Source organism: Mustela lutreola, chromosome 12, assembly GCF_030435805.1.
Source record: "Mustela lutreola isolate mMusLut2 chromosome 12, mMusLut2.pri, whole genome shotgun sequence".
In the NCBI taxonomy this organism is placed as follows: Eukaryota; Metazoa; Chordata; class Mammalia; order Carnivora; family Mustelidae; genus Mustela; species Mustela lutreola.
The window spans coordinates 97,083,647-97,213,525 of record NC_081301.1 but is presented as its reverse complement, the minus strand read 5'-3'; the positions used below and the strand labels follow the sequence as shown (position 1 = coordinate 97,213,525).

General features: G+C 40.5%; 1 protein-coding gene across 10 annotated transcripts; it reads right to left on the bottom strand.

Moving 5' to 3' along the window:
- Nucleotides 1-28,989: 28,989 nt before the first annotated feature.
- On the bottom strand, nt 28,990-92,320 carry ZNF169 (zinc finger protein 169). 10 transcript variants are annotated; one of them, XM_059141179.1, is made up of 5 exons: nt 92,197-92,302; nt 73,267-73,353; nt 54,400-54,526; nt 53,882-53,977; nt 28,990-35,820 (listed from the first exon to the last, which is right to left on the bottom strand). In XM_059141179.1, the coding sequence occupies exons 2-5, from the start codon at nt 73,297-73,299 to the stop codon at nt 34,325-34,327; spliced, it is 1,752 nt and encodes a 583-aa protein (XP_058997162.1). In that variant the 5' UTR covers nt 73,300-73,353; nt 92,197-92,302; the 3' UTR covers nt 28,990-34,324. The 10 variants fall into 10 exon arrangements, with proteins under 10 accessions (XP_058997162.1, XP_058997161.1, XP_058997166.1 ...); XM_059141178.1 differs by having other exon boundaries at nt 92,175-92,278; XM_059141183.1 differs by having other exon boundaries at nt 28,990-35,817; nt 92,175-92,278.
- Nucleotides 92,321-129,879: the final 37,559 nt, after the last annotated feature.

Sequence of the window (129,879 nt, the reverse complement as noted above, 5' to 3'; positions counted from 1 at the left end):
TTCCTTCCCCAGATTAGGGAAATTTTCATCTATTATTTCTTCAAATATATTTTCTGTCCCCTTTTCTCTCTCTTCCTTCTGGGATCCTCACCATGTAAATGTTACTATGCTTGATGGAGTCACTGAGTTCCATAAGTCTCTTCTCATTTTGTATAATTCTTTTTTCTCCCTTTTTTTCCAGCTGATTGCTTTCTGTTACTCTGCCTTCTAAGTCATGAATTTCATTCCTCTGCTTCTTCCAGCCTGCTGTTTATTCCATCAAGCATGTTTCTTATTTCGTTTATTGAGCCCTTCATCTCTGGTACGTTATTCCATATCTGTGTTCAAAGTCCCTTGTCTTCTACTCTTTTCTGAAGTCCAGTGAGTATCCTTATGACCATTGCTTTAAAAACTCCCTCGGGCATCTGTTTCACTTAGATCTCCGCCCATGTCCTCGTCCTTTTATTTCATTTGGGATTGATTCCTTTTCTCATTTTGTCTGTGTTTCTGTAACTATTTCTCTGTGTTAGAAAGGTCAGCTAAGTCTGTTCTCAAGAGTAATGGCCTTGTGCAAAAGAGGTTCTATAGAGCCCTGTAGTGTACATGCTTCCAGGAGTGTCTCTAGTGTGTGCTGCGTGTGCTCTGCTGTTGAGTACTGGCTGGCTGCTTTATCCTTTAGGCCAGTCATCTGCAGAGGTTCTCTCTGTGTGCTGTGGGCAGTGTTTGGTCCCTAGCCTGAATGTGGTACATTTTAACTAGGTGTACTGTGATCTGCTCGTGGAAAGAGACCTGTTGCCACTGCCATAGGAACCAAGACTCCGCAAACCTCCCATTTGGAGGACGGGTGTGAGCAGTTTGGGCAGGTCTGGAGGAGGGGGCCTGCCACACTGGGACTGAGGCGGGTAACTGGGAAGGGTGGTTCCACCAGAGTGTGTCAGGGTGGAGCTTGGTGTAAGCAAGTTATTAGGCAGTGAGTGTTGATGCTACACTGGGTCCTGTAGTTTGACCTGCGCTTATGCTGGGGGTAGAGGAGAGAAATGGCTCCAGACAGTTCTTTTGTTCCCAGGAGGGTCTCTCCATGAATGCTGCCTCTCTGGGATGTGCTATAAGATAAGCACATGACTTCCTCACTGTGTGCCCCAGGTGCTCATCAGATCCCTGTTGTCACACAGTATGTCCCCCAGTTGTTTGCCTGCCTTCACTCCAAGAGCAGCACTGTACCCTATAGGCTCTATTCCCAGCCAGGCCCACTGACCTTTAAAACTTCAGGCTTTAAACCCCACTGGTTGCCAGAAGTCATGGACTTTGGCCCATCTTGCTTTCTAAGCTAGTTGCTATGGGAATTAGGTTTTGCTCTGAGCTCTGGTGTGTTAATCTGTCTCTTGCCCTTCTCCTGGACTGTGGCTCCCTCCCCACCACAGCGACCCTAGTCTGTCTCCTGAATTGCCTGCCTCTCCACACTTCCTGCCTTCTTTGATGCGGCCTCTTGTCTCCCTTTTGTTTTATCCGAGTTTGTTCTGCGAGTCTTCAGGTCTATTTCTGGGGTATAGTTGGGTTTGTGGGAGAGGCAGGCCTAGAGTCCTCCTAGTGCTCTGGCATCTTGCCATCTTCTAACCCATCCATGAATTTTTAAAGTTTATTTGATTGCTTCACTGACTCAATGGCTGTATAGGAGCAGATTGTTTATCCTCCATAAGTTTGGGGTTTTTTTCCAGCTTTTTTCCTTGTAATTTGTTTCTAGTTTTATATTGTTGTGGTTGGAAAGGATGCATGGTATGCTTCCAGTCTCAAATTTATCAGGGCTTGTTTTGTGGCCTAACAAGTGGTCTCTTCTGGAGAATGTTCCTTGCGCACTTGAACGTGTATTCTGTTGTTTTTTTTGGAGGAAATGTTCTATGTATATGTTTTATGTCCAATCTGGCCTATTACGTCATGCAGAGACACTGTTTTCTTGTTTTTTCCACATGGATGATCTATCCATTAGTGTTAAGTGGGGTGTTAAGTCACCTAGTAGTAGTGTATTACCAGCAGTTTCTCTCTTTAATATTTGCTTCATATATTTAAGTGTTGCAGTCTTGGGTGCATAGATATTTACAATTGGTTTATTCTCTTGTTGATGTGATCCCTTTCTCATTATATGTGATACCCTTCTTTGTCTCTTGTTAGAGTCTTTGTTTTATTGTCTGCTTTGTTGGGGCGCCTGGGTGGCTCAGTGGGTTGAGTGACTGCCTCTGGCTAGGGTCATGATCCTGGAGTCCTGGGATCAAGTCCTGCATTGGGCTCCCTGCTTGGTGGGGTCTCCTTCTCCCTCTGACCCCACCCCTTCTCATTCTCTCTCTCTCTCTCTCAAATGAATAAGTAAAATCCTTTTTTAAAAAGTGTTTTTTAAAAAAATAAAGTCTGTTTTGTTTAATATAAGTACTGCTATCTAGCTTTTTTTCTTTTTCTTTTTTTGTCATGATAAATGTTCTGTTGTTGCTGCTTTTTTCCTGAGCTTTCAGTCTGTATGTGTCTTAAGGTCTGAAGTGAGTCTTTTATAGGCAAGCATAATGGTGCATCAGACTTTTTTTTTCTTTCCTTCCTGGTTTTAATTCATTCCACCCTCATTTGTCTCTTGATTGAGCATTTAGATAATTTCAGTTCAAAGCAATTATTCATAGGTATGTACTTAAACTGCCATTTTGTTAACTCTTTTCTGGTTGTTTTTGTAGCTCTTCTCTGTTCCTTCTTTTGCTCTTTCCTTGTAATTGATGACTTTCTTTAGTATTATGTTTGGCTTATTCTTTCTGGGTGTCTAGGTTTTTGGTTTGTGGTTACTTTGGGGTTCATATAGAACATCTTAAGAATACAGCAATCCATATTAGGTTGATGGTCACTTAAGTTTGAACATACTCTAAAATAACTGCATTTTTATTTTCTCCTCATTTTATGTAAATGATATCATATTTTACATTTTTTAATTTGTGATTTTTAAAAAAAAGATTTTATTTATTTATTTGACAAAGATACAAGTAGGCAGAGAGGCAGGCAGAGAGAGAGGAAGGGAAGCAGTCTCCCCGCTGAGCAGAGAGCCCAATGTGGGGCTTGTTCCCAGGACTCTGGGATCATGACCTGAGCCAAAGGCAGAGGCTTTAACCCACTGAGCCACCCAGGTGCCCCAATTTGTGATTCAAGATGTAATTGATTTCACAATTTTTGTATTTAAACCTTCACAGCAGCTTTATAAGTGATGTATAAGCTTTAGAAGTGATTATAATCACTTATAAATCACACCAGCTTTATAAGTGATTGCCTATCTTTACTGTGTGTTTTCTTTTACTAATGAAGTTTTTCCTATCATGATAGTCTAATTATGGCATTTTCTTTCCTACTTCAAGGCCCTTTAAAATATCTTGTAAGGCAAGTTTAATGGCAATGAATTCCTTTTACTTTTGTTTGTCTTGGAAGATTTTGATCTCTTTAATTATGAATGATAACTTTGCCAAGTATTTTTTTAATGGGAAAATCTAGCGTCTAATTTTTTAAAAAAATTTTTATAAACATATAATGTATTATTAGCCCCAGGGGTACAGGTCTGTGAATCACCAGGTTTACACACTTCACAGCACTCACCATAGTACATACCCTCCCTAATGTCCATAACCCCACCACCCTCTCCCAGCCGCCTTCCCCCCAGCAACCCTCTGTTTTGTGAGAGTCAGAATCTCTTATGTTTTGTCTCCCTCCCAATCCCATCTTGTTTCATTTATTCTTTTCCTACCCTCCAAACCCCCCACATTGCATCTCCACTTCCTCATATCCGGGAGATCATATGATAGTTGTCTTTCTCCGATTGACTTATTTCGCTAATCATAATACCCTCTAGTTCCATCCATGTCGTCGCAAATGGCAAGATTTCATTTCTTTTGATGGCTGCATAGTATACCATGGTATATATATACCACGTCTTCCTTATCCATTCATCTGTTGATGGACATCTAGGTTCCTTCCATAGTTTGGCAATTGAGGACATGGCTGCTATAAACATTCGGGTGCACGTGCCCCTTCGGATCACTACATTTGTATCTTTAGGGTAAATACCCAGTAGTGCAGTTGCTGGGTCATAGGGTAGCTCTATTTTCAACTTTTTGAGGAACCTCCATGCTGTTTTCCAGAGTGGTTGCACCAGCTTGCATTCCCACCAAGAGTGTAGGAGGGTTCCCCTTTCTCCGCATCCTCTCCAGCATCTGTCATTTCCTGACTTGTTAATTTTAGCCATTCTGACTGGTGTGATGTGGTATCTCATTGTGGTTTTGATTTGTATTTCCCTGCTGCCAAGTGATGTGGAGCACTTTTTCATGTGTCTGTTGCCCATCTGGATGTCTTATTTGCAGAAATGTCTGTTCATGACCTCTGCCCATTTATTGATTGGATTATTTGTTCTTTGGGTGTTGAGTTTGCTAAGTTCTTTATAGATTTTGGATACTAGCCCTTTATCTAATATGTCATTTGCAAATATCTTCTCCCATTCTGTCAGTTGTCTCTTGGTTTTGTTAACTGTTGCCTTTGCTGTGCAAAAGCTTTTGATCTTGATGAAGTCCCAATAGTTAATTTTGGCCCTTGCTTTCCTTGCCTTTGGTGATGTTCCTAGGAAGAAGTTGCTGCACCTGAGGTCAAAGAGGTTGCTGCCTGTGTTCTTCTCAAGGATTTTGATGGATTTCTTTCTCACATTGAGGTCCGTCATCCATTTTGAGTCTATTTTCCTGTGTGGTGTAAGGAAGTGGTCCAATTTCATTTTTCTGCATGTAGCTGTCCAATTTTCCTAACACCATTTGTTGAAGAGGCTGTCTTTTTTCCACTGGACATTCTTTCCTGCCTGTCGAAGATTAGTTGACCATAGAGTTGAGGGTCTATTTCTGGGCTCTCTACTCTGTTCCATTGATCTATGTGTCTGTTTTTATGCCGGTACCGTACTGTCTTGATGATGACAGCTTTGTAATAGAGCGTGAAGTCCGGAATTGTGCCACCAACTTTGGCTTTCTTTTTGAATATTCCTTTGGCTATTTGAGGTCTTCTCAGGTTCCATATACATTTTAGGATTATTTGTTCCATTTCTTTGGGGAAAAAAATGGATGGGATTTTGACAGGGATTGCATTACATGTGTAGATTTCTTTAGGTAGCATAGACATTTTCACAATATTTGTTCTTCCAGTTCAGGAGCATGGAACATTTTTTCCATTTCTTTGTGTCTTCCTCAATTTCTTTCATGAGTACTTTATAGTTTTCTGAGTATAGATTGTCTCTTTGGCTAGGTTTATTCCTAGGTATCTTGTGATTTGGGGTGCAATTGTAAATGGGACTGACTCCTTAATTTCTCTTTCTTCTGTCTTGTTGTTGGTGTAAAGAGATGCCACTGATTTCTGTGCATTGATTTTATATCCTGACACTTTACTGAGTTCCTGTAGAAGTTCTCGCAGTTTCGGAGTGAAGTCTTTTGGGTTTTCCACATAAAGTATCATATCATCTGCAAAGAGTGACAGTTTGACTTTTTCTTTGCCGATTTGGATGCCTTTAAATTCTTTTTGTTGTCTGATTGCTGAGGCTAGGACTTCTAGTATTATGTTGAATAGCAGTGGTGATAATGGACATCCCTTCCGTGTTCCTGACCTTAGAAGAAAAGCTCTCAGTTTTTCTCCATTGAGAATGATATTTGCTGTGGGGTTTTCATAGATGGCTCTGATAATATTGAGGTATGTGCCCTTTATCCCTACACTTTGAAGAGTTTTGATCAGGAAGAGATGCTGTACTTTGTCAAATGCTTTTTCAGCATCTATTGAGAGTATCACATGGTTCTTGTTCTTTCTTTTATTAATGTATTGTATCACATTGATTGATTTGTGGATGTTGAATCAACCTTGCATCCCTGGAATAAATCCCACTTGGTCGTGATGACTAATCCTTTGAATGTACTGTTGGATCCTATTGCCTAGTATTTTGGTGAGGATTTTCGCATCTGTGTTCATCAAGGATATTGGTCTGTAGTTCTCTTTTGTGATGGGATCCTCGTCTGGTTTCAGGATCAAGGTGATGCTGGCCTCATAAAATGAGTTTGGAAGATTTCCTTCCATTTCTATTTTTTGGAACAGTTTCAGGAGTATAGGAATTAAGTCTTCTTCATATGTTTGGTAGAATTCCCCTGGGAAGCCATCTGGCCCTGGGCTTTTGTTTGGAGATTTTTGATGACTGAATCTCCTTGCTGGTTATGGGTCTGTTCAGGTTTTCTATTTCTTCCTGGTTCAGTTGTGGTAGTTTATATGTCTCTAGGAATGCATCCACTTCTTCCAGATTGTCAACTTTGTTGGCGTAGAGTTGCTTATGATATGTTCTTATAATTGTTTGTATTTCTTTGGTGTTGGTTGTGATCTCTCCTCCTTCATTCATGATTTTATTTATTTGGGTCCTTTATCTTTTCTTCCTGATAAGACTGGCCAAGGGTTTATCAATCATATTAATTCTTTCAAAGAACTAGCTCCTAGTTTTGTTGATTCGTTCTGTTGGGTTTTTTGGTTTCTATTTTATTGATTTCTGCTCTTACCTTTATGACTTCTCTTCTCCTGGTGGGTTTAGGCTTTCTTTGTTGTTCTTTCTCCAGCTGCTTTGGGTATAGGGTTATGTTCTACATTTGAGACCTTTCTTGTTTCTTGAGAAAGGCTTGTATCGCTATATATTTTCCTCCCAGGACTGCCTTTGCTGTGTCCCACAGATTTTGAACTGTTGTGTTTTCATTATCATTTGTTTCCACGAATTTTTTCAATTCTTCTTTATGTTCCTGGTTGACCCATTCGTGCTTTAGAAGGGTGCTGTTTAGTCTCCCTGTATTTCAGTTCTTTGCAAATTTCCTCTTGTGATTGATTTCTAGCTTCAGAGCACTGTGCTCTGAAAATATGCAGGGAATGATCCCAATCTTTTGATACTGATTGAGACCTGATTTATGACCCAGGATGTGGTCTATCCTGTAGAATGTTCCAGGTGCACTAGAGAAGAATGTGTATTCTGTTGCTTTGGGATGGAATGTTCTGAATATATCTGTGATGTCCATCTGGTCCAGTGTGTCATTTAAGGCCTTCATTTCCTTGTTGATCTTTTGCTTGGATGATCTGTCCATTTCAGTGAGGGGAGGGTTAAAGTTCCATATTATTATTGTATTATTGTCGATGTGTTTCTTTGATTTTGGTATTAATTAGTTTATATAGTTGGCTGCTCCCATGTTAGGGGTATAGATATTTAAAATTGTTAGATCTTCTTGCTGGACCTACCCTTTGAGTATGATACAGTAGTGTCCTTCCTCATCTCTTATTATAGACTTTGGCTTAAAATCTAATTGATCTGATATAAGGATTTCCACCTCAGCTTTCTTTTGATGTCCATTAGCATGGTAAATTGTTTTCCACCCCCTCACTTTAAATCTGGAGGTATCTTTATGTCTAAAATGAGTTTCTTGCAGGCAGCATATTGATGGGTCTTCTTTTTTTTATCCATTCTGATACCCAGTGTCTTTTCATTGGGGCATTTAGCCCCATTTACATTCACGGTAACTATTGAGAGAGATGAATTTATTGCCATTGTATTGCCTGTTAGGTGACTGTTACTGTATATTGTCTCTGTTCCTTTCTGATCTACTACTTTTAGGATCTCTCTTTGCTTAGAGAATCCCTTTTAATACTTCCTGTAGAGCTGGTTTGGTGTTTGCAAATTCTTTCAGTTTTTTGTTTGTTCTGGAAGATTTTTATCTCTCCTTCTATTTTCAGTGAATGCCTAGCTAGATATTGTATTCTTGGCTGCACGTTTTTCTTGTTTAGTGCTCTGAATATATCATGTCAGTTCTTTCTGGCCTTCCAGGTCTCTGTGGATAAGTCTGCTGCCAATCTAATATTTTTACCACTGTATGTTACAGACTTCTTTTCCTGGGCTGCTGTCAGGATTTTCTTTGTCACTAAGACTTGTAAATTTTACTATTAGGTGACGGGGTGTGGGCCTTTTCTCACTGATTTTGAGGGGGATTCTCTGCACCTCCTGGATTTTGATGTTTGTTCCCTTTGCCATATTAGGGAAATTCTCACCAATAATTCTCTCCAATATACCTTCTGCTCTCTTCTCTCTTTCTTCTTCTTCTGGAATTCCAATTATTCTAATGTTGTATTGTCTTATGGTGTCACTCATCTCTCAAATTCTCCCCTTGTGGTCCAGTATTTGTCCGAGTCTCTTTTGCTCAGCTTCTTTATTCTCTGTCATTTGGTCTTCTATATTACTAATTCTTTCTTCTGCCTCATTTATCCTAGCAGTAAGAGCCTCCTTTTTTTTTAATTGCACCTTATTAATAGCTTTTTAAATTTCAACTTGGTTAGATTTTAGTTATTTTATTTCTCTAGAAAGTGCTTTATTTCTTCAGAGAGCGTTTCTCTAATATCTTCCATGCCTTTTTCGAGCCTGACAAGAACCTTGAGAATCGTCATTCTGAACTCTAGATCTGACATATTACCAATGTCCATATTGATTAGGTCCCTAGCCTTCGGTACTGCTTCTTGTTCTATTTTTTTTTTTATGGTGAGTTTTTCCGCCTTGTCATTTTGTCCAGATAAGAATATATGAAGGAGTAAATAAAATACTAAAAGGGTGGCAAAGACCCCAGGAAAATGTGCTTCAGCCAAATCAGAAAAGACCCCAAATCGATGGGGTGTGGGGGAGAAAGAAGTTCAGGAAAAAAGAATTTAATAAGGAAAACAAATAAAAAATATAAAAAAGAAAAAAATATATATATATTAGACTAGTGACTAGAAGAGGGTCACCCACTTAATTTGGGGAGTATTTTGGTCTCTTAGAAGAAACTACCTTCCAAAATTTTAAAGAATGAAAAACATATATAAGGGTAAGCACCATGAAGGGATGGAATATGCATATAAAGCTTAAAAAATTTTTTTAATTTCTAAAAAAGGAGTTGATAAAGTAAGTTGGTTGGGAGAATAAAGAAGCAGAAAGTGGAAAGAATTTGCTCGGGCTGGAGATTGGAACAAGCCAGGAGCTAGATTTAGAGTATATTTTGGTCTATTAGAAGAAGTTGTACCCCAAATTTTTTAGAAGAACCCTATGTGTATACACAAAATAGAGTTAGATACAATGAAGGATAAAATATGACTATGATAATGAAGGTTCAAAAAAGTTTTTTTTAAGGAAAGGTTATTGTTAAGATAAACTAGTTAAAAAAATGTTAAAAGAAGAAGGGTAAAAGTTAAAAAAAATCTAGAAGAAATAAATAACTGCAAGACTAAATAATCATGGGGAGAAAGCCATGAATTCCATGCTTTGCTTTCTTCTCCTTTGGAATTCCGCTGTTCTCCTTGGTAAGTGAACTTGGTCTTGTCTGGATTTCTCGTTGATCTTCTGGGGGAGGGTCCTGTTGTAGTGATTCTCAAGTATCTTTGCCCGAGGTGGAATTGCACTGCCCTTACCAGGGGCCAGGCTAAGTAATCAGCTTGGGTTAGCTTTGGGGAGCTTTTGTTCCCTGAACGCTTTCCGTAGAGGTCTGGAGGATGGGAATGAAAATGGCGGCCTCTCAACTTCTGGCCCGGAGGAGATGAGAGCTCCTCCTGTGCATCGTCAGAGAAATTGCTCAATTGCTCCCCTCTCCCTGGCCTCCAGCCACGCTCCGAGCTCACCCAGCCTGTGACCAAGCATCTCTGTCTCTGGTACACAGCTCTGCCTGGAGTCTCTGAACCACACAGATCCCTGAGCTCTTCCAGGGGGTATCTCCCTGGATCTTGTGAGGACCCCACCCACAGAGCAGTGGCCTGTGCCATGGATTATGGTTCAAGGTAACCCTGAGCTGAGAGCTCACTCCTTGGCTCTGTCTCTGTAGCTGGCTTCCCCACTCTAATACTTATGAGCTCTATGACACTTAGACACCCCCAATCCTTCTGTGACCCCATGGGACCTGGGGCCATGCTGACCCCATGTGGGCTTCACCCTTCTCCTCTCTAACACCCCTTGTCCTCCATGATATTTGTTATGCTTCACAAATAAGTGAAACCATATGATAATTGACTCTCTCTGCTTGACTTATTTCACTCAGCATTATCTCTTCCGGTCCAGTCCATGTTGCTACAAAAGTTGGGTATTCATCCTTTCTGATGGAGGCATAATACTCCATAGTGTATATGGACCACATCTTCCGTATCCCTTTGTCCGTTGTAGGGCATCTTGGTTCTTTCCATAGTTTGGTGACCGTGGCCATTGCTGCTATAAACATTGGGGTACAGATGGCCCTTCTTTTCACCACATCTGTATCTTCGGGGTAAATACCCAGGAGTGCAATTGCAGGGTCATAGGGAAGTTCTATTTTAAATTTCTTGAGGAATCTCCACCCTGTTCTCCAAAGAGGCTGCACCAACTTGCATTCCCACCAACAGTGGAAGAGGGCTCCCCTTTCTCCACATCCTCTCCAACACATGTTGTTTCCTGTTTTGTTAATTTTGGCCATTCTAACTGGTATAAGGTGATATCTCAATGTGGTTTTAATTTGAATCTCCCTGAGGGCTAGTGATGATGAGTCTGATAGCCATTTGTATGTCTTGATTGGAGAAGTGTCTGTTCATATCTTCTGCCCATTTTTTTTGTATGTTTGCCTGTTTCATGTGTGTTGAGTTTGAGGAGTTCATTATAGATCCTGGATATCAACATTTTGTCTGTACTGTCATTTTCAAATATCTTCTCCCATTCCGTGGCTTGCCTCTTTGTTTTTTTGATGGTTTCCTTTGCTGTGCAGAAGCTTTTGATTTTTATGAAGTCCCAAAAGTTCATTCACTTTTGTTTCCTTTGCCTTTGGAGACATATCTTGAAAGAAGTTGCTGTGGCTGATATCAAAGAGATTACTGCCTATGTTCTCCTCTAGGCGTCTGATGGATTCCTGTCTCACGTTGAGGTCTTTTATCCATTTTGAGTTTATCTTTGTGTACGGTGTAAGAGAATGGTCGAGTTTCATTCTTCTACATATAGCTGTCCAGTTTTCCCCAGCACCATTTATTGAAGAGACTGTCTTTATATTTGCATCTGTTTATGAGGGATAGGGGAATAATATTTGTTTCTTGTGGTATCTTTATGTGGCTTTGATGCCAGTGTAATATTGATATTATGGAATGTTCCCTCTTGTATTTTTTGGAAGGGTTTGAGGATTGGTGATAATTCTTTAAATGTTTGCTAGAATTATTAGTAAAGCTGTTTAGTAGTTTTGAGCTTTTCTTCATTGGGTTTTGGGGGGGGTGTTTTTGTTTTGTTTTGTTTTTTTACTACAGATTGCATCCCTTTACTTGATGTAGGTCTGTTCAGATTTTTATTTCTTTGAGTCAGTTTTAGTATTCTGTTTCTAGGAAGATGTTGATTTCATCTAGGTTATACAGCTTATTGGCATAAAACTGTTCATAGGACTCTCCTATGATTCTTTTTCTTTATGGAAAGATAATGTCTCCACATTCATATCTGAATTTATTAATTTGAGCCTTGTCTCTTTTGCTTGGTCCATCTAGGTAAAGGATTGCCAATTCTGTTTATCTTTTATAACATTTCGTGTTGAGCAGACCTACTAGTGATGAACTTGTTTAGTTTTTCTTTATGTGTATATGTCTTGAAAAATTCTGGTAAAAATACACATAAAACTTACCATTTTAACTGTTTTTAAAAGCACAAGTCAGGGCGCCTGGGTGGCTCAGTTGGTTGAGCAACTGCCTTCGGCTCCGGTCATGATGGCGGACTTCCAGGATTGGGTCCCACATTGGGCTCCCAGCTCCTTAGGGAGTCTGCTTCTCCCTCTGACCTTCTCCTCTCTCATGCTCTCTCTCACTCATTCTCCCTCAAATAAATAAATAAATAAAATGTTAAAAAAAAAAAAGCCAAGTCAGTGGCATTAAATACTATTACCACCATCATCCACAGAACTTTTTCTTACAAAACTGAAAATCTGTAATTATTAAACAGTAATTCCACATTTTCTCCACCCCCAATTTTGCCTGGTTTTTGTCTCTATGAATTTATCCTATTTTTTAAAATTTAATATTATTTATTTACTTATTTGTCAGGGAGAGAGTGAGCACAGTCAGACAGAGTGGCAGGCAGAGGCAGAGGGAGAAGCAGGCTCCCCATTGAGTAAGGAGCCCGATGTGGGACTCGATCCCAAGATGCTGTGATCACTGAATTTATCCTATTTTTTGTTTCTATGACTTTAATTATTCTATGTACTTTATATTAAGTGGAATAATAATAGTATATGTCCTTTTGCAACAGGCTTACTTTACTTAATCTAATGCTTCAAGGTTAATACATGTAGTATTTTTATTTTTTGAATATTAGAATTAAATATGACACTGTTTTTTAAAGAATATTAATTCTTTCTATGTGCCTACCATATTTTATTTATCAATTCCTCTATCAATGGGCATTTGGGTTTCTTCTGCCTTTTGGCTGTAGCAAGTAATTTCTGCTGTGAACATGAGTGAACAAGTGATTCTTGAACTCTCTAATTTGAGTTATTTGTGGTATACAATGGGAAGTAGAATTAAGGGATAATTTGGGATATACAATGGGAAGTAGAATTAAGGGATAATGTGGAAAACCTATTTTTAATTTTTTGAGGAACCAACACAATATTTTCCATAGTATGTTTTTAAATTATTCTTTAATTTCCTGATTGACCCATTCATTTAGTAGGGTACTCTTTAACCTCCATGTAGTTGTGGTCCTTCCAAATTTTTTCTTGTGGTTGACTTCAAAACTTAATGAATTGTGGCCTCAAAATATGCACGGTATAATCTCAGTCTTTTTGTACTGAGACCTTATTTGTGACATAGTGTGTGATCTATTCTTGAGAATGTTCCATGTGCACTCAAGAAGAATGTGTATTCTGGTGTTTTAACATGAAATGCCCTCTATATGTCTGTGAAGTCCATCTCGTCCAGTGTGTCATTCAAAACCTTTGTTCCCTTATTGATCTTCTGCTTCAATGATCTGTCCATTACTGTGAGTGGGATATTAAAGTCCCCTATTATTATTGTGTTATTATCATCAATGAGTTTCTTTAATTTTATTATTAGTAGTTTACACATTAGGCTGCTCCCAAGTGAGGGGCTTAAGTATATACAATTGTTAGGTCTTATTAAAAGGGATAGACCCTTTTAATATGATATAGTGTCCTTTTTCATCTCTTATCCAGTCTTTAGTTTAAAATCTAATTTGTCTGATATAAGGATGAGCACTCCAGCTTTCTTTTGATATCCATTGAAATGATTAATGTTTCTCTACCCCCTCACTTTCAATCTGGAGGTGTCTTAAGTATCTAAAGTGAGTCTCTCATTGGCAAATTACCTATGGGTCTTTTTTTCTTTTAATCCATTCTGGTACTTTCGATTAGGTCAGTTAGTCCATTAACATTCAGAGTGATTAATGAAAGATATGAATTTAGTGCCACTGTATGAATTTAGTGTCCTGTAGATTGTCTCCATTCCTTTCTAGTCTTTGTTATTTTTCATCTCTCTCGCTGCTCAAAGGGTGCCTTTTAATATTCTAGCAGGGCTAGTTTAGTGTTCACAAATTCCTTTAGTTTTTTTTTTTTCCTGGAAACTCTTATCTCTCCTTCTGTTGTGAATGACAGCTTTATAGATACAGTATTGATGGCTATAGATTTTTCCCACTTAGCATGGTGAATATATTGTGCCAGTCCTTTCTGACCTGCCAGGTGTCTGAGGACAGATCTCCTTCCAGCCTTTTGTGCCTGTGCTTGTAGGTTAAGAATTTTTTTTTCTCCTAAGCTGCTTTCATGATTCTCTGAAATACACTGCATTTTGCAAGTTTCACTACAATATGTCATGGTGTTAGCCCGTTTTGTTGACTTTGAGGGAGTTCTCTGTGCCTCTTGGATTTGAATGCTTATTTCCTTCCCTGGATTAGGGAAGTTCTCAGCTATAATTTGTTCAAGTAAACCTTCTGCCCCTTTTCCCACTCTTCCTCTTCTGGGACTCCTATGATACAGATACCGTTTTGGTTTATGGAATTGCTGAGTTCCCTAAGTCTACCTTAGGGACCTAAGAGTTTTATTTCCTTCCTCTTTTCAGCTTCATTATTTCCCCTGGTTTTTTCTTCTATATCATCTGTCACCTCCTCTGCTTCTCCAGTCTTCATAGTAATTATAACCAGTTTGCTTTACATCTCAGTTATAGCAGCTTTTACTTCAGCCTGAGTAGTTTTTAGGTCATTTATCTCTGCAGCAAGTGTTTCTCTGCTGTCTTCTATGCTTTTTTCGAGTCTAGTTCGTAGTCTTTTAACTGTTGATCTAAGTTTTTTCCCAGATATATTGCTTATACCTGCTTTGAGAAAGTCCGTGGCTGTGATAGCTTTCTGACCTTTGTCTTGGGGAGAACTCCTCCTTCCTGTCAATTTTGGCTAAGTTTCCATATTTTGCATGTTATGAAAGCTTATGCTATATTAAAATATATATTATATAATATAGATAGAGATATATAATATAGATATATATATCATACACTGTCCAGGGCCTGGCACTTCAGGAACTGTTTCTGGTGCCAGAAACAGTTGGCTGATGGATTTTGGCTACTCTTTCCCACTGGTCCATCCTCTGCAGAGTTCCTCCTTCCCTGGGGAGTGTTTAGACCTTTAACTAGGTTTGCTTTATTTGTTAAGCTTGGGAAAGAAAAAAGAAAAAAGCATGATCCAAGACAAGGGAAAAGAGAAAGGAACAAAAAAGCAAAGAAAAAAAACTATAAGCCTGATTCTAAAGAATAAGAAAGAAGGTGAATGAGTAAGGAAAGAAGAAAAATCAAAAGCCTGTTCAAATAATAACAGAAGGAAACAAATCAAGAAGTGAACAAGAAATTATAAGCCTGATACCCAAAAAAAGAGGAAAAAAGAAAAAATATTTATATAAAAGAAAAGATTTTTTAAAAATGAAAAATTTAAGAAAAAGAAAGAATGAAAGCCTGGTCCTATTTCCACTAAAATTGAAGCTGACGCTTTGTAGCACTCTTTCATCAGCACTCTTTTTTTTTTTTTTTTTAAGATTTTATTTATTTATTTGACAGACAGAGATCACAAGTAGGCAGAGAGGCAGTCAGAGAGAGAGGAAGGGAAGCAGGCCCCCTGCTGAGCAGAGAGCCCGACGTGGGACTCGATCCCAGGACCCTGAGATCATGACCTGAGCCGAAGGCAGCGGCTTAACCCACTGAGCCACCCAGGCGCCCCCTCATCAGCACTCTTTCATCAGTACACTTGGTACATGCCAGGGGCCTGTGTTGGTCTTCTGAGGGAGAGTTCTTCTGGGCTGGCTCACAAACAGTCTTGCCCTTATAAAGATGACCCTGCCAGGGGAGGGGGGGCTTGGGGTAAGCGAGTCCAGCCTCCCCTGGAAGTTGGTGCTGGTGGGCAGGTAGAAGGAGAGGTGGTGAAGGAAGAAGATGATGTCACCCCCACCTTCTTGTCCCTGGGAGGGCAATTCGAGGCCCTCAGAGAAAAACAAATAGTCTCTTATGTCCTGGCTTTTGTCAGATGTCTGCCCTTAACCTGTCTGTGCCTGGACCATCAGCATATCTGGAGCCATGGATCTGCTGCATTTCATCTCTAGCCAGTGGCTAGGATTCAAAACTCCAAATTTTAAAGTGCCTGGAAAGTATTGATCCACTCCCCTCTTCCTCTGGAGAGGCTTGCAACACACCCAGCACCATCCTGTCCCAGAAAAGTGGTTGCACAGTGTGCACATGGTGGCTACTGTCTATTATGATGCACAGCAAAAAGCTGCAACCAGGTTATCTGCCATGCGCCTCAGTCCCCTACTCTGTTCTGTCCCAGAAGAGCAGTCGCGCAGCATCTTGAGTCTTTTGTGGCACACGGTGAAACGCTGCAGCCAGGTTATCTGCAGTCTGTATGTCATTGCTCTCTATTCAGTTCTGTCCCAGAAAAGCAGCCACTTGGTGTGCAAATGGTGGCTTGAATCTGTTGGGCTCATAGCGAAAAGCTGCAGCTCGGGTGTTGGATGTCTGCGCACCTCTTTCCCTGATATTAAACTCCACTCGGTGGCTCCCAGACGACCTTTTGTTTTTGGAGAAGCACATTACACTCTTCCAAATGTACTCCAGGAAGGGGAGCTTCTCCTCGGGGACCCAGATGACCCCCTCACTATGGCTCATTGTGCACGTCCTACATGCTTCACTCTCCTCCTCTCCCTGATTTTCTCCACAAAAAGTTCCCTCTCCTTCGCTGTCCTGCAGTTTTTCTCTCCCCCATTTCACCACTCCTTGAGCCTCATCTTTCCTGTTATCTCCCTCCAGTTGTGCTGGTTGTTTTCTTAATCCTGGTTGTATTCCTATTTTTTCAGAATAGTTGCCTGTTGATCTAGCTGTGTTTGAGGGACAAAGCAAGCTCAGGGTTCCTCCACTACCATCGTAACCTCTAGGTTTAGCTGTGATAGAAAGGACTTGTATAGAACAGCTTTACACCTTTACTTCTCTTCCTATATAGTTCATGTTATTGATGTCAAAATTTACAATCTTTTTATTTATGCTGTGAATTGCTTAACATATTTATATATTTTTATCTATTCTACATTAGAATTTATTTTCTCACCATTACAATATTTTCAGTAGTCTGTTTTTTTCTGCATATTTATCTTGACAAGGGAGTATATTTTATTTGCTCTCCTGTTGCTGTTTCATATGCTTTCATTTCAACTTGAATTCCCTTTAGCATTTCTTGTAAGAAACGTCTAGTGGTGAATGAACAACTTCAGCTTTTGTTTATTTGGGAAAATGCTTCTCTCTCCTTTCCTTTTGAAGGATAGTTTTGCCACATACAGTGTTCTGGGTTGTCAGGTTTTTTCTTTTAGTACATTGAATATATTGTCCTACTACCGTCTGGCCTGCAAGGTTTCCACTGAGAAATCTGCTCAAAATCTTACGGGGGACCCTATACATGAAGTCATTATTTTCTTGTTGCTTTTATAATTCTTTGTCTTCAGCTTTTGACAGTGTGATTATAATGCTTCTTGGTGTGAACTTCTTTGGATTCCTCTAACTTGATTCTGTTAAGCTTACTGGATTTGGTTGTCCATTTCCTTCCCTAGAATTGGGAAGTTTTTAGCCATAATTTCTTTGAATAAAATCCAGTATTATGTGCTTTGATATTTGAAGCCATCAGGACCTCAAGTGGCATATTGGCAAGTTCTCTATACTGTTTTGTCAGCCCTCCTTATCAGAGCCTAGGTATGGTGCCATATTCATGAGAAGTAGGTTTCAGTTCCCTGAGAGCCCATAGAGTTACTCAGACAAAGCAGTAACATAGTCCTGTGGAATACAAAGGAATGCAAAACCTGTCTCCCGTCATGGAGGAATTGGAGCTTTGTTTCTACTAGAATAGATGCTTAGTCTATTAGATTGGGTTTTGTCTTCACTGCAGGCATTGCTTTCACCAAAACTATCATATGTGAATTTACAGAATGTCTTACCTAACCTCATGGTATTCCATACAGCATTGGTTCTGGTCAAAGAACTCACTTGACAGCAAATGAGTGTGAATGGGTTAACACATGAAATTCATTGGTCTTATCATTTCCCCACAATCCTGAATAGTTGCCTTAAGTGAATTGGCCTTTTGCAAATTCATTTCCAGTGCCAGCCTAGGTGGCAGCACTTTGCATGGCTTGTGCAGTATACTCCAAGCAGTAGTATATGCTCTAAATCTGCCTTCAGTATATAGTGTTTTCCCCACAGTCAGGAAGGAATCAAGGGGTGGAAAAGGGAGCAGCTCTACTCACTATAAGCCATCGAGATCCTCTAGCAAAAATTTTGCTTCCACCAGGAGACAGCAGTAATTCTATTGACCTGGAAATTGAGACTCCTTCTCCCCCAGCCACTTTCAGATCCTCATGCCTCTCAATAGGCAAAAAAAGGTCACTGTAGTGGCTGGGATGACTGGTACTAATTATTTGGGAGAAACTGGGCTGCCACTACACAGTGGAGTTAAGGAAGAGAGTGTTTACAACACAGGAAATACCCTAGGACATCACTCAGGTCCTGGGATTAAAATCAGTGGAAGGGGCGCCTGGGTGGCTCAGTGGTTAAGCCTCTGCCTTTGGCTTAAGGTCATGATCTCAGGGTCCTGGAATCAAGCCCCACACCAGGCTCTCGGCTCAGCAGGAAGCCTGCTTCAGCCCTCTCTCTCTGCCTGCCTCTCTGCCTACTTGTGATCTCTCTCTCTCTCTCTCCATCAAATAAATAAATAAAAATCTGTTAAAAAAAAGAATTAAAAAGTAAATGGAAAATTAAAATTCAGGTAGAACCACTAATGGCGCATTCAGAAGTGAAAGTTTGAGGGCGTCTGGGTGGCTCAGTGGGTTAGGCCTCTGCCTTCGGCTCACGTCATGATCTCGGGTTCCTGGGATCGAGTCCCGCATTAGGCTCTCTGCTTGGCGGGGAGCCTGCTTCCCCCTCTCTCTCTGCCTGCCTCTCTGCCTACTGTGATCTCTCTCTGTCAAATAAATAAATAAAATTTTAAAAAAAGAAATAAAAATTTGAGACACTTCATCTGGCAAAGAACCATGAATTGAGGGGCTTACTGAGGGCAAAGAGAATACAGAATGGGTAGTGGAAGAATGTAGACATAAACCAACTACACCTACATGTCCAGTGAACTCTGTAGGACCAAAAATGAACTGCCACTTCCCTACAGAGTTGTATCACTTTAGGCAGAAGTAACTTTGTTGTTACTTTATTTGGAGATTAAGTATGGTTTAAGGACATGTATGTATGTGTCAAGCTGACAAAGGTGGGCTCTGATGGATAATTCTATGTGTTAAGTTGGCTAGACTATAGTACCTACTTATTTAATCAAACACAAATCTAGATACTTCTGTAAAGGTATTTCATTGGTGTAATTAGCACCTACCACTGGTAGACTCTAAGTAGAGATGACTTTTAAAAGTGTGGTTAAGCGGGGGGAGGAGTCAAGATGGCGGAGAAGTAGCAAGCTGAGACTGCTTCAGCTAGCCGGAGATCAGCTAGATAGCTTATCTAAAGATTGCAAACACCTGAAAATCCATCGGCAGATCGAAGAGAAGAAGAACAGCAATTCTGGAAACAGAAAAACAACCACTCTCTGAAAGGTAGGACCGGCGGAGAAGTGAATCCAAAGCGACGGGAAGATAGACCCCGGGGGGAGGGGCCGGCTCCCGGCAAGCAGCGGAGCAACCGTGCACAAAATCAGGACTTTTAAAAGTCTGTTCCGCTGAGGGACATCGCTCCAGAGGCTAAACCGGGGCGAAGCCCACGCGGGGTCAGCGTGGCCTCAGGTCCCGCAGGGTCACAGAAGGATCGGGGGTGTCTGAGTGTCGCAGAGCTTGCGGGTATTGGAACGGGAAAGCCGGCTACAGAGACAGAGCCGACAGTAAGCTCGCAGCTCGGTGTTACCTTGAACCGGTCGCAGGCTCGGTGAGCTCGGAGCGCGGCCGGAGGTCAGGCAGACGGGAGTAACTGGGCGCTGTTCTCTGAGGGCGCACTGAGGAGTGGGGCCCTGGGCTCTCGGCTCCTCCGGGCCGGAGACCAGGAGGCCGCCATTTGTATTCCCGTCCTCCGGAACTCTACGGAAAGCGCTCAGGTAACAAAAGCTCCTGAAAGCAAACCCGAGCGGATTACTCACCCCGGCCCCGGGTAAGGGCGGTGTAATTCCGCCTGGGGCAAAGACACTTGAGAATCACTACACCAGGCCCCTCCCCCAGAAGATCAACAAGAAATCCAGCCGAGACCAAGTTCACCTACCAAGGAGTGCGGTTTCAATACCAAGGAGAGCAGCAGAATTCCAGAGGAGGAGAAAGCCAAACACGGAACTCATGGCTTTTTTCCTGGGATTTTTTTTAGTCTTGCAGTTAATTTGATTTTTTCTTTTTCATTTTTTTTTTTTTTCTCGCCTTCGGGTAAAATTTTTTTTTTTTAACTGCTTCCTTTTTCTTTTTTAACGATTTTTTACTAGTTTATCTAATATATATATTTTTTCTTTTTTACATTTTTCTTAGGTGTTTTCTTTTTTTAAAAATTCTTTTCTTTTCTTTTCTTTTTTTTTTCTTTTCTTTTTGTTTTTTTTTTCTTTCTTCCTTTTTGAACCTCTTTTTATCCCCTTTCTCCCCACTCACGATTTTGGATCTCTTCTAATTTGGTTAAAGCATATTTTCCTGGGGTTGTTGCCACCCTTTTAGTATTTTACTTGCCCCTTCATTTACTCTTATCTGGACAAAATGACAAGACATAAAAATTCAACACAAAAAAAAAGAACAAGAGGCAGTACCGAAGGCTAGGGACCTAATCAATACAGACATTGGTAATATGTCAGATCTAGAGTTCAGAATGACAATTCTCAAGGTTCTAGCCGGGCTCGAAAAAGGCATGGAAGATATTAGAGAAACCCTCTCAAGAGATATAAAAGCCCTTTCTGGAGAAATAAAAGAACTAAAATCTAACCAAGGTGAAATCAAAAAAGCTATTAATGAGGTGCAATCAAAAATGGAGGCTCTCACTGCTAGGATAAATGAGGCAGAAGAAAGAATTAGTGATATAGAAGACCAAATGACAGAGAATAAAGAAGGTGAGCAAAAGAGGGACAAACAGCTACTGGACCACGAGGGGAGAATTCGAGAGATAAGTGACACCATAAGACGAAACAACATTAGAATAATTGGGATTCCAGAAGAAGAAGAAAGTGAGAGGGGAGCAGAAGGTATACTGGAGAGAATTATTGGGGAGAATTTCCCCAATATGGCAAAGGGAACGAGCATCAAAATTCAGGAGGTTCAGAGAACGCCCCTCAAAATCAATAAGAATAGGCCCACACCCCGTCACCTAATAGTAAAATTTACAAGTCTCAATGACAAAGAGAAAATCCTGAAAGCAGCCCGGGAAAAGAAGTCTGTAACATACAATGGTAAAAATATTAGATTGGCAGCTGACTTATCCACAGAGACCTGGCAGGCCAGAAAGAGCTGGCATGATATTTTCAGAGCACTAAACGAGAAAAACATGCAGCCAAGAATACTATATCCAGCTAGGCTATCATTGAAAATAGAAGGAGAGATTAAAAGCTTCCAGGACAAACAACAACTGAAAGAATTTGCAAATACCAAACCAGCTCTACAGGAAATATTGAAAGGGGTCCTCTAAGCAAAGAGAGAGCCTACAAGTGGTAGATCAGAAAGGAACAGAGACCATATACAGTAACAGTCACCTTACAGGCAATACAATGGCACTAAATTCATATCTCTCAATAGTTACCCTGAATGTGAATGGGCTAAATGCCCCTGTCAAAAGACACAGGGTATCAGAATGGATAAAAAAACAAAGCCCATCTATATGTTGCCTCCAAGAAACACATTTTAAGCCCGAAGACACCTCCAGATTTAAAGTGAGGGGGTGGAAAAGAATTTACCATGCTAATGGACATCAGAAGAAAGCAGGAGTGGCAATCCTTATATCAGATCAATTAGATTTTAAGCCAAAGACTATAATAAGAGATGAGGAAGGACACTATATCATACTCAAAGGGTTTGTCCAACAAGAAGATTTAACAATTTTAAATATCTATGCCCCCAATGTGGGAGCAGCCAACTATATAAACCAATTAATAACAAAATCAAAGAAACACATCAACAATAATACAATAATAGTAGGGGACTTTAACACTCCCCTCACTGAAATGGACAGGTCATCCAAGCAAAAGATCAGCAAGGAAATAAAGGCCTTAAACGACACACTGGACCAGATGGACATCATGGATATATTCAGAACATTTCATCCCAAAGCAACAGAATACACATTCTTCTCTAGTGCACATGGAACATTCTCCAGAATAGATCACATCCTCGGTCCTAAATCAGGACTCAACCGGTATCAAAAGATTGGGATCATTCCCTGCATATTTTCAGACCACAATGCTCTAAAGCTAGAACTCAACCACAAAAGGAAGTTTGGAAAGAACCCAAATACATGGAGACTAAACAGTATCCTTCTAAAGAATGAATGGGTCAACCGGGAAATTAAAGAAGAATTGAAAAAAATCATGGAAACAAATGATAATGAAAATACAACGGTTCAAAATCTGTGGGACACAACAAAGGCAGTCCTGAGAGGAAAATATATAGCGGTACAAGCCTTTCTCAAGAAACAAGAAAGGTCTCAGGTACACAACCTAACCCTACACCTAAAGGAGCTGGAGAAAGAACAAGAAAGAAACCCTAAGCCCAGCAGGAGAAGAGAAATCATAAAGATCAGAGCAGAAATCAATGAAATAGAAACCAAAAAAACAATAGAACAAATCAACGAAACTAGGAGCTGGTTCTTTGAAAGAATTAATAAAATTGATAAACCCCTGGCCCGACTTATCAAAAAGAAAAGAGAAAGGACCCAAATAAATAAAATCATGAATGAAAGAGGAGAGATCACAACTAACACCAAAGAAATACAAACTATTATAAGAACATACTATGAGCAACTCTACGGCAATAAATTTGACAATCTGGAAGAAATGGATGCATTCCTAGAAACATATAAACTACCACAACTGAACCAGGAAGAAATAGAAAGCCTGAACAGACCCATAACCAGTAAGGAGATTGAAACAGTCATGAAAAATCTCCAAACAAACAAAAGCCCAGGGCCAGACGGCTTCCCGGGGGAATTCTACCAAACATTTAAAGAAGAACTAATTCCTATTCTCCTGAAACTGTTCCAAAAAATAGAAATGGAAGGAAAACTTCCAAACTCATTTTATGAGGCCAGCATCACCTTGATCCCAAAACCAGACAAGGATCCCACCAAAAAAGAGAGCTATAGACCGATATCCTTGATGAACACAGATGCGAAAATACTCAACAAAATACTAGCCAATAGGATTCAACAGTACATTAAAAGGATTATTCACCACGACCAAGTGGGATTTATTCCAGGGCTGCAAGGTTGGTTCAACATCCGCAAATCAGTCAATGTGATACAACACATCAATAAAAGAAAGAACAAGAACCATATGATACTCTCAATAGATGCTGAAAAAGCATTTGACAAAGTACAACATCCCTTCCTGATCAAAACTCTTCAAAGTGTAGGGATAGAGGGCGCATACCTCAATATCATCAAAGCCATCTATGAAAAACCCACCGCAAATATCATTCTCAATGGAGAAAAACTGAAAGCTTTTCCGCTAAGGTCAGGAACACGGCAGGGATGTCCATTATCACCACTGCTATTCAACATCGTACTAGAGGTCCTAGCCTCAGCAATCAGACAACAAAAGGAAATTAAAGGCATCCAAATCGGCAAAGAAGAAGTCAAATTATCACTCTTCGCAGATGATATGATACTATATGTGGAAAACCCAAAAGACTCCACTCCAAAACTGCTAGAACTTATACAGGAATTCAGTAAAGTGTCAGGATATAAAATCAATGCACAGAAATCAGTTGCATTTCTCTACACCAACAGCAAGACAGAAGAAAGAGATATTAAGGAGTCAATCCCATTTACAATTGCATCCAAAACCATAAGATACCTAGGAATAAACCTAACCAAAGAGACACAGAATCTATACTCAGAAAACTATAAAGTACTCATGAAAGAAATTGAGGAAGACACAAAGAAATGGAAAAATGTTCCATGCTCCTGGATTGGAAGAATAAATATTGTGAAAATGTCTATGCTACCTAAAGCAATTTACACATTTAATGCAATTCCTATCAAAGTACCATCCATCTTTTTCAAAGAAATGGAACAAATAATGCTAAAATTTATATGGAACCAGAAAAGACCTCGAATAGCCAAAGGGATATTGAAAAAGAAAGCCAACGTTGGTGGCATCACAATTCCGGACTTCAGGCTCTATTACAAAGCTGTCATCATCAAGACAGCATGGTACTGGCACAAAAACAGACACATAGATCAATGGAACAGAATAGAGAGCCCAGAAATAGACCCTCAAATCTATGGTCAACTAATCTTCGACAAAGCAGGAAAGAATGTCCAATGGAAAAAAGACAGCCTTTTCAATAAATGGTGCTGGGAAAATTGGACAGCCACATGCAGAAAAATGAAATTGGACCATTTCCTTACACCACACACAAAAATAGACTCAAAATGGATGAAGGACCTCAATGTACGAAAGGAATCCATCAAAATCCTTGAGGAGAACACGGGCAGCAACCTCTTCGACCTCTGCCGCAGCAACATCTTCCTAGGAACAACGCAAAAGGCAAGGGAAGCAAGGGAAAAAATGAACTACTGGGATTTCATCAAGATCAAAAGCTTTTGCACAGCAAAGGAAACAGTTAACAAAATCAAAAGACAACTGACAGAATGGGAGAAGATATTTGCAAACGACATATCAGATAAAGGACTAGTGTCCAGAATCTATAAAGAACTTAGCAAACTCAACACCCAAAGAACAAATAATCCAATCAAGAAATGGGCAGAGGACATGAACAGACATTTCTGCAAAGAAGACATCCAGATGGCGAACAGACACATGAAAAAGTGCTCCATATCACTCGGCATCAGGGAAATACAAATCAAAACCACAATGCGATATCACCTCACACCAGTCAGAATGGCTAAAATCAACAAGTCAGGAAATGACAGATGCTGGCGAGGATGCGGAGAAAGGGGAACCCTCCTACACTGTTGGTGGGAATGCAAGCTGGTGCAGCCACTCTGGAAAACAGCATGGAGGTTCCTCAAAATGTTGAAAATAGAACTGCCTTATGACCCAGCAATTGCACTATTGGGTATTTACCCTAAAGATACAAATGTAGTGATCCAAAGGGGCACATGCACCCGAATGTTTATAGCAGCAATGTCCACAATAGCCAAACTATGGAAAGAACCTAGATGCCCATCAACAGATGAATGGATCAAGAAGATGTGGTATATATACACAATGGAATACTATGCAGCCATCAAAAGAAATGAAATCTTGCCATTTGCAACAACATGGATGGAACTAGAGCGTATCATGCTTAGCGAAATAAGTCAAGCAGAGAAAGACAACTATCATATGATCTCCCTGATATGAGGAAGTGGTGATGCAACATGGAGGCTTAAGTGGGTAGAAGAAGAATAAATGAAACAAGATGGGATTGGGAGGGAGAGAAACCATAAGTGACTCTTAATCTCAGAAAACAAACTGAGGGTTGCCGAGGGGAGGGGGTTTGGGAGAAGGGGTTGGGATTATGGACATTGGGGAGGGCATGTGATTTGGTGAGTGCTGTGAAGTGTGTAAACCTGGTGATTCACAGACCTGTACCCCTGGGGATAAAAATATATGTTTATATAAAATAAAAAAATTATAAAAAAAAAAAAAAAAAAAAAAAGTGTGGTTAAGCCTCATCCAGTGAGTTCAAGGCCATAAAAATAAAAACGGAGGTTTTCCAGATAAGAAATTATGCCGTAAGGATGCTTGCTACCTTTTTTTTTTTTAACCTATTCTCCCCTCTGAGAATGAGTTGGTTCTTTGTGTCTGAGTCTATCTCTATATTTTGTTGTTTATTTGTGCTCCAAAACATACTTTTCACTGGGTTCTCAGCCTGCTGGCTTGTCCTGCAGATTCAGACCTGTCAGCCTCTTTATCATTTGACCCAATTCCTTAATAAACACACACACACACACCACCCCCATCTATTGGTTCTGTTTTTCTGGAGAACCTGAATACACTTAAGTTTTTTTTCTTCCTGTTTCATTTAGTTTCTGCTACTAAACACTTTCTTGTTTTTTTCTTTTTGCTTGAGCATTTACCTGTTTTTTCTCCAACTTTCTGAGTGAAATGCTCATTTACATCCAATATTAGTGTCAAATAATGGCATCTTGGCTATTGATTTTCCTTTAACATTTTAATTGTTCTCTATTTATGATATATATTGAGTTCAGTATTATTCAGTTACAAACATAGGTTTCTATGACTTCATTTCTTAACACGTGAATTAATAGAATTTTGTTTTTGGTTTTCTAAATATAAGAGGCTTTTTCTTATGGTTTTTCTTATTTGTAATTTTATTGTATTTTGGTCTAAGAAAATGCTAACATCAGCCCCCAGATTTTTGTTTTGTGTTTTGTTCATCTTTTATTTGATTATTTCCATTTTTTCAAGGCAAGCTATGTATTAAAATTGTATGATTTTCTAGAATCCCTGTGTTGGGGAGTGGGCATATATGTTAGTACAGAGTGTCTTATTTCAGGGATCTTGATGTTTTATGAAAGGGGGTAAAAACCCCTAATGTTTTTACTTTAGAAGTTGTTCTAGAAGAGCTGAAGTTGGGAATGCAGAGTTTCTAATATTTGATTATCTCATACCCTGAACATTCTACATGTTGTGTCACTTATTTCTAAAACAACAACAAAAACAAAAAAACCAAATGGTAGATATTATTACCAGTTTCAAGGATGACAAATATCTGTCGTATGGACAGAATAAATGAGTTACAAGCTTGGCTTTCAGGCATGTATGCAGAAAACGGGGCTGCTGATTTCCTGAGTCCTGTCCATTTGTGCTGCCTCTTCTCTTCTTGGACTGATTATCCTGAGAGTTCTCATCACATTTCAGTCTGGTTCCTTCTGGAATGGAGCCAGGAGACCCGAGAGGGGATGGTGCTGATTGCAAAACCCTGTCCCTTCCAGGAGACCCAAGAGTGAGTAAGTAGTGGTTCGCTGAGGAAACCAGAATCCTCCTGCACAGACGGAAAAGATAGACCCTTCATTCTGTGCTCAGCTGGGCCAACCATATTATGTGGATTTAATAGAAAAAAAATTGTGTCCCATCTTTCTACCATTGAAAAAAAATAAGATGATGGGAGGTTTTTGTTGTTGTTCCCATATGGAACAGAAGCAGCACCACAGTTGAAGGAAAGGCCATTTTATCTTTGTTCTGATTGCCTAAAACACACCACCACACAAATTTCCCTTGTGGCTTTCAGCTCTAGTCCTGGGAGATACAGTAAAGGACTGCACTTTATTGGAAATGTGGTGCTTATGAGGCCTAAGCATTATTTACTTATTTATTTATTTATTTATGGTTGAGTTTTGGGTTTATGCACAATTTTTGAAGTACTTATTAGCCTGAAAAGTTACTCAGTACAAGAGCAGTAGTAGATCTTAAAAGTTCCTAGAAAAGAAATCTCCAGGCCCAGATGGTTTCACTGGAGTATTTTACCAAACATTTGAAGAAGGATTATTAATACCAATGTTATACAGTCTCTCCCAGAAAAGAGGAAGGAACATTTCTGAACTTATTTTATGAGGCCAGTACTCCCTAATAACCAGAGCAAAAAAATGTAAAAGTATAAAATGACAGACCAGTATCTCTCATGAAAACGCATGTAAAAATCCTCAAAATTAGCAAATAGAACCCAACCATGTATAAAAGGAATATTATGAATTCATTTTTATAGTGGTTATGTAAACACTCAGATTATGTATTTGATCTAGAATTTGGGGATGTGGTTTTTAAGGAATTGGTGCACTTCTTCAGAGATACAGAATTCATGACCATAGTAAAATTGTTCATAGCACTCCTTATTACCATTTTGATGGCTACAAGATCTGTAGTGATACCCCATTTCATTCCTGATTTTGATAATCTGTAATTTTGCTCTAATTTGTGTCATTCTTACAAGAGGTTAGTCAAGTTTCTTTTACTTCATAGAGAACCAGGATTTTATTTCTTTAACTATTTTTGATTTAACTATTTTTCTGTATGAACTACATTGGTCTTTACACTTTATTATTTCTATCCATTTGCTTCTTTTGGGTTTGTTCTACTTTTCAAGTTTCTTTAAGTATAAATTTCCGTTACTGATTTGAAACATTTTTGTATGTATGATGTATTTAGTGCTATCAGTTTCCTCTTCATGGCATTAGTGGCACCCCACAGGCTGATATGTTTTATTTCATTTTCATTCAGTGCAATATATTTTTTAATTATTAACTCTGAAACAACTTCCTATTTAACCCATTGTTTAGTACTCTGTTAAATTTCAGAGTCTAAGTGTCTCTGTTGTCTCTGTTTTTGATGTCTGATTTGATTTAATTAAAGAATATACTCTTTACTAATTCTTTTAAATTTGTTGAGGTATGTTTTATGGACCAGGATATGGTCTTGGTGAGTATTTCGCTGCTGATTTGAAAAACAAACATATTCTGTTGTTTTTGGATGGAGTGATACATATGTCAGATCCTGGTGCTTGATTATGGTGTTCGGGTCTACTATACATCCTTGTTGATTTTTGTTCTGTAGTTCTCAGTTGCTGAGAGCAGTGTTGAGGTCCTCAACAATAATAATGAATTTTCTCAAAATCTCTTTGAGCTCTGTGTTTTTGCCTCATGCATATTGTTATTTGGTTCATTCACATTTAGGATTGTTAAATCATCCAGGTGCATTGATTCCTGTATTATTATATAATAATAATATAGGAGGAAATAATAATTCTTTGTCTCTGGTAATTTTTTTGCTGTGAAGTCTGTTGTATTTGATATTAATGTGGGAATTTAACTCTTTACAAATTAATGATTGCATGGTGTATATTTTCCCACACTTTGTACTTTCAGTCTAGCTTTGTCATTGAATTTGATGAATAGTGTATAGTTGTATAGTTGGGGAGTTGTTTTTTTTAAAGTCCACCCTCACAATCTTTGTCTTCTGGTTGGTGTAATTAGAACCAGTCTTAAGATAATTAATTGTTGATCTGTTAGGGCTTAAGTTAGCCATTTTATTAACAAATTTAAATTTGTTTCCTCTAAGTCTAATTTTTCTATTTCTCTCTTCTGTGGATTGATTGTTAAGATTCTCTTTGGATTAATTCTTTGTTTTTTAGTGTATCTCTTTGTATAGTTTTCTTAGTGGTTGCTCTGGGTATTGCAATACACCTAAGTCCTTATCACAGTCTATCAATATATTACTACTTGGAGTGAAGTGTGAAAATGTTATTTTTATTCAGGGCCCTTTACTTTTCCCACTCTTAAACATCATTGTCTAGAGCATCAGGCGATACTATAACTTTTGCTTCAATCATCACATCTAATTTTAAAAGCTTGCGGTAGAAGGATGGCCTGTTTTATGTGTCATATTTATGCTCTTTTCATGTTTTTTTTCTTTCTTCCGGATGCTCCATTCTTTATTATTTTCTCTGTATGAAGAACTTCCTTTTAGCCATTTTTAAAAGTCAACTAGCCATTTTTTAAAGCTAGCAACAAATTCTTACAGTTCTCTTTCATCTGGAAATGTGTTTGTTAATTCTGCCTTCATTTTTGAAGGATGGTTTTGGCGGATACTCAGTCTGCAGTTAATAGTCTTCTTTCAGCACTTGGAAGAAAAATGTTGTGCCACCTTCTTGTGACCTCCATAATTTCATGAGAAATCTGCTGCCATTTGAATTGGTGTCCCCCTGTGGGTAATGAGACGTATCTCTGGGGCTGCTTTCAAGGTTTGTTTTTGTCTTTAGATTTCAGAATTTTAATAATGTCTTAGTGTGGACATCTTTGAATTTGGTGTTCACTTGGCTTCTTGATATGCACATTTCTGTTTCTTGCCAAATACAGTATGTTTCTGGTCATTTCTTCGAAATATTTCTTCAAATGTTTTCTCAGTCCCACTTCCTTTCTCGTTTTCTGGGACTCAACATAAAAGGTAGGTTTTTTGTTCTTGTCCCAAAGATTTTTTTTTTTTTCAGTCTTCTTTCTCCATTTTTCGGATTTACTAAATTCTATTAATCTACCCTCTGTTCTCCAGTTCCATTTTCTGGCATATCAACTCTACCATTAAGCCCATCCAATAAGCTTTTATTTATTTATTTTTTTTTTTACTTCTACAATTTCCAGTTGAACTTTGGTGTAACTTCTGGTTTTTTGTTTTTTGTTCTTGAGATCTTGTACTTTTTTCATTTGTTTCAAGAGAACTTGTGATTGTTTGAAGCACTTTTATGCTGGCTGCTTTAAAAATCCTTGTCAGTTCTGGGGTGCCTGGGTGGCTCAGTGGGTTAAAGCCTCTGCCTTCAGCTCAGGTCATGATCCCAGGGTGCTGGGATCAAGCCCCACATCAGGCTCTCTGCTCAGCAGGGAGCCTGCTTCCTCCTCTCTCTCTCTCTGCCTACTTGTGATCTCTGTCAAATAAATAAAATCTTAAAAAAATAAAATCCTTGGCAGTTCCAATATCATACTTATCTCAGTGCTTGTGTCAGTTGATTGTCTTTTCTCATAAATTTTATGTTGTGATATCCTGGTTCTTATTATGATGAGTAACTTTCTATTGCATTTTGCACATTTAGCTGTTAAGAGACTCTGGGTCTTACTTAAACCGTTGACTCTAGCAGACAGTCTATTTTTAAGGTTTGTTCCCAAATCAGAGCCTATTTTGTGGGTTCTGTTTGATCCAATGACAGTGTAACTTTCAGAGCTCTTGCAATGCTATTTAGGTCTACTTGGCTTATTTGGTACCACTGTTTCTTCCACTTTCTCCTGCTGGTGTTGGGAGTGTGGAAAGAGTTGCCCCAAAACAGGATGCCTGGTGTCTCCAGATGGGGAAGGGATGCTCTGGCCAAAAAGGGAAGCAAAAGCTTCACAGGCTGAGCTGCTAACGTGTCAGGATCCCCATGTCCAGTGCCTCTTGGTGACCTGTTGTCTACCAGGAAGGGAGATGGAGCTTGGGCTGGGCAGTTTAGCAGGAATGTCCTTGCTGGTGCCACCTTCCTAAGTGTCTTGCATCTAGTTGGCAATCTCAGGTCTCTGGAGCCAAAGAGTACTTCCTGGAACAGGTGTTTATGTGGCAGGACCGACCCTCCCTGGCTGTATTGGGTCTAGGTGAGGCAGAGTTCTCAACCCTGTGAGAAAATAATCATTTCCACCTGCTGGTGCTGCTGGGCTCACCTGGTCTTGTCAGCAGGACTTTTGTTCCATCCAGCGAGGAATGGACCTACCCGGGGTGTCTTTTGCTAGTTTGGGAGCCAGAACACACTGGACCACTTTGTTCTGTGGGGTGGTGGATGCAAGCAGCACAAATCATAAGGTGCATTCTCTGGGAGCTAGAGCTTAATTCCCTTCTCTTGGAGTAGGGACTGGACTTACTGATTACTTCTAATGAATGGAGCATGGAAGGAGAAAAATGGGAAGTCTACAGTAGAAAGTCATGGCAGCCACCACTTTTACCAAGTGATCAAGGTTACATTACTTGGAATAAACCTTGTTGGTATTATTACCCTTTGATATGATATAGTAAGGATTCTTCACTTCTGTGGTATTCCAGAAAGTCGATAATGCAAATATAATAATGAGAAAATATCAGACAATTCCAAACTGAGGTTCTGTAAAATATCTGACCAACTCTAGAGTCAAGTTCATGGATGACAAAGACTGACAGAGGAACTATCCCAGATTGGAGGAGACTAGAGAGACATGAGAACAAATGCAGTATGGGATCCTAGATCATAAAAAAGATAATAGTGGAAAACTGAATAGTTCCTAACAGTGCTGTACCAATTTCTTAGCTTTGAGAAAAACACCATAGTAATAAAATGTTACTAGGGAAAAAAAAATGTAGTTACCAGTTGGCCTTTGGCATTCTGCTGTAAGCAGCAGACTGTGCTTATTTGTATACTTAATAGTGATCGTGTCTTTTGCCCACTTTCTGTGGCATTTCTGGTCTTTTGATTTTTGGGAGTTCTTAGAAAAAGGAGATATTAATCCTTTCTGAAATATGTTGATAGATTTTCCTTCCAGACATTTGTCTTTTGATACTACTAATTTTTTGACATGTAAAATTTGGGGGTTTTTACTTTTTGTGTATCTTTTATTGCCTCTGGATTTTAAGCCAGTAAAGCCTCTGGGCCTGGGAAAAAGGACTTTGTGGGGACCATTCTGTGCCCAAAGCAAAGGGACAAGGCCTGTCCTGGGCTGGGCACTTGTCAGGCTCTGGGGATTCAAGAGCAAGAGGCAGGCTAAAGGGACAATACCTTGGGCTGGATATAAAGACAGGTGCTCTGGCTCCTTTAGTCCCTGACTGGAGGACTAGGCAGGATCATGGAAGAAAGGCCCCAAGTCCTCAGGCTGCAGGACTGGTACATGGGTGTGGCTAACAGGATGCAGGATTGGGGGTGCAGGAAGAGGGGGTGCCTCAATGGCACTGTTGGAGGACCTAAGAAAGGGTAATGATGACGGCCCTCCCCACACACAGGGTCAGAGTCCAGAACAAGCAAATGTGACCTTCCATGTCTCCTGAGGTTCAGGACCATGGGATTCTTGATAGCTGAATGAGGTGTTTGATCAGGGTTTAGCTTTATACGGAAGCAGTTTATTAAACAGACCTGGGTGTGGAGGAGGGCTTAGAAAGCAGGTATGCCCAGCTCCCCCCCAACCCCTCTACCCCCACCAAACACACACATACCCCTGGCCCCTGAGAGAACCAGCATGCTGCTTGCGTTCCACTTCAGGGAAGTGCAGCACTTCCCAGTGCTTCCTGCTAGCTTCACACTCCTGGGAAAGGAAAGATCAGATTTATGGCAGGGGTCGAGGGCCAGGCAGGAATTTGGGGGGTGTCCGGAGGGCAGGTGTTATGAATGGAATTTTCCCCCAAAAGTCCATGCTGAAGCCCTTTCCTAATGTGACAGTATTTGAGTACAGGACCTAAGGAAGTACCGAAAGTTAAATGATGTTGTAGGGGTGGAGTAAGGGACACCAGAGCTCACGTGCTCTCTGGCACACATGCGAGGGAACAGCCACACGAGAAGGCACCACCTGCCAGCCAGTTGGCAAGGTTCGGTAGGTCAAAGTGGTCTTGGAATTCCAGTCTCTGGTTTTGTTACGGCAGCCCTGGCAAAAGAATACAGCTTTGGTACTGAGTGGTGTGCTGTTCTAAACGTGAAAAACTATGGAGGGGGGTTGGGAACTGGTCATGGATAGAGGAAGTGTTTTGATGTGCTTGCTGGAGAAAGCCAGGGTTGCTTCAAGAAGGCTATGGTAGGAACAGAGGAATTAGAAGGGATTCTGCTGGGGCCTCAGACAGAAATGTGGAACATTACTAGAAACTAAAGGGAATCCTGATTATAAAGCACCAAAGAATATCGATGGATTGTGTTCCAGTGTTCAGTGGAGGGTTGAAATCTTATGTGGCTTGGCTGAGGATATTTCTAAGCAGGTGTTGAAAGGTATACCTGTTTCTCATTGCTCCTCATAGAAATACATGAGGAGGGAGGTAAACTGAAGGAACTGTTTAGCAAACAGAAGCCACAACTTGAAGATTTAGAGAATTCTTAGCCTATCCATATTGTGAAAATGAGAAAGCCTGCTCTGGAGAGAACACCAATGGACAGTCATTTGATGCTCAGTTGAACTAAGAATGGTACAGACAGGACAGAGCAAAGGCCAGCTGTGAGACTTCTGTGGTGCTACCCACCAAGAGGAGGAAATGGTGACCCCAACGGTGAAAGAAAGCAGCTGGTCTGCCATTCCCATGGTGGACCTGGAGGGTGAATGCCTTCATGGCATCAGGGCGTTGCGCACTGCTGCCGCCACCCCAGCAGGACTAGAGGGCGAAGTATCCTACCAGCCATTATTCTCAAGCCTTAAAACCTAATAGAGTTTGCTTGCTGGTCACAGACCTGCTTAGGACCCATCAATCTTGTTTCCCCTTGTGTTAAGGAAATGCAGTTCTCCATCTGTGGTAACTTGTCCGGTTCACGGCTGGAGAGGAACATTGCCTCAGGATGAAATGTACCCCTTGCCTCACCCACATTTGATTTACATGAGATTTTGGACAGACTCATTACTGGAATTGGTCAACACTTTGGGAGCTGTTAAGAACATGAGTTTTGGGGGTTCAGGAGGCTGACCTATGGGCTGAAATGTTCCAAATTCATATGTTGAAGCCAGAACCCTAAGTGTGACCTTATTTGGTGATAGAGGGGGCCCTAACCCAGTAAGGCTGTGGTTCGTAGAAGAAGCGCACGTACAAAGGCCAGGAGAGGACACTGTAAGGATGCAGGCATCTGCCAGCTGAGGAGCGAGGCTTCAGTGGAAACCAAAGTGCATCCTCTGATCTTGGATTTCAGTCCCAAGAACTGTGAGAGAGTTGTTCTTTAGCCAACAAGTTTGTGGTGTTTTGTTATGGCCGCCCTAGCAAATTAAAACATGGCTAGCATGGAAAATAAACCATAAATCAGGTATCTTCCAATCACTGAAAGAACACGTTTTTTTCCTCCACTGCATTTGAGGAACATTTCCTGGTGTTTTCTGCCACTCCTAAGGAAAGGGAAGGTCAGGAGAGCAGCCCTGGAGGTGGGAGGCGGTGGCCAGACTTGGTCCTCCTGTGTCTGTGAAGGTGAGACTTCTGGCTAAAGCCTCGGCCACACTCTCTACACACATACGGCTTCTCTCCCGAGTGAGTGCGCTGGTGTCTGATGAGGGCCGACCTGAAGCCGAAGCCTCGTCCACACTCACTGCACACACATGGCTTCCCCGAGTGTGACCTCGGGTCAGAGGTAAAGTGGGACTTCTGGCCAAGTCCTTGCTCACATACTCCGTACACATCAGCTGCCTCCTCTAAGTGCGTCCTCTGGTGTCTGGTAAGGAGTGACTTGAAGCCAAAGGTGCGCCCACACTCTGGGCACAGGTAAGGCTTCTCCCCTGTGTGAGTCCTCTGGTGTCTGATGAGGGTGACCTTCTGACCAAAGCCACGGCCACACTCTGGGCAAAGGTAAGGCCTCTCCCCTGTGTGCGTCCTCTGGTGTCCCAGGAGGGACACCTTCTGACTAAAGCCACGCCCACACTCCAGACACAGGTAAGGCTTCTCCCCCGTGTGCGTCCTCTGGTGTCTGACAAGGGTGACCTTCTGGCGAAAGCTGTGGCCACACTCAGCACAGACATAAGGCTTCTCCCCTGAGTGTGTGACTTGGTGACTGAGGAGCAGCGCCTGCTGCCTGAAGCCTCGCCCACACTCGAGGCACAAGAAGGGCCTTTCGCCCGAATGCGAGCTGAGGTGTTGGAGGAGCGACGCCTTCTGGCAGAAGCCTCTGCCACATTCAGGACACACAAAGGGCTTCTCCTCCAAGTGTGTCCTCTGATGCAGGATGAGGGCGATCTTTTGGCGAAAGCCTCGCCTGCATTCCTGACATTCGAAGGGCCTCTCCCCGGAGTGTATCCTTTTGTGGTTGGTGAGTGAGGATGTGTACCTGAAGTGGCGCCCACACTCCCGGCACACGTAAGGCTTCTCCCCTGAGTGTTTCCTCTGGTGGATGGTGAGGGAGGATTTGCGGCCGAAACCTCGCCCACACTCCCTGCAGCTGTAAGGCTTCTCCCCTGAGTGTGTCCTCTGGTGCTTGGTGAGGTCTGACTTCTGACAGAAGCTTCTGCCACAGTCAGGGCATACATGGTGCTTTTGGAGGCTCAAGAAGTTAGATTTGGTATCAAACCCCAGTCTGTATTTTCCACATGTGGCTGCTTCAGATGCTGAGAGGCCTGCCTCCTTAGGATGCCCTGCTCTGTTGCCTTCCACCCAGTCTGCCGGCTGGCCCTGAGAGGGTCTGAAGAGCACCCTGGAAACCCCACTCAGGTGAAGTCTCCCTTCTGTGTCTCCATTGTCTGCTTGTTCACTTGAGCAGGCCCGAGCTTCCGTTGGGATGGGGCTCCCTGCGTATGAGCTGCGGACGATCGGAGGAAGGTGGCCGCACAGCACATACTGTTCGAGGAACTGTGTGCTGGAAAAGGTCAGCGGGCAGGAATGGCCATATGGCTGGCATTTGGTCCCTGGTTCTGCTGGAGAGAAAATGTTGGTCAGAATCACCACAGGTGCCTTGTGAATGGTGGCTTCCACTGACCCAACGTTCATTCCTCGCTGTTCCCACAACCAAGGCTTCCTCTGCCCACCTACATTCCATCCCTCGCTGCCACATTCCTTATCGCAACACAGAAGACACACATGATGAGCCAGCTCCAAACACCAGCCCAGCGAGAAAGCATCAAGGCAGTCTCCCCACTACAAACTGCCGCCATTAGAGTTACACATTTCCCCTCCAATATGGTTCTCCAAGCCAGTGAGTCATCAAAGCTGATGCGAACATTATCCACAAATATATGCTTCCACTGAGAAACCATGTGACTCGGGGGCAGCAGTGCAAGATGGCAGAGTGAGAGGACCCTGAGCTCACCCGGTCCCATGGTTACAACTGCTGTCACTCATACCGAGTCTGTAAACGAGAAGGACCTGAAGACTGGCAGAACTCCGCGACTCACCTTTGAGAGGTTATGAAGGACAGAAACAGTGGCTGGAAGCTGCCTGAAGGATGAAGCTGTGGTCATGGAAAGGAGAAAGCAGCATGGAGCCCACAGAGAGCAAGCAAATCCCCAGAATGTCTGGCCTTGAAAACCAGAGAGGCTGAATTCAGTGAGTTTGTATAAGCGCTGGATTTGGAGCCCGGAGTTTAAAAGTCAGCCACTTCAGTGCTAGGCCAGGGATAGCCAGGGCCTAACCCTAAAGTGCCAGAAGCCCAAGGAGAGGCAACATAGAAGTGAAATCTTGCACAAGAGAGAGATCTGTTCAAACTGATTTCAGAGTGAGGGGGGTGGCGGCGGGGGGGCTTTCTGGGACCAAAGAGGCGGACAGGTGCCATTCTCCTCCCCCGTTCCCCAGCATAAAGCGAGGGCAACCTGTGGGGAGGAGGGCTGCGGGGACAACAGGCTACCTAACCTCACCTGCTAGCAGCGTACCGCACCCATGTATTCTCCTGAGGATTGCTCGTGCCAAGCCTGCCGGCCTCAGGCCTGGGCTTAGCAAACATTCTGTTAACGTCCTGTGTGCTGTGCTTCTGTGGCCACTGCATATCTTCAAAGGAATCTGGATTAGGATTAGCAGTTCATGCATGCCCTGCCCTGTGGCTGCACACACCAAGCTGCTGCATTTTGTGGGGGACTGGCCTAGGACTAGTGGCCCAGTGCAAATTCTGCTGCCACTGTGCATTGCCATGTCCAGGCACCATAGGCCCCCAGCTGCCAAACGTCCATTGTTGGCCACGGCTGCTACTATACGCCGTGTCCCTGGCCAATTACCACCCTTTGGGGAATCTGGCCTAGCGACTCAATGAAGATTTTGTTAACACCATCACCCTACTACTGAGCCCTCCTATAGTCACTCTCCTTCAGAGCCGATCTGCCTAGGTCTCCCTCACACCATAGATAGCAAGCACAGCCTACAACAGGCAGAGTCAGTGCAGAAGACAGAAAGGAAAAGCTACTCAGACAATAGCAAGATGCAGGCAACACACATAGGAGATACTTCTGAAGCCCCAGGTCCTGGTGAACAGGGAACACTGCATGGGCACTACAGGACCTCTTCTTCATAGAACCACTACTTTCTAGAGGAGATACAGCTGAAACAGAGTTAGACAAAATGAGGCTGAGGACTATGTCCCAAAGGAAAGACCATGACAGAAACACAGCAGGAGAGCTAAGTAAAACAGAAGTAGTAGCCTGAAAGACAATTTGAAGTAATGATTATAAAGATACTTAGTGGACTCAAGAAAAAAGAGACCAGTGAGACCCTTCACACAGAGATAACATATCAGAGATGAGAACTCAATAAGTGAAACTAGAAATGCAGCGGATGGAATAACTAGGCTACAGGAAGGAGAAGATGTATCCGTGACCTGGAGATGGAGTAATATAAAGCAGTCCGACTAAGCAGATGAGAAACACTGCACAGAGAACAGACTAGGGACCTCAGTGACTCCATCAAGCATAGTAACATTTGGGCGCATGAGTGGCTTAGTGGGTTAAGCCTCTGCCTTCAGCTCAGGTCATGATCCCAAGGTCCTGGGATTGAGCCCCACATTGGGCTCAATGCTCAGTGGAGAGCCTGCTACCTCCTCTCTCTCTCTCTGCCTGCTACTTACTTGTGATCTCTGTCAAATAAATAAAATCTTAAAAACAAAAACATAGTAACATTTGCATCTATATAGGGATCCCAGAAGATGACAAAGCGGGGAGGAGAAGAAATTACAGCTAAGAATTTCCCAAATCTGGGAAGGGAAAAAGAAATTCAGATTCAGGAGGCACAGAGATCCCCCAACAAAATCAAAATTAACATCAAGACACATAAGTAATTAAAATGACAAGACACGGTACTAAAGAATTATAAGGCCGCTTCAAAAAAAAAACGACCTACATACACAGGGAAACCCCATAAGGCTAGCAGACTTTGCAGGCCAGAAGAGAGTGGCATGATATATTCAAAGTGCTGAAAGGGAAACATATGCAGCCAAGAATACTTTATATCCGGCAAAGCCATCATTTAGAATAGGTGAGAGAGTTTCGCAGACAAAAACTACAGTAGTCTACAACCACTAAACCAGCTGTAGAAGGGAACACGTTCCGTGGAATGGAAAGATAATAAGAGTGAAAATCCAAAAACAGAAGCAGTGAAAGTATTTCTGTAAGAGTCGGTCAAGGGATTCATAAAATAAAAAGATGTAAACTAGGACACCATATACCTAAAACATGGGGGGAGAGGAGGAGTAAAGAATGAAGGCGACGCTGAGTGACCATCAGCTTAAAATAGACTGCTGTGTGCAGAACATGCTATGGTAAACACGAATCAAAAAAACAGTAATAGATAAAACAAAGAATCTAACTACATTGCTAAAGAAAACCAACAAACCGTGAAAAAAAAGAAGAATCAGGGGTGCCTGAGTGTCTCAGTGTGTTAAAACCTCTGCCTTTGGCTCAGGTCATGAGCCCAGGGTCCTGGGATCAAGCCCTGCATCAGGCCTTCTGCTCGGCAGGGAGCCTGCTCCCCCCACCTCTCTGCCTACTTGTGATCTCTGTTAAACAAATAAAATCTTAAAAAAAAAAAAATCAGAAAGACACATGAAGATTGAAAGTGAGGGGAAGGAGATCATGCAAATGGACGTCAAAAGAAAGCTGGGGTAGGGTAGCAGTACTTATGTCAGACAAAATAGATTATAAAAGTCTATAAAAAGAGACAAAGAAGAATACTATATAATAATAAAGGAGGCAGTCCAACAAGAAGATAGAACAATTATAAATGGTTATGTACCCCAACATGGCAGCACTATAATATGTAATACGGTTAGGAGCAAACATAAAGGAACTATTTGATAGTAATACAATAATCATAGGGGACTTAAACACACCATTTACATCAATGGACAGATCAAACAAAAGCAACAAGAGTGGCTTTCATTGGCACATGGGAACAGAGGGATTTAACAGATATATTCAGAATACTCCATTCTAAAGCAGAATACACATTCTTTTCAAGTGCACATGGAACATTCTCCAGAACAGATCACATATTAGGCCACAAAACAAGCCTCAAGAAATTAAAGACTGATGCATACATACCATGCATCTTTTCTGACCATAACACTATGAAACTAGAAATCCACCATAAGAAAAAATCTGGAAAGACCATAAATACATGAGGTTAAATAACATGCTACTAAACAATGAGTGGGTCAACTGAGAAATCAAAGAATAAATCAAAAAGTACATGGAAACAAATGAAAACACAATGGTCCAAAACCTTTGGGAATGCAGCAAAAACTGTTGTAAGAGGGAAGTATATGCGATACAGGCCTACTTGAAGTAGTAAGAAAAATCTCAAACAACCTAACCTTACTAGAGCTAGAAAAAGAACAAAATGCCACCCAAAACCAGCAGAGGGAAGGAAATAAAAGAACAGAAGTAAACAATAGAGAAACAAAAAAACAAAACACACACACACACAGAACAATGAAACCAGGAGCTGGTTCCTTGAAAACATCAAGAAAATTGACAAACCCTTGTCAGACTCATCAAAAAACAAAACAAACTCAAAATTAGAAATGAAACATGAGAAATAACAACCAACATCACAGAAATACAGTTGTTAAGAGAATATTATGAAAAACGATATGCCAACAAATTAGACAATATAGAAGAAATGGATAAATACTTAGCCAATTAGCAGCAAGATTGAATCAGTAACCAAAAAACTTCCAACAAACAAGAGTCCAGGATCAGACAGCTTCCCTGGTGAATTCTACCAAAGATTTTAAAATTATTTAATTTAGTGGCACCTGGATGGTGCAGTGGATTAAAGCCTCTGCCCTCCCTCAGGTCATGATCCCAGGGCCCTGGGATGGAGCCCCAAATTGGGCTCTCTGCTCTGAGGGGAGCCTGCTTCCTCCTCTCTCTCTGCCTACTTGTGATCTCTGTCAAATAAATAAATAAAATCTTTAATAAAGAGAAAAGATTATTTGAGACAGAGAGCACAGAGGGAGAGGGAGAAGCAGACTCCCTGCTGAGCAGGGACCCTTATGTGGGGCTTGATCCCAGGACCCTGAGATCAAGACCTGAGCTGAAGGAAGATGCTTAGCCAACTCAGCCTCTTGGGTACCCCTCTACCAAGATTTAAAGAATAATTAACCTTGGGGTGCCTGGGTGGCCTGCTTAGCCAACTTAGCCTCTTGGGTACCCCCTACCCAAGATTTAAAAAATAATTAACCTTGGGGTACCTGGGTGGCTCAGTTAAGCATCTCTCTTTGGCTCAGGTCATGATCCCAGAGTCCTGGGACTGCTTTCCCCCTAAGACTGGGAATAAGACAAGGATGTCCACTCTAATTGCCACAACAAGTAGACAATATAGAGAAATAAAAGGAATCCAAATTGGTTAACAAAAAATCTTAAGGACTCTACTAGTAAGCTACTAGAACGATAAACAAATTCAGTAAAGTTGCAGGATACAATATCAGTGTGGAGAAATCTGTTGCGTTCCTATATGCCAATAATAAGGCAGCAGAAAGAGAAATTAAGAAAATTCCATTTATAATTGCTCCCAAAATAATAAGATATCTAGAAATAAACCTAACCAAAGAGATGAAAGGCCTGTACTGTGAAAACTTTAAAATACCAATGAAAGATAATGAAAACAATACAAGGAAATCAGAAAACATTTCTGTGCTCCTAGATCAGAAGAACAAATATTATTTTAGGTAGAGGAATTTTAAAATGATATTTTCCATAGAAGGATTGTCATTCTAAGGATTACTGAACTATGAACATAAGGAGATATTTACATATATATGATAAAGGGTTAGTATCCAAAATATATAAAGAACTTTTAAAACTCAACACCCCAAAAATGAATAATCCAACTTAAAAATGAGCAGAAGACATGAATAGACATTATTCTAAAGAAGAGATACAAATGACCAATGGACACATGAAAAGATACTCAACATCACTGGTCATCAGGGAAAAGCAAATCAAAATTACAATGAGATATCACCACACATGTGTCAGAATGGTTAAAGTCAACAACACAAGAAATAGGTGTTGGGCAGGATGTGGAAAAAAGAAAACCTCTTTCACTGTTGATGGGAATGAAATCTGTTGCAGCCACTCTGGAAAATAGTATGGAGTTTCCTCAAAAAGTTAAAAATAGAACTACTCTATGACCCAGTAAGTGCACTACCGGATATTTACCCAAAGAATAAAGATACAGGAGCACCTGGGTGGTTCAGTTGGTTAAACATCGGAGTCTTGGCTTCAGCTCAGGTGATGATCTCATGGTCATGGGATCGAGCCCCATGTTGGGTTCCAGGCTCAGTGCGGAGTGTATGTCAGATTCTTTCTCCCTCCTGCTCTACCCCTCCCTACTTGTGTGGTCTCTCTCTTTCAACTAAATAAAAATCTTTAAAAAAATGAAAACATACTAATTCATACTAATTATGTTTACAGCAACATTATCTACAATATCCAAATTATGGAAACAGCCCATGTCCACTGATTGATGAATGGATAAGAAAATTTTGGTATACACACACACACACACACACACACACACATATACACATACAATGGGATATTACTCAACCATGAAAAGGAATGATATCTTGCCATTTGTGACAATGTGGATGGAGTAGAGGATAATAGGCTAAGTAAAGTAAGTCAGAGAAAGGCAAATACCATGATTTCACTCATATGTGGGATTTAGGAGACAAAACAAATAAAAGGAAAAGAAAAAAAGTGAGAGGCACAAGCCAAGAAACAGACTTCTTAAGATTTTATTTATTTGACAGATAGAGATCACAAGTAGGCAGAGGCAGGCAGAGAGAGAGGAGGAAGCAGGCTCCCCGCTGAGCAGAGAGCCTGATGCGGGACTCGATCCCAGGACCCTGAGATCATGACCTCAGCCGAAGGCAGAGGCTTTAACCCACTGAGCACCCAGGCACCCCCAAGAAACAGACTCTTAACCATGGAGAACAAACTGATGGTTGCCATGAAGGAAGGGGGAGGTGGTGTGGGTTAAATTGGTAATGGGGATTAAGGAATGCACTTGTGATGAACAGTGGGTTTTGTATGGAAGTGGTGAATCACTGTACTGAACACCTGAAGCTAATATTACACTGTATGTTAGCTAACTGGAATTTAAATAAAAACTTTAAAAAAAAACAAAAAATAAAATTCTTATATTTTAGTCAAATTTATAGAAACATATTATCATTTTTAAATGACATAAAGGAAAAAAATCCCTCAAACTACTTTCTTAATAAAATTTATTTAAAAAAAAAAAAGAACAAATATTGTTAAGATGTCTATACATTTAAGGCAATCCCTATCAAATACCAACAGCATTTTTCACAGAACTAGAATAATCCTAAAATTTATATGGCACCATAAGAGACCCCAAACTGACAAAGCAGTTTTGCAAAAGAAAAAGTTGGAGTTATCACAATTCCAGACTTGAAGTTTTATTATACATACACACACACACACACACGTATATATATATGTATACATATTATATGCACATATATATATGTAATATATATAAATTATATTACAAAAGTTGTGGTAATCAAAACGGTGTGGTACTGGCACAGAAACAGACACATAGATCAATGAAATTGAACACAGAACCCAGAAATAAACCCACAGTTATATGGCCAGTTAATCTTTGATAAAGCAGGGAAGACTATACAAAGAGACTATTCTCTTAACAAACAGTGGGGGAAAACTGGTCAGCTACATGCAAAAGAATGAAACTAGATGACCTTCTTACACCATTCATAAAAATAAACCCAGAATGGATTAAAGACCTAAATGTGAAACCCCAAACCATTAAATAAAAAAACCTAAAAGACCATACAGGCAGTGACGTCTCTGACATCAGCTGTAGCAACATTTTTTCTAGATATGTCTCCTGAAGCAAGGGACACAAAAAATAAATTATTGGGACAACATCAAAATAAAAAGCTTCTGCACAGCAAAGGAAACAATAAAAAAAACTAAAAGGCAACCTACTGAATGGGTATATATATTGGCAAGTGACCTATGCAATAAAGGGTTGGTATCCAAAATATATAAAGAACTTACAAAATTCAAAATCAAAAAAACAATCCAATTAAAAATGGGCAGAAGACATGAATAGACACTAATCCAAAGAAGAAATCCAGATGGCCAAAAGACCTACAAAGATGCTCAGCATCACTGATAATCAGGGAAGTGCAAATCAAAACCAGGATGAGGTGTCACCTCACACCTGTCAGAGTGGCTAAAATCAAAACCCAAGAAGCAACAGGCATTGGCGGGGATGGAGAGAAAAAGGAAACAACCCTCTGGCGCTGTTTGGCGGGAACACAAACCGGTGCGGCCACTGTGGAAAACAGCATGGAAGCCCCTCAAAATTGAAATATAGAAATACCATATGCAATTGCACCAATAGGTATTTACCCAAAGAATTAAAAAAATACTGATTCAGAGGGATACATGTACTTCAACATTTATATAGCAGCATTCTTGACAACAGCAAAATTATGGAAACAGCCCAGGTATTCATTGATAGATGAATGGATAGGGAAGATGATTATGTGTGTGTGTACATTATGTTATATATCTATACACACACACATATTTTATATATGATGTTATATGTATATATATATGATATTATATGTGTATACACACATACATACAGACAATGGGATAGTCTTCATTTGCAATGACACAGATGGAGCTAGAGTATAATGCCAAGTGAAATATGGCAGAACAAGACAAATACCAACGTGATGTCACTCATTTGTGGAATTTGATAAAACAAATGAGCAAAGGAGAAAAAGAGAAACCAAGAAACAGACTCTTAACTACAGAGAACAAACTGACAGTGACCACAGGGCAGGTGAGTGGGGGATGGTGTTAAATTGGTGATGGGGATTAAGGAGGGCACCTGTGATGAGCACAGGGTGATATATGAAATTACTTAATCACCTGATTGTACACCTGAAACTAATATAACACTATGCTAACTAAATGGAATTTAAATAAATAAATTTGTGACTTACCACAGATTTCTTTAGTGATTTTCTTCCCCATGAGAAAGGGACGGAGTAACTAACCAGAGTGTTCTGTCTGCTTTCTCCTTGGATTGCTTGTACCCCCACTGTGGAGGGTATAAGCAAGCCTTCCAGTGTGGAGGAAGCACTTCTGTGTGTCTTCCCTATTAAATATGGTGGCTGATTTAAATACAGTTAGCATCATACTATGGAAACCATAGCTTCATTCATCACAACTTTTTTTTTTTTTAAGATTTTATTTATTTGACAGAAATCTCAAGTAGGCAGAGAGGCAGGCAGAGAGAGGGGGGAATCAGGCTCCCTGCTGAGCAGAGAGCCCTATATGGGACTCAATCCCAGGACCCTGAGATCATGACCTGAGCTGAGGGCAGAGGCTTAATTAACCCTGTGAGCCACCCAGGCGCCCCATCACAACTTTTGTGTCTATCTAGTAATGTGGAAAATTTTAACTGAAAGTTATTTAGAATTACAGTGTTCACTTTGGGAATCTAAAATTTAACATGCGCTGAAACATGCAGAAGTTGTGGAATAAAAGAAAAATAAAATTTTACAGGGGTGCCTGGGTGACTCAGTTGGTTAAGTGGCCAACTCAGGTCATGATTTCAGGGTTTTGAGATCAAGCCCTGCATCAGGCCTGCCCCTCTCCCACCCCTATCTTTTTTTCTCTCTCTCGCCCTCTCTAAAAAATAAGCATAAAAAATAAAATTGTACCAACAGAATATAGTTAATCACAAATTTTTTATGGATGTAAAAGAAAGTTAAGCAGTTTCTAAACTGTTAAAATCTCCAACTGCTCTTATGGCTAGTTGACTTTTAAGACCAGTAAATACTTTAGTAATTGTAAATGAACTAAAAACTTTACACAGGAAAGAGAAAAATCAATGCCTAATGGTTCCTTAAAGAAAAATTTCCTTCTGCAGCTACAGTCAAGGAATGAAAAATATAGCTGTGGGCTAAGTGAATGGTCTTAGACATTGGCCCTTGAAAGAATGCATGCCAGGCATTCACTGTTTTTTAAAAAGTTTCAGAATTCTGAGACATTGGTCCACAAGTAAAAGGGAGATTTTCAACGTTAATCATAATTAATCCCTGGAAATTGGACAACTTTCATAATATGCCTCCAGTCATCTCCATGACTTCTTAAGTAAAAAGCTTAAGTCACTGATCCTAGAGGTTTCTTCTCTTCTAATATAAGCACTTCAGGCTAGAAATGCCCTTTGTTAGTACACACATTTTTATTTTGCTAGAATAGAATTTTGAAAGATCTATAGAGTGGGTTATAAGACTTCATAAGATTTAAGGGATCTATAGGTACACTAAAAATTTAATAGTAAAGACTCTCCAGGGCTTCGTTCTTTCTCCTTCTTTCCTTCACCCCCTTCCTCCCTCCCTCCTTTCCCCTCTTTCCATTCCCCCCCCTTTTTTTTGAGAAGGTGATCCTAAAATTTAAGTGTAAATACAGAGAACCTACACTACCCAAAGCAATCTTAAAAAAAAAAAAAAAAAGATTTTATTTATTTATTTGACAGACAGAGATCACAAGTAGGCAGAGAGGCAAGCTGGGGCGGGGTGGGGGGGAAGCATGCTCTCTGCTGAGCAGGGAGCCCGATGTGGGACTTGATCCCAAGACTCTGAGATCATGACATGAGCCGAAGTCAGAGGCTTAACCCACTGAGCCACCCAGGTGCCCCCAAAACAATCTTTAAAAAGAAAGACTTGGGGCACCTAGGTGGCTCAGTGGGTTAAGCCTCTGCCTTTGACTCAGGTCATGATCCCAGGATCCTGGGGTCCTGGCATCAAGCCCCGTGTTGGGCTCTCTACTCAACAGGGAGCCTGCTTCCCCCCTCTCTTTGCCAGCCTCTCTGCCTACTTGTGATCTCTGTCTGTCAAATAAATAAATAAATATGAATAAATAAATAAATAAGAAAGAAAGAAAGAAAAGCTTACACTACCTGACTTAGGGAGGAGATATACTACCTGACTTCAAGACTTTTTTTTTTTTCCCCAAAGATTTTATTTATTTATTTGACAGAGATCACAAGTAGGCAGAGAGGCAGGCAGAGAGAGAGGAAGGGAAGCAGGCCCTCTGCTGAGCAGAGAGCCAGATGTGGGACTCAATCCCAGGACCCTGAGATCATGTCCTGAGCTGAAGGCAGCGGCTTAACCCACTGAGCCACCCAGGCGCCCCTGACTTCAAGACTTCTGATGGTCCTACAGTAATATAGACAGTGTGGTTAAGGACAGGCCTGTTAATGGAAGAAATATAACTGAAAGTGTAAAACAGACCCACACTTATCCAGTCATTGGATTTTCAACAAAACAGTTTAAGGAGGGGAAGGTAAGTCTTTTCAACAAATGATATCCATATGAATGAGAAAAACCTTGATCCCTGCCTCACACCATACACAAAAGTTACTTCAAGATGGACCATAAACTTAAATGTAAAAGCTAAAACTGTATAGCATTTAGAAAATTCAGATTATCTTCATGACAATAAAAATTTAAAAGAAAAATCAGATTTCCTCCAAACATCTGCCAATCAAAAGTAACTGTTAAAGAAAGAACAGAAAAGCTTCAGTCTAAGAAAATTTTTGCAAAATGTACATATGGCAAAGGACTGGTGTCCAGAATTAATAAAGAACTCCCAGAGCTCAACAATTTAAAAAAATGTAATTAAACTGGCAACTGGAAGAAGATCTGAATGGATACTTTACAAAGTAAAGTATATGATATATATTTGAATGATCAAAAAGCATAAAGTGCTTAACATTTAACCATTAGCGAAATAGAAATTAAAGCCCCCATGAGATAGCACTACACACCCATCACAGATACGACGAAAACTGTCTGGAGGATGCGAGACAATGGGAATTCTCTTCTCATATGTTCATGGAAGTGAAAAATGGTACAGCCACTTTGGGAAATGGATACTCATAAAACTGCATATACTGTAGCCATGTGACCCAGTGTATTAGGTTGAATGGTATCCCACCAAAATTCACGTCTATATGAACACGTGAATGTGGACTTACTTTGATATCAGGTCTTCACAGATATGATCAAGTTAAGATGAAGTCATACCAAGTTAGGGTGAGTCTTAATTCAACAAATGCATCCTTACACAGAGAGAGAGATACATAGAAGGAAAAAGGCTGTGTGATCACAAAGGCACAGATTGGAGTGACACAGCAACAAGCCAAGAAATGCTAAGGATCGCCAGCAACCACCAGAAACTGGAGACAGGTGAGGAACAGATCTCCCTCAAAACCTCCAGAATAAATCTACCCGGCCAAGAGGTTGATTTTTGAACTTACAGCTTCTGAACTGTGAGAACAGATTTCTTTGAAGTCTCTCAGTTTGTTGTAATATGTTACAGCAATGCTAGGAAACTAAAATACCCAACCTTACTCTAGGTATTTATCCAAAGGAAATGAAAACATGGGTTTCCAAAACAAAATACCTAGCATAAGAATACTAATAACTGCTTTTTCACAATAACTAAGGACTAGAATCCATTAAGGTATCTACCAAGGGGAACGGATAAACAGTTGTATATTTATCTGACGGGATGCCACTGAGCTTTAAAAGGGAACAGAATACTGATGTATGAAACAGCGTGGATGAAGCTCAGAAACTCTGTACTGCAAGAAGCCTACAGTAAAGAGTATTATGATTCCATTCATGAAAAACTGTACAGTGGGAAAAATTAATTTATGGTAAAATCAAGACCAGTGACACCTCTGAGGGATAGGGTGGGGGTTTACTGGGATCGGCCAGAAGGGAGCTATATGGGATGGTAGTAATCTGTTTTTTGATAAAGTTTGGGTTGTAGACATGTACAACTCATGCAAAATTTCACATTTCCTGTAAGTAAATCCTACTTAAATACAAGAAATACAGTACTCTAGGCAATGATACGCATCTGCCCATTGCTCCTGGGGTTAACCACCTTTCACGGCCCTGACTAGCTGAGATGAGCTGCTAGGGAATGCCTCTTAAAATGTAGTGTCTGAAGATGCTTAGGTGGACATCTGAGACCTGAGTCCCTGGGTCCCTGCCTGCCAGCCACCCACATGAGCCAACCCAGGAGACTGTCCCATTCCTCTCACTTGTTAGACTGTCTTGGCCAGGTTCAATGAGTGGTCACATCAGATCTTAAGACACGTCACACCTGTCACCCGCTCTTGAGGAATAAAGGGTGTCTAAGGAGAATGAACAGAGATGCAAGGACATGCCAGAAAGACTTCACAAAATGACAGCCATAGCCACCTATGACCACAGCCTTATATGCTCTTTACCTACCCGTGGGGAAAATACCAGTCTCTTTTCCAAGAAGAGTAAAGCCTTGATCCAGAGCTCTTACTCAGATAGGCTCAGCTATCCAGCTCTCCCTGAGAGAAACTGCTGACACTAAACGTATCACGGTACTAACCAAGGAGATGTTGCTAGAAATCTGTCAGAATGGGCAAAATAAAGAGTAGTGCTGACACCAGATGCAGGCAGGAAGGGGGAGGAATGATTACTCAAGACACTGCTAGTGGGGACTGAAATGGTGTGCCCATGAGTATTGCACTTCTTTTTTTTCTTTAAATAAAACTAAACACTTACCATATGACTCAGCAACTGAACTCTTGAGCATTCATCCCAGAAATCAGACCCATGTTCACACACAAACCTGTATAGAAATGTTCAAAGCACCTTCATCTTTAATAGCCGCTGAATGGTTTAACAAACGGAGTCCATTCCTACTATGGAATACTGCTCAGCAGGAAAAGTAATGAAGTATTGGTACAGGCTTAGTTTGGATCGATCTCAAGAGAACTACACTGAAAAGGCAATCCCAAGTGTAGACTTCTTTTACGAACATTCTTGAAGTGACAAAAATTACAGAGATGGAAAACAGATTAGTGGTTGCAAGAGAGAGATGGTGGGGGTGGGGGGGTTGACTGTGACTACACAAGAGCAGCACAAGGCAGCCCGGTGTCGCAGCTATTCTGTACCTCTGAATATAGTGACAGTTACAGGAAAGTACATGCAATAAAATTTCACAGAACTAAAGAAACATACATCCCCCACACACATACACAAAAGTGAAGATAAAACTGGTGAAATCTGAGCACCTGTGTGGCTCAGTGGGTTAAGCCTCTGCCTTCAGCTCGGGTCGTGACCTTGGGGCCCTGGAATCAAGCCCTGCATCGGGCTCTCTTCTGAGCAAGGAGCCTGCTTCCCTCTCTCTCTCTGCCTGCCTCTCTGCCTACTGTGATCTCTGTCAAATAAATAAAATCTTAAAAAAACAAACAAACAACTGGTGAAATCTGAATAAGGTCAGTGCATTGTGTTAAAAACAAAAGGCTGGTTTAATAAGAAAAAAATGTCACTCCATATATGGAATTTGAGAATCAAAATAGACAGCCATAGGAGAGGAAGGGGAAAAAAAAGGGAAGCAAACCACAGGAGACTCTTGATTATAGAGAACAAGCTGAGGGTTGCTAGAGGGGAAGAGGGTGGGAAATGGGCTCAATGGGTGGTGGGGATTGAGGAGGGCACTTGTGATGAGCACTTGGTGTTCTATGTTAGTGATGAAAACAATATTAACACTCATGTTAACTTGCTAGAATTTAAATAAAATTTGAACCATTGAAAAAATGTCTGCACTTACTGAGATGAATACAGGGTGTTGTAGGGAATTGCTGAATCACTACATTGTACACCTGAAACTAACGTAATACTGTACGTTAACTAAAATTAAAAACTTTAAAAATTGAAAGACTAAAAAAACACATATATGATCACCTCAAACAGTGCCCAAAAAACATTGCACAAAATCCAACATCCATTTCCAATAAAAACTCTCCGCAAACCAGGAATAGAAATTTTCTGTGCTCATAAAGGGCAGCTATAAAACTTACACTTAGGAGAAAGCATTCCCCAAAAGATCAGGAACAAGGAAAGGGTGTCCAGGCTCACTATTTAAATTCATCATTGCACTGGATGGTCTCGCCTGTGCAATGAGGCACATTTTACTTCTTTACATGTAAAGAATGTAAAGAAGTAAAACTTATTCACAAATAATATGATCATCTATGTAGAAAATGCTATAGGATTTACCAAAAAAGCTACGAGGGCTAAAAAGTAAGTTTTGCAAATTTACTAGATATAAGATCATTATCTGTGGGTTAATTGTATTTCTCTGTACTTTCAACAATTAAAAAGTTTTTTTTTTTCCTTAAGATTTTATTTATTTACTTGAGAGACAGAGTTCACAAGCAGGCAGAGAGGCAGGCAGAGAGAGAGAGGGAAGCAGGCTTCCTGCTGAGCAGAGAGCCCAATGTGGGGCTCGATCCCTGGACCCTGGGATCAATACCTGAGCCGAAGGCAGAGGCTTAACCCACTGAGCCACCCAGGTATCCCTAAAAACTGAGTTTTAACATAGGTTAATTAATAGTATCGAAAAATATGAACTACAGAGGAACAAATCTGACAAGAGATATATAGGACCTGTGTACTAAAAATTATAAAACAAGGCTCACAAAAATTAAGTCCCACTAAAAATGGGGACATATACTGTATTCACATATAGGGTGATAAAATATTAATCACATGTAAATTAAGTTATTTGTAAAATGAGGTAGATTTAACTCAATACAAATCAAAATCACAGCAGGATTTTTGGTGAAAATTGCTGATTCTGAAATCCAGATGGTAATGCAAAGAATCTAGAATAATTAAGACAAAATGGAAAGGGAGAAAATGTTGGAGAATTATACTGTCTGAGTTCCAAACTTATAAGACTACATTAATCAAGATTATTTGGTATTGGCATCAATAGAGACACGAAAGGATGGGCGGGGGGGGGGGGAGGGGTGCTAGAGAAGAGTCCAGGGACTCCTGGGTGGCTCAGTTAAGGCTTCGTTAAATATCTGATTATTGGGGTGCCAAAAGAAACCAAGTTTTTAAATGGGCAAAAGATTTGAGAAGACATTTCACAAGAGATATATATACAGATGGCAAATAAGCACGAGAAGCTTCTCAACATCATCAGTCACTAGGTAAGCGTCAAGTAAAACACAAATGCCACTACACAGCTCTGTGAAAGCCCAAAATTAAAATAATAACACGAAGTTGACAAAGATGTGGAGCATCTGGACCCCTCATACCCTGCTAGGGGGAATGTGAATGGTAGAGCCCCTCTGGAAAACAGTTTTTTAGTTCTGTAAAAAACTAAATAGATACTGTATCCTACGACCCAGCCTGTCCAGTCCCAGGTATTTATCCGAAAGAAATGAAAGACTTGGAATGAATGTTCACACTTATTTTACTTGTATTCATCAAAACTGGAGACTACTCAAATGTTTTTCAATAGGTGAATGGTTAAATAAATTGTGAGAAAAACTGAAAAATAATTAAGATGTTATAAATAAATGAATAAATAAATAGTGATATTATATAATGGAACACTATTCAGCAGTAAGAAGTGAACTATAATTCACACAACATTATGGATGAACTTCAAAATAACTGTTGAGTGAAAGAATCTGGTATATATTCTGAATTACTCAATTTATATTAATTCTAGAAAATGTAAACACATCTAAAACGATAGAAAGCAGATCAGTGGTCAGCCGGGTACAGGGAGGAGGAGGAACGGAGGGTAAGACAGGCAGGGAAAGGAGACACGGATTATAATAAGGCACAAGGAAACTTTGGGGTGACAGGTATGCTTGGCATTTGGATTGTGGCAATGTTTTCATAGTTACATACATATGTCAAAACAATAAATTTTATGCTTTAAATATGTGTGGTCTAGGGGCCCCCAGGTGGCTCAGTCAGTTAAGCAACTACCTTTGGCTCAGGTCATGATCCCGGGGTCCTGGGATCAAGCCCTGTGTTGGGCTCCCTGCTCAGCAGGGAGTCTGCTTCTCTCTCTGCCCCCCTTCACCCCTGCTCATGCTCACTTGCTTTTTCTCTCAAATACATAAATATGTGTCTAATATATTTTGATAATATACCTCATAATCATCTCTTAACTATTATACTGTAACACCTTATACCATATTTTTGTTATGCCATAATTATAGCTTATATAATAGTTCTCCTTAAAAAAAGCACTGAGTTCGCTATGAAATACAAGTCCAGATATATGGTTGTATTTAGAAGCAAAATAAAATGCCAGGACTATTAAAAGAATAAAAAAGCTAAATCAGCTAAAAAAAAAAAAATTATTCTTACCTCCAGACATTCACATAAAATTAATTCCCACTGCATTAAAGACCTGAATGTTCCCTGAATTTATATGGGATTCATATAAGCATAACAGAAACAGCCCAAATGAAAAGCAGGAAAACTCTCTGAGCAGACAAATCACCAAACATAGGAAAAGGTACTCCTGCTCCAACAACATAGGAAAAGATACTCCTGCTCCCTGAAAAAGCAAAGCCCCTCTAAGGTTTCCCTGCAAAAGGAAGAGATGACTGGAACATGAGGTCTGACAATACCTAGTCCTGGTGAGGATGTGTAACAAGAACCTCCAGGCTACCCATGCCTAAGAACCAGCTGCTATGCTCCTAGATACACACCTGGAGAAACTCTTCCCCTTGTTTCCACGGAAATAACAAGAATATATAGCATTATTTAATAGCCAAATATTGGAAATACATGTTCAAAAGAAGGGAACTCCTAATTCAACAGCATTAAAATAGAAATATTCATTATAATGGAATCAATGTAACAGTTTTTATAAGTATAAACTAAATCACATTTTAACATGATTCTCACATAAAGACAGTAAAAAGGCATGTTCCAGAAGGATGTGTACATTGCAATACTATGTGTAGAGACATTTATGAACATGCAAACACTATATGGCTGAAGGACCCATCAGATGGGGTAAAAAGGGTCAAGGCACATGAGAATGCTCATGTGGAAAATGGATTCTCAGGGCGGGTGGAGAGCAAGACAAACCAGGGAAGGTGCAGGGACTGTTTTCTGGTCTGTAACGTCTGTCTCTGAGACCACAGGGAAGGCACACAGGCACTCATCATACAATTCTATACACCCTGGTGTGATCTTAAATAATCCATCATAAAAGAAACAAGGTTACGGGGATTTATGGAGTGGAACTGATGCACTAAGAAGTTACCAGGTTAAGAACAGAAACAGCAGTGTCTCCCAGGGGCAGAAGAGTCCGTGTCAGAGGCCAAACGCTATGCAGAGTCCACCAACAAAAGCCAAGAACGCGGAGATCAGCGAACTAGAAAAGGTGCTGGGAAAGAGATGCCACATGAGGGAATGAGACTGCCTGGGGGGAAAGAGGATGCCAGGGCAGCCCCCTCCGGGTGAGCAGGCCGGCAGGGCACGGGGCCCGAAGAAGAGCGCTCCCCAGAAATCCAGGTGCCCTCCTCCTTCCGGATCTGCTGAGAGCCTCACTGCCCGGTCTCCTCGTCTGCCCCCTGCTTCCCACTCACCTGGACGAAGGTCCAGAAGACATTCGCTCTCCTCTCTCCAGGGCTCCTCCCCTTGTTCCAGCTGTGTGATGAGTCTGGGTTTGGAAAAGGCAATTCCTACTCACAGGGAAAGAAACCAAGGTGACCCTAGGTTAGAGGCTTAAGAGGCTATGGCAGAACTCAGTCAACAAGCAAATGCAATGACCCAAAAGGAGCCAGGGAAGCACGGGGAGGTGTGCAAAGGCTCTCTGAGCACTGAGAAAGGAGGAGTAAAGGGAGGGGGAATTCTGGATCTAAAAGCAGTACACTGTGGTTAAGTGAATACTGGGATTCCCAGATCTGAAGGAAAATCACTGTGGAGGAGGGGCCCAGCCTTGGAAGAGGCCTGGCAATTCAGTGTTAGACCATATACCCCCAGACATTCTCTGGGGGTACAGGGAAAATACTATTTTCCTTTCTGAGTCAAAAGCATGGCAGCTGGTACATAAAATCTTAAGATGTCCACAGGCAGTCTGAGACCTGAGACAAGCTGTCCTTACCCAGTGATACCAAGTGACTGTAGTTCTCCAGCATTACATCCCGGTACAGGGTCCTCTGAGCAGGACTCAGTAACTTCCACTCCTTCTGGGTGAAGGCCACAGCCACATCCCTGAAGGCCATTAATGCCTGTAACACAAACACATTCCTGCTCACCCAGAAGCCAGCCACATGCACTAGTCAACCTAAGCCACTAACCAGGGCCAAATCAGAAAGAATGCTGGTGTGGGGCACCCCGGTGAGTTTCACAGATCCCGCTTTTAACCCAAACTCTTAGTGCCATGTGTTCAAGACTATTATTAACCTTCTTCTCACATTGCTCATAGGTCTAGTTAGGGGTCCTCTCCTTTCTTCTTTTGATCTTATGTCTATGATGCTGTCAAAAACACAGCTTTGATTGGCTATAGTTTAAGTCTTGAAATCAGCTAGCCTCATGCCTCCCACCTTATTCTTCATTTTAAAGGTTATTTTAGCTATTCTAAGACATATCCTTTCCATATAAATGTTAGAATCTTGATCTGTATCTACAAAACAAAACAAAAACCTTGTTGGAATTTTGACAAGATTTTCATGAGCCTTTATATTAATTTGAGGAGACCTAACATCTTTACCACATTGATTCTTCAAATCCATGAATATGGTATGTCTCTCCATTTACTGAGATGTTCTTTAATTTCTTTCATCAGCATTTTGTGGTTTTCAGCATACAAATTCATGTATGTTTTGTTAAATTGATACCTAAAAACTTCTAATGCTGTTATATTTTTAATTTCAGTGACACTTTCATTGATAGGATATAGAAGTACAGTTTACTGTTTACCTTAAATCCTGCAGCATGACTGAACTCACTTAGTTCTATGATTTTTTTTTCCTCCTACATTCCTTGAGATTTTCTACATAGACAAGCATGGCATCTGCATATAGGGCCAGATTTATTTCTTCCCTTATATAAATCTATATGCGTTTTCTTTCCTCTTCTTGCTTTATTACAGTACTAACAGCATAATAAAGAGTGGTAAAAGCAGACATCTTTGCCTTATTCTTGACATAAGGAGGAAAGTGTTATGTCTCACAGCATTAAGAATACTGTTCCACGGGGCGCCTGGGTGGCTCAGTGGGTTAAGCCGCTGCCTTCGGCTCAGGTCATGATCTCAGAGTCCTGGGATCGAGTCCCGCATCGGGCTCTCTGCTCAGCGGAGAGCCTGCTTCCCTCTCTCTCTCTCTCTCTGCCTGCCTCTCCATCTACTTGTGATTTCTCTCTGTCAAATAAATAAATAAAATCTTTAAAAAAAAAAAAAAAAAGAATACTGTTCCACAATGAGATACCATGCCATACTCACTGGGATAGCTATTACCAAAGAAAAGGGAAAGAATAAGTTCTGGCAGAGTGTGGGGAGACAATGGAACCTTTGTGCATTTCTTGTAGGAAATGTAATAAAATGGTGTGGTTTCTGTGGAAAAGTCCAGCAGTTCCTCATACAGTAAATGTACAATGGACCCTACGATCCAGCAATTCCACTCTTAGCTATCTACCACTCTATATTTACACACCAAAGTCTCTAATGGCATTATTCACAATAGCTCAAATGTCCATTAACAGATAAATAAAATGTGGTATATGCATACAATGGCATATATTCAGCCTTAAAAAGCAAGGAGATTCTGATACATTCAACATCAAGGATTAGCCTTGAAAACATTATGCTACATGAAATATGCCAGTCACAGGACAAAAAGTGTTTGATTTCACTTACAGCAGGTACACAGGTACTTAGCGACAAAGTGAAAAAGAGGCTACCAAGAGCTGGGAGGAACGAGGAATGAGTCCGTTTTTAATGAACTGAATTTCAGTTTGGGAAGATGAAGCAGTACTGGACCTGGAGAATGGGAATGGTTTTACAACAGTGTGAATATACTTAATACCACTGAACTGTACATTTAAAATTGGTTAAAACAGTAAATTTTATATTATGTATACCTCAGCAAATTAAAAAAAAAAAAAAAAAGGTTAGGTAAATGGCCAAGAAAAGCCTCACTGAGGAAAGAAAAAAAGTTAGATATAGATTTTTTGGTAGATTTCCCTACTCAAGTAGAGGAGTTCCCCTGCATTCCTTTTGTTACAAGAATTTTTTTCCCACTATGGTTATTGTTGAATTCTGTCAAATAAATGCCTTTACTGCATCAACTGATACAATCATGTGGTTTTTCTTTTTAGTTTATTAATATGGTGGATTACACTAAGTTTCAAATATGAAACTAGTCTTACATTCCTAAAGTAAACTGTACTTGGTAATAGCATGTAATTATTTTGGTATCAATGTAATATGTGCTCCGTAGAGTGAACTGTTAAGTGTTTCCGCTTCTATTTTCTGGAAGAAGTCATATAGCACTTGTGTTAAATGTTCTTTAAAGATCTGGCAGTAAAAACATCTGGGCCCGTAGAGTTCTTCTGTAGGAATTTTTAGATTGCAAATTAGACTTCCTTAATAGTTACAAAGCTGTTCAAATTACTCCATATTGGGTGGGTTTTGGTAGTTTGTTTTTCATGGAAGCAGTTCGTTTCAGCTAAGTTGTGAAGTATATGGGTCGATATTCTTTTCGTGGCTTCAGAGTATGTAGAGATAAACTTTGTTTCTTTCTTTTCTTTTTTTTAAAAGATTTTATCTATTAGAGAGAGGGAGAGAGAGAACGCGTGTGCACATGAGATTTGGAGGGCTAGGGGAGACTCCCTGCTGAGCCAGTAGCCCAATGTGGGACTAGATCCTGGGACTCAGAGATCATGACCTGAGCCAAAGGCAGATGCTTAACTGACTGAGCCACCCAGGCGCCCCTTTGTATCATTCTTGATATGGTGATTTGTGTCTACTCTTTTTTTTTTTTTTTCCTTCTTAGTCTTGCTAGAAGTTGTTTCAATGTTACTGTTTTCAGAAGAGCAGCTGATTTCTGCCTTTAACATTATTATTTCCTTCTATTTGTTTTCCTGAGTGTACTTTGCTCTTATTTTTCTAGGTTCCTGAGGTAGAAGCTTATTGACTTGAGACTCTTACTCTTTTCTAATATACATATTCAGTGCTGTATTCCAGATACTTTGATATATTGTATTTTCTTCTCCATTCTCTTCCATGTATATTTTTATTTCTCTTGAAATTTCATTTTTGATGCATGGATAACTTAGAAATGTGTAGTTTATTCTGTAAGTGCTTAGAGGCTTTTCTGTCATCTTTCTCTTACTGATTTCAAGTTTGATTCTGTTGTCAGAAAACACACTTTGTCTGTAATCAGTTCTCTACTTTTGTTAAGATAAACAAATACTTGTGTTTTATGTATTGTTTTATGGCTCAGGATATGTCTACCTTAGTATGTTTTTGTGGGCATCTGAAAAGAATATGTATTCTACTATTGTTGGGTGATGTGTTCTGTAAAGATCACATTCTCTTGGTTGATGTTATTGACAAAAACTCTTCACTGATTTGGGGTCCACTATTTCCATCATTGAGAGAAGGGTGTTAAAGTCTCCCAATCGTTGATTTGTCTATTTCTTCTTTCAGTTTTCTCTTCAAATACGGTGAACTGTTATGTGATGCAGACATATTAAGGATCACGGTCTTCCTGGAATTGACCATTTATCACCCTGTATCTGGTAACTTTCCTTGCTCTGAAGTCTGCCTTACTTGATTTAATATATACCCACTCCAGCTTTCCTTTGGTTAATGTTTGCATGATTTTTTTTATCCTTTTAACTTGCTTATGTTACAATGTTTGAAGTTTCATTTAGACAAAATATAGGGTTTGTTGTTGTCATTGCTGCTATTTCTTACTCTACTATGCCAGTCCCTCTTTTGGCTGGTGTATTTAGATCATTTTATTCTTTTTGCTTTTCTTTTTACTGACTTCTTTTGGGTTACTCGGACTTTTTTTTTTTTTTTTAAGAATTCTATTTTGATTTCTCCAGTGCTGTGTATTTTTTATATAACATTTCTAGTAGCTATTCTAGGAGCTACATTATATACATATAACTAATCAGTCTACTGGTATCTTCATTTTCCAGTTTAAGGAAGTACAGAAACTTTTACTTCCCATTACATCCTCTTGCCCTTCTGGTAATCTTAAATATTTCCTCTCTATCTTTAGAATCACATCAGACTGTGTAATAATTTTTGCATCAACCATCAAAATTAGTTTAGAAAATTCATGTGCAAGAGGAGTGCCTCCTATATTTACCTATATTTTTCCTGTGCTTTCTTCCTGATGGTGTCAGGGGTCCCCAAGGCCACCCCCAGGTTTGATGTTCACTAGGACTTGCAAGAATCATCATATGGTTGTACACATGGCTACAAACAAAGGGATACAAAGCAAAATCACCAGAGAGAAATGGTACAAAAGCCAACGTCTAAAGGAAATCAGGAACAAGCATCCAAGAATACTCTCCCAGTGGAGTAATACATGACCCACTTAACTCCACCACCAAGGACCTGTGACAACATGTGTTAAACACTGTCTAATAAGGAAGCTCATTAGAGGCTCACTGCCCAACTTTTTTAGTAGGGACTGGTCACAGGCTCTTTCAGCATAAACCCAACAGTTTGCATAGTTTTTGCAAACTATGCAACTATAGTCAACCATTCTTACCAATTCTGAGAATGGTGCTAACCTCCCAGAAATGCAAGATCCCAAGGATCTTGCCGAAGGATCATCTTGCAAGCAGGATTTCTTAAGAATAACAGTCTGAAGCCTGTTATGTTAACTGTTTACTGTACACAGATGCTCCAAGTTTCCTTCTTTTATTGTTTCCTTTTTGTTTCTAAAATTGCATCTGTCCATGCTCCTAGAGACAAATTCTGTTTTCCTCCATCTGAAAAATGTCCTGATTTTCCCTTCATTTCTATACCAAATGAAATATCTTTCATTTGGTATAGAACTTGGGGTTGACAATTCCTTTCTTCCAGGATAGATCTACTATCATAGTGACAGATCATATGGTGGTTCTCTTTTCATGTTTTTGAGGTGTCTCCAGACGTCTTCCACAATGGCGCCTTTCATTCCCACCAACAGTGCATGACACTTGTTATTTCTGGTAAAACCCAATCTGACTGGTGCAAAACCTCATTAAGGTTTTTGTTTTGTTTTTTTAAGATTTATTTTAGAGAGAGCATGCATGTAAGTGGAAGGATGGCAAAAGGGAGAGAGCGAACCTCAAGCAGACTCCCTGCTGAGTGCTCCAGTGTTAAATTTTCTTTCTAATGGTTTAGTTACTGTTTTGTGTCCTTCCATTTTCCCTGAAGCATTTTTTGTAGATCAGGCCTACTGTTAATGAGCTCTCTCTGGTTTTTTGGTTTTGTTTTGAAATCTGGAAGCCTCTTATTTCTCCTGCATTTTTTTTTTAAGATTTATTTATTTGACAGAGATCACAAGTAGGCAGAGAGGCAGGCAGCATTGGGGATAGGGGGGAGTAGGCTCCCTGCTAAGCCTGTGGGGCTTGATCCCAGGACCCTGAGAGCATGACCTGAGCTGAAGGCAGAGGCTTTAACCCACTGAGGCACCCAGGCACCCCTCTCCTTCATTCTTGAAGGATAATTTGCTGGATATAGAAATCTTAGTTGACAGTCTTTCTTCCAAGACCTTCAATAGGTTATCCTACTGACTGGTGGTCTCCATGATTTCTAATGAGAAATCAGCTCTTAATCTTACTGAAAAACCCTTCCTAGTAGGTAACAGATATCTTCTTGCTGCTTTCAAAATCCTATCTTGGTGTATGGATTTTGATAATTTTGACTACATGTCTGGGTGTGGATCTGAGTTTATCCTACTTGGAGTTTACTAAGCTTCTTAGATGTATGGCTTTATGGCTGTTTTTTAAAGCAAGTTTGGGGAGTGTCTGGATATTTCTTAAAGTTTTCTATCCCTCTCCTTTCCCTCTGCAATTCCCACTATGTATATGTAAGTACATCTGTTGGTGTCTCACGGGTCTCTTAGGTTCTGTGCATTTTTCAATGTTCTTTTTTTTCCTGCTCCTCAGAGTGGATAATCTCAGTTTAGGTATTTTCAAATTCACTAACTCTATTTTGCCTGCCTAATATGCTATTAAACTCCCAAAACAAGTTTTTCACTTCAGTTGTACTTTGCAGCTCCAGAAGTTCTTTTTATAATTTCTTTTTATAATTTCTTCATTGATATTCTGTCTCTTCAAACACTGTTGGCCCAATTCCTTTTAGTTCCACGTTTATGGCTTCCTTTAGCTCTTTGTGTATATTTGATATAGTTAATAGGCGGGCAGTTTAAAACGCTGCCGCACTCTTCTGCCACAAAGTAGGAGCTTCTTTCTTCACCAAATTTTCCACTTTTGACTAGGTTCCCAAGTTTGACAAAACATAATTCTGGCAGATTTCAGCAGCTCATCAGTTGCTTTGTGGCAGGCGCAGAGCCACGTATTTCACTTCCTCCACCCTTTTGATGTCACAGTGCAATTTCTTCTTTGATGTAAGGAGCAGTGAAGAAATGTGAAGAAATGTGTTGGTTAGTTTCTAAATACTTGAGATTTACTTAGGTATCTTATTATTGGTTTCTAATTCAATTGGAGTTACAGAATATAAGTTGTATTCTACAAATCCCTTCAAATTCACTAGGTCTATCTTGCTGAGCATACCAAACCTATTTGAAAAAAATGTGTATTCTGCAGTTGCACAGTGTAGTGTTCTGTAACTACTGATCAAGATGATGTAGTTGCTAGTTTTCTTTAGATCATATATGTCTCTACTGACTTTTTACCTACTTGTCTTATCAACTGCTCACTGGGGATTAAATTCCCTGTAATAGTACAGTTGCCTTTTTTCCTTTAATTCTGTCAAGTATTTTAAAGCTTTGTTATTCGACACATGCATACATACTGGTATGTCTTCCTGCTAAAGTGACTCTTTTATCATTCAGAAATGGTTTTCTTTCCCTTTGTGTTAAAGTTGATTTTATCTGATTTGCTACAATTTCCTTTTCCACATTGAGCATAGTTAAAAGAGACTTTAAAGTTCTTATCTAATCATTTCATCCATAGGCTGAATTATGGTCTGTGAATTATACCTCAAAAAAATTAAAATTTGAAAGATGGCTAAGATTCAGAACAGTCAAGAAAAGAATAGAGGGCTAAGAATCTAAATGAAGTATGTAGGGAGGTGCAGGTAGGAGATGCCATGAACAGAGGAAGAGAAGAAAAATGTCCATGATGTAGGTAAGGAGAAGCACCTGGCAGGAGAGAAAGGTAGTTAGTGGTAGAAGAGAAAGCAGAGGTGTTGTAGTATCCTGCAAATCGTTTTGAAAGCAGACAAAAGAACATATTCTACTACACAGTTGTAGCTCATACAATTTAAATTACTTATATCTTCTCATTTGGCATATTTTCTGGAGTGAAGAACTGTCACACTATAATTGATTTCATGAACAAAATTTCCCACCATAGGTTACCAAGGGGCAACAGGGTGGCTCAGTCAGTTGGGCATCCCACTCTTGATTTCAGCCCAGATCATAATCTGAGGATTGTGGGATCGAGCCTCACATCAGGTTCTGCACTCAGTGGAGAGTCTGCTTAAGAGTCTCCCTCTCCCACTGTCCCTCGCCCTACTTGGGTGCTCTCTCCCCACTCCACATAAATAAATCTTAAGAAAAAAAAAGGTTCTCAAACATTGGAAAAAGTTAAATTTTGCAATCACTGAGAAACAGTGGGATGGGACAATGAAAACCTGTAAAGAGCCATATATTTAAATGTGAATGTTTCTTTCTTCTTTTTCTTCTTCTTCTTCTTATGTTCAGTTAACCAATATATAGTAATTAGTTTGGGGGGGGGGGTTTTGACAGAGAGAGATCACAAGTAGGCAGAGAGTGAGAGGGGAAGCAGGCTCCCTGCTGAGCAGAGAGCCCGATGCGGGGCTTGATCCCAGGACCCTGAGATCATGACCTAAGCCAAAGGCAGAAGCTTAACCCACTGAGCCACCCAGGCACCCCGATAATTAAAACGATAATTAGTTTTTGATGTAGTGTCCAACAATTCATTAGTTGTGTATAACACCCAGTGCTTATCATAACTTAACCTGCCTCCTTAATACCCATCACCCAGATACCCCATTCCCCCGCAACCTCCCTTTCCACAACCCTCAGTTTGTTCCCCAGAGTCAAGAGTAGCTCATGACTTGTCTCCCTCTCTGATTTCTTCCCAGTTTTCCCTCCCTTCCCCTGTGGTTCTCCATGCTACTCCTTATGTTCCACACATGAGTGACACCATATTATAATTGTCTTTCTCTGGTTGTCTTATTTAAGCATAATTCCCTCCAGCCCCACCCACGTCAATGCAAACAGTAGGTATTCATCCTTTCTGGTGGCCGAGTAATATTCCATTATATATATGAACCACATCTTTTCCCATTCATCTGTTGAAGGACATCTCAGCTCCTTCCACAGTTTGGCTATTGTGGACTATTGCTATGAACATTGGGGTACATATGCCCCTTATTTTCACTACATCTGTATCTTTGGGATAAATATCTAGTAGTGCAATTGCTGGGTCATAGGGTAGCTCTATTGTTAACTTCTTGAGGAAACTCCATACTGTTTCCCAGAGTAGCTGTACCAGCTGGCATTCCCACTAACAATGTAAGAGGGTTCCCCTTTCACTACATCCTCACCAACATTTGTTATTTCCTGTTTTGTTGATTTTAGCCATCCAAAGTGGTGTAAGGTGGTATCTCAATGTGGTTTTGATCTGTATTTCCCTGATGGGTAGTGATGCTGAATATTTTTTCATGTCTGTTAGCCATTTGTATGTCTTCTGCCCATTTCTTGACTGGATTCTTTATTTTTTTGGTCGTTGAGTTTAAGAAGTTCTTTATAGATCTTGGCTATCAACCCTTTATCTGAAATGTCATTTGCAAATATATTCTTTCATTCCGTGGGCTGCCTCTTAGTTTGGTTAACTATTTCCTTTGCTGTGCAGAAGCTTTTTATCTTGATGAAGTCCCAAAAGTTCATTTTTGCTTTTGTTTCCCTTGCCTTTAGAGACTTGTCTTGAAAGAAATTGCTGTGGCTGATGTTGATGGATTCTTGGGTTTCTTCACCTTTAAAGATCTGACACTTGGGTAGTCACTAGATCAATTTTATCATTAAAATCTCAAATATGTGCATAGACCAAAGATCCTACTTTCCAATGACAAGAATAAATGAAATGTACATCAACTGATGAATGATGAATGAAAAAACAACAGAAATATTATTGATATGGGCTACAACATGAATGGACCTTGAAAATATTATGCTAAGTGAAAGAAAACAAATACAAAAACCACATATTATATGGTTTCATTTATATGAAGTACCCAGAAAAAACAAATTTATAGAGAAAGAAAATAGATGAGCACTTGCCAGTGGCTAGGAAGGGAAGAAAAGGGAGTGACTCCTAATGGGTGTGCACTTTCTTTGGGGGTTACGAAAACATTATGGAATTAGTGGTGAGGGTGGCACAACTTTTGTGAATATACTAAAATCTACAAACTGTAGATTTTGAAAGAGTGAATTTTATTGGATGTGAATTATACCTCAATAAAGGAACTTTTAAATGTTTAACTCCCGTGACAAACACCTAAATAAGTTAGGAGTTTTATAAGAATGGAGACTGTGCTGTGGATATCACTGTTTGTTGACTAAAGGCTCCCTCACACAGCAGACATTCAAAACAATTTCTTAAGATTCAATGAAAGAGTGCTAATTTCTTACTAGTTAACAACCTGTAGGTCCAGCCCTGATCTATGTCACAACCCTAAAGCATATTCCAATTTCTTCTATCAGGCCAAACTCCTTAGACATGGCCAAATACCATGTGTATATATGGCCAACAATATATTCATTTAGAATACAGATCAAAAGATTTTATGTAATTCAGATCAGATACATACCAAAGTACATGAAAATGCAATTTAAAGAATCCTAAAATATGTAATTTCTATGACTCAAACAGAAAAACAAACCCCTTTATGCTCCCCCCCCCCCCAAAAATGTTAAGATTGTTTTGGGTGCCTGGGTGGCTCAGCTGGTTAAGCATCCAACTCTTGATTTCAGCTCAGGTCATGTCAGGGTTGTGGGATTGGGCTCCACATCGGGCTTCATGCTGGGCATGGAATCACTTAAGATTCTCTCTTGCCCTCTGCCCCTCCTCTTAAAAAAAAAAAAAAAAAGTTTGGACTGTGGTCCCTTTCTGAAACAAGTAGGTTTGCATGCCTGACACTCTTCCAGGTATGGAAATTTCATCTTAAAAAACTTAGCATTTCAGACACTTAAGCCCTCACATCAATTTCTCATAAGGATATAAATAAAAGAAAAAAATGTATATTGAGTGATACTGGTCACAGACAGGATGAGATTCAGGGTGTGCTAAGGATCCCACAGGAAGTGGCAGAGTAGGGATGGAAAAAGTGAGCAAGTGCTACATTCCATTTTGGCCAAGAATGCTTCTCTATTAACATCATAAACGATAAAGTGAAACATCAGAAGTTTTCTCTCTTAAGTAACATTCTGAATTGCATGTGCTACATAAACTTTTTTCCCTCAAAGGTATAAAATATTTGAAAACTGGAGGGGAGGAGTCAAGATGGCGGAGAAGTAGCAGGCTGAGACTACTTCAGCTAGCAGGAGATCAGCTAGATAGCTTATCTAAAGATTGCAAACACCTGCAAATCCATCGGCAGATCGAAGAGAAGAAGAACAGCAATTCTGGAAACAGAAAAACAACCACTTTCTGAAAGGTAGGACCGGCGGAGAAGTGAATTCAAAGCGACAGGAAGATAGACCCCGGGGGGAGGGGCCGGCTCCCGGAAAGTGGTGGAGCAACAGAGCACAAAATCAGGACTTTGCTCGCAGCTCGGGGTTACCTTGAACTGGTCGCAGGTTCGGTGAGCTCGGAGCGAGGGGGGAGGTCAGACAGGAGTAACTGGGCGCTGTTCTCTGAGGGCGCACTGAGGAGTGGGGCCCCGGGCTCAGGAAACAAAAGATTCTGAAAGCAAACCCGAGCGGATTACTCACCCCGGCCCCTGATAAGGGCAGTGCAATTCCGTCTGGGGCAAAGACACTTGAGAATCACTACAACGGGCCCTCCCCCAGAAGATCAACAAGAAATCCAGCTGAGACCAAGTTCACCTACCAAGGAGTGCGGTTTCAATACCAAGGAGAACAGCAGAATTCCAGAGGAGGAGAAAACAAAGCACAGAACTCATGGCTTTCTCCCTGTGGTTTTATTTGTTTTGCAGTTAATTTAATTTTTTTCTTTTTCATTATTTTTTTCTCTCTTCTTCTGCTAAAATTTTTTTTAACTTTTACCCTTTTCTTTTTTAATGTTTTTTAACTAGTTTATCTAATATATATTCTTTTCCTTTTTATATTTTTCTTTATTCGTTTTCTTTTTTTAAATTCTTTAATTTTTTTTATTTTTTTCTTTTATTTATTTTTTCTTTCTTTCTTTTTGAACCTCTTTTTATCCCCTTTGTCCCCCCTCACAATTTGGGATCTCTTCTGATTTGGTTAAAGCATATTTTCCTGGGGTTGTTGCCACCCTTGCCACCTTGCTCCTTCATATACTCTTATCTGGACAAAATGACAAGGCGGAAAAATTCACCACAAAATAAAGAACAAGAGGCAGTACCGAAGGCTAGGGACCTAATCAATACAGATATTGGTAATATGTCAGATCTAGAGTTCAGAGTGACAATTCTCAAGGTTATAGCCGGGCTCGAAAAAGGCATGGAAGATATTAGAGATATAAAAGCCCTTTCTGGAGAAATAAAAGAACTAAAATCTAGCCAAGTTGTAATCAAAAAAGCTATTAACAAGGTGCAATCAAAAATGGAGGCTCTCACTGCTAGGATAAATGAGGTAGAAGAAAGAATTAGTGATATAGAGGACCAAATGACAGAGAATAAAGAAGCTGAGCAAAAGAGGGACAAACAGCTACTGGACCACGAGGGAAGAATTCGAGAGATAAGTGACACCATAAGACTAAACAACATTAGAATAATTGGGATTCCAGAAGAAGAAGAAAGAGAGAGGGGAGTAGAAGGTATACTGGAGAGAATTACTGGGGAGAATTTCCCCAATATGGCAAAGGGAACGAGCATCAAAATTCAGGAGGTTCAGAGAACACCCTCAAAATCAGTAAGAATAGGCCCACACCCCGTCACCTAATAGTAAAATTTACAAGTGCTAGTGACAAAGAGAAAATCCTGAAAGCAGCCCGGGAAAAGAAGTCTGTAACATACAATGGTAAAAATATTAGATTGGCAGCTGACTTATTCACAGAGACCTGGCAGGCCAGAAAGAGCTGGCATGATATTTTCAGAGCACTAAACGAGAAAACATGCAGCCAAGAATACTATATCCAGCTAGGCTATCATTGAAAATAGAAAGAGAGATTAAAAGCTTCCAGGACAAACAAAAACTGAAAGAATTTGCAAACACCAAACCAGCTCTACAGGAAATATTGAAAAGGGTCCTCGAAGCAAAGAGAGAGCCTGAAAGTAGTAGATCAGAAAGGAACAGAGACAATATACAGTAACAGTCACCTTACAGGCAATACAATGGCACTAAATTCTTATCTCTCAATAGTTACCCTGAAAGTTAATGGGCTAAATGCCCCAATCAAAAGACAAAGGGTATCAGAATGGATAAAAAAACAAAACCCATCTATATGTTGCCTCCAAGAAACTCATTTTAAGCCTGAAACCACTTCGAGATTTAAAGTGAGGGGATGGAAAAGAATTTACCATGCTAATGGACATCAGAAGAAAGCAGGAATGGCAATCCTTATATCAGATCAATTAGATTTTAAGCCAAAGACTATAATAAGAGATGAGGAAGGACACTATATCATACTCAAAGGGTCTGTCCAACAAGAAGATCTAACAATTTTAAATATCTATGCCCCCAACGTGGGAGCAGCCAACTATATAAACCAATTAATAACAAGATCAAAGAAACACATCAACAATAATACAATAATAGTAGGGGACTTTAACACTCCCCTCACTGAAATGAACAGATCATCCAAGCAAAAGATCAGTAAGGAATAAAGGCCTTAAACGACACACTGGATCAGATGGACATCACAGATATATTCAGAACATTTCATCCCAAAGCAACAGAATACACATTCTTCTCTAGTGCACATGGAACATTCTCCAGAATAGATCACATCCTCGATCCTAAATCAGGACTCAACCGGTATCAAAAGATTGGGATCATTCCCTGCATATTTTCAGACCACAATGCTCTGAAGCTAGAACTCAACCACAAGAGGAAGTTTGGAAAGAACCCAAATACATGGAGACTAAACAGCATTCTTCTAAAGAATGAATGGGTCAACTGGGAAATTAAAGAATTGAAAAAAATAATGGAAACACATGATAATGAAAATACAACGGTTCAAAATCTGTAGGACACAGCAAAGGCAGACCTGAGAGGAAAATATATAGCGGTACAAGCCTTTCTCAAGAAACAAGAAAGGTCTCAGGTACACAACCTAACCCTACACCTAAAGGAGCTGAAGAAAGAACAAGAAAGAAACCCTAAGCCCAACAGGAGAAGAGAAATCATAAAGATCAGAGCAGAAATCAATGAAATAGAAACCAAAAAAACAATAGAGCAAATCAACGAAACTAGGAACTGGTTCTTTGAAAGAATTAATAAAATTGATAAACCCCTGGCCAGACTTATCAAAAAGAAAAGAGAAAGGACCCAAATAAATAAAATCATGAATGAAAGAGGAGAGATCACAACTAACACCAAAGAAATACAAACTATTATAAGAACATACTATGAGCAACTCTACGCCAACAAATTTGACAATCTGGAAGAAATGGATGCATTCCTAGAAACATATCAACTACCACAACTGAACCAGGAATAAATAGAAAGCCTGAATAGACCCATAACCAGTAAGGAGATTGAAACAGTCATTAAAAATCTCCAAAAAAAACAAAAGCCCAGGGCCAAACGGCTTCCCAGGGGAATTCTACCAAACATTTAAAGAAGAACTCATTCCTATTCTCCTGAAACTGTTCCAAAAAATAGAAATGGAAGGAAAACTTCCAAACTCATTTTATGAGGCCAGCATCACCTTGATCCCAAAACCAGACAAGGATCCCATCAAGAGAGCTATAGACCAAAATCCTTGATGAACACAGATGCAAAAATTCTCACCAAAATACTAGCCAATAGGATTCAACAGTACATTCAAAGGATTATTCACCACGACCAAGTGGGATTTATTCCAGGGATGCAAGGTTGGTTCAACATCCGCAAATCAGTCAATGTGATACAACACATCAATAAAAGAAAGAACAAGAACCATACGATACTCTCAATAGATGCTGAAAAAGCATTTGACAAAGTACAGCATCCCTTCCTGATCAAAACTCTTCAAAGTGTAGGGATAGAGGGCACATACCTCAATATCATCAAAGCCATCTATGAAAAACCCACCACAAATATCATTCTCAATGGAGAAAAACTGAAAGCTTTTCCGCTAAGGTCAGGAACACGGCAGGGATGTCCATTATCACCACTGCGATTCAACATAGTACTAGAAGTCCTAGCCTCAGCAATCAGACAACAAAAGGAAATTAAAAGCATCCAAATCGGCAAAGAAGAAGTCAAATTATCTCTCTTCTCAGATGATATGATACTATATGTGGAAAAACCAAAAGACTCCACTCCAAAACTGCTAGAACTTGTACAGGAATTCAGTAAAGTGTCAGGATATAAAATCAATGCACAGAAATCAGTTGCATTTCTCTACACCAACAACAAGACAGAAGAAAGAGAAATTAAGGAGTCAGTCCCATTTAGAATTGCACCCCAAACCATATGATACCTAGGAATAAACCTAACCAAAGAGGCTAAGAATCTATACTCAGAAAATTATAAAGTACTCATGAAAGAAATTGAGGAAGACACAAAGAAATGGAAAAATGTTCCATGCTCCTGGATTGGAAGAATAAATATTGTGAAAATGTCTATGCTACCTAAAGCAATCTACACATTTAATGCAATTCCTATCAAAGTACCATCCATCTTTTTCAAAGAAATGGAACAAATAATTCTAAAATTTATATGGAAACAGAAAAGACCTCAAATAGCCAAAGGGATATTGAAAAAGAAAGCCAAAGTTGGTGGCATCACAATTCCGGACTTCAAGCTCTATTACAAAGCTGTCATCATCAAGACAGAATGGTACTGGCACCAAACAGACACACAGATCGATGGAACAGAATGGAGAGCCCATAAATAGACCCTCAACTCTATGGTCAACTAATCTTTGACAAAGCAGGAAAGAATGTTGAATGGAAAAAAGACAGCCTCTTCAATAAATGATGTTGGGAAAATTGGACAGCCACATGCAGAAAAATGAAATTGGACCATTTCCTTACACCACACAGGAAAATAGACTCAAAATGGATGAAGGACCTCAATGTGAGAAAGGAATCCATCAAAATCCTTGAGAACACAGGCGGCAACCTCTTCAACCGCAGCCGCAGAAACATCTTCCTAGGAACATCGCCAAAGACCACAGAAGCAAGGGCAAAAATGAACTACTGGGATTTCATCAAGATCAAAAGCTTTAGCACGGCAAAGGAAACAGTTAACAAAACCGAAAGACAACTGACAGAATGGGAGAAGATATTTGCAAACGACATATCAGATAAAGGACTAGTGTCCAAAATCTATAAAGAACTTAGCAAACTCAACACCCAAAGAACAAATAATCCAATCAAGAAATGGGCAGAGGACATGAACAGACATTTCTGCAAAGAAGACATCCAGATGGCCAACAGACACATGAAAAAGTGCTGCATATCACTCGGCATCAGGGAAATACAAATCAAAACCACAATGAGATACCACCTCACACCAGTCAGAATGGCTAAAATCAACAAGTCAGGAAATGACAGATGCTGGCGAGGTTGCGGAGAATGGGGAACCCTCCTACACTGTTGGTGGGAATGCAAGCTGGTGCAGCCACTCTGGTAAACAGCATGGAGGTTCCTCAAAATGTTGAAAATAGAACTGCCCTATGACCCAGCAATTGCACTACTGGGTATTTACCCTAAAGATACAAACCTAGTGATCCAAAGGGGCAAGTGCATCCGAATATTTATAGCAGCAATGTCCACAATAGCCAAACTATGGAAAGAACCTAAATGTCCATCAACAGATGAATGGATCAAGAAGAGGTGGTATATATACACAAAGGAATACTACGCAGCCATCAAAAAAAATGAAATCTTGCCATTTGTGACAGCATGGATGGAATTAGAGCGTATCATGCTTAGCGAAATAAGTCAAGCAGAGAAAGACAACTATCATATGATCTCCCTGATATGAGGAAGTGGTGATGCAACATGGGGGCTTAAGGGGGTAGGAGAAGAACCAATGAAACAAGATGGGATTGGGAGGGAGACAAACCATAAGTGACTCGTAATCTCACAAAACAAACTGAGGGTTGCTGGGAGGATGGGGGTTGGGGTTATGGACATTGGGGAGGGTATGTGCTTTGGTGAGTGCTGTGAAGTGTGTAAACCTGGCGATTCACAGGTACCCCTGGGCATAAAAATATATGTTTATAAAAAATTAAAAAAAAAATTTGAAAACTGAGGGGCAAGCAGTTCTCAATGGTTCTGATAACCAATCATTTATTTTTAACTTGTACAGTAATAGGCAACTATTCACTGTATGAGCCAAGTATTTAAGATTAAATTCAGATCTTTTGCAAAAAATTCTATACCTGATACAAAAGGCAATGAAAAACTGAATACAACTGACAGTACTTTGTGTAATTGATAAAACCAAGACAAAAGAATCTCATCTGCTATCTATTTAGGTGGTTAATAAATGTTAATTTTATCCAATTATGCCAATTTCACATACTGCCTAATCTTAGAGAAAACCTTTAAGACATAGTATTTATTCAGTTACAGTTGATCTTTGATCAACACAGGGTGAGGGGTGCCAAACCACCATACATTCAAAATTCTGTATAACTTCTGACTCCCCCCAAAACTGAACTAATAGCCTACAATTAACTGAAAGCCTCACTAATAACATAAACAGTGAGCATACATTTTGTGTTATATGTATTATATACTATATTCATAAAATAAAGTAAGCTAGAGAAAAAAGTTATTAAGAAACTTATGAAAAAGAATAAATACATTTATATTACTGCACTGTATTTACTGAAAAAATCCACATATAAATGAACCTACACAGTTCAAATTCAGGATCAACTATACTATTCAACTATAGTTCAAGGATCAACTTTACTATAGTTCAAGGGATCAACTATACTATTTATTTCCCAATCCTTGATTTCAACATGGCGAGATCCATCTCAAAATCCTTCAAAATTCAGCTTACTCTAAGTTCAAGCCCACAACCTTCAGCCTAGCTTTCCAGATTCTGGCTGAACTGTCCATCCAGGCTCAGAGCAGGTGAAGGCAAAGAATTCAGAGTCCAGAACAGAAATGAGTGAGTGAATTAGACTCCTCGGCCTTGGGGCCAGGGGGTGCAAGGGAGTATGACTACACTGTAGTGACACTGTTTGAGTTCAACTACTTGTCATTTGCCAAGAGTGTGGATTTTGGAGAGTGATGAATGACCTGTTCTCAGGGAAGCTGGCAATCCAGACCTTCAGATATAATCTTCCAATTTTTAAGTGTGGAAAACTCATTTAAATATAAAGTACAGGGTCTCCTGGGTGGCTCATTTGGTTAAACATCTGCCTACAAGCCCCGTGTTGGGCTCTCTGCTCAGCAGAGAGTCTGCTTCTCCCCTTCTTCTATGCTTTCTCTTGCTCACATTCCCTCTCGAGTAAAATAAACAAAATCTTTTTAAAAAAGAAAAAAATATATATATATAATTTATAGATAGATAGATATATAGATAGATAATATGTATCAATCAAGTGTAGGACTAGCCAAACTAAATGTATCCCCATGTAACAAGCAGACACCTGTGGAGAGCCATCCAGCAGATGCAAGGAGTCACGTAGATGGATGTGCCCGTGGATTGAGGAAATGAGGATGATTGGTTGAGGAGAATGTGGGCGCGCTCGTGATCGGCGCGTGAACAGCACTAGAAGCCAAGAGATATATGCATGATCACTGCTAGAGAACAAAAGAATCCTGCACGGTTACATAAGAGCGCACGAGGACACTGCATGCACGGCATTCTGATTGGGCAGGAAGGGGGGCGTACACACGTGAATATATACTGCTGTAAATGCTTGGTTCGGGGGGTCGCCATTAAAGAAGTAATAAAGAAGCTTGCCACTCACCTCGTCTGCGGGTCGTTCTTGCGGGCCGAGAGCGACAGACACCCTCACCACTACACAGAGAAAACTGATGTGACCAAAGGCCACTGGCTACTCCATTTTTCCAAATGGTCAGGGACAGCCTGCCAGTCATCTGGTTTCTGAGATGCACTAGACTTCCTGTCACACTCCCACTGGAAGTTCTTCCATTTGCCAAGTCCATCAGGGGCAGCTCAGGCAGCTCTGCAAAGAGCTTTGTCCTGAAGCCTTCCTTCACTTGTTTAGGCTTTGGGAATCACTGGGCACATAAGCATGAATATCCTGTATTTGTATTTTAACTGTGTTGATTACAGTTCACTACTTGGTGAATGCCTAAGTCATGAATGGAACAGAGGAGTCTGAGAAAAGGCTCTGGGTAAGATGTGCCACACCTCCAAAATCAGGGCTAGATACGACCTAACACCACCAGGGAAGCTCCGGAACAAGCAAAGACAATGAGTCCATCCTGCAAGAGCTAGGAAAAAATTTCAGGACTCACCTCATCCCTCGTTGTCAGAAGCCCTGGGGCCATATTCCTGGTCAGCTTAGTGCTCTTCCTAGAGAAGAGTCAAGTTCCAAGGCAGAGCTGAGGAAAGAGAACAGAGGTGAAGGGGCGCTTGGGAGAAGGACCCTTCCATTAGCCTCCCAGTTCAGCAGGGGTGAGTAAAGATAAGGAAGGCAGGTTGCAGGGGTCATCAGAGCTGCTCATTTTTAACCAGTATCCAGAAAAGGGTGGGGGGAGATCCTAGAGCCAGATCAGCAATAGGCTGTCCCAATCCCCAGTTGAGAATTGAAGCCTTCAGCCCCCTGCAGGTAGATAAGACTTTTCTCACTGTGGCGATTCTATTAAGAAGGAAAGGGCCTCAGAGTACCCATAGGACAGCACTCACACTGACAGCCAAAATCACTTATCATAGGGAAAACAGAAACTCACCATCCACATCTGCCCTAAAGCCAAAGGACAAGTCCCAGGAAATCCAAACAGAAGGAGTGCTACAGGTCTCCAAAGAATGTAGACCCGGGGGTAAGTTAGGCAGGGTGGGTGCCATCATTCTGGCTGCCCCCCCCCCATTTATATGTCCAAGATTGAGTTCCCAAGATTTTAAATGCGACTTGAGATTTAAGATGGGGCAGTCAGCAAATGGCCCAGGACTTCAACAAGCCAATGTCACAAAGAAATTATTAAGAGGGGAGACTTTCCTTAATGAAAAGACTAGATAATCATTCTTCAGATGTGATTATACGCTTCACACAAATGAACCGAAAGCATTTGGGGGATCACAAAGGACAATTTAAAATGAACTGTATTGTGAACACTGTTAGCTGTGATCATCATATTCAGCATATGGGGAAAACAAGTCATTATTAAGAAATAGTGAAGTGTGCACCTGGGTGGCTCAGTTGGTTAAGCGACTGCCTTTGGCTCAGGTCATGATCCTGGAATCTTGGGGTTGAGCAGGGAGTCTGCTTCTCCTTCTGTCTTCCCCCTTCTCGTGCTTTCTCTCTCTCTCAAATAAATAAATAAAATCTTTAAAAAAAAAAGGTGAAGTACTGGAGGGGTGAATTGACATGTGTGTAATCTTTTCAAAATGTGAAGCTTTCAACAAGTTAACAGCATAAAAGGAGAGAAAGCTCTTATAGAAAGGACTTTCGAGACCCAGCAACCAAAGGCAATGTGTTTTAGCAGTTTTGCGCAATCCAAGAAATATGAACACTGTTTGGATGTCAGAGACCAGTAAAGAAGTGACATTAATTTTTTCAGGCACAGGTTAAGAACAGGCTGTGCTGACGGCCTCAGCAGGTAACTGTGGGTAGGCTTTTAAAAAAAGTGGAAAAGCCACCACTCATATACACTGCTTAGTGCTGAGAAAGCAGATGCTGTCCCTGAAGAACAGGAACAAAAGCAAGGATGTCCCCCTCTCACCTCTCCTACAAATTTCACACTGGAAGTACTAGTTAATATAAGAAGACAAAAGAAGAAATAAAAGGTACACATGTTGGGTAAGAAGAAGCAATAATAACTTTGCAAATGACCTAATTATTTAGAAAATACCAAAGAATCAACAAATTTCTGGCACTAACAAGTGAGTAAATCAAGGCTGCAGATACAAGATTAATATACAAAACTCAATTGCTGGGGTACCTCAGTGCCTCAGTCAGTGTCTGACCAGCTCAGGTCAGGGATCGAGCCCTGCATTAGGCCCCCTGCTCAGTGGACAGCTTGCTTCTCCCTCTCCCTCTGTTGTTCCCCCTGCTTGTGTGTGCTCTCTCTTGCTCTCTCTCTCTCTGTGTCAAACAAATAAAATCTTTAAAAAAGAGATAAGGTCATGACTTTAAAGAGCAGAAAACATAGCTGACTTTCCCAACACACAAAAACAGACACAGAATTAGACAAAATGAACAATCAGAGGAATATATCCCACATGAAAGAACAGAACAAAATCACAGCAAAAGAGCTAACAAAGCAGTGATAATATGCCTCAGAAAGAATTTAAAGTAATGGTCATAAAGTTACTGAACTTGAGAAAGGAGTGGAGGACTTCAGTGAGACCCTTGACAAAGACATAGAAAACATAAAAAAGAACTAATTAGAGATGAAGAACTTAATAACTAAAATTAAAAATACACCAGAGAGAATAAATAGTAGACTAGAACAAGCAGAAGAATATATCAATGACCTGGAGGACAGGAATGGAAAGCAAGCTCAATAGGAAGAAGGAAAAATAGTAATGAAAAGTGAAAACAGACTTAGAAAACTCAGAAACACCATCAAGAGTAGTAACATTTGCATTATAGGGATCCCAGAAGAGCAAAGAGAAAAGGGAGCATAAATTTCTTTGAAGAAACAATGGCTGAGAACTTCCTGAATCTGGGGGATGAAAGAAATCCAGACCCAGGAGGTACAGAGAGTCTCCCACAAAATAAACGTAAGGAGATCCACACTAAAACACATAGTAATTAAAATAGCAAAAAGAAGTGAATAAGAGAGAATTTTAAAAGCATCAAGAGAGGGGCGCCTGGGTGGCTCAGTGGGTTAAAGCCTCTGCCTTCAGATCAGGTCATGGGGATCGAGCCCCACATCAGGCTCTCTGATCAGCAGGGAGCCTGCTTCCTCCTCTCTCTCTGCCTGCTTCTCTGCCTACTTGTGATCTCTGTCTGTCAAATAAATAAATAAACCCTTTAAAAAAAAAAAGCATCAAGAAAAAAGAAAACAGTTACACATAAGGAAACCCCATCGGGCTATCAGCTGATTTTTCAGCAGAAACTCTGCAGGCCAGAGACAGTGACATGATATGTTCAAAGTGCTAAAAGGAAAAAATGTGCAACTAAGAATATTCAATCTGGCAAGACTATCATTCAGAATAAAAGGAGCAATAAAGAGTTTACCAGACAAACAAAAGTTAAAGAAATTCATGACCAATAAACCGGCCCCACAAGAAACATTAAAGGGGGCTTTATGAGTGGAAACAAAAGACCATAAACATGATTGAGAAAAGTAGGAAGCATAAAAGCAGTAAAATTAGGTATATTTATAAATATCAGTCAAGGGAGAGGGGCCTGGGTGACTCAGTTGAATGACCAACTCTTGATTTGGACTAAGCTCATAATCTCAGGGTCATAAGATTATGACTATGATTATGCACTCAATGCAGAATCTGCCTGTTCCTCTCCCTCTGCTCCTCCCCACAGTGATACACTCTCTCTCAAATAAAAAAAAATAAATTCTTTAAAAAAAGATTAGTCAAGGAATTCACAAAATAAAAAGATGTAAAGTATGTCATCATACATCTAAAACATGGCAGGGAGAGGAAAAAAGAATCAGTTCAAACTTAAGTGACCATCAACATAATAAAACTGCTATATATATATATTATATATATAACCTAATGGTAATCACAAATGAAGAGCCAATAACAGATAAGCAAAAAAACAGAGTAATCCAAGTTTATCTCTAAAGAAAGCCAGCAAACTGTAAGAGACAAAAAGAAAAAAGGAACAGACAAGAACTACAAAAACAACTGGAAAAGAAGTAACAAAACAGTAATAAACACATACATAGTACTAAACACCTTGAAGATAAATGGACCAAATGTAACAATCAAAAGACACATGGTAGGGGCGCCTGGGTGGCTCAGTTGGTTAAGCGACTGTCTTCGGCTCGGGTCATGATCCTGGAGTCCCGGGATTGAGTCCCACATCGGGCTCCCTGCTCACCAGAAGTCTGCTTCTCCCCCTGACTTCTCTTCTCTCATGCTCTCTCTCTTTCATGGTTTCTCTCTGCCTCTCAAATAAATAAATAAAATATTTTTTAAAAAAAGACCCATGGTGGCATTATGGATAAAAAAGCAAAACCCATCTATATGTTGTCCACAAGAGCCTCATTTCAGACCCAAAGACACATGCAGAGTGAAAGTTAAGAGATGGAAAGGCACTTATCATGCAAATGGAAGTGATAAGAGAGCCAGAATAGCAATCTATAAATTGGACAAAAAGACTGTAAAACAGACTATATATCAAGATACAAAAAAGGACACTATATAATCATAAAAGGAACAATCCAACACAAAGATATAACAATTATAAATATCTGTGACCCAATACAGGAACACCCAAATACATAAAACACCTAATGATAAACATAAAGGAAATAATAGTAATAATAGTATAGGACCTTAACAGCCCACCTTGGTAGATAGATCAACCAAACAGAAATCAACAAGGAATCAGTGGCTTTGAATGACACATTTGGCCTGATGGATCTAACAGATATATTCAGAACATTTCATCCTAAAACAATACAAATTCTTTACAAGTACACATAGAACAGTCTCTAAAAGAGATCACATGTTAGGCCACAAAACAACTTGCAACAAATTCAAGAAGATCAAAATCATACCATGCATCTTTTAGGACCACAATGCTATGAAACTAGAAATCAGCCACAAGAAGAAAATCTGGAAAGAGTATAAATATATGTGAGTTAAATAACATGCTGCTAAATAATGAATGGGTCCACCAGGAAATCAAAGAGGAAGTAAAAAAACAAATGGGAAAAATACAATGGCCCAAAGGTGGTTCTGAGAGGGAATTATACAGCAGTATAGGCCAACCCCAAGAAACAAGAAAAATCTCAAATGAATAACCTAACCTTACACCTAAAGGAGATAGAAAAAGAACAAACAAAACCCAAAGCCAGTAGAAGGAAAGAAATAATAAATATTACAGCAGAAATAAATAAAACAGAAGCTACAAAACCAAACCAAATAAAAACTCGATAGGACAGATCAATGAAATCGGCATCTGGTTCCTTTGGGGAGAAAAAAATAAAATTGATAAAAAGTAGACTGGTCAAAAAAGAAATGAGCATACTCAAACATAATCAGAAATGAGAGAGGAGAGAAAGCACAACTGACAATACAGAAATACAAAATTATGAAAAATCATTTGCCAACAAACTGGACAACCCAGAAGAACTAGACAAATTCCTAGAAACATATAGCTTGGGTGGCTCAGTGGGTTAAAGCCTCTGCCTTCGGCTCAGGTCATGATCCCAGGGTCTTGGGATCGAGCCCCACATCGGGCTCTCTGCTCAGCGGGGAGCCCGCTTCCCTTCCTCTCTCCTTGTAATCTGTGAAATAAAATAAAATCTTTAAAAAAAAAAAAGAAAGAAAGAAACATATAGCTTACTGAAACTGAAGCAGGAAGAAATAGAAAACTTAAACAGACTGATTACCATCAGTGAAAAAATTTAATCACTAATAAAAGCCTCCCAATCAACAAAAGTCCAGGACCAGACAGCTTCACAGGTGAATTCTACCAAACATTTAAAGGAGAGTATGATTTTCAAACAACAATAACAACATGGTGGAAGAGTAGGGGGCCCTATTTCAACCAACTGACCTGGATATCTGCCAGACAACTCTGAACACCCATGAAATCAGCCTGAGATGTAAGAAGATATATCAGGATCCATACCAACAGAGTATCTCTGGCAGCAGGTTCTGAGGTATGAAATGGGGAGCCACAATTCTGTGGACAGATATTGGAAGATAAACAGAAGGGGGAGGGAGCTGCCATAAGCACTGGCACTGGGAAGCTGAAGTAACACAGGAGCATAAAAGATCCTGCACTGGGGGCCTGGGCACAGACTCAGACTGGCAGCCACTGGGAAAGAACGTTAGGGCAGCGCCCCCCAGGCTGAAACCTGGAGCTGCCAGGGTGTGCATATGACCTGGGAGTGGCTGGTGGTTTTAAAAGCACAAAGGGAAGAGATATGCCTGGACCCAGAGAAAGGGATGGGAGTGCTGCTGTTTTTAGCAGCACAGACAAAAATGGAGTCAGTGTGACATGGAGGGCTTTCTGGAGAACAGTCTGAGATCTCTCTGTCTGAGACAGAAGTTTGGACACAGTCACTTCTGCTCTGACTCTTGGAAGGGACACAGAAACCCACCAGGGAAAGCCGCCAGAGAACAAGAGCCCCCCCACCCCCAAACTGGTTTTCACTGAGCCCATTCCCCACCACAGGGGGCAAGGCAATTCTGCCCTAACAGGGTTGCCTAACAGCATGGCAGGCCCCTCCCTCCAGAAGACAGGCTGAAAGAACAAGAGGCCAGAAACCCTAAAGTCCCTATAAACAGGTACATTTTGCTTGGATTCTGGTCAATACTTTGGACTCTGTATATTCCCTCAACCATCCCTCAAAAGAATGACTAAGAGGAGGACCCCAACATAGGAAAAACTCAGAGACTGTGACCTCTGCCACAGAGCTATTGGATACGGACATAAGCAAGATGTCCGAAATAGAATTCAGGGTAATAATTATCCAGACAACGGCTAGGTTGGAGAAAACCACTAGTGGCAACAGTGAGAGCTGATCTGGCAGAACTTAAAAAATGTTATCAATAGATACAATCTAATTAAATACTCTAACAGCTAGGGTAAATGAGGCAGAAGGTCAAATTAATGATCTAGAAGACAAACTGATAGAAAAGAAGGATCAGGAAGAGGCCTGGAACAAACCGCTTAGAGGCCATGAGAACAGAATCAGAGAAATGATGCCATGAAACATTCCAATGTCAGAATTATTGGGATCCCTGAAGGCGTGAAGAGAGAACTAGAAGATATAGTTGAGCAAATCCTAGATGCGAATTTCCCTAATCTGGGGAATGGAACAAGTGTTCATGTCCCCGACGCAGAGAGGACACCCCCAAGATCAACAAGGGTAGAAAGACCTCCAGACATGTGATTGTGAAATTCATGAATCGTAAATTCAGAGAAAATGTCTTAAGGGAAGCTAGGGGGAAGAGATTTCTTATGGATAGTGGGAGAAACATCAGAATAATGTCAGACCTGTCCACAGAAACCTGGCAAGCCAGAAAGGGCCGGCAAGACACAGGGGACTAAATGAGAAGAACATTCAGCCAAGAATAATTTATCTGGCAAGGCTGACATTCAGAATACATTCTCTGGCAAGGAGAGATATAGAGATTTCAAGACCAGCAAAGACTAAAAGATCATGAGACCACCAAGCCAACATTACAAGAAATATTAAGGGGGGTTCTATACAAGAAGAAAAACCCCAAGAGTGATAAAGAACAGAAATTTACAGAGACAATCTATAGAAAAAAAGGACTTCACAAGCAGCATGACGACAATAAAAACATATCTTTCAATAATCACTCTCAACATGAACTGCCTAAATGCCCCCATAAACCAGCACAGGACTGGAGACTGGATTAAAAAACAGGACCAATCCATATGCTATCTACAAGAGATGCATTTTGAACCTAAAGATACATCCAGACTGAAAGTGAAGGAATGGAGAACCATCTTTCATGCCAACAGGCCTCAAAAGAAAGCTGGGATAGCAATTCTCGTATCAGACAAGTTAGATTTTAAGCTAAAGACTGTAGTCAGAGATATAGAAAGACACTACATAATTCTTAAAGGGTCTATCCACCAAGAAGATCCAACAGTTGTGAATATTTATGCCCCAAACATGGAAGCAGCCAACTACATAAGCCAACTGTTCATCAAAATAAGAAGAAACACATTGATAAGAATACGTTAATTGTAGGAGATCTTAACACGCCACTCTCAGGGACAGACAGATCACCTAAGCAAAAAAATCAACAAAAAAAAACAACCCAAGAGCTTTGGATGACACATTGGACCCCAATGGACCTCATAAATATATACAGAACATTCCACCCTAAAACAATAGAATAGTCATTCTTCTCAAGCGCACATGGAACTTTCTCCAGAATAGACCACATACGGGGTCACAAATCTGGTCTCCACCAATACCAAAAGATTCAGATTATTCCCTGAATATTCTCAGACCACAGTGCTTTGAAACTGAAACTCAATCACAAAAAAAAGTTTGGAAGAAATTCAAACACTTGGAAGCTAAAGACCATCCCGCTCAAGAATGTTTGGGTCAGCCAGGAAATCAAAGAACTTGAACAATTCGTGGAAACCAATGAGATGAAGACACATCAGTCCAAAACCTATGGAATATGGCAAAGGTGGTCCCATGGGGGAAATACATAGCCATCCAAGCCTCAAGCCTCACTCCAAAAAAAAAAAAAAAAAAAAAAAAAAAAAAATCCTGAATACACAAACTCTCTTTACACCTTAAAGAACTGGAGAATCAACAACAAATTAAGTCAGCCCCATGCACAAGAAGGGACATAATTAAGAGGGGAGGAGAGATCAGTGAGTTAGAAACCAGAGTACAGGAGAATGCATCAACAAAACTAGAAGCTAATTCTTTGAAAGAATTAATAAGATTGATAAACCACTGGCCAGACTAATCCAAAAGAAAAGAGAAAGGACCCAAATTAATGAAATTACGAATGAAAGGGGAGAGATCATGACTAACCCCAAGGGAACAGAAACAATAATTAGAAATTATTATCAACAACTGTATGCAATAAGTTAAGCAAACTGGAAGAAATGGATGCATTCCTGGAAACCTATAAACTTCCAAGACTGAAACGGGAAGAAACTGGCAACCTGAAAAGACCATTAACCAGTAATGAGATTGAAGCAGTGATTTAAAAACAAAAACAAAAAATCCTCCCAAAAAACAAGAGTCCAGGACCTGATGGATTCCCTGGGGGAATTCTATCAAACATTCAAAGAAGAAATAATACCTCTTCTCCTGAAGCTGTTTCAAAAAATGGAAACAGAAGGAAAACTTCCAGACTCTTTCTATGAAGCCAGCATTACCCTGATCCCCCAAACCAGGCAAACACCCCATCAAAAAGGATAATTTCAGACCAATTTCCCTGAGGAATATGGATGCCAAGATTCTCAACAAGATCCCAGCTAACAGGATCCAACAGTACATTAAAATGATTATCCACCATGACCAGATGGGGTTTATCCCTGGGATGCAAGTGTGGTTCAACTTTCACAAATAAATGTGATAGAACAAATCAATAAGAGAACAGAGAAGAACCATATGGTCCTCTCAATTGATGGAGAAAAAGCGTTTGACAAAATACAGCATGTTTTTCTGATTAAAACTCTTCAGAGTATAGGGATAGAGGGAACATTCCTCAACTTCATAAAATCTGTCTATGAAAAACCCACAACAAATATCATTCTCAGTGGGGAAGGCTATCAGCCTTCTCCCATTGAGATCAAGAACACGACAAGGATGCCCACTCTCGCCACTATAGTTCAATATAGCACTGGAAGTCATACAACAGCAATCAGACAACAAAAAGAAATAAAAGGTATTCAGATTGGCAAAGAAGTCGTCAAACTCTTTCTCTTCACAGATGACATGATACATTATGTGGAAAACCCAAGACTCCACCCCCAAATTACTAGAACTTATACAGCAATTCAGTAATGTGGCAGGATATAAAAACAATGCACAGAAATCCTTATACATTAACAATGAAACTGTAGAAAGGGAAATCAGAGAACCGATTCCATTTACATTAGCACCAAGAATCATGATACCTTGGAATAAACCTAACCAAAGAGGTAAAGGTTCTATACTAGAGAAACTACAGAACACTCGTGAAAGAAACTGAAGAAGACACATAAAGATGGAAAAGCATTCCATGCTCATGGATTGGAAGAATAAACATTGATAAAATGCCTATGCTGCCCAGTGCAATCTATACTTTCAACACCATCCTGATCAAAATGCCACCAGCATTTTTCAAAGTGCTGGAACAAACAATCCTAACATGTATGGAACCAGAAAAGACCCTCAATCGCCAAAGAAATGTTGAAAAAGAGAAACAAAACTAGGGGCATCACATTGCCTGATTTCCAGCTATATTACAAAGCTGTGATCACCAAGACAGGATGGTATTGGCACAAAAACAGACACACAGACCAACAGAACAGAGTAGAGAGCCCAGATTTGGACCCTCAATTCTATGGTCAAATAATCTTTGATAAAGCAAGAGAAAGTATCCTCTGTAAAAAAAAAAAAAAAAAAAGACAGTCTCCTCAATAAATGATGCTGGGAAAATTGGACAGCTATGTATAGAAAAATGAAATTCAACCACTCTTTTACACCACACACAAAGATAAACTCTAAATGGATGAAAGACCTCGTGAGACAGGAATCCGTCAAAATCCTAGAGAATAGGCAATAACCTCTTTGACATCAGCCACAGCAACCTCTTTCAAGATGCGTCTCCAAAGACAAGGGAAACAAAAGCAAAAATGAACTGTTGGGACTTCATCAAGATAAAAAGCTTTTGCACAGCAAAGGAAACAGTCAACAAAACAAAGAGACAACCCACAGAATGGGAGAAGATATTCGCAAATGGCACTACAAAGGGCTCATATCCAAGATCTATAAAGAACTTCTCAAACTCAACACCCCCAAAACAGATAATCAAGTCAAAAAATGAGAAGACATGAACAGACACTTCTCCAGTGAAGACATACAAATGGCTAACAGACACATGAAAAAATGTTCATTATCATTAGCCATCAGGGAAATTCAAATCAAAACCACATTGAGGGGGCACCTGGGTGGCTCAGTGGGTTAAGCCTCTGCCTTCGGCTCAGGTCATGATCCCAGGGTCCTGGGATGGAGCCCTGCATTGGGCTCTTTGCTCAGCAGGGAGCCTGCTTCCCCCTCTCTTTCTGCCTGTCTCTCTGCCTACTTGTGATCTCTGTCTGTCAAATAAAATCTTAAAAAAAAAAAAAACCCACATTGAGATACCCACTTATACCAGTTAGAACAGCCAAAATTAACAAGAAACAACAAATGTTGGAGAGGATGTGCAGAAAGGAGAACCCTCTTACACTGTTGGTGGGAATGTAAGTTGGTGCAGCCACTTTGGAAAACAGTGTGGAGATTCCTCATAAAGTTAAAACTAGAGCTACCCTGGGGCGCCTGGGTGGCTCAGTGGGTTAAAGCCTCTGCTTTCGGCTCAGGTCATGATCCTAGGGTCCTGGGATCGAGCCCCGCATCGGGCTCTCTGCTTGGTGGGGAGCCTGCTTCCTCCTCTCTCTCTGCCTGCCTCTCTGCCTACTGTGATCTCTCTCTGTCAAATAAATAAAATCTTAAAAAAAAAAAAAAAAAAAAAAAACTAGAGCTACCCTTGATCCAGCAATTGCACTGGGTATATACCCCAAAGACACAGATGCAGTGAGAAGAAGGGCCATCTGTACCCCAATATTCATAGTGGCAATGTCCATAATAGCCAAACCGTGGAAAGAGCCGAGGATGCCCTTCAACAGACAAATGGATAAAGATGATGTGGTCCATATACACAATGGAATATTACTCAGCCATCAGAAAGGATGTATACCCAGCTTTTGCATCAACATGGACGAAACTGAGGGAGATTATTCTAAGTGAAGTCAGTCAAGCAGAGAGAGTCAATTATCATATGGTTTCACTTACTTGTGGAACATTAGGAATAACATGGAGGACATTAGGAGAAGGAAAGGAAAAGTGAAGGGGGAAAATCAGAGGGGGAGACGAACCATGAGAGACTATAGACTCCAAGAAACAAACTGAGAGTTTTAGAGGGGAGGGAGTGGGGAAATGGGTGAACCTGGTGGCCAGTATTAAGGAGGGCACATAGTGCATGGAGTACTGGGTGCTGTATGTAAACAATGAATCATGGAACACTACATCAAAAACTAATGATGTATTTTATGGTGATTAACATATCACCATAAAATTTTTTTTTTTAAATCCTCACCAAAAAAAAAAAAAAAGAAAAAAGAAAGAAAGAAAAAAAATACAGTATTTGCTTCATTGTGCGGTCCTTGTTTCTTTGACAAAAATCAGTTAACTATATTTATATGGGTCTTTTTCTGGGCTCTTAGACAGCATCTACTGTCACACCAGACCATCAGTCATGATTTCTGCAGCTTTGTAAAAAATCTTGAATTTGGAGATCATCCATCTTTCAACTTTCCTCCTTTTCAATATAGTGTTGGCTATCTAGGTCTTTTTTCTCCCACATAAGTTTTATAATCACTTTGTTGGCATCCACAAAATAACTTGGTGGCATTTTGATTGGCATTTCATTAAATCTCTAAGTTGAAATAAGTAGAACCAACATCTTCACAACATTAAGTTTTTCTATCCATGAGTATGTAACATCCAAATCATTTATTTGGTTATAACTGTATTCATTTGAATTTTTTAGCATTTTATGTAGAAGATCTGGTACACATCTTATTACATTTGTACCTAACAATTTTCCTTTTTCTTTTTTTTCCATTGGGCTAATGTAAATGATATTGTGTTTTCCATTTCATATTACACTGTTCACTGATGGCATAGGGCAGGGTTGCATTTTGTATATTAAAACTTTGTCTTGCAAATTTGCTAAATTATGATTTTCATAAGTGCTTTTGTCAACTCTTTTGGATTTTCTACCCAATAAATAGCTCATATATGAAAAAATAAAATAATAAAGGAGAGTATTCTTCTCAAACTATTCCAAAAAATAATAGAGGAAGGAAGCTTCCAAATTCATTTATGAGTGCAAGATTACCCTGATACCAAAACCAGATAAAGACACCACAAAAAAAGGGGGGGGACTACCAGTATTTCTAATGAACATAGATGCAAAAACCCTCAATAAAATACAGTATTTGCTTCATTGTGCTGTCTTTGTTTCTTTGACAAAAATCAGTTAACTATATTTATATGGGTCTTTTTCTGGGCTCTTAGACAGCATCTATTATCATACCAGATCATCAGTCATGATTTCTGCTGCTTTGTAAAAAATCTATTAGCAAACCAAATCCAACAATACATTATAAAAATCATTCACAACAATGAAGTGGGATTTATTCCTGGGCTGCAAAGATGGTTCAGTATTTGCAAATCATTCAACATAATATATCCCATCAATAAGAGAAAGCACAAAAACCATGTTCATTTCAATAGATGGAAATAAAGCATTTAACAAAGAATGACATCCATTCATGATAAAAAACCTTGATCAATGCAGTTTTAGAGGGAACATACCTCAACATAATAAAAGCCATATATGAAAAACCCACAGCTAACATCATACTTAATGGTGAAAAACTGAAAGCTTTCCCCCTAAGATCAAAAATATGAATGATCATCCTCATCACTTTTATTCAACATGATACTGGAAGTCCTAGCCACCAGACAAGAAATAATAGGCACCCAAATTGGTAAGGAAGACGTAAAACTTGCACAACTTGAGGATGACATGAGGCTATATAAAGAAAACCCTAAAGACTCCACCAAAACAACAAAACAAAAAACAAAAAACTTATAGTACTGATAAATGAATGCAGTATGGTCACAGGATATAAAATCAATATACAGAAATCCATTGCATTTCTACACGCTAATAACAAAGTAGCAGAAACAGAAATTAAGAAAACAATCCCATTTACAATTGCCTAAAAATTAATAAAACCAAGGAATAAACTAAACCAAGGAGGTAAAACACCTGTTCTTCGAAAACCATAAAACACTAATGAAAGAAACTGGAGATGATGCAAAAAAATGGGAAGATATTCCATGCTCATTGTTCAGAAGAACATTTATTGTTAAAATGTCCATACTACCCAAAAGAATTTACAGATTTAATGCAATCCCTACAAAAACACCAATAGCCTACTACAAAGCTGTAATAATCAGAACAGCACGGTAGGGGTGCCTGGATGGCTCAGGTCATGATCCCAAGGTCCTGGGATCGAGCCCCACATCGGGCTCTCTACTCAGCAGGGAGCCTGCTTCCTCCTCTCTCTCTACCTGCCTCTCCACCTACTTGTGATATCTCTCTCTCTCTCTCTGTCAAATAAATAAATAAATAAGTAGCACTGTACTGGCACAAAAGGCAGACACATAGATCTGAACAGCAGAAAAGAACACACAAAAATAAACCCTTGACTGATGGTCAATTAATCTTCGACAAAGCAGGAAATAACATCCAATGGGAAAAAGTCTCTTCAACAAACGGTGCTGGGAAGACAACAGCTACATATGAAAGAATGAAACAGGACGACTTCTTCCACCATACACAAAAAAATAAATTCAAAATGGATTAAGAACCTAAATACGAGACCTGAAACCAAAAAAAATCCTGTTAAAAGAGCACAGGCAGTAATTTCTCTGACATCAGCAATAGCAACATTTTTCTAGATCCCGTCTCCTAAGGCAAAGGAAACAAAAGCAGAAATAAACTATTAGGACTATATAAAAATAAAAAGCTCTGCACAGCAAAGAAAACAACCAACAAACTTAAAAGACAATCCACTGCATGGAAATATATATTGGCAAGGGACATAGGCAATGAAGGGTTAGTAGGTAAAATATATAACTTATACAACACTACCAAAAACCTCTCAAATAATCCAATTACGAATAGAAGACAAGACCAGACATTTCTCCAAAGAAGACAACACATGAAAAGATGCTCAACATCACGGATCATCAGGGAAATGCAAATCAAAACCACAATGAGAGACGCCTGGGTGGCTCAGTGGGTTAAGCCTCTGCGTTCAGCTCGGGTCATGACCTCAGGGTCCTGGGATCAAGCCTCACATCTGGCTCCCCGCTGAGGAGGGAGCCTGCTTCCCCCTTTCTCTCTGCCTGCCTACTTCTGATCTCTCTTTTTCTGTGTGTCAAGTAAATAAATAAAATATTAAAAACAAAAACAACAACAGCAAAATACCACCTCACACCTGTCAGAATGGCTAACACAAAAAATACAGGAAACAACAAGTGTTGAGGAGGATATGGAGAAAAAGGGAACCCTCTTGTACTGTTAGTGGGAACGCAAACTGGTGCAGCCACTGTGGGAAACAATATGGAGATCCCTCAAAGAAATAAAATGAAAACAGAACAGATGATGCAGTAATTTCACTATTGGGTATTTACCCAAAGAATATGAAAACAATAATTTAAACAGATATATGTACACCTATGTTTACTGCAGCATTACTTACAAAAGCAAAAATGTGGAAGCAACCTAATTATCCAATGACAGATGAATAGATGAATAAAGAAGATGTGACACACACACACATGGAATTACTCAACCATAAAGAAGAATGAAATATTGTCATTTACAACATGAATGGATCTAAAGGGTATACCGCTAAGTGAAATAAGCCAGTCAGAAAAAGACTTATACCGTAGGATTTCACTTGTATGTGGAATTTAAGAAACAAACAAACAAATGAAAAAAGAGACCAAAAGGCAAACTCTTAACTATAGAGAACAAACTGATGATTACCAGAGAAGCGGATAGGGAGATAGGTTAAACAGGTGAAGAGGATTAACAATACATTTATCCTGATAAGCACTGAATAACACTGAGAATTGCTGAACCACTATATATACACCTGAAACTAGTATAACACTGATTTTAATTGTATTGAAATTTTAAAAAGAGAAAGGCCCTCAAAATGGATTAAACACCTAAATGTGAAACTTGAAGCCATAAAATTCCTATGCTGTACATATTTTCATATTCTTTATGCTGTACTATACTGAAAACAGAGTCAGTAATTTCTTTTGACATCAGCTGTCAGTATTTTCCTAAATATGCCTCCTCAGGGAGGCCTGGGTGGCTCAGTCGATTAAGCATCTGCCTTTGGCACAGGTCATGATCCCAGGATCCTGGGATCAAGTCCCACCTTGGGCTCTTTGCTCAGCAGTGACCCTTCTTCTCCCTCTGCCTACCACTCTTCCCTGGTTGTGTGCACACGCACATGCTCTCTCTCACTCTCTTTCTCTAACAAAATCTTAAAATAAATAAATATGCCTCCTCAGGCAAGAAAAACAAAAGCAATAACAAACTATTTGGACCACATTAAAATAAAAAGCTTCTGCACAGTAAAGGAAACCATCAACAAAACAAAAAGATAACTTTTACTGAATGGGGAGAAGAAATTTGCAAATGATATATCCAATAAGTGGCTAATATCCAAAATACATAAAGAACTTATACAACTCAACACCAAAAAACATTTAACTGGAAGAGGACCTGAACTGACCTTATTCCAAAGAATACAGATGGCCAACAGACACATGAAAAGATGCTCAACATCACTCATCAGGGAAATGCATATTAAAACTACAATGAAATATCACCTCACACCATTCAGAATGGCTAGTATTAAAAAGACAAGAAATAACAAGGGTTGTCAAGGATATGATGAAAAATGAAACTTCACACACTGTTGGTGGGGATATAAGTAGATACACTGGTACAACCACTGTGTAAAACAGTATGGAGTTTTCTAGAAAACTTAAAAATAAACCTACCATGTGATCCAGTAATTTATGACTGGGTATTTACACAAAGAAGATGAAAACACTAATTCAAAAAGATACATGCATCCCTATGTTTATTACAGCTTTATCTACAATAGCCAAGACATGGAAGTAACTTGAGTGTCCATCAATAGATGAATGGATGAAGAACAAACAAAACAAACAAACCAAAACACAAAAAACAGACTCATAAACAGAACAAAATGGTGGTTGCCAGAAGGGAGGTGGTGGGGATATGGGCAAAAGAGAAAAAGGGGATTAAGAGGTACAAACTTCCAGTTATAAAATGAGTAAGTCACAGAGCTGAAAAGTACAGCATAAGGAATAGTCAGTAATACTGTAATAACATTGTATAATGATAGATAATAACAACGCTTATCATGGTGAGCATGAGTAATGCATTGAGTTGTTGAGTGAATATGTTGTACACAAAGTAATAAAACTGTTAGCTACACTTTAGTAAATTTTTATAAAACTCCTTATTTATAAGAGTTGCATATTGAAGTATTCACAGTTAAAATGATATCTGGGATTTGTGCAAAATACTTCATCAGAGAAAACCAAAAAGGAAGAAGAAGAGCAGAATGGCGACAACTGCTGAAGCCAATGAGGGGTGCAGAGATGCTCTTTCAATATTCTTGCTACCTTTGGCTGTTTGTAAAATTTCCATAATAAATTTTAAATTTATAAAAAAATAAAAAAATAAAAAAAAATAAAAATAAATAAATAAATTTTAAATTTAATAATTCCATCTCCCTTCACACTCCAAAAAAATAAGGAAAGTAGATGAAACTTTAAAAGGCTGGGAATATGTGGACTGCAAACATGGGGTGGCCTGATTCCTGTTAATGTCCACAGGGGCGGAGAACCAGGATCAGAAGAAAATGAATGAATGTTTTTAATCAGCATTAGAGGTATGAGACAGTCTTTAAAAATAGAGCACCTCAGGCCGCCTGGGTGGCTCAGTGGGTTAAGCCGCTGCCTTCAGCTCAGGTCATGATGTCAGGGTCCTAGGATCGAGTCCCGCATCGGGCTCTCTGCTCAGCAGGGAGCCTGCTTCCCTCTCTCTCTGCCTGCCTCTCCATCTACTTGTGTTCTGTCAAATAAATAAAAATAAAAATAAAATCTTTAAAAATAGAGCACCTCTTTTTAAACGTTAACTTTGGAAGTGAAGAACAGCTACCTCCAAGGTAAAAGTTATTTAATCCTCTACTGCCCCATTTACCGTTCTACACAATGAAAATTCTCCCACCTAATGTGCAGGATGGCTGAGGAAATAAAAATGCGGCCAATACAAGACTACTGTTCTCAAAACAGCATGTCTCCCCGTCTCTGTTTTGCTAGCACAGCCAAGGCCCTGAGCATACAGCAGAGGGAATGTATGGAGATGCTGAAAAGCTCCTGAATGAAGGCAGAGACTCGTGCCCCAGGAATGCGTCAAGCGCAGGCCAGGCTGCTTGGGAACCCGCCTGCAGCACTGAGCCCCGCGGGGAATATCACACACACGGCAAAGGTGGCCCCACAAGAACACAAGTTAGTGGCACCCGCTGAGATGGACCGCCAGGCCCTCAGGAATTCTCCCCTCCCTAACAGGCAATTAATTACTCCCGATGCGGTGGGGAGCGCGGATCGCTCCTGGGCCCGCCTGGCCACACCCGACGCGGTCCCCACGACAGGAGGCTCTCCCCGCCCGGAGAGAGGCTAAACTGCCAAGCCCGCGCGGGGTCCGCTTTCCAGAAGCCTCAGCAGCAGGCAGGGAAGGGACGGACGGGCTCGGGGAGAGAGGGGGCGGGTTTTAGCGCAGACCGCTCTGCATTCCCGCTAATCCCCGTGTACTGATCCGCTACGTGCGCATGGGGCTCCGCGAAAACACACAGGAACGTTATCAATCACCTGGCGTGTGTCAGACACACGTTTTAACTCTTTGCACACTCACAGCAGCTCCGGGCGGTTCCGGCCTTGCTCAGGAGGAGTCGGTGAAAGAGGCCGCCCTGGATTTGAACTCTCCCCACGGGACAGCTGGGGGCTCCAATGGCCAGCCTGGCACAGCCCCTGGACGGAGGCACCGCCCAAAGAGGCGCACGCTCGGGGCTGCAGACTGACGGAGCAAGGGCAGGGCTCTCGAGCCGCTGATCCGAGCGATGAACCCACGGGCTTCACAGCGACTTCTGCGTCTCCCACGTCCCGTAATCCCGGGGGCGAGCCGCACCAGGGCTGCGGGAAAGTGCCGTGGCCCGCGGACCCCGTCCACTTGCGCCGCCCCAGCCTGCCCGAGGGGCCGCAGACAACAGCGGGGCGCAGCCCGCCACCCGCGGCCCGGACCCCGCGGGACCCTTCCGGCGCCCTCAGGGGTCCGGGGCCGAGGCCGCTGACGCGAGTCTCTTGCCCCCGCTGCCGCCAACACCGAGGCAAAGCTGGGCGTGCGCCCCAGGCCGATCTTCCCCGCCAAGACCTGGGCGCAGGGGGCCAAAGGCCACGGGCATCACCGCGGTGGGCTGCGCCGCCCCACGCGCCCGCCGCCCGCGCGCCCCTCCGGGACAGGACCCGGACTCAGACCCGCGCACTGCGCGCGCCCGAGCTCCCGCCCGCAGCCGCCCCCAGGGGGCCGCCCGCCCTCCCGCGGCGCTCCGCACCTCGCGCGGCTGACTCGCTTACCGCCAGCGCTTCAGGACGGCCGCCACGGGCCAGCGACGCCGGCCGGCACGCGACGGCCCTACCCAGACTGCCCCGCGGCGCGGGCCCGCGGGACCCACAGTGCCCCGGGCGAAGAGCTCCGATCCGCACAGTGCCTCGGCGCACGGCGCGCCTGCGCTGACGCCTCACGACGCGCCTGGGCCGCGGGCGACCCCGTGTGGCAGCCGCCCGCGGCACTCCCTGCGCGCCTCAATTCCAGGCACTGTTTGAGGCTTTTGCGGAAATTGGGAAGAATCGGGCAGTAAAATCAAACAGACTTTCCCGTACAAGAGAAGGGTGGCTCGGTGAGCAGAGCATCCTTTTAATTTATAGGGCCCTTGTGTTTCTTGTTTAATAATAAAGAAATGCCGACCTGGATGTGTGATTGTCCTCCATCCTGCAGATTGAGCCGTGTTTACCCTTAAATCACTGCAAACTGAACGAACTTCCTAAAAAATAAACAATGCCAAACGTACTGGCATTGTTCTTTTTAAGAAGATACTGAAGTTCATAAAAAAAAATAATTAGAGGAAAAACTTGTTAACTTTCAAAATAAAACTGCCAGGGGGCACTTGGGCGGCTCAGTTAGGGGTGGGACTCTGGAGTTCGGCTCAGGTCTGGATCTCAGCCCGAGAGTTCGAGAGAGCGCGGGGCTGCAGGCTGCGGGCGGAGCCTCCTAGTCATCACACCACACCACATCACATCACATCACACCACATCACACCACACCACATCACATCACACCACATCACACCACATCACATCACATCACACCACATCACACCACACCACATCACATCACACCACATCACACCACATCACATCACATCACACCACATCACATCACACCACACCACATCACATCACATCACACCACATCACACCACACCACATCACATCACACCACATCACACCACATCACATCACATCACACCACATCACATCACACCACATCACATCACACCACATCACACCACAACACATCACATCACACCACATCACATCACACCACATCACATCACACCACATCACACCACACCACATCACATCACACCACATCACATCAAACCACATCACATCACATCACATCACACCACATCACATCACACCACATCACATCACATCACACCACATCACATCACACCACATCACATCACACCACATCACACCACATCACATCACATCACACCACATCACATCACACCACATCACATCACACCACATCACACCACACCACATCACACCACATCACATCAAACCACACCACATCACATCACATCACACCACATCACATCACACCATACCACATCACATCACACCACATCACACCACACCACATCACATCACACCACATCACATCACATCACATCACATCACACCACACCACATCACATCACATCACACCACATCACATCACACCACATCACATCACATCACATCACACCACATCACATCACACCACATCACACCACATCACATCACATCACACCACATCACATCACATCACATCACACCACATCACACCACATCACATCACATCACACCACACCACATCACATCACATCACACCACATCACACCACACCACATCACACCACATCACATCACACCACATCACATCACACCACATCACATCACATCACATCACACCACATCACATCACACCACATCACACCACATCACATCACATCACACCACATCACATCACATCACATCACACCACATCACATCACATCACATCACACCATACCACATCACATCACACCACATCACACCACACCACATCACATCACACCACATCACATCACATCACACCACATCACATCACACCACTCACATCACACCACATCACATCACACCACATCACATCACACCACATCACATCACACCACATCACACCACATCACATCACATCACACCACATCACATCACATCACATCACATCACACCACATCACACCACATCACATCACATCACATCACATCACACCACACCACATCACATCACACCACATCACATCACACCACATCACACCACATCACACCACATCACACCACATCACATCACATCACATCACACCACACCACATCACATCACATCACATCACACCACATCACATCACACCACATCACATCACACCACATCACACCACATCACATCACATCACACCACATCACATCACACCACATCACATCACACCACATCACACCACATCACATCACATCACACCACATCACATCACATCACATCACATCACATCACATCACACCACATCACATCACACCATACCACATCACATCACACCACATCACACCACACCACATCACATCACACCACATCACATCACATCACACCACATCACATCACACCATACCACATCACATCACACCACATCACACCACACCACATCACATCACACCACACCACATCACATCACACCACATCACATCACACCACATCACATCACACCACATCACATCACACCACATCACACCACACCACACCACATCACATCACACCACATCACACCACATCACATCACATCACACCACATCACATCACACCACATCACATCACACCACATCACATCACATCACATCACACCACATCACACCACATCACATCACATCACACCACATCACATCACATCACATCACACCACACCACATCACATCACATCACATCACACCACATCACACCACATCACACCACATCACATCACATCACATCACACCACATCACACCACATCACACCACATCACATCACACCATACCACATCACATCACACCACATCACACCACACCACATCACATCACACCACATCACATCACATCACACCACATCACATCACATCACACCACATCACATCACACCACATCACATCACACCACATCACACCACATAACATCACACCACATCACATCACACCACATCACACCACATCACATCACACCACATCACATCACACCACATCACACCACATCACATCACATCACACCACATCACACCACACCACACCACATCACATCACACCACATCACACCACATCACATCACATCACACCACATCACATCACACCACATCACATCACACCACATCACACCACATCACATCACATCACATCACACCACATCACATCACACCACATCACATCACACCACATCACACCACATCACATCACATCACATCACACCACATCACACCACATCACATCACATCACACCACATCACATCACATCACATCACACCACACCACATCACATCACATCACATCACACCACATCACACCACATCACATCACACCATACCACATCACATCACACCACATCACACCACACCACATCACATCACACCACATCACATCACATCACACCACATCACATCACATCACACCACATCACACCACACCACATCACACCACACCACATCACACCACATCACATCACACCACACCACATCACATCACATCACACCACATCACATCACACCACACCACATCACATCACATCACATCACACCACACCACATCACATCACATCACATCACACCACATCACATCACACCACACCACATCACATCACACCACATCACACCACACCACACCACATCACATCACACCACATCACACCACATCACATCACACCACATCACACCACATCACATCACATCACATCACATCACATCACATCACATCACATCACATCACACCACACCACATCACACCACACCACATCACATCACATCTCACCACATCACATCACACCACACTACATCACATCACATCACATCACACCACACCACATCACATCACATCACATCACACCACATCACATCACACCACACCACATCACATCACACCACATCACACCACACCACACCACATCACATCACACCACATCACATCACACCACATCACATCACACCACATCACACCACATCACATCACATCACACCACATCACATCACATCACACCACATCACATCACATCACACCACATCACATCACATCACATCACACCACACCACATCACATCACACCACACCACATCACATCATACCACATCACACCACACCACATCACATCACACCACATCACATCACATCACACCACACCACATCACACCACATCACACCACATCACATCACACCACATCACATCACACCACATCACACCACATCACATCACATCACACCACATCACATCACACCACATCACACCACACCACATCACACCACATCACATCAAACCACACCACATCACATCACATCACACCACATCACATCACACCACACCACATCACATCACATCACACCACATCACACCATACCACATCACATCACACCACATCACACCACACCACATCACATCACACCACATCACATCACATCACACCACATCACATCACATCATACCACATCACATCACACCACATCACATCACATCACACCACATCACATCACACCACATCACATCACACCACATCACACCACATCACATCACATCACACCACATCACATCACATCACATCACACCACATCACATCACACCACATCACATCACACCACATCACATCACACCACATCACACCACATCACATCACATCACACCACATCACATCACATCACATCACACCACACCACATCACATCACATCACACCACATCACATCACACCATACCACATCACATCACACCACATCACACCACATCACATCACATCACACCACATCACATCACATCACACCACATCACACCACATCACATCACATCACACCACATCACATCACACCACATCACACCACACCACACCACACCACATCACACCACATCACATCACACCACATCACATCACACCACATCACACCACATCACATCACATCACACCACATCACATCACATCACATCACACCACACCACATCACATCACACCACATCACACCACATCACATCACACCACATCACATCACATCACATCACACCACACCACATCACATCACATCACACCACATCACATCATACCACATCACACCACACCACATCACACCACATCACATCAAACCACACCACATCACATCACACCACACCACATCACATCACACCACACCACATCACACCACATCACATCAAACCACACCACATCACATCACACCACATCACATCACACCACATCACATCACACCACACCACATCACATCACATCACATCACACCACACCACATCACATCACACCACATCACACCACACCACATCACATCACACCACATCACATCACATCACATCACATCACACCACATCACATCATATCACACCACAACACACCACTCACTGCCAGTCATATTAACAGCAAAAACGGGTTCACCGAGAAATGAAGAATTGCAGTCCCATACTAGCAGGTTTTAGCAAAACCATCAAGTCCAGGAACAAATGAGAGGAAGCTCTTTTAAGGAAGAAAAGAGGCCTTGGCAGGGGCTGTTCTAAAACTCAAAGTCCATGAGGCGCCTGGGTGGCTCAGTGGTTTAAGACTCTGCCTTCGGCTCAGGTCATGATCTCAAGGTTTGGGAAATCAAGCCCCGCGTCGGGCTCTCTGCTCAGCGGGGAGCCTGCTTCCCTATCTCTCTCTGCCTGCCTCTCTGCCTGCTTGTGATCTTTGTCCGTCAAATAAATAAATAAAATCTTAAAAAAAAGAAAGAAAGAAAGAAAAACCTAAAAGTCCATTGGAGAGAACCAGGAGTTGGAAGTGTAGTGGCTTCTCATTGGCTGAGTCGTGACCATCTCTCTCATCGGCTGGGCTGCTGCAGGGGTGTGGGGAGCAGGAGGAAAACTACCTAACTCCTGCTGATGTAGTAAAGTAGGATCTTTTCCTAGTCTGTATGCAACGGTCCCTGAAAGATAGGAATTGAGAGCTCCCCTGCCTACCTCTTGGCTCCATTCTTTTTTTTTTTTTTTTTTTTTGCTCCATTCTAAATGAGGTTTTCTTTTATTTTCACATTTCCCTCTTTCAATCAAGATTTTTCTTCAAAAGCACTGTTGATCAAGTGGCAGGTTTTTTATGTTTGTAGTTTTGTCCCTAGATGCCAGGAAAAATGTTTCTTGGTTGTCACGGCCTACGTCAGAGGGAAAAGGCATAGCAGGTGGAAAACAATTACGGCCCCATTTGAGTAACAAGGAAGGTGAAGAGGGAGAACTCTCAGGTACTCTAACCTGAAGTCCATATCTTCTCAAGATCACAAGTGTTGAAGATCATCTTGAAAGGTTGAGCCAGCATTGCTTTTTTGGTTAGATGAAAGGTTTTTCTTTAAGTTTCCCCAGGCAATAAAATATGAAACCTAATTATACATTACAGAAGTAACGCAACAATTCCAAATTGTACAATGGTTCTAAACCAGGAATCAAGGTCTGAAAGTAGCCAAAGGAAATATCTGTTGGCCTTTATTCCATCTTAGGGGAGAATGGTTTTCACAAAGACAAACATGGGATCATGTATACTTCTGGAAGTTTCTGCTTAAAGCAACCACTGTGGAATGCCTAGGTGGATCAGTCAGTTAAGCCTCAGCCTTCTGCTCAGGTCACAATCCCAGGGTCCTGGGATTGAACCCTGCGTTGGGCTCCTTACTCAGCAGAGAGTCTGCTTCTCCCTCTCCTGCAGCTGTCCCTGCTTATACTTTCTCTTTCTCTCTCTCAAATAAATAAATAAAAGCTTTTTTAAAAATGCAACCACAAAAGCTGTTTAGTGGATACTGCAAGAGCACACTTAAAGAATTAACCAAGTACATTTGGGAAGATACCATGCAGATATAAATATGAAACAGCTGAACTTTTTGCAAAAACAGCGCAACTTCAAACACATTCTAACAGTGTTATTATCTCAAAAGAACTGTTTGGGGTCACCTGGGTGGCTCAGTGGGTTAAAGCCTCTGCCTTCGGCTCAGGTAATGATCCCAGGGTCCTGGGATCAAGCCCCACATCGGGCTCTCTGCTCAGCAAGGAGCCTGCTTCCCCCCTCTCTCTCTGCCTGCTTGTCATCTCTGTCAAATAAATAAATAAAATCTTTAAAAAACTAGAACTGTTTGGGACCAAATATGCTATTTATAGGCTTATAAGCCTGTAAATTCAGAGATGATGAATTTGGATAAGGATCCAAAGTCAGTTAATAGTTCAGAAGAAAGAAGACTTTTGTGGATTCTGAAACTTCTAACCCTTTGAAGAATACAAGTGAAATTTACTTGTCCTGGGATCATAATGAGGTTGTTTCTAAAACACACACACACACACACACACACACACACACACACACACAATAAGAAGATATCCCCCCACACACACTTTCAGTTGGATAGAGTTGGATAAAGCAGAAAGGGGTACTGTCTTCCTACAAAAGATAGAAGAAACAACAGTAAGAAGAAGGTGTACTACCCCGGTCCAGACATTATGGAAAAGCTGTCTGGTCAGATGTTGTCTACTTCAGTTCTGGGAAATCTGTACTTTCTAGATATGTCTCCCAAGGCAAGGAAAACAAAAGCCAAAATAAACTATTGGTACTATATAAAAATAAAAAGGTTTTGCATAGCAAAGGAAACCACCAACAAAAAGGTAACCTAGTGAATGGGAAAAGATATTTTGTAAATGATATATATGACAATGGGTTAATATCCAAAATATATAAAGAACTTATATAACCCAACACCAAAAAACAAACAATCCACTTAAATAAATAATAAACAAATAAATGTCCTGAATAGACATTTTTCCAAAGAAAACAAATAAATGGCCAAAAGACACATAAAAAGATGCTCAACATCCCTAATCATCAGGGAAATGCTAATCAAAGCCATAATGAGATATCACCTCACATCTGTCAGAATGCTAAAATCAAAAACAAGAAATAACAAGTACTGGAAAGGATGTGGAGAAAAAGGAACCCTCATACACTATTGACGGGAATAGATACTGGTATAGCCACTATGAAAAACAGTATAGAGGTTCCATAAAAAAATTAAAAATAGAAATACTCCATGGTCCAATAATTCCACTACTGGCTATTCACCCTCAAAAATTAAAACACTAACTTGAAAAGGTATATTCATCTCTATGTTTATTGCAGAATTACCAACAATAGCCAAGTTATGGAAGCGACCTAAGAGTCCACTAATAGACAAATGGATGAGGAAGATGTGGTATGTATACATACATACATGCGGACAACTAGTGGAATATTACACAGTCATAAAAAAGATGAGATCGTGCCATTCACAACAACATGGATGGACCTAAAGAGTATTATGCTAAAAGAAATAAGTCAGACTGAGGAAGACAAATACCATATGATCTCACTCATATGTGGAATCTTTAAAAAGTGAATAAACAAAAAGCAGAATCAGAATTATAAATACAGAGAAGAAATTGATGGTTTCCAGAGAGACAGAGGGTGAACTGATTGCTAAAAGGGGTGAAGGGGAGTTGGACATACAGGCTTCCAATTATGGAATGAATAAATCATGGGAATAAAAGATACAGCATAAGGAATATAGTCAATAATATTGTAATAGTGATGTATGGTGTCAGATGGTAGTTACAATTGTGGTGAATATAGCATAATGTGTAAACTTTTAAAATCACAATGTTGTACACCTAAAACTGATATAACAGAGTCTGTCAACTATGTTCAAATAAAAAAAATAAATTACTCTTGGTTAAGTCAGTGCACGTAAGGAAGGACTATAGTCTTTTTAAACATAAAACCAGCTGGAGTCCCAATGTATGTATGTAGCAGGGGACCCTCAAAGTATTTTGGTGACTGAGGTCCCATTTCTTAGAGGTTTTTCTCTAGAACATAAAGAAAAATACCAAAACAACACAGTTTCAACAGGAACAGTCTTGCTGCAGAAGGAATCAAACCAAAGGCCAGCATAGTTCCAGTAAGAAGAGTCCAATTCCAAAAAAGGAGTCAGACTGAAGGCTAAATGGGTCCTCCTGGAAAAAAGTGAAGCCTTAAAACAGGTGCTGAATGAATCCTGGAGAGTGGAACACAAAGAGAGCAGAGCTCAAAACCCAGGAGAAAATTTCCTGCATTATTAGCATTTTAACCTAATACTGTAATAATCAGTGTGATAATGGTACAATTTAGCTGAAAGGAACTAAAGGGAAAGTCAGCAAAGCAACCAGGGAGGGAGAAGTAGTAAGAGAGAGAGGAAAAGTGGGAGAGAATGGTTTCAAATCAGTTTGAATTGCTTGAGAAAGTAGTTATTTGTGGGAAGCTAAAGCTAGCTCACAAAACAAATGTAAAAAGAAATCAAAGATATAACATGATGATGTATAAATGATTTTGAAAACTACCTTGTGGTATGGAAGGCTTTTGTATGAATTACACCGAAGCAGAGACAAGAAAAGGGGGCTTCAAGACAGCAGCACCAGCACAAGCTGCTCATGCTCGTAGGCAGACGTCTCTCTCATCTCTCTGGATGAAGTCCAGCTGAAGTGACCGAGTCGGCCATGGAGAAAGAGAAGGGACATTTCTGGAACTTCTTTAAAGGTGGCTTAAGTTTTGAAACCACAAAAGAAAGTTTGAGGAACTACTGCAAGCCATGGGGAAATTTTACAGACTGTGATAATAGGGAATCCTTTGAGCAAGAGCTCAAGAATATTGGGTTTTGTAACTTTTTCATACATGGCAGAGGTTTGGTGCTGTCATGGCTGCAAGATCTCATTTAATTGATGGGAGAGTGGTTGAGACAAAATGTGCAAAATGTACAAGAGAAATTTGGAAGACTTGGTGCTCATGTAACCATGAAGAAGCTATTTGTGGTAGAACTAAAGAAGATACTAAGGAACATCACCTAAGAAACTATGCAAGTAATATGGAAAATGTGATACCATTTGAGATCATTACTGATACGCAGTCTGGAAAGAAGAGAGGCATTGGTTTTATTATCTTGATGATCATGATCCTGTGGATAAAACTGTACTGTGGAAATACTGTACCATCATCTGTGGTCAGATGTAAGAAAGTCTTTGTGCAGACAAGAAATGCAGAGAATCCAAAGTTCTAGGACTTGCAGTGGAAGGCATTTTGCCTCAAAGGATTGATGCAGAGGCAGTAGATCAGGAGGCAAGATTAGAGGAGGTTCTGATGGGTATGAAGGAAGACATGGATTTAGGGATGGCTATAATGGGCATGGAAGAGGATTTGGAGATGGCATTTTTGGAGGCAGCATGCTTATAAAGGACAAGAATGAAGATATAATGGTGGAGATCTGGGTGGGGGCTACCGAGGTGGTTTTGATAATGACGTAGGAAGAAATTATGCAAGTGGAAATTACAGTGACTTTGAATATAACTAGCAATTTTATAACTATGGTCCAAGGGAGAGTGGACATTTTGGTGGCAGCGGGAACACAGATAGGGGAACCATGTGGTGAAGGAAGCTACAGTTAAGGAAGGAGTGGAGGAAGTGAGGATTATGAGGGAGGAACCAATACTGAGTTTCTTCCTATGTTCCATGGGCTTCACTGTATAACTTGGAGAGGACAAGAAGTAGCAAAACAGCTTTGGGTTATCAAAATAACAATATTTAGAAAATTTCTATCTCAGTCATGCATAAATATGAAATAATATGGTCATACCTCCTGCCAGTATACAATTATCCTGCATACAAATGAAGACATTAACCCTTTTTCCAGAAGATGATGCAAAGATCTTAAATAATGTTCACTCTTCTCCTTGATATCCTATAACTTAAATACCATAATGTAAAACCAATATTTAAATGCTATAATGAAAAGTCAATGCATCTTACATTACATGGTAAGGGGATAAGAAAGTGCCAAAAACAAAGTATACTATATTATGTGTACATACACACATGCATCCACACAGCACACTAACATGTTCATAACAAAATAAGGAAAGAACATTCAGGGCAACTACAGTCCTCATTTCTGTAACTGCTCACATGGTTGTAGCTGGCATTGATAAGTACCTTTGCCACTATGCATTCCATAGTCCCTTCGCCCTTAGCAAACATCTCAGCCGGTCATGGTTCTTTGCCTGGTGGGGTGACCCAAACCTTCATTCCTGAAGGGTTTGAGCCCGTGCCAGTCCTGCCCAGATTGCATTGTTGTACTTCTTCATGGACTTTAATCACAGGGCATGGCATTACTAAGACACCCCAAGAAATCACTCTTTTCCAGACATTCCAAATCATTAGTTTTTGACATAGAGTTTCATGATTCATTGTTTGCATGTAACACCTAGTGCTCCATTCAATACCAGCCCTCCTTAATACCCATCACCAGGATCAACCATCCCCCCAAGCCTCTTCCTTCTAAAACTCTCCGTTTGTTTTCCAGAGTCCATTGTCTTTCATGGTTCATCTTCCACTCCAATTTCTCCCCCTTCATTTTTCCCTTCTCTTAATGTCCTCCATGTTATTTCTTATGTTCCACAAATAAGTGAAACCATATGATAACTGACTTCCTGTGCTTGACTTATTTCACTCAGCATAATCTCCTCCAGCATTTAGATGATGCTAAAGTTGGGTATTCATCCTTTCTGATGGCTGAGTAATTTTCCATTGAATATGTGGACCACGTCTTCTTTATCCATTTTTCTGTTGAAGGACATCCCAGCTCCTTCCACAGTTTGGCTATTGTGGACATTGCCGCTACGAACATTGGGGTCCACGTGTCCCTTCTTTTCACTACTTTCATTGTATTTACTCTCATTCTTGTATATATATGTTTTTCCTTCTTTAAAATTTTGGGAGGCCACACCAGTCAGAATGGCTAAAATTAACAAGTCAGGAAATGACAGATGCTGGCGAGGATGTGGAGAAATGGGAACCCTCCTACACTGTTGGTGAGAATGCAAGCTGGTGCAACCACTCTGGAAAACAGCATGGAGGTTCCTCAAAAAGTTGAAAATAGAACTACCCTATGACCCAGCAACTACTGGGTATTTACCCTAAAGATACAAATGTAGTGATCCGAAGGGGCACGTGCACCCGAATGTTTATAGCAGCAATGGCCACAATAGCCAAACTCTGGAAAGAACCTAGATGTCCATCCACAGATGAATGGATCAAGAAGATGTGGTATATATACATAATGGAATACTATGCAGCCATAAAAAGAAATGAAATCTTGCCATTTGCGACAACGTGGATGGAACTAGAGGGTATCATGCTTAGCGAAATAAGTCAATCAGAGAAAGACAACTATCATATGATCTCCCTGATATGAGGAAGTGGTGATGCAACATGGGGGGGGCGATTAAGGGGGTAGGAGAAGAATCAATGAAACAAGATGGGATTGGGAGGGAGACAAACCATAAGTGACTCGTAATCTCACAAAACAAATGGAGGGTTGTTGCAGGGAGGGTGGCTGGGAGAAGGGGGTGGGGTTATGGACATTGGGGAGGGTATGTGCTTTGGTGAGTGCTGTGAAGTGTGTAAACCTGGCGATTCACAGACCTGTACCCCTGGGGATAAATATATATGTTTATAAAAAATAAAAATTTTTTTAAAAATAAAAATAAATAAATAAAATAAAATTTGGGGAGGCAGTTTCTTCTAACACACCAAAATACACCCAAAATCTAGAGTGTGGCTGTATTCTCTTCACCAACCTGATCATATTCTCCATTTTTTTCTTCTTTTCTCCTCAGTTTTGGGTCTCTTTTGATTTGTTTAGTGTATGTTTTTCTAAGGTTGCTGTTACCCTTTTAGTGTTTTGTTCTCTCATTCATCTATTCTTCTCTGGACAAAATGAAAAAAAAAAAAAAAAAGAACAAGAGACTATACTGACCTCCAGGAACTAATCAACATGGACATTAGTAGGATATTAGAACTAGAGTTCAAATCCTAAAATCTGTATGGAACCAGAAAAGACCCCGAATTGCTAAGAAAATGTTGAAAAAGAAAAACAAAACTAGGGGCATCATGTTGCCTGATTCCAAGCTTTACTACAAAGCTGTGATCACCAAGACAGCATGGTACAGGCACAAAAACAGACACATACACCAGTGGAACAGAGTAGAGAGCCCAGATATGGGCCCTCAACTGTATGGTCAAATAAACTTTAACAAAGCAGGAAAAAATATCCAATGGAAAATAGAGTTTCTTCAGTAAATAGTGCTGGGAAAATTGGACAGCTACGTGTAGAGGAATGAAACTTGACCATTCTCTTACACCATACACAGAGATAAACTCGAAATAGATAAAAGACTTCAACATGAGGCAGGAATCTATCAAAATCCTAGAGGGGAACATAGGCAGTAACCTCTTCAACATCAGCCACAGCAACTTCTTCCAAGACATGTCTCCAAAGGCAAAGGAAACAAAAATGAAAATGAAAGATTGGGACTTCATCAAGATAAAAAGTTTCTGCACAGCAAAGGAAACAATCAACAACAGCAAAAAAAAAAAAGAGGCAAATGGGCGCCTGGGTGGCTCAGTTGGTTAAGCAACTGCCTTTGGCTCAGGTCATGATCCTTGAGTCCCAGGATCGAGCCCCGCCTCGGGCTCCCAGCTCCACGGGGAGTCTGCTTCTCCTTCTGACCTTCTCTCCTCTTATGCTTTCTCTCTCTCTCTCAAATGAATAAATAAAATATTTTTTTAAAAAAGAGGCAACCATGGAATGGGAGAAGATATTCGCCAATGACACTACAGACAAAGGGCTGATATCCAAGATCTATAAAGAACTCTTCAAACTCAACACCCCCAAAACAGATAATCAAGTAAAAAATGGGCAAAGACATGAGCAGATACTTCTCCAAAGACGACATACAAATGGCTAATAGGCACATGAAAAAGTGTTCATCATCATTAGCCACCAGGGAGATTCAAATCAAAACCACATTGAGATACCACCTTACACCAGTTAGAACGGCCAAACCAAGACAAGAAACAGCAAGTGTTAGAGAAGATGTGAAGAAAGGAGAACGCTCTTACACTGTTGGTGGGAAGGTAAGTTGGTGCAACCACTTTGGAAAAGAGTGTGGAGATTCCTTAAGAAATTAAAAATAGAGCTTCCCTATGACCCACAAATTGCACTACTGGGTATTTACCCCAAAGACACAGATGTAGTGAAAAGAAGGGCCACATGCACCCCAATGTTCATAAAAGCAATGGCCACAGTTGGAAAGAGCCAAGATGCCCTTCAACAGACGAATGGATAAGGAAGATGTGGTCCATATATACAATGGAGTTTTATGCCTCCATCAGGAAGGATGAATACCCAGCTTTTGTATCAACATGGATGGGACTGGAGGGGATTATGCTGAGTGAAACAAGCAGAGAAAGTCAATTATCGTATGGTTTCAATGACTTGTGGAGGATAAGAAATAACATGGAGGACACTGGGAGGAGGAGAGGAAAAGTGAATTGGGGGACATCGGAGGGGGGAGAAGAACCATGAGAGACTGTGGACTCTGAGAAACAAATTGAGGGTTTTGGAGGGTTTTGGTACGGGGTTGGGTGAGCCTGGTGGTGGGTATTAAGAAGGACATTTATTGCATGGAACACTGGGTTTGGTGCATGAAACAATGAATCTTGGAACACTGAAAAATAAAATTTTAGAGAAAAGAAAAGAAGGAAAGAAAGAGAATTTTTAAAAGCAATTTTCCTGGCCCAGGTGAGAGGTGCTGGTGTCCTGGTGAGGATTTCCTCCCCTCAGGGCAGCTGCTTATTTATAACCTGTTTATGACCCTAAGCAGGTCATTCCCTTTAATCTCCGAATCTGTGAAATGACTCCTTGTTTCTAGGGCCTTCTCTCCTCTCTGGCTGAATATCATCCTTAGGCTTTCAAAATCCCAGGGTAGCCTCTGAAGTTTGGTTCTTTCTGCCGCCTTTTTTGTCACACTAGGTTGAGGGCACCCCAGGGTGGGAAGCAGTAACTTTTCTTGGGCGCCCTGCAGGACCTCGCCTACGTTGGGTGCTCAGGCTGCCATTTGACGGTGTAACCACCAGGTGGCAGCATGGCTCTGTTCCTGGAGGCCAGGTCTTACATGCTGAATCTGTCCAATATGGTAGCCACTAGCTGCATAATGGTTCTTGAGCACTTGAAATGTGGCTAATCCTAATGGAGATTGTTTTACAAGAAAATACTCATGGGATTTTGAAGACTGTATATGAAAAAAGAACATAAAGTATCTCATTAATAATACTTTTATCTTGGTTACATACTGAAACAATATTTTAGATATACTGGTTTACATAAAATACATTAAAATTTCCACTTCTTTTCTTTTTACTTTTTTTAATGTGACTACTAGGAAACCTGAACTTACACATGTGATTCACATTATATTTCTACTGGAAAGTGCTGGGTTTAGACTCTGTGTAGAACCTCTCTCACACAGAGCCAAGGAGCTGCCCCAAGATGGATAGACACATGGCATGGGGATGTCACAGAACTCCTTCCCCATCACAGAGGTCCAGATCACAGCAAGGCCCCAGATCAGCAAGGAGCCTCTGACTGTCCTGACTGTTCCTTCCCTCAGTCAAGTCTCACGGGGAATCCAAGTGCGAGAAGACCATCCCCACTGGGCACAGGCAGGGCCAGCCAGTGTGCAGTGCTTTTCCTATATTCTCTCTCTGACCACCCCCCCCCCCCTTCAGCCCAACTCCAGTGAAGACACAGGAGGGGAGACGTGGAGAAGTTTGCCCAAGTTCTCCCGCAGTGACTCACAGAGCTGTCACAAGATGTCACTAGATGCAGACTGTGTCTACCTCTGCATCACATGGCTATCCTAGCAAACCCACCACGGCCACAGAGGAAGGAAGGGACTGTCCTTCCACACACCCCTGATTGAGCCAGAAACCTGGACTGCCAGTCTTTTCAGTTCTGTGCCGCTCACGGGTCACCTGTGATTTCCTGAAGGCAGAAATGGAGCAGCTTACCTCTCGGGCGATGCCCATATACTGAACAAGGGGAGACCACAGTGTCTGTGAGTGGGACATGCTAGAGGGAAGACTGGCCAAGGGAGGCCCAGAGCAGAAGTCTTTCCTGGAGGCTGGCTTCATGCCAGACCCTGTGCTATGCACTTGTCTTACATTATCTCCTTTAATCCACATAGGACCCCCCCTAAAGTAGGTGCTGTTAACCCAATTCACGGTTGAGGAAACTAAGGCACAGAGAGATCTATGTGGACAAGCAGGAGAAGCTGAGACCTTGTGGTCACAGTCTGTGCCTTTCTTGGGTCTTCAGTCTCAGCAGTGTAAGTATGCAGATATAATCTTTCTGATGGTAGATGGGGCTGGGTCTTGCAGAACCCACAATGGGAATGAAGAGGGAGGGAAACATTAGAATCTACTCCGACTGAGTGACCTCTGACATGGTTGGAGCAAACCAGGAGAAAGACGTCCAGCAGGAAATGCAGATGCTCATGTCTTTTCCTTTCGAACCACTTTGGTGGACTCCTCTTCAGCTACTAATGAGAGCCAGGGGTCCTAGATCTGCTTACGGTTCAAACAGTCCAGCTGTAGATGATACTCTAGCACCTTGCACAATATACATCTTTCATGCACCCCAGCAGCCTGTGCCCTGCTTCATATACACACTACCCTGCTTACCTGTCCCATGGCCTCTGCTCCCATTATTTTCCGACCAGAAATGCTCTCTCCCACACAACCTGCAACAGCCGTCTCTGTCTTTGCCTGTCCTTAGCTTGCCCACTGCTCAAGGCACAGCCAGAGAAGGCGTGAGCTAAACATAAAAGAATACGCAAAGGTCTGGGTGCAGGGGAGAGACCTTAAAAGCATGGTCTTTTGGAATATGAGGGCAAGGCAAGGCAGAGAGCCCAGGGAAGCTATTCAGAGACCACAGAACTCAGTGACTCCAAACAATGCCGTAGGTATCCCTGACAGGGTTCCAGCCAAGACCTGATGCAAACCAACCACACGGTCTTGGGCAGGTCAGTTCTGGTGTGACAAACACACATCACAAACATGATATTTAATTCTTACAATTACTCTGGGATTATGTGCTATTTTTATCTCTTACAAATAAAGAAACTGGGGCTTTTGGATGTTATACTATTTCTCGAACACCACACAGCTGGTAAGAGTTGTAGCAGGAATCCATAGACCACATCTGTAATAAGAATAGCCTAGGCAGGGGTGCCTGGGTGGCTCAGTGGGTTAAAGCCTCTGCCTTCGACTCAGGTCATGATCCCAGGGTCCTGGGATCGAGCCCCGCATCGGGCTCTCTGCTCGGCAGGGAGCCTGCTTCCTCCTCTCTGCCTGCCTGCCTCTCTGCCTACTTGTGATCTCTGTCTGTCAAATAAATAAATAAAATCTTAAAAAAAGAAGAGGAAGAAGAAGGAGAAGGAGGAGGAGGAGCCTAGGCACAGATGCCTAAAGTGTTCATCCAGGACACCTATCAGATACTAAACTTCAAGTGATGGCCCTGAACCAAAACATGGAAGTACCAATGGCGAGAAGACTGGGATGCCACAGATATTGAAGCTTCAGGGAAAAAGCACTTTATCATTAGCAGTAATATATGTATGTACATGTTACAGAGCTCATTCACATCCATTATTCCAGAAGAATTTCCCGAGAGATTTGTGAGCAGAACTTAAATTCCCTATTTTGCAAGAAGAGAAGCAGAGGCATTTCTGGCAGAGGGCAGTACCACTCCTCCACAACATTCCACAGTGCCTTTCTTGCCGCTATTAGTCAGGGCCTGCGGGGTTGCAGTGAGGTCAACCAGACCCTCCTCAGCTTAAGCAAAAGGGAAGGATGGCAGGATGATGGGGTGACAATGTCCCTGGACCTCAGCATCAACGGGGACTGGGACTAAGGAGACACCAAGAGCTTCCATTTCTGTTTAGGACATAAAGTCATGAGGAAACTATTTATCTTACCTTTAAGATCAATAACAACAACAAGAATCAGATACTCTACAAAAGCATAGGTTTAAAAAACTGATAGAAAGGGAAAAAAAGAAAGAGAGAGAGAGAGGGAGGGAAGCAAACCATAGAGGCTCTTAATTATAGAGAGTAAACTGAGGTTTGATGGAGGGAGGTGGGTGGGGGAGGGGCTAGAGGGCCACAGAGATGAAGGAGGGCACTTGTGATGAGTGCTGGGTGTTGTATGTAAGTGATGAGTCACTAAATTCTACTCCTGAAACCAATATTATGCTATATGTTAACTAACTAGAATTTAAACAAAAATTTGAAACGACAACAACAAAATGATGGTTTAGCCCATCAAAAAGCTGAGGTCACCAAAAAACCTACTAAGCTAAAATACAGAAAGTGACAGAGTCCTCTTGAAAGAAAAGGCACCGCAGTTATTCTACCACGGCAAGAGCCGCAGGAAGAGGAGGAGGGTGCCAGAGATACGTGTAGGAAGACTTTCTGAAGGCCAAACAGGGGCTAGTTTGACAATTTAGAATCTTCAGTTGCCCCAGAAGTAAAGGGCGTGTACAGACACCATACAGCTGTTTCACGGGCTTTCACTGAGTGCTTTCGGGTAAGACTGGGGACAGAAGAATAGAGCTAAAAGAGACTCCCTCTGAGGCACAGACACTCATAGACTGCTGGGGGGAAAAATGGGGCAAAAAAGGAAAGAAAAACAGAACTCCACAGGAACTCTGGCCATTACATGGGGCAGGGGGCAGTGGTGGTCCACAGAATGGGGACAGGTCAGGGAACCAAGAGAATCGGCCAAGTGGGGAGGCAGTGTTTGCTGGACTCTGAGGGACAGTGGGAGGAACTGAAGGGACTCTAAGACACTCAGGGTCTTTTAAGAAATGGGAGGCAGTGGTCTCGACAGCTGTCAGCTTCCACACAGGAAAGACTCTTGACCCAGAATTGGCCCCAATAGTGGAACAAACAAAAACTCAAATAACTATGAAGATTATTTTAAGGAATCTAGTGGAAAGAGGTCAACATGACAGTAGGGAATTTTGACATACAGCTCTAAACTTTTGTTTTTCTCCAGAAAGAAATGCTAGAAATAAAAGATACATCAGAGAAGAAAAAAAAAAAAAATCTTTCAATGGACTTACTAGCATGATACAGCAGAGGAAAGAATAGAGAGACTCAAGATAAGTCAACAGGAAGTATTCAAATTGAAACACAAAAAGTAAAGATTGAAAAAAATAGTGTTAAGATTTTTTTAATGAATAATATATCAAAAACGAGTGGTTTATCCCAGAAATGCGGTTCACTTAACATTTGAAACTCAATGTAAAATATTAATATTTTAATAAGCTGAAAGAGAAAAAACATCATTTAAACAGACACAGAAACATTAACTGACAAAATCCAATCCATTCATAATGTGTGAAAGCTGTCAGCAAACTATGAACAGAAGGAAACTTTCTCAACCTGTGAAACCTATATTTGATCTCATACTGAATAAAACCTTTGTCTCCTAAAACATCCTAAAAGGATGTCTAGGATGTCTAGAATGTCCATTCTCACCACTTCTATTCAACACTGATTTGGAGGGCAGTGGAATAAGTGCAAAACAATAAATAAAAGGCACCCAAAATGGAAAGGAAAGAGTGAAAATGTCTTTGTTCACAAACGGCATGACCATTCGTGTAGACAAGTCAATGAGAGTTCCAAGGAAACTAACGAGTTCAGCAACTACAAAAAAGATTTTAAAAAATGTGTTTCCTTAATGAACGTTTTTATAAAGAATAACCAGAAATTAAAATTTTACTACAATATTTATAATCAAAAACAAAATGCTGATAGATAAATACGACAAAATATTTGAAAGATCTAAACTATAAAACATTGCTTTTAAAAGACGTTTTAAGGGGCACCTGGGTTGCTCAGTCCGTTAAGCATCCAATCTTGATTTCAGCTCTATGTCATGATCTTGGTTGTGAGATCAAGCCCTGTGTTGGGCATGCAGTCTCCTTAAGATTCTCTCTTCTTCTCCCTTTGCCTCTCCCCCCACCTCCCTCTCTAAAAAGAAAGATATTTTATTTATTTTTTTGGCTATCAGGGAAATTCAAATCAAAACCACATTGAGATATCACCTTATACCAGTTAGAGTGGCAAGAACTGACAAGACAGGAAACAACAAATGTTGGAGAGGATGTGGAGAAAGGGGAACCCTCTTACACTGTTAGTGGGAATGCAAATTGATACAGCCACTTTGGAAAACAGTGTGGAGGTTCCTCAAAAAGTCAAAAATAGAGCTGTCCTATGACCTGGCAACTACACTACTGGGATTTATCCCAAAGGTACAGATGTAGTGAAAAGAAGGGTCACATGCACCCCAATGTTCATAGCAGCAATGTCCACAATAGCCAAAATGTGTAAAGAGCTGAGATGCCCTTCAACAGATGAATGGATAAAGAAGATGTGGTCTAGGGGCGCCTGGGTGTCTCAGTGGGTTAAAGCCTCTGACTTCGGCTCAGGTCCTGATCCCAGGGTCCTGGGATCAAGCCCCGCATCGGGCTCTCTGCTCGGTGGGGAACCTGCTTCCTCCTCTCTCTCTGCCTGCCTCTCTACCTACTTGTGATCTCTGTCAAATAAGTAAAATCTTAAAAAAGAAAAAGAAGAAGAAGAGGAGAAGGAGGAAGAGGAAGAAGAAGAAGAAGATGTGGTCCATATATGCAATGGAATATACTCAGCCATCAGAAAGGATGAATACCCAACTTTTGCATCAATATGGATGAAACTGGAGGAGATTATACTGAGTGAAATGAGTCAGTCAGAAAAGTCAATTATCATATGGTTTCACTTATTTGTGGAACATAAGGAATAGCATGGAGGACATTAGGAGAAGGAAGGGGAAAATGAAGCAGGGGAATCAGAGGGGGAGACAAACCAGGAGAGACTATGAACTCTGAGAAACAGCTGAGGGTTTTAGAGGGGAGGGGCATAGGGGAATGAGTTAGCCTGGTGATGGGTATTAAGGACTCCATGTACTACATGGAGCACTGGGTGTTATACACAAACAATGAATCATGGAACACTACATCAAAAATAATGATGTACTGTATGGTGACTAACATAACATAATAAAAAAAGACATTTTAAGAATATTTTGTCCATATATAGGAAAATGCAATGTTATTAAGATGTTAATTCTCCCTAAATTGATCTCCTGATTCACTAAAACTCCAACCAGAATACCAGAAGATTTTTTTTTTTAGGAATTGACAAGGTGATTCTAAAATTCATATGAAAATGCAAAAATCTATAAGAATCTAAACTACTTTAAAAAAAAAGAATGAAGTTGTAATTTGAATACTAAGAAAGTCTAATTTCATTACTTACTAGAAAGCCACAGCAATCAAGACAGTATGGTGTTGACAACAAGATAGACAAACAGTAAATGGAGCAGAGCTGAGAGTCCAGAAATAGATCCACGTATATACAGAAAACTGGGTTTTGACAAAGATATGAAGGCAACTCAGTGGATAAAGGATAATCTTTTCAAGAAATAGAGCTGGAATAATTATATACCTAGATGCAAAACAAAAAAAAGGAACTTCAATCCATAACTCCTACCATATTGAATATTAATTCAGAATAGATTACAGACCTAATCAGAAAACCCAAAACTATAAAATGTACAGCAGGAATTCAGCACAGGAATAGTATACAAAATCAAATACAAAAATGAATTGCATTTCTATATACTAACAACAAACATTTGGAAACCAAATTTAAAACCACGATACCATTTACAGTTTTTCCAAAGAAACTGAATTAAATATAAGTCTGATTAAACAGGTATAGGATTTGTACGATGAAAATTATAAAATGCTGATATAAAAAATCAAAGCACTCCTATAAGTGAACAGATACACTGTGACCATGAACTGGAAAACAACACAATAAAAATGTCAATTTTACCTAAATTGATTGTTAGGTTCAATGCAATTCCTACCAAAACCCCAGCAAGTTTTTGTGAATTTATTCTAAAGTTAAATGGAAAGGCACAGGACCTAAACAGCTAAAATAATTAAAAAGAAGAATAAGAAAGTGGGAACTTACTATACAGTTACAGTAATCAAGACAGTGTGATGCTGGCAGCAGGTCAGATGCATATAATAGAATAGAGATCCCAAAATAGATCTATTTACAATACCCAACTGATTTTTTTAAAGATTTTATTTATTTGACACAGAGAGTGATCACAAGTAGGCAGAGAGGCAGAGAGACAGGGGGAAGCAGGCTCCCTGCTGAGCAGAGAGCCCGAGTGGGCCTCGATCCCAGGACCCTGAGATCATGACCCAAGCCAAAGGCAAAGGCTTAACCCACTGAGCCACCCAGGTGCCCACCAAACTGATTTTTGACAAAGATGCAAAAGTATTGCGCTAGAAGATTAGCTTTTTTTGGCAAATAGTGCTGGAGCAATTGGACATTCCTGGGGGGGGAAGGGAATGAATCTCAAACTAACCCCCACACCTTATATAAAAACTAACACAAAATGGATCACATTCTTAGATGTAATGCAAAAAACTTCTACCAAAAGAGGGAGAAAGAGAGAGAGAGAAAGGTGGGGGGGTAGGAAACCATAGGAAACTCTTGACTGTGGAGAACAAACAGGGGATTGATCAAGGAAGCTGGGTGGGGGATGGGCTAGGTGAGTGACAGGTATTGACGAGGGCACTTGTGAGAGCACTGGGTGTTGTATGTAGGTGATGAGTCATTAAATTCTACATCTGAAACAAAAAAAAAAAAAAAAAAAAGGAGAAAAGGTTTTGAGACCTAAGACAAGTAGAATTAGGCTGAGAATTCTTATCCTTGACATAAAAAACATGATTTATAAAAAGGAACATTAATAAATTGAACACAAATTTTAAACTTTCACTCTGTAAAAGAGAACAAAAAGGCAAACTATCAGGTGGGAGAAAATAATTTCAAACCACAAATCCAACAAAAGACTTGTATCTAGAATATCTCAAAACTCAAAAGTAGAAAAATTAACCCAATTTTTTGAAAGGTCAAAAAAAATGAAAAAAAAATTTCACTGGAGAATATATAGAGATGACATATAAGCACATGAAAAGATGATCAATATCATTAGCCATTAGGGAAACACAAATTCAAACTACAATGAGGTATGACTACACACTTATCAAAATGAGCAAAATAAAAGCAGTGTTAATACCAAATGCTGGTGAGGATGTGAAAAAACTGGATTGCTCACACATTGCTATTGGGAATGTAAAATGGTACAATTACTCTGGAAAAGAATATGGCAGTTTCTTATAAAGGTAAGTATGTCTCTACCATATGTCCCAGAAATTATGCTCAGTAGAATTTATCACAGAAAAACAAAAACTTGCACTCACACAAAAACATGTGCATAAATGTTCATAGCAGCTTTATTCCTAATGGCCAAAAACTAGGAACAATGAGTGAATGTTGCTCAGCCATCAACAGGAGCACAGCAGCTTGAATGGATTCAAGGGAATTATGCTAAGTGAAAAAAAGCCAACCTCAAATAGTAACATACAAATAATTTCACTTAGGGGCACCAATGTAGCTCAGTCAGTTGAGCATCCAACTCTCAGTTTCAGCTCAGTCTCAATGAGATTGAGCCCTGTGATGGGCTCCACATTCAGTGGGGACTGTGCTTCCCCTCTCTCTCTCCCTTTGCCCCTTCCCCTGCTTGTGCTTTCTCTCTCTCTCTCTCTCTGAAGTAATTAAATATATTATTTTATTTATTTTTTAATATTTTAAAAATTTCACTTCCATAACATTGTGGAAATGTTAAAATTAGAGAAATGGAGATCACATTAATGGTTATCAGGGATGAGGAAGGAGGAAGAAGAAAAGTAGCTGTGGCTATAAAAGGACAGTGATCCTTATGATGAATCTGCTTTGTGTTTTTTTTAAAGATTATATTTATTTATTTATTTGACAGATTACAAGTAGACAGAGAGGCAGGTGGCGGGGTGGGAAGCAGGCTCCCCGCTGAGCAGAGAGCCCAATGTGGGTCTCGATCCCTGGACCCTGGGATCATGACCTGAGCTGAAGGCAGAGGCTTAACCCACTGAGCTACCCAGGCGTCCCTGTTATGTATTTTGATTGTGGTGCTAGTCACATGAATCTATACCTGTGATAAAATCACATAAAACTACACACACATGCACAAACACACACACAAATGAGGGCCCAATAACCATGAAATCTAAACAAAGCTGATGGGTTGTACTGATGTCAATTTCTTGGCTGTGACATTGTAATGCAATTATGTAAGATGTTACCATGGGGGGAAATGGGTAAAGAGTATATGTCATTCCTCTGTATTAATCTGTATTATTTCTTTTAAGATTTTTTAGTTATTTATTTGAAAGACAGAGATCACAAGTAGGCAGAGAGGCAAGTAGAAGAGAGAGAGGGGGAAGCAGGCTCCCTGCCAAACAGAGAGCCCATTGTGGGGCTGGATCCCAGGACCCTGGGATCATGACCTGAGCTGAAGGCAGAGGCTTTAACCCACTAGCCACCCAAGCAGCCCTCCTCTGTGTTATTTTTTTAGTTGCATGTGCAACTATAATTATCTCAAAACAAAACATTAAGGAACAACAACAACAACACCTTATAAATAAAACACAAGAGAAAATCTTTATGACTTTAGGTTCAACAAAGGTTATTTAGGTGAGGCAAAGATTTCTTAGATACAACATCAAAAGCATGATCCATAAGAAAACCAATTAATAAACTGATCTTCATCAAAATTAAAAATTTCAAATCTTTGAAAGAACTTGTTAAGAAGAATGGGAAAGAAACCACGGGCTTGAAAAGAAATGTACTTTCAAATCAAATATCTGAAAAAGAAATCATATCCAAATGTATAAAGAGCACTCAAAACTCAATTAACAAAGTCTCACATGACTCATTTCTTGAAATGCGCAAAAGTGTGAACAGAAATTCTACTAAAGATATACAGATAGCAAATAAGTACATGAATCAGAAGCTCAACATCATTAGTCATTAGGGAAATACAAATGAAAACCATAATAAAATACCACCAAACACCTACTGGAATGGCTAAAATTAAAGGGGCTGAGGAAACATTTGGAGATGATGGAGTGATGGTTTTATGTATGCATATATATGTCAAAACTTACTAAATTTTAAATTTTATATCAAATTTTAATGTATACTTTATCAAATGTTAAATGTACATTTTAAATATGTGTCATTTATGCTAAGTGAAAAAAGCCAGTCAGAGAAAGACAAATATCATATGATTTCACTCATGGGGAATTTAAGAAACAAAACAGATGAACATGGGGAAGGGAAGGAAAAATAAGATGAAAACAGAGAGGGAGATAACCATAAGAGATTCTTAACTCTAGGAAACAAACTGAAGGTTGCTGGAAGGGTTGTGGCTGGGGGTGGGTGATGGAGCAACTGGGTGATGGGCATTAAGAAGACACTTGATGGGGCCCCTGGGTGGCTCAGTGGGTTAAGCTGCTGCCTTCGGCTCAGGTCGTGATCTCAGGGTCCTGGGATCGAGTCCCGCATCGGGCACTCTGCTCAGCAGGGAGCCTGCTTCCTCCTCTCTCACTCTCTCTGCCTGCCTCTGTGCCTACTTGTGATCTCTCTCTGTCAAATAAATGGGTGAAATCTTTGAAAAAAAGAAAGAAAGAAAGAAAGAAAGAAAGACACTTGATGTAATGAGCACTGGGTGTTGTAATCCACTGCTGAATCACTAAATTCTACCTCTGAAACTAATAATACATTATATGTTAATTAAATTGAATTTAAATAAAAATTTAAAATATGTGTCATTTGGTACATGTCACTTATTTTTCAATAAAGCTGTTTTTTAAGAATGGAATAAAGCCTTTGAAGCATGTGACACAATATCATTCTAACCTATATTTTATTGGAGTACAACAAAAAGAATGGGACAGATGAAGTATTTGAAGATACCATGGCCAAGATGTAACAAAATTAATAAAATATAGCCACCCACAAGTCCAACATGATCTATGAACCACAAGAAGATGAATGCAAAGAAGTCCACATATGGTCACATTTAGGTCAAACTGCTAAAAACAAACAATAACAAAATTGTGAAAAAAAAAAAGACAATACATGTAGAGGAACAGTGAGAAGAAGAGTGACTAACACACCTCATCAGAAGCAATGACAGTCAGAAGACAATGGAAATACATCTTTAAAGAGATGAAAGACAAAGACTTCAGTTTACAATTCCATATACAGTGAAAATAGTCTTCTAAAATGAAGGCAAAATAAAGATACTATCAGACAAAGACTGAAAGATTTTGTCTCTAGTACACCAGACCTATAAAAAATGTGAAAAGTCCTTTAGGGTTAAAGAGAATGGATACCAGGGAGAAATCCAATTCTACAGAGAGAAATAAAACACCAGAGTAATACCTTTTTGAAAGACATACCATTGTGTCGGTTGGATCTTCCAGAAAGCAAATGACAAGATAGAGTTTGGAATGCAGGAGTTTTATTGAGGATGATGTCTTTGAAAGATAAGAAGAGGGGGCAGAATGTGGCAGGGGAAGCCTTCAGACCACAATGTAAATTCAACACCTGAGAAAGGAAAGGAGAGAGAGCAGGATTTGGTAGGAGGATCTCTTGAAACTTTAGCCACTATCATAGGGAGCACCACAGCAAAGCAAATGCACTGGAGAAGCTATGTACTGTGCAGGAATGGCGAGGTCCTGGCCAGCCCCCCATGCTTATTCATTAGCTGCAGGCTGTCTAATGAACCATGACCTCAGTTCTAAAGCTGAGGCAGGTCCTGGAGGATCTGTAATCGGAGGTTCTCAAGCAACTGCATTTCTCACAGTTGAACAGGGAGTGTTTTCTTAAAGGCAGATCTGAGCAGCACACCTAGTCTATGGATTCCTAAACTGTGTCAAGTGAAAATAGCAGCATAACATGGGAATTTTAGTCTATAGTGAAGTAACATATATGACAACAAAAGCACAGCATATGTGAAGGTGACAATTGGACATACCCTGTATAAAGCTCTTATATTACCCATGAAGCAACATATTATATTTTAACGGTAGACAGTGACAAGTTACATATGTATATGGTAATCTTCAGAGCAATGGGTCCAAATTTTTTGGTTTCAGGAATCCTTTAAACACTTAAAAATTATCAAAGACACAAAAGAATTTCTGTTTAAATGGGTTAAGTTTATCAGTATTTACACATTAAAAATTAAGACTAAGAAAATTTTAAAATACTTATTTAAAGTAATAAGCATATTACATGTTAAATTAAATTTTATGGAAAATAACTATTTTTCAAAACCAAAAAAATGGTGAAAGACTGGCATTATTTTACATTTGCAAATCTCTCTTTAATGTCTGACTTAATAGAAGGCAAGTTCATTCTCATATCTACTTCTTCAGTTGGTGGTACTAGCACTTTTTTTGTTGAACTATATAATCAAAATCTAGCCTCATACCAATATATAGTTGGAATGTGGGAGTTGTTTTAATAGTTTTTAAAGATAATTATGGGTATTCTACTTTGATAATATGCTGAAATTCAACAACTGGTAGTTTCTTAAAGGAATGTAATGTGGAATCTGAATACCTACAAATAAATTCTCATATTGTTTACATTAAAATCCATTAACCTAATAGTAATCAAAACAGTGTGCTACTGGCAAAGAAATGGACACATAAATCAATGGAATAGAATAGAAAACCCAGAAATAAACTCACACTTACATGGTCAATTAGTCTAGACAAAAGAGGTTAGAATATGCAATAGGAAAAAAGACAGTCTCTTCAACAAATGGTGCTGGGAAAACTGGACAGCTGCACACCAAAGAATGAAACTGGACTACTTTCTTACATCACACACAAAAATGAACTCAAAATGGATTAAAGACATAGACATGAGACCTGAAAACAAAAAAACTCCTAAAATAAAAGGTAACAAAATTGTGAAAGCAGCCAGAGGTGGGGGGTGGTTGGCAGGAGAAGACAATGCACGTATAGGAACAGTGAGGAGAAAGATGACTGACATCTCATCAGAACCAATGACAGCCAGAAGACAATGGAAGCACACCTTTAAAAAAATGAAAGACAGAGTCTGTCAGCTTACGATTCCATATCCAGTGAAAATATTCTTTTAAAAATGAAGGCAAGGGGCTCCTGGGTAGCTCAGTTGGTTAAGTACCTCCCTTCAGCTCAAGTCACGATCTCCAGGTCCTGGGATCGGGCCCCATGTTGGGCTCCCAGCTCATCAGGGAGCCTGGTTCTCCCTCTCCCTTTGTCCCCCACCGCCCGCTTGTCTCTCTCTCAAATGAATAAATAAAATATTAAAAAATAGAAATAAAGATAAAAATGAAGGCAAAACAAGATGCTATCAGGCAAAGGCTTAAAGATTTTGTCTCTAGTACACCAGACCTATACAAAATGTGAAAAGCCCTTTAGGGTAAAAAAGAAAGGATACCAGGGAGAAACTCAAGACATAGAAATATAGATGGTAATCTCTTGAACATCAGCCTTAGCAACGTATTTACAGATATGTCTCCTCAGGCAAGGGAAACAAAACCAAAATTAACTATTGAGAATACACCAAAATAAAACATTTTTGCACAGAAAAGGAAACTATCAACAAATCAAAAAGACAATCTACTAAACAGAAGAATATATTTGCAAATGATATATCTAAAAGGGGTTAATACCTAAAATGCATTTTGGGGTTCATATAACTCAACAACAAAAACAAACAAACAAAACCCATAAATAATCCAATCTTAAAATGGGCAGAAGATCTAAAGTGACATTTCTCCAGAGAAGACATACAGAAGGCCAACAGACACAGGATAAGATGCTCAACATCACTCACCATCAGGGAAATGCAAACTAAAACTGCAATGAGCTGTCACCTCACACTTGTCATAATGGCTAAAATAAAAAAAGACAAAAAACAGCAAGTGTTGGTAAGGATGTGGAGGAAAAGGAACCTACATGCACTGTTGATGGGAATGCAAACTGAGGCAGCCACTGTGGAAAACAGTATGTAAATTCCTCAAAAAATTAAAAATAGAAATGTCATACAACCTAGTAATTCCACCACTGTGTATTTACTGAAGAAAATGAAGAGACTGATCTGAAAAATATATGCATCTGTATGTTTATTGCAACCTCGTTTACAATAGCCAAGAAAAAGAAGCAACCCCAGTGTCCATTGGTAGGTGAATTGGTAAAGAAAATGTGACATATGTACAATGGATTATTACCCAGCCATAAAAAAGAATGAGATGTTGCCATTTGCAATAACATGGATGGACCTAGAGGGTATTATGCTAAGTGAAATAAATCAGACAGAAAAAGACAAATACCATAGGATTTCACTAATACATGAAATCTAAAAACCAAAACAAAAAACAAATACACAAACTTTTAAATGCAGAGAAGAAACTGGTGTTTGCAAGAGAGGAGGGCAGGGAAAGTCAAATAGATGAGGGGGATTGAGAGATAATATTTCTAATTATAAAATAAAGAGATGAAAAGTCACAGAGATGAAAAGTACACCAAAGAGAACATAGACAATAATGCTGTAATACCCTTGTAAGGTGACCAATCGTGACTACATTGATCATGGTAAGGATTGAGTAACATATAAATTGTCAAGTCAGTATGCTTTACACCTGAAACTAATACAATACTGTTTGTCAATTATACTTCAATAATAATTTAAAAATCTATTAGCTTTTTTTGCACACTGAATAGATATTTTACTCATACATGATTTTGTTACATCACTCATTGGTTATTTGGAAAATACTGATTTACTGAGATTTGCAAGGCTTTCAAATGTTAACACATTTCATTACATAATATCAAAAATATCATTAATATCCCAATGATCTAGTAAGAAACATATCTAAATATTGGGAAAGTGCTAAACTCTCACACTTATACAAACTTCCACAATTCTCTTTTTTAATTTCTGTAATTCTAAATTTCACTTGAAAGCTCAAATTTTATCATTAGCAACAGATAGCATCAGAAATGACAGGCTCATCTTATTCATTTTTGAGAAAATGTCTGCCAAATACCCATATCTGCATATTCATATTTTTATCTGTCAGTAGTTCTTTCAAGGAAGAAATAGTTTTCCCATGGGAAAAAAATCAGTCACAAACAGAAATAACTGCTCAAAAATGCTTTCTGCTACTTCCCATTTTGTCACATAGAGTATTAAAAAGTCATGTGTTCAAGGGTCAAGATTTCCCTTTATCGAGGGAAATCTTAGGTTTTTAGGGGGAAAAGATTTGAATAGAATTAATTTAGAAAACAAGACTTTAATAGAATTAATACGTTTACTTCATTGAGGAAAATCTTGGGTTTTTAGAAAAAAAAAAAAACCTTTCAGTGTGTGGCAGTGAAGAATGACTACTAGTATAGTTTAGTGTCATTACCTTAATTCATGCTAAAAGGACCAATAGTTTTATTTATTGCTTTGTACCATCTGTGTGAAGGTTAACACATTTATAAAGGCAAACAGCATCTGAAATATGCTATAAAAATAATAAAATATAAAAATCACTTAATCTTTGGATCCTCTAAAGAATCTTGGGGCCCCCTTGGAGGTCCATGGACCATGCTTTGAAAACTGCCGTTTGTCAAGTGATCAGGTAATGTGCCATCTTCTTAGTTATGGTTCACCCAAATGTCAGTATTTGGAGATCTTTTTCTCTGGAACAGGTGTTTTCTACAATCCCCTGCCTCTAAGGAATAGGAATGAGTTGAGAATTCGCCAGCAACAGGAGTTCTGTGAAAATAAAGGATTTCATGTTCAATGTTCAAATTCTCACCCAACACTCCAGCATATTACTCCTACCTCATATCTGGAAGCCAGACTTCTCTGTTTCAATTTCTCCATAGAAGACACCCCTGGAAATCTCACCTGTCTGCGTGGCTGGAATAAAGAAACCCTGGACTGGACTACACTGTGTTCAGATTTAAACAATCCTTCCTCATTGCTCGCCCATCTCTCATGGTGCTTGGTACTTCCAATTCATCATCTTTCCTAGCCACGGTTCATGAACAACTCATACAATGAAAGGCCAGGGTACACGTGAATCTCCTGAGATCAGGTCAAAGCTGCCATTCCATCTCTGACGCCCTGCTGGCCACCTTAACAGCCACTGGATGATCACCCTGTGCACATGGTCTCTACCCACACATAACCTTCCTCTGCTCTTCTTGACTTCAGGTCTGGGGTGGATGTGAGAATGTGCCACCTAGATCCCTCTTCAGAAATGAAGAATCATTATCCCAGCTGCTGGAGGCACAACTGGCAGGCAACCCTCAGTCCCAGCCAAGGAGATTGCCTTGGCTGCAGAGAGTCGGTTCACACTAGGTGTATCACCAGTGTCCAATAACTTATCAGCATATGAGTCTAGAACCAGACTCTCTTATCCCAAATCAGGACAACACTGAAAGGCCATCTGAGTTCCACAGACCCTAATGTATGTGGCTGGCTGTAGTTACTGTTAAGCTTCCTACTGAATGTCTCTGCCCAGTCCTGCCTGCTTCCTTCCCCTCTTCTAAAATGTTGATCTTGAGAGCATAGTATAATAAGTGTTCCGCAAACTAGTCTCCACCTCAGAGTTGGCTTTCTTGGGAATTCACCTAATCTGTGACAAGGTCAAAATGCACTCTTGGTTTTATTTGTAAGATCACTTCCATATTGGGGTGCTTGGGTGGCTCAGTGGGTTAAAGCCTCTGCCTTCGGCTCAGGTCATGATCCCAGGGGCCTGGGTTCGAGCCCTGAATCGGGTTCTCTGCTCAATGGGGAGCCTGCTTCCTCCTCTCTCTCTCTCTCTCTGCCTGCCTCTCTGCCTACTTGTGATCTCTGTCAAATAAATAAATAAAATCTTTAAAAAAAATCACTTCCGTATCATTGCTTCTTCCTTGGGCACCATTCTGCAAATGTGCACATGGATGCAAAACAGCAGAGTTTCAGTCTCAAGAGGTTATGGTACCTTCCAGAATTACAGGATAGAAAGAACAAGTGGCTTCTTCATGCCTCACTTTACCTCTTCTGTAAAATGGATTACCTGCCCAGCCCAAAATATTTGTGTGTAAAGCACACAAATCTCTGCCTCTAACTGTTACATGACCTCATATAAATCATCTCATCCCTCTGGGACTGATTCTTCATCTGTAATGATGCCTACCACTTATTGAACAAAATGCTAAGAGTGTTACATGCATAATTTTCCATCATCTGCATGACCGCATTTGAGGGGCATATTGTCATCATGATGCTGGATGTTAGGAAGGCAAAGTAGCTCACCTGAGATCACGAAGTTCTTAGTCGCTGGCTCTGAATTTAAACTGAATTCCATCCAGGCTGTTCCAAAGCCTGAGGTTTGAGCTGTATCTTCTGCATCTAAAACAGAGGAGCAGTGTTAATAATGGCCTTGCTAGGGCTATGGTGCTGCCTGTAAAAGGAGGGAAGTGAGGGAACGACTTTGTGACTAGTAAAATGTTGGACAAGTGAAACTAACATCTCAACAGTGTTGAGAAGGGAAAGGACTTATTTACGATGTTGATGAGAGAAAGGCCTGGCATATTTCAGCAGATCCATGTAAAAGGAAACTGGCATTTTCAAGACAAAAATGTTCAGTTAATCAAGACAGCTATTTGGAGCCGACATAGAGCCACCCTCGAGCATGTTTCTAGAACTGACTGGTACAACGCTAGTTTGAATTAAAACATTTTTTCTCCAAAAGAACATCTTTCACAGTGCTAAGAATTGAGGTTCTTGGGGCACCTGGGTGGCTCAGTGTAGGTTAAGCCTCTGCCTTCGGCTGGGGTCATGGTCTCAGGGTCCTGGGATGGAGCCCCACATCAGGCTCTCTGCTTGGCAGGGAGCCTGCTTCACCGCCCCCCCCCCCCCCGCCTACTTCTGATCTCTCTCTCTATGTCAAATAAATAAATAAAAATGATTTAAAAAAAAAATAAGAACTGAGGTTCTTAAGAATATGGGGATTCCAACATGGGAAAGTTAGGAGCTCAGTCGATTTTCTTCTCCAAAAATAAAACAATAAAGCTGGATAAAAACTGTCCAAAAAATGATTTCAGGACTCTGAAAGTTGACAAAAAGACAACAAACTTATAATTTAACCATGAAGGGGCACGCGGGTGGCTCAGTTGGTTAAGCAACTGCCTTCGGCTTAGGTCATGATCCCAGTGTCCTGGGATGGAGCCCTCTCACTCTACTGTTCTGCCTACTGTTCTCACTCTCTCTGTCAAATAAATAAGTACAATCATTTAAAAAATAATTTAGTCATGAAAAACTACTGAATGAAAAATATGCGGCATTATTACTGGGACTGCTCCTACTCCCCCACCCAGCTGGGTCAGTTTCAGTTTTATAATGGGCCAAACCCTGAAAACCAAAAGGTTCACTGGGAGGGGAGACTTACTTTCTTTGGAGCAGAATGCAAGAACAAACACCCCTACAACCAACAACGTTATCAGGAAGAGTAGCATCGAGCATCTAGGAGGCAAAAAAAGGTGGGGCAGGAGAGGAATACCAGTGAACCAACTACTCGAGAGTTTCAGTCCTGGCCAAGGAAAGCAAAGGGCCAGAAGACTAGCCAGAAATTTAACAAGGATACAAAAGGAGAACTTTAATAAGCTCTCCACATGTCCCAGGCTTACTGGAAGCCTGCAACATGTGTCGGCACCTAAGATGCATAATGACTCACACCAGAGGGGATTCAAGCCATCTGTACATTCTTGGATGACCGTAAGAGTGTCCATCCATGTGGAGACGTGAGATGGCCCAAGAGAAATAAAAGTTAAAGGAGACTTGCAAATGGCCTGAACTTTGAATACATTCCCCCAAACTATGCACAGATATATCCCCAATGAGTGGGAACCTTAATGGTTCAAGGCGTTTGAACAGAACCTCTGACTAATCTTTGGCTGACAACTAAGATATGCTGAAGCAGAAGCAACTTCTAGAAATCCAGGCTTACAAAAAAAAAAAAAAAAAAAAAAAGTGGGGGTGGGGGCTAGACACCAGTAGCCATACATTGTCAGGAAAGAACAAAAATTCAGAGTTCCTGCAGTTGTCTAAAAGGTAAACTTTCATGCAAAAAAATTATGAGACATGTAAAGAAATAGTATGACTCATACTTAGGAAATAAAGCAGTCAATTGAACTATTTCTGACTAATCTCAGACAACGGAATTGGCAAAGATATACAAGAAAACTATTTTATTTTTTAAGAAAACTATTTTAAATATATATATTTCAAAGAAATAAAGGAAACGACAACTAAATTATTAAAGGAATAAATAATGACAGTATTCAAGTAGAGAATATCATTAAGAAAAAAATTATTTTTAAAAAACACAGTGGAAATTCTGAGATGAAAAATTACAATAATTGAAATGAAAATTTTACCAGCAAGTCTGAAGAAGGCTGTGTTGTATTTGATAATTATACTTTATGAAATAGGGAAAGGGACTGATCTGATAGTTGAGTTCAATAAGTAGTTGTCATGACTTGTTTGTTCTTTTATAGGCAGTGATTCCTCTGACCAGGTTTCTGCTAAAGCTCCATTAATTGAAGCTCAATCCTACTTTTTGCTATGTATATTTGATTTATTTTCCAGGTGGATTTGAAATCTGTGATTCTGTTGTTGTTGCTTTTTTAAAGATTTTATTTATTTATTTGACAGAGAGAGAGAGATCACAAGTAGGCAGAGAGGCAGGCAGAGAGAGAGGGGGAAGCAGGCTCCCCGCTGAGTGGGGAGCCCAACACGGGGCTCGATCCCAGGACCCTGAGATCATGACCTGAGCCGAAGGCAGAGACTTAACCCACTGAGCCACCCAGGCGCCGCATGTGATTTTGTTTAACAAAGCAAAGTTAAAGACTGAGGTCAGAATTATTCTAAAGGAATGAGGACAGGTGATAATATTACATGGTGATGTAAAAAATGTTCATACGAACCGGCCTCCTCATATTTGTGCCATCACTTTAGATGTTTGAATATTAAAAGGCAAGCTGAGCTGTATTGCTCAGGAGTAGGGCAGCAATTGCCGGTTACAGTCCATCAGAGGTAGTATCAGGTCATCCCTTGGAAATTCTGATTCTTGGCTCAATTTGAGAAACAAGGTGAGGGAATGGTTACATGTGGTTACATGTGGTTTGGCGGCTGGAGCAGGTACAGGTTTGGAGGTCGAGAGTTGTGAATTTAAATCATGGCACTAGCCCAAGGATGCCGTGGACCATAGCTCTCAAGGACTGACTTGTCCTTATTTGTCTGATGAGAAATGTGACGCTTGCACTCTTCTCAGGTTGTTTCATAAAGACCTAAGTACCAGTGCCATTTATTGAGGGCATGTTGTGAAAGGTTTAAGAAGTGGGGCAAGTAATGCATTTTCTCTTCACATAGAGAGTTAGGTAAGATAGTCACACAGTTTTTCATCCCCACTGTAAAATGTGTATCCCAGTATGGGCTCTTGGTTGACACCTACGTGTAACAACTTTCTGTGATCTAGCACACTCAACAGATAGAAAACTGATTACCAGTGGACACACGGTATTTGATATTTGGCAGTTTCATAATCGTTTTGTTTTGCTTTACAGTAAACCCTGTAGTGAAAACTAAAACAATGCTAAAACCTTAAAAGTAAATGTTGTGTATACTGCAGTCTTTGCCATGTAGTTTTCAAGCTAACTCTTCCAAGAAATTTGTTCAGGATAGGAAAACATAAACTTTAGGTTACTTGTAAAATAGATTTTTTAAACATATTTATTTATATTTAATGAAGATACTTAATTTTGTTTGTAATAGTTGGGGGGAAAAGGTATCTGTAATTAAGAAAACATTCTTTTCAATAGATATGAACTCTGAAAAATACATAATTTTTAAAAATAAAAAAAAAGAAAAGATTTGTGATGGTGAAAGAAAGAATAAAACTTGAAGACAGCTCAAAGGAAACCTTCCAATAAAACAGGCAGAAAGAAAATGATTTTTTTTTTTTAATGAACAGTGCCAGGGCACCTGGGTGGCAGCCTTTGGCTCAGGTCATCATGCCAGGGTCCTGGGTTCCAGGTATGAGCTGGGCTCCCTGCTCAGTGGGGAGCCTCCATCTCTCTCTCCACCTGCCCCTCCCCGTGCTGTGTTCTCTCTCTCTCTCTCTCTCAAATAAATAAAATCTTTTTTAAAAGTGAAGAGTGCCACAGAGAAGTGTGAAACAACACCAAGTGCACCAAAATGTATGCAATGGAGCTCTAGGAGAAGAAACAGAGAAGTGCGGAAAGTATATATTTGAAGAAACCATGGCCAAAACCTTGCCAAATTTAATGAAAATTGTTATTTTACATACCTAAGAAGCATAATGGCTCACACCTATAACACCATATTAAACTGTTGAAATCCAAAGGCACAGGGAAAATCTTGAAACCAGCAAGGGAAAAGGACTTATGACATAGAGAGCAATGTAATTACTAGCTGACTTCTCATCAGAAACAACAGAAATCAGAGACAGTGGGAGGACGTGTGTCAGCTGAGGGTTCTACATCCCTGAAATCTACCCATCACAGAAGAAAGGAAAAGTAAAGATAACATAGAGTTCTTCTGAAGGAATTTTTAGATTGCAAATTAGACTTCCTTAATAGTTACAAAACTGTTCAAATTACTCCACACTGGGTGGGTCTGGGCAGTTTGTTTTTCAAGGAAGCAGTTCATTTCATCTACGTTGTGAGATTTATAGATGGATATTCTTTTGGTGGCTTCAGAGTATGTAGAGATATCCTTTGTTTCACTCTTTTTCAAAAGATTTTTTTTTTTTATTTGAGAGGGAGAGAGTGAGAGAGAGAGAGCATGAGATGAAGGAGCCTCAGAGGGAGAAGCAGACGCCCCGCTGAGCAGGGAGCCCGATGCGGGACTCAGTCCTGGGACTCTGGGATCATGACCTGAGCTGAAGGCAGATGCTTAACTGACTGAGCCACTCAGGTGCCTCCAGAATACATATTATTTTAAAATGTACATGGGATATTCTCCAGAACAGATCACATATTAGGACACAAAACAGGACTCACACACACATACACACACAAAAGATATCTGGGAATACACCTATCCAAATAAATGAAAGACCTGAGCTTTGAAAACTATAAAATGCTGATGAAAGAAATTGAAAAAGACGCGAAGAAATGGAAAGCCATTCCAGAGGCGCCTGGGTGACCCAGTCAGTTAAGCATCCAACTCTGGATTTTGGCTCAGGTAATGATCGCAGGGTTGTGAGATGGAGCCCCTTGTCAGGCTCAGGCAGGGAGTCTTCCTGAGATTCTCTCTCATCCTCTCCCTCTGCCCCTCCATCCCCCACTCACATGATCTTTCTATATCTACAGTAAATAAACAAATCCTTAAAAAAAATTCCATGCTCATGGATTGAAAGAAAAAAAATTGTTAAAATATCTATACTACCCAAAGCAATCTACATATTTAATGAAATCCCTACCAAAAACCAAAAGCATTTTTCACAGAATTAAAACAAATAATCCTGTATTTTGTATGGAATCATAAAAGACCCCAAATAGCCAAAGCAACCTTGAAAAAGAAAAGCAAACTTGGAGGTATCACAATTCTGCATTTCAAGTTATATTACAAAGCGGTAATGATCAATACAGTATGGTACTGAGATGCCTGAGTACCTCAGTCTGTTAAGCATCTGACTCTTCTTTTC

Excerpts from the sequence above, each read along its gene's own strand:
- ZNF169 (XM_059141176.1), bottom strand. Across the intron at positions 53,956-54,399 it reads CAGTCACTTGGTATCACTGG|ACTCATCACACAGCTGGAAC; the intron begins GTAAGGACAGCT and ends TTCCAAACCCAG. Across the intron at positions 35,821-53,881 it reads TCTTCTGGACCTTCGTCCAG|CAGAACCAGGGACCAAATGC; the intron begins GTGAGTGGGAAG and ends TTTTCTCTCCAG.